The sequence below is a fragment of the Myxocyprinus asiaticus genome, chromosome 7 (assembly GCF_019703515.2).
Source record: "Myxocyprinus asiaticus isolate MX2 ecotype Aquarium Trade chromosome 7, UBuf_Myxa_2, whole genome shotgun sequence".
NCBI lineage: Eukaryota > Metazoa > Chordata > Actinopteri > Cypriniformes > Catostomidae > Myxocyprinus > Myxocyprinus asiaticus.
This window is the reverse complement of record NC_059350.1, coordinates 36,812,820-36,919,089: the sequence shown is the minus strand read 5'-3', so window position 1 is coordinate 36,919,089 and position 106,270 is coordinate 36,812,820. Positions and strand designations below refer to the sequence as shown.

Sequence of the window (106,270 nt, the reverse complement as noted above, 5' to 3'; positions counted from 1 at the left end):
AAATGTTAAATGAAGTTTTCTGATTTGTCACATGTAATTGCACTGAGAAGTGCACAAACAACTTTAGTGAGTTGGGGTAGGCAAGGGTACAATTATGACCCTTCAAGTTGTAAAGCAAGCTCAGTCATTTATTTTTGTTTTTTGAGTTCATCCATTCCTTAATGAAAAAATGTAATCACATTGAGTGGTTGAGTTGAATTCTTCTCTTTTCTCAATCTCTTTTATTCTCACTTTAAAGTTTCTATCAACAAATGATGAGGTCCACTTTTGGATGAGTTTACTTGTCTAATTCATTGACTTTGTCAAAACCATATTCATAACAAACAGTAAAGAAAGGACTATAGTTTTCAAATGGCCTGGAAAATGTTTGGTTCCTCAAGTAGCCTTTCATTTTTATAGTGCACATTTGTACAGGGAGTATTTTAACATTTTTATTTGTCACACATTAGACACCCATTCTGTTCATGGACTAAAGTATGTACATAAGGGGAGTCTTTCACAAAGTTGTCAAGCCCATGCTTTTTTTTTTTTTTATACAGCTACTGGAGTGACAGACACTCCTGTACTGGAGAGATGGACCAGAAAAGCCTAGACAAGGCAGATGTTGCAGCAGTTCATTGCAGACAGTACATGTCCAGGATTGAGTTTTGTAGTTCAGGTGTGTGTGATGAGGATTCTTTTTTTAATCCTGTTTACTCTCAATCACACTGGTGACATTGTGGAAGGAACATCAGGGAGAAGAGCGAACTGGAAATAATGGCATTCACTCAAGACTTTTCTTATATTATTTATATAGGTTAATTTAACAATTTCAAAGCATCTCAATCTATTAATCAGTAAATTGGTATAGCATAAATCAGCTACAACAATTTACAAAAAAACAAATATTGACTTCCTAGCATTATGCTTATAGATTTTAGATGATATGGTGCACTATTCAAGTTACAAATAAAGGCAAGTTTAAGACTTAAGTTTACTCCTGTTTAGTTGTAAACACTTCTTACTAAGCTTCACACCTGCCACAAGGCAAAAATGCACTGTGCTCTGTCCTCATTTTCTACTCCATGAGCTTCCCTATACATAGAGATATTATACAAGAAAACCACTTTTACAAAACTTAGTTCTATATAAAGGAAAGATGTAGATAAATTAAGACTACATAGATGTTATATCATAAGTGTTACTTTAATATCTGTTAAATGCATTTCAAATTAATCAGTTGCAAAGAAAAGGCAAATCACTAAATTTCTTTCCTCGAAAGAAATCATAACCTTTTAATTAACTGCAGGGACAAACAAAGTTAGAGGTACCTGGCATCTTCAACAAGATCAAGTAATGTGTTTTTTTTTTTTTATCTAGAGAGACCTAACATGTTTTTTAAAGGTTTATAACCTTTACAGACTTTACAACCTTTACAGGGAGGACTATATCTCAGACACTAAGGTTTTGAGTCAAAAATTCAGTTGCACATACTGTAGGCCAATGAGTGCTTTCTCTAGCAGTGGTGTTACTGGTTGATTTCAAAAGTCAAAACTGTCATAATGAAGGTAGATTTATAAGGTTGATATGTGTTCTCATGACTGGCACATTTATAGTGGGGCATAGGTTTATAAAATCCTTCTGACAAGTTACATTTAAATGCCTTACTCAGAAGAACATATAAATGTATTGATTTGTTTTTTAAACCCTTTTGCATCACATTTATAATCCTTGAAAACAGGGCGATGCAGCACGATCATCACACGCACTTCCCACGTTCCTGAGAACTTTAGCACACAAGTTTTAAAGTATTTATCATAAAAATACTGTTTTTTTATTTATAAAAAATTAAATCAACTCTATTGTTTTATCCAACAATTTGACTGATTTTGAATGGCTTCATGCACTCACTGGATCTATAATTTAATCGGTAGGTTACTTCATCTCCTCCTTCTTTGTGCCATACCTATATGTAAAATAATTCTTAAAAAAAAAGGAACAAATTTTAATGGTAATAATAATATTAATTAGATTAAATAAAGCATTAAGATGAAACAGTAGCAGATAATCATCAGATTCTCAATTCAAGTAAGCACATAAGAATGTGAGAAATTGGAATCTTTTGCTGATTGATGATCAGGGGTTGTGCTTTGGAACGCATTTTGCCACAACTTTGGAGGTATGATTGGGGTCATTGTCCATTTGGTAGACCCATTTGCGATCGAGCTTTAACTTCCTGGCTGATGTCTTGATGTTGCTTCAATATATTCACATCATTTTCCTTCTTCATGATGCCATCTATTTTGTGAAGTGCACCAGTCCCTCCTGCAGCAAAGCACCCCCACAACATGATGCTGCCACCCCCATGCTTCACGGTTGGGATGGTGTTCTTCGGCTTGCAAGCCTCACCCTTTTTCCTCCAAACATAACGATGTATAGTCAGGACATTAATAATGTGAAAAATTACTATTACAATTTGAAAAAAAATGTTCAGAACTTCTTAAACTACTTCGAAGAGTTCTCATCAAAAAATCCAACATGTGCAGCAATGACAGCTTTGCAGATCCTTGGCATTCTAACTGTCAGTTTGTCCAGATACTCAGGTGACATTTCATCCCACGCTTCCTGTAGCACTTGCCATAGATGTGGCTGTCTTGTCGGGCACTTCTCATGCACTTTACAGTCTAGCTGATCCCACAAATCTCAATGGGGTTAAGATCCTTAACACTCTTTTCCAATTATCTGTTGTCCAATGTCTGTGTTTCTTTGCCCACTCTAACATTTTCTTTTTGTTTTTTGTTTTAAAAGTAGCTTTTTCTTTGCAATTCTTCCCATATGGCCTGCACCCCTGAGTCTTCTCTTTACTGTTGTACATGAAACTGGTGTTGAGCGGGTAGAATTCAATGAAGCTGTCAGCTGAGGACATGTGAGGCATCTATTTCTCAAACTAGAGTCTCTGATGTACTTACCCTCTTGTTTAGTTGTACATCTGGCCTTCCACATCTCTTTCTGTCCTTGTCAGAGCCAGTCTTTGTCTTTGAAGACTGTAGTGTACACCTTTGTATGAAATCTTTTTCAGCAATTTCAAGGATTGTATTGACTTCATTCCTCAAAACAATTATTGACTGAAGAGTATCTAGAGAATGCCGTTTATTTATTTTTATTTTATTTATTTTTTTTTGCCATTTTTTACCTAATATTGACCTTAAGACATGCCAGTCTATTGCATACTGTGGCAACTCAAAAACAAACGCAAAGACAATGTTAAGCTTCATTTAACGAACCAAATAGCTTTCAGCTGTGTTTGATATAATGGCAAGTGATTTTCTAGTTCCAAATTAGCAATTTAGCATGATTATTCAAGGATAAGGTGTTGGAGTGAAGGCTGCTGGAAATGGGGCCTGTCTAGATTTGATCAAAATTTATATTTTCAAATAGTGATGGCGCTCTTTTTCACATCAGTAATGTCTTGACTATACTTTGTGATCAGCTGAGTGCCACTTTGGTGAATTAAACTACCAATTTCCTTCTGAAACAGCTAAATCTGTACATTATTCCAAACTTTTGGCCACCAGTGTACATAAACTGATGTTCTGGGTATCGGATCCTCAGGAAGAGAGTGCTCCAATATGGCCCTTCATGGAACAAAATTCTTGCTCCCCAGTGTCTCTGATATGGGCCCAGTTCAGATTGCATTTTAATTGTAAAAAGACCCTGCTTATGACACCTATTGCTGCCAACCCTTTTTTCCCTCCCTCACTAATTGATACAACATTCCAAAGATGGTCTGGGAAGGGGCTGAAATGCATATCAGACTTTTTTTTAAGGATAATAGTTTTGTCTCTTTAGCCAGCTACAGGAAGATTATGACATTCCACAGACTGACTCCTTAAGGTATTTGCAGGTCAAGAACTATATTGAAACACATGTCTCTTCGTCATACATTCTACCCCAAACTAGTTGGATCGAAGAGTGTTTAAAGCTAGACCCCCTGTCCGGGAGCTTGATGTCCAGATTATATGACATTATCCAAATGGTAGCTTCCCCCTCCCTCCAGCATCTAAAAGTGCAATGGGAACAGGATTTGGGGTATGAGCTCCTAGATACTGAGTGGCAAGAAGCAGTAAAAAGAATTCATTCTTTATCCGTATGCATTAGACACGGCTTATTGCAATTCAAATTGTTGCACCAATTACATTTTTCAAGAGAAAAACTAGCCAGGATATTTCCAGATATAGATCCAAGCTGTCCTAGATGCCATCGAACCCCTGCTACCCTTGGACATATGTTTTGGATGTGTCCCAAGCTAACCCTGTTTTGGTCTGAAATCTTTACCACATTATCTTACACCTGTAACAAGACAATTCAAAATAGCCCACTGACTGCCATATTTGGAGTGCCTCCACTGGAGAATGGGGTTCCTTCAATTCATGCAGAGGCCTTAGCCTTCTCTACACTTCTAGTGAGAAGACTGATTCTCAGAAACTGGACAAATGCACTGCCCCCAATGCATAAAAGATGGATGGAGGAAGTGCTGGCACATCTTAAACTTTAAAAGTTAAAGCACTCAGTTCGAAGCTCATGTCAAACTTTTTTCAAGATGTGGCAGCCCTTTCTGCAGTACTTTGAGGCACATAGCAAAACTGAAGGATAGTACTTCATAAACATAAACCAGCATTTTTTTTCTTTCTTCTTCAACCTGGTCATTTGTTATTGTGTACGTGAGCATTATTCATGTATGTGTATGTTATTGGTTGTAAAACATTTGAAAAGCAACACAAATAATTAAATAATAAGCATGTACCATAAATCAATTTTCTAGTGAGAAGCAGCAGACAAAAACGCCAGAAGTTTACATATACCTTAGCCAAATACATTTAAACTCAGCTTTTCACAATTCCTGACATTTAATCGTAGAAAACATTCCCTGTCTTAGGTCAGTTAGGATCACTATTTTAATTTAATAGCTGATTGTAAATGAGGCCGCCCCCTCGTGCCTTGTGCCGCCCCACAAGATGCCACCCTGGGCAACTGCCCATGTCGCCCATGCCTAAATCCGCCATTGCTTATGTCTTGAGATGTTGCTTGAATATATCCACATCATTTTCCTTCCTCATGATGCCATCTATTTTGTGAAGTGCACCAGTCCCTCCTGCAGCAAAGCACCCCCACAACATGATGCTGCCACCCCCATGATTCACGGTTGGGATGGTGTTCTACGGCTTGCAAGCCTCACCCTTTTTCCTCCAGACATAACGATGGTCATTATGGCCAAAAAGTTATATTTTTGTTTCATCAAATCAGAGGAAATTTCTCCAAAAAAGTAAGATCTTTGTCCCCATGTGCACTTGCTAACTGTAGTCTGGCTTTTTTTTATGGTGGTTTTGGAGCATTGGCTTCTTCCTTACTGAGCAGCCTTTCAGGTTATGTCGATATAGGACTTGTTTTACTGTAGATATAGATACTTGTCTACCTGTTTCCTCCAGCATCTTCACAAGGTCCTTTGCTGTTGTTCTGTGATTGATTTGCACTTTTCACACCAAACTACATTTATCTCTTGGAGATAGAATGCGTCTCCTTCCTGAGCAATATGATGGCTGCGTGGTCCCATGGTGTTTATACTTGTGTACTAGTTTGTACAGATGAATGTCGTACCCTCAGGCATTTGAAAATTGCTCCCAAGGATGAACCAGTCTTTACATTTACATTTACATTTATTCATTTGGCAGGTGCTTTTATCCAAAGCGACTTACAAAAGAGGAAAACATAAGTGAATCATCTTAATGAGACAGTAGTACGTAAAAATGCCATATTACAAAGTTTCACTAGCATCAGAATAGTATTCAAAACAGATTAAAGTGCAACAAGAATTTATTTTATTTTATTGTATTTTTATTTTTATTTGTTTTATTAGTGACTGGTTAAGTGCTCATGGAAAAAGATGTGTTTTTAGTCGTTTTTTTGAAGACAGAAAGTGAGTCAGCTTCACGGATGGAGTTGGGAAGGTCATTCCACCACCGTGGTACGATGAAGCTGAAAGTCCGGGAAAGTGTTTTCCCATCTGAGGTCTTGGCTGATTTCTTTTGATTTTCCCATGATGTCAAGCAAAGAGGCACTGAGTTTGAAGGTAGGCCTTAAAATACATCCACTGGTACACCTTCAGTTCAGTACACCTCCTATCAGAAGCTAATTGGCTAACTGTCTAAAGGCTTGACATAATTTTCTGGAATTTTCCAAGCTGCTTAAAGGCACAGTAAACTTAGTGTATGTACATTTCTGACCCACTGGAATTGTGATATAGTCAATTAAAAGTGAAGCAATCTGTCTGTAAACAATTGTTGAAAAAATTACTTTTGTCATGCACAAAGTAGATGTCCTAAATGACTTGCCAAAACTATAGTTTGCTAATATTAAATCTGTGGAGTGGTTAAAAAATTCATTTTAATGACTTCAACCTAAGTGTATGTAAACTTCTGACTTCAACTGTATATGCACAGGAAAAGTTATCACAAAAAAAGTCAGCCTGATTCACAACACGTCTGTATGCACATGAATTTGTTCTTACCTTCGATCTTATGTTAATGATTCCATATTTCTAAATGAAGGAGCGCATACCCGTAGTTTGTAACTTGAATAAAACACACCCAAACCATCTTCATAAAAGGGCTTTCAGCACCAACGCACCGGTAGAGTTGCAGATGTGCAGAAAAAAGATGCTGCCAAATCCAAAGGCCAAAAAATATCAGAATATAAAACAATAGAGCATTACTATCAAAAATGAATTTATAATATGTACAACTACTGAAGGCATGCTTGGAGTGCTGCTTGTGCATGAGCATTTATCTGTGCCTCTTCGTCTACAGGTTCAGACTATGCGTGTGGTCCATAAGGCAGTGCTCGAAGTGGAGCCTGATTGTTTCATGAACAGGACACCTTTTAAAAAGCTGTCGGTACTGTGACACGAATTTGCCTTTGCAAGACTGCAAAATGCCAGTACTATAATTTAATCCAGAAACATCTTCAGAGCATAATGTACTGTCCGGACTCCTGCCCAAAGCACAAAAAGTGTCAAGGCAAGTCTGGATGTTATGGAATGTTTCATAGTTATTTTATTTTTTTCCTCATTAAAAAAGTTCATAAAGGAAGTACTCCTAAAGAAATTAATTAATAGCAATTTTGAAACATACGTATATAATCATAATGACTCACATGAGATGAAGACTCATTTGTATCAGTGACCTTGTAAAAGCTGTTTTAATCTACATGGAGAGGGTCCCCTTATGGGGGCTGCTATGTTATGATCACATGACCAGCCGAATACTACTTGCATAATGTCAGTAACCTCCCTGTTATTAGACACTTCCACTCATGGATTAAATTGATAATGGTTGACTGTAAATAGTGATTTTCTGCAACAGCATCTTTAACTGAAAGCTTTTGCATCTGAATGATACTGCATCCAGGCCCCTAGGTATCAGTGTAAGTCCAAGATGACGTGCACAAAAACTTACTGAGTGCTTAAATTAAAAGGTCACGAAACACTACAACTAATTTTAAGAGGTTAACAGGTATTCTTTTAATTGTGATGATTTTGGCTCACATTTAACAAAAACCCACCAATTCACTATCTCAAAAAATTAGAATACATCATAAGACCAATAAAAAAAACATTTTTAGTGAATTGTTGGCCTTCTGGAAAGTATGTTCATTTACTGTATATGTACTCAATACTTGGTAGGGGCTCCTTTTGCTTTAATTACTGCCTCAATTCGGCGTGGCATGGAGGTAATCAGTTTGTGGCACTGCTGAGGTGGTATGGAAGCCCAGGTTTCTTTGACAGTGGCCTTCAGCTCATCTGCATTTTTTGGTCTCTTGTTTCTCATTTTCCTCTTGACAATACCAGGTCTGGTGAGTTTGCTGGCCAGTCAAGCACACCAACACCATGGTCATTTAACCAACTTTTGGTGCTTTTGGCAGTGTGGGCAGGTGCCAAATCCTGCTGGAAAATGAAATCAGCATCTTTAAAAAGCTGGTCAGCAGAAGGAAGCATGAAGTGCTCCAAAATCTCTTGGTAAACGGGTGCAGTGACTTTGGTTTTCAAAAAACACAATGGACCAACACCAGCAGATGACATTGCACCCCAAATCATCAGAGACTGTGGAAACTTAACACTGGACTTCAAGCAACTTGGGCTATGAGCTTCTCCACCCTTCCTCCAGACTCTAGGACCTTGGTTTCCAAATGAAATACAAAACTTGCTCTCATCTGAAAAGAGGACTTTGGACCACTGGGCAACAGTCCAGTTCTTCTTCTCCTTAGCCCAGGTAAGACGCCTCTGACGTTGTCTGTGGTTCAGGAGTGGCTTAACAAGAGGAATACGACAACTGTAGCCAAATTCCTTGACATGTCTGTGTCTTGATGCCTTGACCCCAGCCTCAGTCTATTCCTTGTGAAGTTCAGCCAAATTCTTGAATCGATTTTGCTTGACAATCATAAGGCTGCGGTTCTCTCGGTTGGTTGTGCATCTTTTTCTTCCACACTTTTTCCTTCCACTCAACTTTCTGTTAACATGCTTGGATACAGCACTCTGTGAACAGCCAGCTTCTTTGGCAATGAATGTTTGTGGCTTACCCTCCTTGTGAAGGGTGTCAATGATTGTCTTCTGGACAACTGTCAGATCAGCAGTCTTCCCCATGATTGTGTAGCCTAGTGAACCAAACTGAGAGACCATTTTGAAGGCTCAGGAAACCTTTGCAGGTGTTTTGAGTTGATTAGCTGATTGGCATGTCACCATATTCTAATTTTTTGAGATAGTGAATTGGTGGGTTTTTGTTAAATGTGAGCCAAAATCATCACAATTAAAAGAACCAAAGACTTAAACTACTTCAGTCTGTGTGCATTGAATTTATTTAATACACGAGTTTCACAATTTGAGTTGAATTACTGAAATAAATGAACTTTTCCATGACATTCTAATTTATTGAGATGCACCTGTATGTCTTGCACACAAGGTCAGAGAATGTCAACATTAGTTATTTTTAATTTCAAGAGAAAAAGGGTTAATGCGGTGAGGTCGACTATCTCTGAGACACGGTTTACATTGATTGTCCAAGGCACAAACGCTATCGATCCATCCATCCATGCTTAATGTAAGTGTCTAATCCGATCTAAGCACTTATATTTGTGTATCAACGTCTTGAAATGAGTCTCAAAATTTATTAAACTGTCAAAAACATTCACATATTTTCAATACAGAGTGCATGGCTTGGCATTTATTTGCACACTAAATTACAGATATAAAATGACCAGTGTGATTCTGTATGCTGTGTTGTGAGCTTACAAAACAGTGTATAATTTATTTGTGCATTCTGTTACAAGCAATTGTGAGAATCTTTGACACTGTTACCTGTATTAGTGAAATAATAATGAGTGACTAATTCAGACAGTTCTTTTGTTCCCTCATACGGTGGTGTTCAACATATTTAGTTCAACTTTAACTTTTACAGCTATACAATTCTTACAATTCATCATACTTTATCCTGATATTTAGTGAGAGCCGGCATGGGCAACTGACAGATGACAGAATGCTCACCCCCCTCTTTCTCCCCTGCCCCAACCACCAGAGCCCTTGTTCTCACAGCTGTCCACACCCAGTTGAGTTGCATTTTTCAAAATGGTTGAGAGGCAGACTTCAGCTGAAAGTGGACTGTTTCATGACAATTGAAATGTGCTTGAGCGTGTATCCACAGTTTTCCTGACAAACAACGGGGTGGCGCCATTATGATTCTCATTGCCGTTGGACTGTTTTCTGGTTCTGGCCTCCAATGTAAAAATAATGTAAAAACTAACTAAACAAGTGATCCAAATGGAGAACAACAACCATTTTAATTAAGTAAAAGTGATTTCATGCTCAACTTTGCATTTGTTTGCTGTCATAACAACTCAAATTAGTTAATGACATCAGCGTAACTAACCTCGGGCTGTTGCTTCATGTCATCTACCCATTCGGGTGAGGCACTGTCAAAAGACGATCATTGCAACTGTAAAATATAGGCACTATGGAGCCACGTTTTTTTTATTTTACAATTTTTACCAATTTAATACACTAAACTTCACATTATCCACTAAAACAATTAATTCATCTTCAGCATCAAAATGGTGTATATTTAAATAAATTCATAAAACGTTAATAAAATGAAAAGAGAACAATTGCTTTTCAACATACAATTGTTTTTTTTTGTGTTTTTTTTTTTTTTTAAATCAAATTAAGTACTCCTGTAAAGATCCTCACAGCCTAATCTAAAACACAGCATTGGTCTTATTTTTGTCAAAGTGCTGCACAACAGTGCATCAAATTATAATGAAACCACTTTTATTCAGTAAAACAGCTCTCTTGCTTGTAAAATATTGCTTAAACCTTATTATTATAATTATTATTATTGTCAATATAATTTTTGTCAATATTACATTTTACTATACAGTATTAACATTTCTGTCACAAGTTGAATCAAGCTTTATTTTGACATGAAGGCTTATCAGTTTGTGTGTTTTTTAAGGTAGCTATTTAAATGGTCAAGAGTGATTATTAAAATGCAAAATAATGCAATTTAATTATACAAACATACTTTAGTCTGCAGGCATTACGTGCTTCACAGTGAATAAGCGCTCTGTCCTCTGTACAACAAGCACAGCATGCGTGATTCTCATAATGCAGTGTTTTTTGTTTTGTTTTTTTCTCCCCTTTTTCTCCCCAATTTGGAATGCCCAATTCCCAGTGCGCTCTAAATCCTCGTGGTGGCGTAGTGACTCGCCTCAATCCGGGTGGCGGAGGACGAATCTCATTTGACTCCGCGTCTGAGACCGTCAATCCGTGCACCTTTATCACGTGCCTTGTTGAGTGCGTTACCGCGGAGACATAGCGTGCACAACTCGCCCCACTGAGAGCAAGAACCACATGATAGCGACCACGAGGAGGTTACCCCATGTGACTCTACCCTCCCTAGCAACCAATTTGGTTGCTTAGGAGACCTGGCTGGAGTCACTCAGCACACCCTGGATTCAAACTCACGACTCCAGGGGTGGAAGTTAGCGTCAGTACTCGCTGAGCTACCCAGGCCCCAATGCAGTGTTTTTAGCATATGAGAGTTCACACATTTACTGTAATGCACATACAAAAGGTATATTAATTTAATTAAATTGCATCCTCCTTCAGTTTAATAGACATACTGTACTAGGACGATTTCAATAAGATTAATTGTGAATAATTTTTTCCCAAATATGTCCAATTTGTGTGTGAGCATTTGAAAGCAGTCTTGTCTCAGTCAGACAGTTCACCGGTATTGAATTTAGTCAGTGCTCGCTACTACCGGTACTGCATAAACATTTATATTTAGTCATTTAGCAGATGTTTATATCCAAAGCGATTTACAAATGAGGAACATAGCAAGCAATTTGTCATACAGTTCAACAACATCTGCAGTGTTGTACTGCCAAGTTTTCAAGGTAGCTGGAGTAGTATAGGCACTAGTCTAGAAGAAAGAGACAGAGAAAGAGTTCTTTTTTTTGTACAGTAAGTGCAAGTTCAATAGTAAGTGCAATTAGTGTGGATTGGTTAAGTGCTCACGGAACAGATGTGTTTTCAACTGGTTCTAGAATGTTGAGATGGTATCAGCAGATCGTGCGAAGGTTGGAAGCTCATTCCACCACAGAGGAACAGATAAAGTGAACGATCATGAAATAGACTTTGAGCCTATTTGTGATTGGACCACTAGGCGCAGCTCGTTCATAGACTGCAGAGAGCAAGTTGGAGCATAGACCTGAAGAAGTGAACTGAAGTAAGTGGGTGCAGTTCCATTGTCTTTCCTGAATGCCAGAGTCAAAGCTTTGAATTTTATGCGGGCAGCTACAGGTAGCCAGTGGAGTGAAATCAAGAGTAGAGTGACATGAGCCCTTTTTGGCTTATTGAAGACCAGATGTGCTGCTGCATTCTGGACCATCTGCAGTGGCTTAATTGTGTTAGCTGGGAGGCTAGCCAAAAAAACATTACAATAGTCCAGTCTTGAAATAACCAGAGCTTGGACCAGGAGCTGTGCAGCATATTCAGACAGAAAAGGTCTATTTTTCCTGATGTTATAAAGTCACTGGTATCGTGATAACTTTTCATTTTAGTATGGACATGGTACTGAAGCACTGGTACTTTTGAAATTCCTAATAGAAAGGAAAAGACAAAAACTCAATAACTATGTCTGGTTTGAGAATATAGCAAAGATACTCTATGTGAGGTAGTGAAACATTGTACAAAGATACTCATCCACACTGTAGTGGGGAATGAGTTTAGAATGGTCAAAATGGTAGCGGAATATTAAAAACATTACTCTTAAAACTTCAGAAGAGTCAAGGAATGGCATGGTCATGAGACCAACAGCCAGTACACAATGACACCAGCCATCAGGGCAGTGAACACTGAGAAACCAACTCTCCTTTACAGAAAGGATCTGGAAACAGAGAAAGGAAACAGGTATCAGTTATTAGGGGAAGCTGATAGGGCCTTAAGATCCCCCAATAAATTTGGGTCAACTCCGGTGCAACCAACAGCACGGTTGTCACATGCGATGAGGGACTCCTGAGTTGAGAGGCCCTCATCACATGTGAGAGGCCTTGGAAAGGCCTCATATGTAGTTAGCCCAGAGGGGTTATGGCAGCCGCATCAGCCGTCAAACTCAAAACCCGCTGGAACTGTCGCAGTGGTAGGGCTACCCCCAGATTGAACTCGTCAAGCACCGGAGTATAGATTGAGTGCGGTTGTCGGTCTGACGCACCGACATGGCCACCAAGATGAGTTTCATTCAAAGAAGGAAACTTGCCAACAGGGAACCAATATGCTTTTCTCCCAGTTGACTTTGAGGCCCAAATGCTCCAGATGTGCAAGCAGTAGATCCCTGTGCTTGCATGCCTGTTCCTCGGATTATGCTAAAAGCAACCAATAGTCTAGGTAGTTTAATACACAGACACCGCTCAGCATCAGTGGAGCGAGCGCAGCATCGACACATTTCACAAATGTGTAGGGGAAAGCCCAAGGACAGGAATTTGAACTGATATGCAGTCCCCTCAAAGGTGAATGTCATCATATCTGATTATTAGTTATGATTAATAAAATTATTAGTTAGCCTGGCTAGTAGAGTTTTCTGCTTCTGATGAGATCATTCCCATTATTTCATAGGCTGTGTCACGTTTGGAAGGCTGCGTGCTAGGTAGGACGTGTCCTTTGAAGGCTGCAGTGTACCGAGTGTCCTCCTTGTTTAAACGAGACGGCCTTCGTAGGACAAACGGAAACGGAACGTAACATGGTTGCTATGACAGCACGCCTCTCTTTAACAAGCACGCGCGCTTTAAGTGAGAAGGGAACAAAGTCCCTTTAGAAGGGAATGTATGAGGTAAATTTTAGGAGAGTTATAATGATGTAAAGAGAAAAGAAAATAGATTTTACAGGTGTACTTTTAGTCTAATACTTATATAATTATACATATTATATACTCTGCACCCATCTTCTGAGGTACTTCAACTTGGGAATTAACATTCGTTGCATTTGAACATCATATTTACAATGCAAATTGTAAATTTTTTTTTTTGACATTTCCGTTGAAGCAAAGAATTGTGGGTTGTGAGTGCCCACGAAGGATACACCTCATGCATCCTCCGAATTCCCGTGAAAGAAGGTTGCATTCGAAGGCTGCATTCGAAGTGTCCTACTCGCGTTTCAGAAACGAGACAGCCTCGATGACGTATGGTGCTGACAAATGCGACCTCAGGAGGACGCAGCCTTCCAAACGAGACACAGCCATTGTCAGCCCATTTATACTTAATTTAAGCAAACGGTATTTTTAGATGTAAATTGTTAATTGTTATTAGATTCTCACTTTAGGAAAATATAAAAATGGTCCATTCAGACTTTTACATTTTCTAAATTTTCTCTCAGGGGTTAACCCTGAACCCCCATACAGTAACCTATATTTTGTCAGTAAAAAGTATTCCTATGTCCCATTCAAATGTATCTAAATGTAAAAATAAAAATAAATATTCAGAATGTAAAAAATATTCAAACACAAAATCTGGACTGCTGTCATCCAGCTTGAAAACAAATGTTGATCTTATCTTGTAATATTAATAACCAAGTGCCCTCAACTAATGAACTCTATAAAATATATTAGCCTTATCTTTTGGTAGAAAAAATCCCTCACACCCTACTGCTTTGGCTTTGTCTCTGGGCCAGTGTCCTTGTCTCTGCTTTGAAGAGACTATTTTGACTGTTTCAAAAAAGAAATCTTTTAAAATTACTATTGCTGCCAACGAGGAAAGTTATAATAACTATTCCAAAAAAAAAGAGCAAAAAAACAGAGAATCAGAATGAGCTTTATTGCCAAGTATGCTTACACATACAAGGAATTTGTCTTGGTGACAGAAGCTTCCAGTGCGCAAACAATACAACAACAAGACAGAGATAAAAAAAAATAATAATAAAATAGAATACTAATAAAAAGCAAATAGAAAATAAGTATATATAGAAATACACAATAAGACAAATATATATATATATACACTATATTGCCAAAAGTATTCGCTCACCCATCCAAATAATTGAATTCAGGTGTTCCAATCACTTCCATGGCCACAGGTGTATAAAATGAAGCACCTAGGCATGCAGACTGCTTCTACAAACATTTGTGAAAGAATGGGCCGCTCTCAGGAGCTCAGTGAATTCCAGCGTGGTACTGTGATAGGATGCCACCTGTGCAACAAGTCCAGTCGTGAAATTTCCTCGCTACTAAATATTCCACAGTCAACTGTCAGTGGTATTATAACAAAGTGGAAGCCCACGTAAAATGACAGAGCGGGGTCAGTGGATGCTGAGGCGCATAGTGCGCAGAGGTCGGCAACTTTCTGCAGAGTCAATCGCTACAGACCTCCAAAATTCATGTGGCCTTCAGATTAGCTCAAGAACAGTGTGTAGAGAGCTTCATGGAATGGGTTTCCATGGCCGAGCAGCTGCATCCAAGCCATACATCATCAAGTGCAATGCAAAGCGTCGGATGCAGTGGTGTAAAGCACGCCGCCACTGGACTCTAGAGCAGTGGAGACGCGTTCTCTGGAGTGACGAATCACACTTCTCCATCTGGCAATCTGATGGACGGGTCTGGGTTTGGCGGTTGCCAGGAGAACGGTACTTGTCTGACTGCATTGTGCCAACTGTGAAGTTTGGTGGAGGGGGGATTATGGTGTGGGGTTGTTTTTCAGGAGCTGGGCTTGGCCCCTTAGTTCCAGTGAAAAGAACTCTGAATGCTTCAGCATACCAAGAGATTTTGGACAATTCCATGCTCCCAACTTTGTGGGAACAGTTTGGGGATGGCCCCTTCCTGTTCCAACATGACTGCGCACCAGTGCACAAAGCAAGGTCCATAAAGACATGGATGAGAGAGTTTGGTGTGGAAGAACTTGACTGGCCTGCACAGAGTCCTGACCTCAACCCGATAGAGCACCTTTGGGATGAATTAGAGCGAAGACTGCGAGCCAGGCCTTCTCGTCCAACATCAGTGTCTGACCTCACAAATGCGCTTCTGGAAGAATGGTCAAAAATTCCCATAAACACACTCCTAAACCTTGTGGAAAGTCTTCCCAGAAGAGTTGAAGCTGTTATAGCTGCAAAGGGTGGGCCGACGTCATATTAAACCCTATGGATTAAGAATGGGATGTCACTTAAGTTCATATGCGTCTAAAGGCAGATGAGCGAATACTTTTGGCAATATAGTGTACGTACACTGGCAGCCAAAAGTTTGGAATAATCTACAGATATTGCTGTTTCCGAAGGAAATTGGTACTTTAATTCACCAAAGTGGCATTCAACTAATCACAAAGTATTGTCAGGACATTACTGATGTAAAAAAACAGCACCATCACTATTTGAAAAAAGTCATTTTTGATCAAATCTGGACAGGCCCCATTTCCAGCTGCCATCACTCCAACACCTTATCCTTGAGTAATCATGCTAAATTGCTAATTTGGTACTAGAAAATCACTTGCCATTATATCAAACACAGCTGAAAGCTATTTGGTTCGTTTGTTTTTGAGTTGCCACAGTATGCAATAGACTGGCATGTCTTAAGGTCAATATTAGGTCAAAAATGGCAAAAAAGAAGCAGTTTTCTCTAGAAACTCGTCAGTCAATCATTGTTTTGAGGAATGAAGGCTATACAATGTTTGAAATTGCCAACATTTCAATACAAAGGTGAACACTACATTCTTCAAAGACAAAGGACATCTGGCTCTAACAAGGACAGAAAGAGATGTGGAAGGCCAGATGTACAACTAAACAAGAGGATAAGTACATCAGAGTCTCTAGTTCGAGAAATAGACGCCTCACATGTCCTCAGCTGACAGTTTTGTTGAATTCTACAAACTCAACACCAGTTTCATGTACAACAGTAAAGAGAAGACTCAGGGGTGCAGGCCTTATGGGAAGAATTGCAAAGGAAAAGCCACTTTTAAAACAGAAAAACAAAAAGAAAAGGCTAGAGTGGGCAAAGAAACACAGACATTGGACAACAGATAATTGGAAAAGAGTGTTATGGATCTTAACCCCATTGAGATTTTGTGGGATCAGCTAGACTGTAAGGTGTGTGAGAAGTGCCCAACAAGACAGCCACATCTATGGCAAGTGCTACAGGAAGCGTGGGGTGAAATGTCACCTGAGTATCTGGACAAACTGACAGTTAGAATGCCAAGGATCTGCAAAGCTGTCATTGCTTGCACGTGTTGGATTTTTTGATGAGGACTCTTTGAAGTAGTTTAAGAAGTTCTGAACATTTTTTTTTTCAAATTGTAAGTCATTTTTTGAGTTATTAATGCCATGACTATATATTCTGATCAGTTGAATGCCACTTTGGTGAATAAAAGTGCCAAATTTCTTTCCATAAGAGCAAAATCTGTACATTATTCCAAACTTTTGGCCACCAGTGTATGTACAAATACAAATCTGTTATACACAAGGGAATGTTTGGCAGAAGAGGTAGGACATGTTAGATAAATATAAATAGACTAAACTGTGTATTGCACATAGTTATTTCTCAATGGGGCGGTTTTAACTGTTCATGAGATGGATAGCCCGAGGGAAAAAACTGTTCTTGTGCCTGACGGTTCTAAAAAAAATAATAATAATAATTTTAAAGCCATACTGACTACTGACACCGTGCAAGTTATTATTTTCTGGACCTTTGCTTAGAAGGAAATGTAGAGATCGGACCTCTTGAAACTAATTGAATACCCCTGATTTATACAAATACAGCTGGTAATTTGCCAGAGCTCCTCTCTGGATGTGGATTTTGGGGATTTGTTTTCTCCTGTGCCTCTCATCTTTAATATAATATCCAGATAAGCCCCTGGAGTCCTCCAAATCATAATGAAACTAAGCTAAGAATGAGCCAGGAGGTGGGGTTTCTCCTACTTCCATCATCCTGTTTATTGCTGCTGCAACCCATTCAAACTGAATCCCAAAAAAAGGGTTAATATGATTAATGAAGTGGGTGTTATTTTCAGTATGTCCAGTAGGATCTACCCTTGCGCAGCTCAATTGCTCAAGAATTTCGTCTACTGATGTGTTGATGCTCTTAGAATGCATTGTGTGAACAGTTTGACAGATGATATTCAGCAATGGAGCCTTGCATTTTCATTTGCTCTACCATTGCCACAAGTTCTGACTGTGTTTTATTCTACCTTTTGATCTACTCCTTTCACAAGGTTACTATATGGTTGACTGAACATACCTTTTCTCTTGTGGTCTGCACCTTCCACAACGTTAGTGGTTGACTGAACATACTTTTAAATTATGATATTATGACTTGTCTTATAAATTTGAAATATGCCAAAACAATTGTGCCTTGTGCTTCATGTCAAAGGAAGATTTTGGGTTGCATCAAATGAATGGAATGGAGGCTGGTGCTGTTAATGAGTTGATAAGTTTTGTGTGTGTGTGCTAAGCTATGGATTGGGAACAAATTTGTACCCAGAAAGTGAGCTAAAATGGACAAACCCACCCATTGGCAACATTTTGGGATGTCCTCTGATCAAGCATCGGAGAGATATTCATGAGTACACCGGAGCATGAGCAGAGAGATTTAATAAGAGGGTAGTGTACATTTCAAATCAAATCACTTTTATTGTCACACAACCATATACACAAGTGCAATGGTGTGTGAAATTCTTGGGTGCAGTTCCGATCAACATAGCAGTCGTGACAGTGATGAGACATATACCAATTTACAATAACATCAAATTAACACAACACAATTTAAAGTCTAATATACACATAATTACACACAACACAATATACAAATAATAACATACACTGTACAGTATACAATACACACAATATAGATACACATTATTCAATAAAAAAAAAATTAAAAAAAAGTATATATAGTAGTATATATAGAATGTACAGTAGGTTGTATTGTACTGTATTGACATTCAGGCTGTCGGTTGATAGTAAGTTGTTAAGAGAGAATATAATATAATAATAATATAATTTATGACAGTCCGGTGTGAGATATAAGAGTAAGAGTAATAAAGTGCAGTGCTGATGTATTTTGATCGTGGGAGATCAAGAGTTCAAAAGTCTGATTGCTTGGGGGAAGAAGCTATCATGGAGTCGGCTGGTGCGGGTCCTGATGCTGCAATACCGCCTGCCTGATGGTAGCAGTGAGAACAGCCCATGGCTCGGGTGGCTGGAGTCTCTGATGATCCTCCGAGCTTTTTTCACACACCGCCTGGTATATATGTCCTGGAGGGAGGGAAGCTCACCTCCGATGATATGTCTGGCAGTTCGCACCACCCTTTGCAGTGCTTTGCGGTTGTGGGCTGTGCTATTGCCGTACCAGGCGGAGATGCAGCCAGTCAGGATGCTCTCTACAGTGCAGGTGTAGAACCGTGTGAGGATGTGGCGGTTCATTCCAGACTTCCTCAGACGTCTCAGGAAGAAGAGGCGCTGATGAGCCTTATTCACAACGACTTCAGTGTGGATGGACCATGTGAGTTCCTCAGTGATGTGGACACCCAGGAACTTGAAGCTGCTGACTCTCTCCACTGGTGTTCCATTGATGGTTATGGGACTGTGTTCTCTGTCTTTTCTTCTGAAGTCCACCACAAGCTCCTTTGTCGTACTGACGCTGAGGGAGAGGTTGTACTCCTGACACCAGTGTGTCAGAGTGTGCACCTCCTCTCTGTAGGCTGTTTCATCATTGTCAGTGATCAGACCTACCACCGTCGTGTCATCTGCAAACTTAATGATGGCATTGGAGCTATGTGTTGCCACACAGTCATGTGTGTACAAGGAATACAAGAGTGGGCTGAGAACACAGCCCTGTGGTGCTCCAGTGTTGAGGGTCAGTGATGAGAAGATGTTGCTACCTATTCTAACCACCTGGCGTCTGCTTGACAGGAAGTCCAGGATCCAGCTGCACAGTGAGCTGTTTAAGTCCAGAGCCTGGAGTTTCTCATCTAGCTTGGAGGGCACTATGGTGTTGAATGCTGAGCTGTAGTCTACAAACAGCATTCTCACATAAGTGTTCCTTTTTTCCAGGTGGGAGAGAGCAGTGTGTATTGTAGATGCAATGGCATCATCAGTGGAGCGGTTGTTGCGGTAAGCAAACTGCAATGGGTCTAGAGAGAGAGGCAGCACAGAGCAGATGTAATCTCTGATTAGTCTCTCAAAGCATTTGCTGATGATGGGGGTCAGAGCAACGGGACGCCAGTCATTTAAGCAAGTTATTTTTGATTGCTTTGGAACAGGCACAATGGTGGATGTTTTAAAGCATGTGGGGACTACAGACAAAGAGGGAAAGGTTGAAAATGTCTGTAAAAAAAACAGCCAGCTAGTTTGCGCACGCTCTGATGACGCGGCCCGGAATGCCGTCTGGGCCTGCGGCTTTGCGGATATTCACCCGTCGGAAGGATCAGGTTACATCCGCTACAGATACAGAGAGCGAACTAACCTCTGTAGCTTCGGCCGCGAGAGCTCTCTCCGCGAGGGCGGTGTTATTTCCCTCAAAACAAGCATAAAAAGTATTTAGCTCATCCGGGAGAGAGGCAGCGGTATTCATGGCGGAGTTTTTATTCCCTTTAAAGTCCGTGATGATGTTAATTCCCTGCCACATGCTTCTAGAGTTGGTGGTGTTAAACTGTCCTTCAATCTTGTTCCTGTACTGGCGTTTTGCTGTTCTGATAGTTTTTCGGAGGGCATAACTGGCTTGTTTATGCTCCTCCGCGTTCCCGGAATTGAAAGCGGAGGTCTGCACATTAAGTGCCGCGCGAACATTGCTATTTATCCATGGCTTCTGGTTCGGGTAGATCCGTGTTGTTCTGGTCGGAAAGACGTCCTCCACGCACTTTTTGATGAAACACATTACGCTATCAGCGTAAAGCTCGATGTCGTCATCAGAGGCGGACCGGAACATCTCCCAGTCCGTGTGATCAAAACAGTCCTGTAGTGTAGAGTCTGATTGGTCCGACCAGCACTGGATCGTTCTGAGGGTGGGTGCTTCCTGTTTCAGTTTCTGCCTGTAAGCGGGCAGAAGCAGAATGGAAGAGTGGTCCGATTTGCCAAATGGTGGGCGGGGGAGGGATTTATAGCCATCCCGGAAGGGAGAGTAGCAATGGTCCAAAACCCGGTCCCCTCGTGTGTTGAAACTAATGTGCTGGTGGTATTTTGGTGCGACTGATTTGAAACTGGCTTTATTAAAGTCCCCGGTCACAATGAACGCGGCCTCAGGGTGCGCGGTTTCCTGCTCACTTATACTCCCATACAGTTCCTTGAGTGCCCGGTCTGTGTCGGCTTGTGGTGGGATGTACACAGCTGTGATAATGACCGCTGTGAATTCCCTCGGTAGCCAGAATGGTCGACACAGAAGCATGAGAAATTCCAGATCAGGAGAGCAGAAAGATGATAGAATGTACGTTCCTCTGATCACACCAGGATTTGTTGATCATAAAACATACACCACCACCTCTGCTTTTACCTGAGAGGTCTTTCACTCTGTTCGCTCAGTGCACAGAGAACCCTGCGGGTTCAATGGCTGAGTCTGGAATCTCCGCAGACATCCAAGTTTCCGTAAGGCAGATAATGCAGCAGTCCCTCATCTCTCGTTGGAAAGAGATCCGCGCTTTCAGCTCGCAGAGCTTGTTGTCCAGAGACTGAACATTTGCCAGTAGAATACTGGGTAGCGGGGGTCGATTTGCATGGCGTCTTACTCTGATGAGAATGCCGGCTCTGTTTCCCCTTTTCCTCCTGCGTTTCCGCATCCGGACTGCCCAGACAAAGGGCTCCTCTTGCATGTTTGTAAACAGCAGATCGGCATTGAGGAATTTGAAGTCCGGTTTACGGTGTGAAATTGCTGAACCAATGTCCAAAAGTGTTTGTCTGTCGTAGACAAAAAGGCAGACAACATCCAAGACAAAAAACATAAGAATTGTGAACAAAACAAACAAAACACTACCATGTTGTATCGGAGCTCGCAACGCAGCAGCCATACTCGGCGCCATCTTGAGTCCAATCACCCATTTGAGAGCTTGCATCCAGTTTTGTGCAAGAGCGAAGTAAACCTGCGTGCATGGATGTGCTTTTGCATTACACGCATGCGGTCTCAACATTTGACAGTAATATAACTACATACTAGTATGTTTTTATGGGTTTCAAAACTGAGTGGGTCAAAATTCACACCCAGGTTGTGTACTACTGGTAAACACCTCACCAGAATAACATCAGTGTCTAAGCAGGTCTGAGAAAGAACAAACAAGATTTTAGATTTGTCAGTGTTGAGTTTGAGAAAATTAGATTGTTGCAGACAGTGCAGAAGGGGTAGCTGCGTGTCATCAGCATATTAATGAAAGTTGAGGCCATGTCATTAAATAATTTGGCCAAGGGGGAACATAATAAATTAAAATGAGAAGAGTACTAAGAACTGAGCCATAGAGTACACCTAGTGAGACAGACAGCACGTGACTTGCTAGGGTGAAGGAGAGCTCAAAATTGTCTTCTGCTTATAGCTTTGTTTGAAACCTTTGATCTTGAAAATTATCATTTTTTTTTCCTGCTGTCTCATCCTATGTTGATTGAAAAGCACCACCGATCATTTAAAGTTAAATTTATTCAAAACCATTGAACTGGTCTTAAATCGTGGTTTTGGAATCATTTTTAGGTATGCTTATTTGGCTGCTCAGGCTGCAGCTGATGTGCTTGGCCCTGAAATTGCTGCTTGCTGCTTTCATTGCTTCTCAACTTTTTTAGTCCATACAAGTGAATGGGTGCCAATATTTTTAAGCTCCAAAAATCACATAGGTCAGCATAAAAGTAATCCATATGATTCCAGTGGTTACATCAATGTCTTCAGAAGCGATATGATAAGTGTGGGTGAGAAACAGATAAATATTTATGTCCTTTTTTTACTATAAATTCTCCTCCCTGCTCAGTCAAGTCTCCACTCTCACTTTCACATGGTTCTTCTTTTGTTTTTGGTGATTCACATTTTTTATGCATATGCCTACTGGGCAGGGAAAATAATTTCTAGCAAAAATTTACTTAAATATTGATCTGTTTCTCACCCACATCTATCATATCACTTCTGAAGATATGGATTTAACCACTAGAGTCTTATGGATTACTTTTATGCTGCCTTTATGTGCATTTTGGAGCATCAAAATATTGGCACCGATTCACTTGCATTGTATGGACCTACAGAGCGGAGATGTTCTTCTAAAAATCTTAATTTGGGTTCTGCAGACAAAAGAAAGTCATGCACATCTGGTATGGCATGAGGGTGAGTAAATGATGAGAAAAATTTCATTTTTTTGTGACCTATCCCTTTAACTTTATAACATTGAATGAATTATCTACCTTGGAGTTCAATGTAAATACCATGGTAGGCCAACTTGAGTAAAATCATTCAGTACTATGTATTACCACCTCCTTTACATCACTGTATAATGGTACAGTATTGTTTAAGGGTTTATTAGCCTATTACTTATTTATTAGTTGTCTATATGCACAGAGGATATTACAGAGCTTGAAAGGCAAAGTTTTGATATCCCTCAAACATTCCGGTTAGAGGATTGTTCTGTTGTTTCAGATGTGAAAGTGAATCTAAACAGGCACCACATGTGACTTTCAGATGTGAAAGTGGAGATTTATTGTAAAAAAAGGACTTAAATATTGTTTCTCATTCACACTTATCATACCACTTCTAAAGACATGGATTTAACCACTGGAGTCTTATGGATTACTCTTATGCTGCTTTCATCTGCATTTTGGACTTTCAGATTTCTGGCCACCATTCAGTTGCATTGTATGAACCAACAGAGCTGAGATATTATTCTGAACACAAATGACATTTTTTTAGCAGAAAAGATATATTTCATTTTTGGGTGAACTATCCCTTTAAGACAATTAAAGTAAATGTTATAAATAATAATGCTCAGCATTCAAAATCTAATTGAAATCTGTTACATTATTTTGTCATTGTAGGCTAATATTTGCATACAGGATTGAAAGAAGACAGTCGTCTTTCTTAACTCTATTTGTATCCTGAACTGTGATTGGTGTTTTCTTCAAGTCTTTCCATATATGTTTAACCATCTCTATGCATATTACCATCAATCTCTGTCTCCCAATGTAAGTTTGGTTTTATAACTTGTATAACTATAATTTTACCCAAACTCCTTTCTGCCTGGCAAGCATGGTATTTTCTTCAGGAAATGCAAATCTGGTTTTGCTTTATATATTTGCCCAATTCACAGTGTATGCACTAAAGCTTACTGTATTGAGATGCAGGGAGAGAGGGAGAGATGTCTGGCCGTAACTGGAGCGCTAACGGAGCTATTGTTCTCGGTAAATTCCTTTCCCCCGCGCTCTCGCGCATGCCAGTCTCTCGTTCTTTAGGAGAAGAGGCATGCGCTCGTCCCGCTGCCCCTTTCGCATTGGCTGAACGGAGACCTCTGGTGTTTTTTTGCTTATATTTTTAGCAACGGAGGTCGGACTAATATTACATCGCGCGTGGTTGAAAGTGCTGATCATCTGCAGTGCTGCTGAGCGCCGGAGAACCGCAGTGTATTGCGCTGTGAGCAAATAACTTGAACGGTCGGGATCAGCATATTGAACGTGTCCTCGATTACAGCGAATGGTCTTCATTAACGAGTTAAATAGGAAGACAGTTGAAGTTTAATAGGCTACAAGGGTCTGTCTGTGGAGCGCTGGATATCTGATCTAGGATATTAGTGGCCCTCTTGCTGAGAAGCTTTTCGGGAAATGGCCAGTCCTGGAGACGATTCGGCTTCAAATGCCCAGCTGGAACAGCCCGAATCTGTGGAACCAACCCCTGAACCAGCGTTTCAAGAAGCACAGAAATGGATCGAGGTGAGTCCACTACACACATACTGGCAGCAGTGGATGTAAACATGTCATGCGCATCATTTTAATGTTTCTCTGCATTGCCATCTCTGCTTTGACACTCGGTTGGATCTAGGGTTTAGATGACGTGTTTGCCCTGCACACCTTATAAATATTGCAGTTGCGCCGTCACCTGTTGTTTTAAGTGCGACGGTGCATGAGCGTGTTTGGTTTCAGCGGTGGGCGATGGAGCCCCAACAGTGCTGGGATCATGTGCGCGGGATTCGGGCACTGTAATCGGACTTGAGCGGCTTTGATGGCTCACCGAATATTTCACGCACATGACCGCCATCAGCGATGGCGCAGCCTATTTCAACAGGGACAGAGAGTTTAGACTAAACAACTGACACTTTTTAGTTTAGAGGCAGTCGCTCTGTCGGACAACAAATTATGAGGAATTTGTAACTTTTTTGATGATGTGCACAAACAGTGATAAATTTACGTTCTGCGTGCGGACACGCCCCCTTTGCTGATTGATTCCAGTTGTTATGGAAGACAGGAACACGCCCCCTTGTCCTCTAACGGACACGCCCTCTTTTCTGAGCATTTCAGGTTGGCATGGTAAAGACCAGGCTCAGTTAAACAGTTTGTTTACAAAGAATCTTCTGCAGGGGAGGAATCTTTTATTTTTATTGTTTGACCTGCTTCACTGTCAAGTGTAACATATATTACTGTAGAATCCTTCCATCCCCAGAGATGTTAAAGGTTTTGTAGGCCTTGGTAATAATATTGTGACCTATTTAAGGGGGCGTGGATTGGATTGGGAGCATCCTCACGTCACTGATCTATATTTGAGGTTGAGCCGTGTGCATTATTTGTGATAGCTTTTTATTTGAGCAGAAATAGTGTGGTAGTAAATCTTTGGGGTGTTTTTGTATGTGAAATCTAAAAGGAGGTAAATGTGGCATAAAGTGTCCCACAGTATTTCTAATTTGTTATATTGATTAGTTAAAAGAAGAACCTGCATGGGATTTTAGGTTTTTGTGTGGTTTGTGTTGTGTTATTACATTTTACAAATGCGGTCTGTATGACGCTGCCATGTCATAATCTGTGGAAAGTAGAACATATCAATATCCATTCCCCCATTCTCTCAAACTGTCTTCATAACTAGCTATACGTCCATCTGTCTGACTCCTCTCACTGATGGTGTCTGCACAAGGCAGGAGTACAAGTTTTTGGAAGATCAGTATAAATAGACAGGCTGAAATAGCCTAGCACCCTGCTGTTCACAAATAGTTTTAACGGAATTAGCACACACACACGCACACAGAGATGCTGCTCCTGTTTCCTACTAAAAATGCTTTTCTCTTAGTGAGTCATTGAAAAACGTAGAGCATAATGGTTCAGAGCATATGGCACACTGACCTTCAGTGTAATGTTAATGCTACTATACGAAGATAGACTTGCCCTGTGTCCGAAACTGTGTACTGTCAGTGTGTACTGTATTTGAAGAAGGACGCACTTCTCGGCCAGTAAAACAGTATGTTCTTTTAGGTATGTATGCGAGTAGTATGCATATTTTTTACAAACTTTATGTGGGTATTGACCAGTGACCTGAATATATGACATAAGTACAACAACCGGAAAAATAACCCACTTTGATTTTGTTAAACAAGCACCATTTAAGCACAAAAAACAGCTTTCTTGGTATATATACCACTTACAGGTGAAAAGAGCCATCCAACTCACAGATTCACCTCTGTTCGTTTAAATCCAGCATTTTGAATGTGACATCACCTCAGCTCCCGAGGGATATGGGATCGTAAAGTGTCAGATTCTCGCCGGAAATAGTAGTTCATCCGGGATTTTCTCACTTACTGTTTTATGAATACTGAGGATTCGGACATACTACTCAAATGGCATACTGTTTTTGGCATACTAAATTCTAGAGAAGTACGGACACAGCGATGGAACTCTCTTGAGACACACCCCTAGAATGTGCTTTTGTGTAGTGGTCACAGTCAGATTTCTTATCGGCCAATTTTTTAAGTGTCATCTTAACAGTCTTTTACAAATGGATTTGAAAGACATGAGATACAAATAAACAATGCAAAGTTTTAAAAGTGAACTGCTCTTTTTATTAAATATTTAATTGTTTGAAAGTCCATTTAAAGTTATTTGACAGATTATTCACTTATAACAAAATAACATAATGTGTAGCCTATCTTAAACTACATGTCATAAGAACAACCAATCACTAACTGAGTGTTGTTAACCTTAAAGAAACAGTGCACCCAAAAATGAAAATTCTCTCATCATTTACTCACCCTCATGCCATCCCAGATGTGTATGACTTTCTTTCTTCTGCAGAACACAAACAAAGGTTTTTAGAAGAATATCTCAGCTCTGTTGGTCCATACAATGCAAGTGAATGGTGACCAAAATTTTGACGCTCCAAAAAGAACATAAAGGCTGCAAAATGGTAAACCATAAGACTCCAGTGGTTTAATACAACTTCTGAATCGATCCAAATGGTTTTGGGTGAGAACAGACCAAAATGTAACTCCTTTTTCATTGTACATCTTGCCATTGTAAGTAATGAATCTGGGCAAGATCATGATTTCAAGCTCGATTACACTTCCTTGTGCTTGATGCATGCGCAGAGCGCTAGATGGCGCTTGGAAGTGTAATAGAGCTTAAAAATAATGATCGCCAAGGAGTCTGCTGATGTCAAGATTTATAGTAAAAAAAAAAAAAAAGGAGTTACATTTTGGTCTGTTCCCACCCAAAACTGCTTTGATAGCTTCAGAAGACATGGATTAAACCATTGGAGTGATATGGTTTACTTTTATGCTGCCTTTATATGCTTTTTGGAGTTTCAAATTTTTGGTCACCATTCATTTACATTGTTTGGATCTACAGAGCCAAAATATTCTTCTATAATCTTCGATTGTGTTCTGCAGAAGAAAGAAAGTCATACACATCTGGGATGGCATGAGGGTGAGTAAATGATGAGAGAATTTTAAATTTTGGCTGAACTATTCCTTTAAGTACATATAACACAGAAAATGTTCGCGGTTTATTTTAAATGAGTCAGTTATTTCAGTCAGATTAACACCGATTCATGAGTCTTTTTGATTCACTAAAAATAGCTGGCTCAAAAGAGTCAGTCATTCTGGAATTGGAGAAAACGGTCAGTTCTGTATGTTGTCGATTTAACTAAAAAGAACCTGCTCAACAGAGTCATTTGTTGCAGAATTTGACCACTATACTGATAGTGCTTTGTTTCGTGCTGTAGATTCAGTAGCGGAGTTGAGCTGCCACTGAATAGTAGTGTATGATATCACTGTCTGTGTATTTTTGTCAGAGTGAGACAGAGACCCAATAGCAGAAGAACAGTTCAAAGGATTTATTAACAACCAATGTCAACATAAATTGTGCTGACGATGAATAGGAATCCCAGCAGCGGCTGCATAGGCAGGAGGCAAGGAAAAAGTCTGTAGTTGCGCAGCGGGCAAAGGATAAGTGTGTTCGTAGACAGGTGTATGTGTTGTGGTAGTCAGAAGCAGATCCGAAGGAAGAGTCCGTTGAAGCGTGGCAGAGAGCAAAGCCCGGACGAAGAAGGGCAGTCGTATTCCCGACACTCGGGCAGAGACGAAGAATCCTCCACTGGCGATTCGTGGGTGGCGAGGACAGGCATACGGCAAACTGGAAGGTAACCACACTTCCCGACGCGTGGGCAGAGACAGGCAACCAACAGATACACGAGACAGCACCAACTAGACAGAGAGCAAGGTTAGTTGCTTGATAGCACAAGCACTATGACATTCAGTCAACAATGAACTACATTAAACATTCAACAACACTGAACGATCCAGCATCGGACATGACACACGATGGGATTTAAATAAGCAGGAAACAAACATGGGGCAGGTGCCGCTCGCAACTGAAAGTTGTCATGATCAGCGTTCCTGTGGAAACAATCAGGGTTCCCATGGAAACGCTGATTCCACGTGCCAGCGGCACCTGAAACACATGAGGGCAAAATGTAAACACGCTTTGACCAAAACAAACAGGGAACGTTGATGCCACGGTCCTCATCAGACAAAACCCAACCTGACAAGGTGACAGGACCGTGACAACACCGGAGAGTGCACGGCAGTAACTCGTGCACGGTGGTCACTAACAACCGGACCCGTGTGCTCACACAAAGAAGGTACACAAAACACGAGACAGGATGATAATGCCACGGTCCCATCAGACAGGGACTGAACTTCATGAAAATCATTCGGTTCCGATATCTTAAGAAATGGTTCTTTGGAAACAGTTCCCATCCATATTACTTAGTTACTTGACCATCTAGCGATAGCAATCAACATAAAGCAGTCTTTACTGAAAAATGTTTGTGTGTGGTGTTGGATATTTAAACATTGACTCGAAATCTCAGAGTGGTCTTCTTCCCAATGGCATGAACAGTCCTGAAAATTGCATTCATCTAGAAAGGAAAAGCGTTAAGGTGAAAAAGGTACCTGCAATTGGAGAGCGTGAACGATATAATATTGATACATAGCTATATCTTGTTTATTAGTTCTGGTCGTCATTAGTAGTCTTGTTATCTTGTTTGCCCTTTTTGTACTTAAGCCCTTATGTTTGTCTTTGCCCTTTTTCGTGTATTGATCTTGCAATGTTGTCTTCATAGTTTGTTCTTGTTTATGGTTTTTTTGCTCATAGTCATAATTGAGTCAAGTTGTAGTTCATGTCTGTGCTCTGTTTTGTTTTGTATTATTGTTTTGATACTTTCACATTTTTTAATTATTATTATTAATAAGCACATGGGTTTTTCACATCATCACATCCACGTCTCTGAGTCTCATCTTCTGCGTGTGCTACTACATTACAACAGTGTGACAAATAATAACAATTTAGCTTTTTGTGACTCTACACTGCTAATCATTGGATAAAGTCACTTGTTACTGGAAACTACAAGTTTGTAGTGTCCACTTTTAGTTTGCTACTCGTCAACCCTGGTTAGAAGTGGCTCTTGGACAGAGTCTTGTATTTTCTACAGACTTTGTTTAGAGGAGAAATGACTTCTCATAGGGCTGTATCTAGAAGGTAACCATCCAAATGAAAAAGTTTCGTGAGAGTCACATTTGCTGTTTCTAAGGTTCGGGTTAGATTTAGGGGTAGGTTTAGGGTTTCTGTGGGACTCCAAATAAGCATAATAAACACAGTGTGTGAATGTTGCATGCGACTCTTGCAAGACTTTTGGCATCCAGATGGTTACCTTCTAGACACGGACCTCTCAAAGAGCTCATAGGTGTGTGCTGGATGGGACATGTGACATTGTACAGAAATTGTTTATCTCCCATTGCAACTGTCAGCGGATAGAGATGGACAGCAACAACCACACCACGTTACAGAAAGTCCTTCTCTGCCTTGGCCTATCAAATTTCAAGAGCAACAGAGTTCCTCTCCCTTTGCCTATCAGGTTTCAGAGCACCTCTCTCTTCCTCTGTCTGTTTCTCTCCATCTAACAATTTCAAAACCAATGTTAATCAGTCATAAACTTTACTCACCATGGAAACCAAATAGACCATGTCTTGTTGAATGCACTTCAACTTGTTGAATATAGAGTGCTTTCAGAGCATCTATCTGACAGATCAAGAGTATGAGGTCAAGTGTGTGTGTATGTATGTGTGTGTAAGTGAGAGAACTGGTACATTTCAGTACAGATGGCTCTGTCATATGACCTCATAAAGCCAGCTGTCACAGCTGTGCAGACACACACACACACACACACACACACACGCACACATACACACACACATAATACATGAGGGATTACACGATACAGCTTACACAGTGAGAGAGATTTGGGAGGCAGACTGTACCAGGCTGTATCCACAATTCACTTTTATTTATTACAGTCCTCCCATAAAACTCAGCTACTCCAATACTGAAAGCATAGGCCACATACTGTCTGAACTAGGGATGCAAATTCTTGTAACCAACCAATATTAATCGTCTGTTAACCTTTAACTGGCAAGCTTTAAATCTATCACAAGCCCTTTTGACATTTAATCATGTGCTGGATGTCATTATAGATATCTATAATTACATTTTCAATAGTTAAAATGCTAATTCTTGAGATCTACAATGGAATTACTATGAGTGAAAATGCAAATTTTTTATATCAGTAATTAGGTTTTCACTTGTAAAAACATTCATTCTTGATATAAAAAATAACGCCATTACCCATGGGAATACCCGTTCTTGATATTAAACATGGAATTACAACTAATAAAAATGCAAATTTTTGAAATTTACTTTTGGTGTTCACTAGTGACAATGTTACTTTTAGATATATTTAATGTTATTGTTACTAGTAAGAACTTTAGATATCTTGAATTGCTCTTCCATTTACTGATATCTGAAATCCCTTGCAAAAGGTTTTATCTCGCTATAAATTTACCATGTTTTTATTATAGTAATAACGAATTAACCATGATTGTAGCAACTTTCATTTTTGCGAGAATCCATGGGTTTACTATATGTAATATTGTAGACTGTAGTAACCATGCTTACTATAGTAAAACTATGGTTAATTTTCATATGGGTTAACCTTGATTTTTTTTTTTTTTTTTTTTTTACATTTGAACTATGGTATTTATGGTAAAACCATAGTAACATTTTTTTGTTTGTTTCCTTTATTATTAATTATTATTAATGACCTAAGTTCAGGCAAGAAACTTGTGATGTGTTAAGCCAGTCATTTCAAATGAGAAAACTGATAGGTCCTTTGACTTGAGTTTTCTCTCTTTGTCTAACATAAAAATTGCTCAGTTTTGCAGATAATCCGGTTTAACGTGTGCTTGAGACTTTCTCTGAAACTATTTGCTATTTGGGCTTTTCTTCTATCAGCTTGCATGGTAGGGCTGCTCGATTATGGAATATATTGAGATCACGATTATTTAACATGATTACTCACTGACTTTGGAAACATCATGCATTTATTGAATTTATTGAAAAACTTGTCTTTTTAACAGTGGATTTCCTTGAACTTGAAATGTAACCTGCACTGTGTAGGGGAGGAGGCTATTGTCATATGATAAGTTACATATGGTAGTCAACTAAAGGAAAGCCTCAATCACCATCATTTACAGCAGGGGTGCACACTTCTATGGAATGAGATCTTCTTTTTCATCATGTTATTGCAGAAAGATCTACCATGTACAATAAAGGCTATACACTATCACAACACAAAAATTTCAGTAGCTGGTAGTGAAATTTGACGATTCTCAATACCAGCTTCAAAACCACAACAAATAATAACACCTGACTAATATATTAATTATGGAAGAATGGGTTCAAATTCTTAAGTAATTATTCAAGACTAGTAAACAGTAAGTAATAAAATAACAATAAAAAAACAGCAATGAAAATGAATAGAACAAAAAAATTACAAATTAAGAAAATTCAGTGCTTTTTAACAGCTTTAAAGGTTTTTAACAGCTGTAGGCTATCAAGTATTCAAGTAAACATTCAGAATGAAATGCAACATAAAACTACAACTGGTCTTCACTGTATGATTATAATGCATTAATACTTTTTAAAGCTACTAAAGTTACCCAGTCAAGAGCAGTGAGTGTTTTTCTCATTTTCTTGACACTAGACAGCAGCAGGACTATTAGCTTACATTTACACTTACAAGTCTGACAATCTAATACAAATCTGCTTTATTTTCCACTGTTTATGTTCACTTTAGACATCACTCTCTGTGTTTACATGAATACTTTACCAAGATGGGCATTTTGGCGGAATTTTGAAATGTATTTGACCGTTCAGGCACGCAGGGCGCAGCTGTTACTAGATGGCTAGCGAATAATAAAATTATGTGCTCTGAATTACTTTCAACAGCAGAATAAGAATATGTACTTTCTAATAAGTGACACAGGCCTAGGCTATCAGAAACATAGTTGGTTATTTTTTCGTTATTGACATTTTAATTAGTCTGCTTGTCTGGTCAGGCAACTAAATCCACTTGTTTTAAAATCCATTATCCGCTTGACAAGCGTTAATGTCGAGCCCTGATTAAATATTGTATTCAACATTCGCCGATAACCATTTTTTCTCCTGCAGTATAGCTCCTAAAGTAAATGTATGTTGTTTTATAGGAGTTTTACAGATTATTTTGGAAAACAAGCCAAAAAAGACTAATCAAAAACATATTTTGTTCCAGTGTATAATGGGCTAAGACTACTCTCTCACGATCCATCTTTAACTCACAGAAAACAAACTCTCTTCTTAATAGAGCTGCGTATCGCCAATTTTCTTCATGGTAAGATACACACAGTGAACGTGACACATATATTATGATTCACTACGTCACGAGCCATCACATTATAATCTAGCTGCAACAAACGCGCGCGAGTGACAAGCATCCCCCTGCCAGAGTGTGCATCAGCTAGGAGAAGATTCAATCTCTTCCCCGGTCACTTCACAAAACTCATAGACGTGGCGCTGACCACACAGAGAAATGCCAGTTTTGGAGTTTATTTTCATATCCCACTTCCTTATTATTTGAACATTAATAAAGGATGCTTTAAAGATTTAATGCCGAGGTGTTTCATTGCGAAACAGAATGTGGCACAATAATCGTTTTATCTCGATTATCTTGTTTTTGTTGGAAGCCAAAATCATAATTGAAAATAAAATTTGATTAATCGCCCAGCCCTATTGCACAGTAAGCTCTGCTTTTGACCATGACACATAGAAGCGGGTTTTTAACAATGTAAGCTTTAGCAAAATCTGGCACTAGCACACATAGCTACTTTATGTCATTAGTTCAAATAAATCCACACATAGCTAGGCTAAGTCAGAAGTTAAAATCTGGGCTTTCCTGGTCCAGATTAGGGTTACGCCATTCGGCCAAGCTGGCAAGGCACACATGGCTCTTTGGAGCAGCAGCAGCACACAAGTCTTGGCGGTAGATCTGCATTGTTAGGGGTTTGTGTTTTTTGTGTTATGTGTTTGTGCAGCTTTCCTGCTTTGTTGGGGGATTATGTGTATGTCTAATTGTACAGCAGAAGCATGTCCTACATGCTCAATGCAGCATATCCTGTGTTTGTCTAATTATGCAGCAGCATATCCACATGCTAACACAGTATGTTTGTGTATGTTCTGGCAGTAGCTGGTCTACTTACTTGCTCTGCAGAAGAAGCAGCAGTGTGGCAGATCTAGTCTGCCAAGACCAAATCCTATCAATATGTCATACCCACATTAAAATGCTAAATCATTCCAAAGTTGTCATGTATGAAATGACCTAAGTTCAGGCATAAAACTCTAATTGGCGCAAGCTGATAAGTTCTTTTAACATGTTATCTGTTAGCCAATCAACTTTAATTTTCTCTCTTTGTATAACATTTAAATTGCTTAGTTTTGCTGATAAGCAGGTTTCACCACAGCGCGCTGCTAGAGTTTTCCTCTGAAGCACTCCACTTCCCTAGCACTACCTGTTTAGATCTGCTACATAGAGATTGTATGTATGTGTAACTGTGCAACAACATGTCCACATGCTAACACAGTATGTCTGTGTATGTTCTAGCAGTAGCAAGTCTTCAAACTTGCTCTGCAGCAGCAGCTTAGCAGATCTAGTTCACCAGAACCAAATCCTATCAATATGCCATACTCGCATTAATGTGCTAAATCTTAGTTGAGAGTTGTTCTGAACTTTAGCTTCACTACAAATATCATGGTTAAAATATGGTAACTGTAAAACCATGGTTCATTTTGTGGTTACTATGGTTAAATACCATAGTTGAACTATGGTTACTGTAGTAAAACCATGGTTAATTTATTGCAAGTAAACTCAAACTATTGCGAGGGAACGCAAAATGTATTGTGAGGACACGTAAAACTATTTCAGAAAAAAAGGGGGGTCCATAGAAATCCATTTCCAGATATCTGAAATACCAAATCTAACATAAATATAAAATAAAATAAAAATTAGCATTTTTTACTATTTTAAATTAAATTGTTGATATCAGGAATGGATCATTGTACTAGTTACAATGTAATTATTGATACCAAAACATGAATATGAGTGAATGATAGATCATTTATAAAATTCTAATGCAGTTACAGATATCAATAATTATGTTTTTTACTAGAAATTCTGTGTTTGATATCGAGAAAGAACAATTTTACTAGTGTAAATTGAATCTATAAATTGTATCCTGCACCTGATTAAATGTCGAAAGGGCTTGCAATATTAAATCAAACATGTGACCCAACAGACATAGGCTAAACATGTTTTTTCTCAATAAGGGCAACTTGTCCTTTGCTGTCATCATACCCTTTGTGTTATCTCCTCAGACCACCGTGCATTGCACTGTCTCTGAAACATGGACGAAATGCTGGGCTATAGAGCTCACAGAGTTCCGGCTTGGAGATCCACGAAAGGAGACAGGCCCCGATCAATTCTGGCCATATTTCTATGATCATCCGATAAAGATCTTGTGTTACGTGAGGCGAGGAGTAAAGGAATGTTTTCTTGGAAGAACCACAGCATTTCTTGTTCCCAGACTTTGCGAACTCGACGAGAGAAACGTGATCGATTCAAGGAATGCAAGAAACCCTTACATCAACGGAAGGTCGCTTCTGCACTGATGTTCCCGGCCAAATTGAGAATAGATACTAAGGATGGCTGCAAAATATTTACATGCCCACAGCAAGTGATGTCCTTCATAAAGTCAATGGAATGAGTAAGTCATTGTGTGATCCTCTCTATGCAGCCAACTGGGCCTGACTCACTGAACATTCACTTGACTATCCGAGGAAACTGAGCGCCTTTTTTGTTTCTTTTTGTGCTGGTTCTGCCTAGTGGCTGGAGTTTGTTTTGTGGAGGAACACACCTTCGGGACAGTTATGTGGATGAATCTACACGTTCTTTATGCTTATGACTCCTATTGGCTGGAGTTTGTTTTAAAGATTATTTTCTGTTGTGTAATTCTATCTCACAAAATTTGTATAGAAGCACCGGACTTGAGCAATCCTATGGCAGAGTTGTCGTGGGGGCTCTTGTTGGTGTACATGGACTGTTTGAGTTTAGAGGGATGGACGCCAGTTGACGCTGTCGTGTGCGGGGTTAAGGCGCACGTTTTTCTTTTTTCTGTGTTTTTTGTTCTGGGGAAGTTCGCGGTTTGATTGTTGCACTAATGTTTGAATGTGGTGTTTATAATTTTATTTTTGACACGATCTATTTTTATTCTAATGTGTCAAAATGTAAAATGTTAATGAGTGGATTGTCTCTCTCTATGTGGAATGTGAATGGGTTGGGGCACCCCATAAAAAGAAGGAAGGTTATTTCTTTTCTTAAACATAAGAAATATGATATTGTGTTTCTTCAAGAAACGCATCTTTCCCTGCAGGAAGCTGAAAAATATGGGAAGATATGGTGTGGACATGTTTTACATTAGATAAGTAAACATCTACAATTCAAATGTCTCAAAACAGATTAATGATAAATTAGGAAGAGTCATTATTGTTTTAGCAGAAATTCAAGGGCAATGGTTGATTTTGGCTAATATTTACACTCCTAACGCTGATGATCAGGGCTTTTTTATAGATCTTGGAAGGATGTTGCAAGGCACTGGCACCCCTCATGATATAATATTGAGAGGAAACTTTAATCTTTTTATGGACTCAGTCCTTGATCATAGTGAAGCAAAAGTGTCTAAGCCCCCTAGAGCAACATTGACGCTTCACAAGATATGTAAAAATCTTGGACTTACAGATATTTGAGCCCATCTAGTAGGGACTATACATTTGTTTTCATCAGTCCATAAGATTTATTCTAGAATAGATTTTTAAGTCCCTCATTTCATCTGTTGTTGATTGCTCAATTGGAAACATCTTAGTCTCAGATCATGCCCTGGTGTGTTTAGAGGTGTTGCCACATACAGAGAAAAAGAAATCATATAGTTGGCGCTTTAATGTATCCCTTTTGCAAAATCCTGAATTCCAACAAATGTTAAAGGCTGAAATCAATGTTTATATGGAGACCAATTGGTCCTCAGTATCCTCTGTGGGCGTGGCTTGGGAGGCACTTAAGGCATTTCTTAGGGGTCGGATCATACAGTATGCCTCATTCACCAAAAAATCCAAAGCACGAGAACTTGTGGAACTGGAAGGGAATATTAAAGGTGCTGAGGCAGAGCTGAAGCACCGAATGTCATCTGTTGGCCTCAGATCTGTTGACCCAACTGAAATACAGATATAATACTATTTTGTCGCATAAGGTGGAGTTTTGGCTATTCAGGGCAAGACAGTCATACTTTGAGTCGGGGGACAAAGCAGGGAAGCTTTTGGCTAGATATATAAAGCAGAGAGAGTCTTTTTCTACCATTCCCTCAGTGAAATCTGCTGGTGGCGAAATATTTACCTCGACCATTGATATAATAATTTTAAAGAATTCTATCTTGATCTCTATTGTTCCATGTCTTCGTCTACGATGAAGGTATTAGAAACTTTGTGGAACCATTAGATCTCCCTAAACTGACGAATGAGCAAACAAATTCTCTTGATTCTGAGATGAGCTTGGCGAGGTAATTAAGGCCTTGTCACAGGCAAGGTTCCAGGGCCAAACGGCTTTGCTGCAGAATTTTTTTAGCTCTTATGCTACAGAACTGGCTTCACTTTTGCTAGAAGTTTATATGGAATCATTAAAGAATGGAAAGCTTCCTCCAACCACGACACAAGCCCGGATCAGTCTGATTCTTAAAAAGGATAAAGATCCAAGCGAGTGTAAGAGTTACTGTCCAATTTCCCTGATCCAGCTAGATGTAAACATACTGTATTGTCAAAAAGTTTGGCTAACCAATTAAGTAAAGTTAAATGATCTCTTATACATATAGATCAGGTGGGGTTTATTCAGGGCTGCAGCTCTTCTCATAACATCAGGCGTCTCATCAGTATCATGTGGTCAGTGGCGAATGATCAGACTCCGGTCGCTGCCATCTCACTTGATGCTGAAAAGGCATAATGGGATTATCTTTTTAAGATTTTGGAAATATACGGGTTCGGGAATACTTTTATTGGATGGATTAAGTTACTTCATAGACACCCGGTAGCGGCGATACAAACAAATGGATTCATTTCAGATTATTTTACTCTGGACAGGTGCCCTCTTTCTCCATTATTGTTCTGTCTTGCCCTGGAACCATTAGCAGCCACGATAAGAAAGGAAGATGATTTTCCAGGGGTGGTGGCGGGAGGTATGGCGCATAAGCTTTTGCTTTACGCAGATGATATTTTATTATTCGTCTCTGACCCCATTAGATCTATGCCTTGCCTCCACAGAATTATTAATTCCTTCTATGCAGCCTAAGTTCTCTAGATACAGAGTCAATTGGTCTAAATCCGAAGCATTGGCTCTGACAGCGTACTGCCCAGTAACGGCTTTTCAGCTGGGCACCTTCCAGTGGCCCAAACAGGGCATTTTATTCCCAGCAAATTTGTCTGATTTAGTTAGAGTTAATTTTGATCCCCTAATAAAAAGGTTTTCGAGCGATGTGGGCAGGTGGGCTTCATTACATTTATTTATGATTGGGAAGGTTAATGTTATTAAAATTAATTGTATTCCAAAATTCAACTACCTGTTAGAGTCTCTCCCTGTAGATGTCCCCCTCTCTTATTTCAAGCAATTTGATAGCATAGCGAAGTCCTTCATTTGGAATGGTAAGCGTCCCAGATTACATTTCAATAAGTTACATAGGCCGACTGGCAAAGGTGGGCTAGGTCTACCCAAGATTTTGTTTTATTATTATGCATTCGGTCTCAGACATTTGGTTCATTGGTCACTTCCACCTGAGAGAGCCCCTCCCTGGTTTTGTATTGAACAGGAAGTTCTTGCCCCTATTTCGCCATTGCAAACTAACCGGAGAAGTTAAGTTACACACCGTTATCTTGCATTTGCACTCGGAGTGTTTAATTCGGACATTTATTTAAATTTTGCCTCGAGCATATGGCTGAACCCAAAATTATTTATTAATAAGTCCCCTTTCTGCTGGTCAGAGTGGATTGTGAGGGTTGCTACACTCGGTGACCTATATGAGAGTGTAGTGTTGAGATCCTTCGAAAATTTGGTTCAACATTTTGGGATTCCCAGTTATCAGTTTTTTAGGTATTTATAGCTGCACCACCTGCTCTGTACTATTTTTGGGAGTAGCATACACCCCCCTAAAGCAGCAGACACTCTGGGAGTGGTGATTACTGCTTTAGGAAAAGGTCATGAGGCATCGGTGTATTACTCCCTGCTAATTCAGAGTCTGGGGGACGGAGCTTTAACTTCTATCAAGAGATTATGGGAGAAAGATTTTAACTTGGTATTGAAGGAGGGAGTGTGGACTAGGATTCTAAAAAATGTCAAATCTGTATCTAGAGATGCAAGGGTGCACCTTATCCAGGAATTTTGGTTGAAGGTTCAGAGTTTTGAGTGTGACGTGTTGGGCACTTGGGTTTCATTTTGCCCCAGACTCTGTGTTTTGGTTGATGGGGTGGTCATCAATATAGGAGATAAATACAGAAAAATTGGGTCCTGACCAGTGTTATGAAAGGCAGGCAGATTGTTTTAAGGGGATGGAAGTTGGTTGTAGCGCCCTCAATTCGGGGGTGGTGCGAGGAGATAGGGAGGGTGGCAGCTTTCAAGGAGGTGTCGTGTAGAAGGCTTGGGATCTGGGATCCATTTGATGGGAAATGGGGCAGTTATTTGATGTTTTTGGGGGACTCTCGGGGAGGGACTGTGGCGAGAGAGGCGTAGTTTTAGATGTGTATGATTTTATATATACATATATATATATATATGTCTTTCTGTGTGTGTGTACTTTTGTGAGATCACGGGGATGTTCATTGGGGGTCGGGTGGGGTTGTTGATTGGGGAGGGGGTAGTAGTGGGGGTTAAATGTTGATTCATTGTATGTATGTTTTGTTTTTCTTTGTCATTTCTATGACTCAATAAAAATGATAATCTTAAAAAAGATTGTGGTGTATGTGTTATAATTCCCATCATGTGTACATATGTAACTTCATCATGATAAACCCATAAATTAAGCTCACTTTAGTCATTTATTGTAAAACAATAATGTTTTATGAGCGATAACATTGGACAAAAAATTTGTATTTGTCAGTTAATAATTAATTTTGGTTAGCTGTCTTCATCCCTATTGAATGAACTCACCATGTGGCCAGTGGCAATGGTTTATGGTCGATTGTTTTTAAGTATTCATGGGTAGTTCCACTTGACACTTTGACATAGGCCAACTGACCTTTAGTCCAACTGTTTCTGAGATATTCACTGAGATTGATTTCAGTGATCTCTTTGACCTCTGCTTTCAAATCCCTGGAACTGATCAGCATCAGCAGCAGTTCTGGGGATCATACAGTAACTCTAATAAAACAAGACCTATGTCTGTGTTTGCAATTGATTTGTTGTCTCTGTGAGTTTTGCCTGTGCCTTGAGAAGCTGGATGACATCACTTGCAAGGCTCAACAAAAGCCTTAATTTCACCTCATTTCACCCTGGTCCTCAGTACAGCTGCACTCCCTGTACTGCCTGTAGTTACGCCACTGGCTGGTCCCCACAATTTAGGTGATTTCAGGTTTTGCATTCTTGCCAGGACATATGGTCAATGTCAGGACAATAAAGACCCCCCCCCCACACACACACAGTTCTTGCTCTGAGAATACTCTGAGCTACTCTGAGAATAAAGTTAGGAGGTAGGAAATATCTTACACTAAAAATATTGCCTACCCTGTGTCCCACATACTGTAAGCATGCTATCTTATTTAAAAATGTTTCAGTCACCCACATTTCTGTCTGTCTAAATATTGGGTGACTACAGCTGTTCAGGTCATTTTAAAGGGGTCATGAAATGGAGAATCAAACTTTCTTTGATATTTAGACATATAAGAGGTAACAGAACTATGAAAACATACTGTACATTTCAGAACTCAAAATTTTCTCCCTAGTCTAAAAAGAGCATTTATAGTTGCCACTCTGCTGAAATGTCTCTAAAATCTGTCTATTCATGAAACATTGCTCATTTGTATTTACATATCCCACAACATGCGTCATCGCACACTTGGCCTCACCCACTGGCGCGCAGTTCAAGAGAGCAGGTTTTGTGGGGCTAACTATTCCAAACATAACACCAAAGGGGACCCATCTGGACTATTTTTAATTATTTTGAACATAAACATGAACTACACAGACTATTTGACCGCTGCCATGTATCTCGCCACTTTTAAAAGACACAGTGTCAAGTTACAACTCTGAAAGGGAGAAACAATTCTCCCATTCAGCTGCTGCCTCTGTCATGGACAGGTTCTTTCGCCCAATCTGCGCTATTTTTAATTGTTGATGTATGTAAACATAGGACGTCTTTGACGATGGACATCTTTGACTGTTTTGTGTGTTTCTAGCGATGTGTGCCTACAGTATGTTTGTGCATCATTTCACCGTTCTTTGGACTATGTATGTGCATTTTTTTTTCAGCTCATGCCAGCATGGATTGCTTGTGAACAGTCAAAATACAATTCAAGATTTGCAAAGGAACTGTTATTGAAGCATGGGGCAGTTAAAACACTTCAAAAACATAAATAAACCGTTTCATTCATGAATATTTAAAATGTCATGACTGTTTGATAGTTTATGGTGCTGAGTGTTAACTGCTGTGCTTGAGATGAACAGTTTAATATATTCAGATGCAATGTGTTGGATGTGTGCTATGTGTAAACCCTGCAATTTTGTTATATAATGTCGAGGTTCATTCTCTTTTGATTGAGTTTGCTGAATTCGAGGGGCTGCATGATTTTAGCCAATCATAGGCATTTACGTTGAAGTTTTAAGGAGGTGCTTAGGCTTAAACTGAGCGTTTCAGACAGAGGGCCAAAAACAGGGTGCAAAATTATCATATATTACTAAATTGTGACAGTTTTTTGCACCAAAACATTTATAACAATATCATTGGACCTCAGGGAACATAATAAAATTATTTAAAAAAGCACTTCATGACCCCTTTAATAATACTTGTTTGCATGCAAGTGTGTACTGTAAATAAAATATCCGTAATTTAACAGTAAAAGAATGTAAAAATTCTTCAGTAATAAAACATTAATTGGTTTTTGGGTAGTTACCTTAACATATATACAGTAAAAGAAATTATATGTTTTTTTTAAGGTAAAATATTGTACAATTGTTGTTTTTTAGATGGAACAAGTATGATTTTACCATATACTGTAATTAACAGTAAAAATATATAATATGTTTAACAAGAGAATACATGTACATTGTTTTATGTATTTATGTTTCTTCTCATTTTTAATATAAGTTATTTATATTGTTTTATGTCTTATGTAGTTTAGTTAATTTTTATTGCATTATTTTAGTGTCACATGTCTTACCCTGATGGTGTTTTGTGTTTGGGTGTGTGATACTGTGCACTGCTCTGTGTATTAATTATTGCTCCTGGAAGTCTTCATGTGACCTTTTGTATTCACTGCGGCAATTAACAATACATTTTAAAGTGAAAAGCAGACTTGTATAGTTCCAGAAAGTTAGTATATCAAGTTTGTTATTTATTAATATATTGTAGTGAACTGTAAAATCTACAGGCATCACAATTACATCCTGTAAAGCCTGAAAAATGGTCACTATATTTTTTATGGTAAATTTCTGGCAACCACAGTTGCCTGTATTTTACTGTAAATTTAACAGATGTTTTTACAGTCCTGACCCTGACAACCTTCCCTGTTCTACAGATCTAGTAGTTAATGTGTCTTTCTCTCTACAGTAAAAATAGACCTCCCCTGAGAGCATGCGAACAGCACAGACAGTGTGTATCTGCAAAATTCATTTTTTAATCCGTTTTTTTTTTTTTTTTCAGTAAAAATATATCTAGGCTAAATGTCCTTAAAACAAGATACATTTACATTTAAAGCAAAATAGTAGACTTTAATTTTTTTAGAGAATTTATCTTGAAAAGAGCAAATTTTTCTTAACCCATTAGCAAATAGTTTTTTCTTAGGCATAAATCTTGCTAAATATTTTTGAATGTATGCTTTAAACAAATTGCCACTGGGGAAATGAGATGATTAAGAACAAAAATTTTGGGTAAAAGAGTATACAATTTTTAAGTCCACTTTCCCACACATATTATCTGTTGTTCCTTTACAGCTTTTCATTTTCTCTAGAGAGAAAGAGTGCTTTTTACTCCTGCATGTATGGATGAGCTAGTGCCGTCTATTTGAAACTAGTCAGGTGGCCTATTTTCAGATGTATTTTAAGACAGTAAGTCCTGAGAGATACCATCCTCTATCTCTGTTTTTCTTTCCCTCTTAGTGCCTCAGTGTGAGGTGCCCTGCTATTTTTCTGCTGCTGAGGCTGTTGCTTAGGTGATTACAAGCAGGAATAGCGCCGACATTCTGCTATTCTTGTCCGTGTTGTAATGGTGTCTGTGGCTAATGATGATGTCATGGGGCAGTATCTCATGTGTGGCCTCAAGGATTAAACATTTTGGTGCATGTAGCATTTAGCATCACAAAGTAAATTTACGCAAGTCACTAAGCAACTCCGTTTTCTTGGCCTCCACAATGACGCCGTTTACCATGTTTCCACAGATAGATCTCACATCCGACAAAGACAATGTGAATCTCTGCACAACCTATTTTACTTCTGTATGATTTATTTCTGAGTAAAACAGGATATTCAACCAGGATGGGACTTAATTTTATTCATCAGGATTTGACTAGATGCAGAAAAGTGGGTGATCCATACATGATCTGAATTCAGTTTTGCTAAAACAATGACAACAAAAATCACTTTTTGGCTATTGGTTAACATTATCCAATAACAGCCTTAGTGATGTCAGCGAAAAAGGAAGGTCATTTCAGAGGAAAAGCAAGTTATTATATTTTGATAACATTTTGGAATAATATGAACCAATATATAGTTTATGAGTTGACTTCGATTAGATCCCTGTATCAATATTTTCATTTATTCACTTTCATTTTTATTCACTATTTGTGTATTTTATATCATGTCAAAAATGTCAATAATGAAGATGCATGTCGTCTAATAAGCATGAGAGCGACTGAAAATGAATGCGCAAGAATCACTCTTTCTCTTGCAGACACGCTGAGTCTATCTCACGTGTTCGGCACAGTTATAATCGCGATCTAATTATGATATTGTGATGCATTGCGATACGTATTGTATTGTGAGATGGTTGGTGATAACCAGTCATAGTTCACAATATGACCAGGAACATGGTCTTAAATGGGGTAAGTTTTGATTTCATATGACAAAAAAGCCAAGTCGGTCTCATGACAGCAAGCAAAGGGCTGTCTCTGGGTGACCAGAGATTTTGACACAGTCCTAAAGGAATGAAATGTAGCCTCTTACACAACTGCACTGTAAGGGAGCTGTTTCTGTTGGATATGTTGACTGGACTGTCACCAGCAGGTGTAAGTGTGAGTGTGTGTGTGTGTGTGTGTGTGTGGGCGGGTTTGGGTGGTTTACGAGGACTTTTTTTTGTTTAGGTTACAAACTGGTAATTACAAGGGTATTATGCTATAAATGTGGGCTTTGAGGACATTTCTAGTGTCCCCATAATTCAAATTGCTAAACTATGTTTTATTGAAAATGTAAAAATGCAGGAAGTTTTTTGTGAGGGTTAGGTTTAGGGGATAGAATCTATAGTTTGTACAGTAAAAAATCCTCATAAGGATAGCCGCACCAACGTGTGTGTGTGTGTGTGTGTGTTTGTGTGTGTGTGTGTGTGTTTTCAAGAGAGCCTGGTGTCAAGGTAACGTAACAGCTCATCTGCCACCACAAGCTTTTTTGGTTCTTCCTTAAAATGTTACTGTTAATCATCTCTCTCTTCCTCCCTTTTTTCATTGCTCCTTTTCTTTCTTTCTTTCTATAGCACTCTTTCTCATTTTGTTAGTGCATGTAGCTATAGGCCAGGGCTCTTAAACTACTTTCTAGTGGGGGCTAGATTATCCAAATTAAACTTGAACGGGGCCAAACATTTTTCCTTATTTATCTCAGCAAGCACTTTTATTGTAAGTAACGTTAACATTAAAAGCAAAATTATACACCATTAAATGAATGTTCCAGGTTCAATACAAATTAAGCTCAATCTACAGCATTTGTGGCATAATGTAGATTACCACAATAAACAATTTCGACTCATCCCTCCTTTTCTTTAAAAAAGCAAAAATCTGGGTTTAAGTGAAGGGAAGTGAATGGGGCCAATTTGTGGAGGGTTTAAACAGAAATGTGAAGCTTATAATTTTATAGAAGCACTTGCATTAATTCCTCTGTTAAAACTCATGTATTATTTGAGCTGTAAATTTGTTTAAATAGTTTAAAAAGTTGTATGCAGGGTAAACTTCGACAGCGGTGAATGGGAGTGAATGGGAGATCACAGCAAATATTATTTTCATTTACCCATTTGCTCCAAGATTACATTTGAATGACTTCCAGAAGAGGAAAAAAAAAATAAGACTGTCAGATGGGAGAAGATGCCAAATTTACTGTCACTCACTCAGCAGCTATAATAGAAGCACCCTCGCAGCTGTAGTAATTACCCTGGAACTAATTCCAGGGTAATATAACAATAAGCATAATGTTATAAATTTACACTCAATATTTAAAAAATGTATAATATATAAAAATAAAAAAAAATTGAGATTTATGCTGCTAAATAAGGCGGAAACGCATCATCACAGTCTGAAAAAGGTCTATTGTCATTTTAGGGTTTGTTGACATTACGTTGTCATGGTAACAAAGTTGTAAAATTGGCTATAACTTTACACAGAAAAGGTTAGTAAGTGATTTTATCACACCAAAATCATTTTTACACGCATATCCTTTATGTCTTGTGGCTATACTTTTGAAAGTATTTTAATAAGAGTATTTTAATGTTAAAATAAATTGGCCCCATTCACATCAATTATAACAGCCTCACTGGAACCAAGATTTTTGCTTTTTTTCAAAGAAAAGGAGGGATGAGTCAAAAAATATTGATGTGGTAATCAATATTATGCCACAAATGCTGTCGATTGAGCTCAAATAGTATTGAACCCATTCCTTTAAGGCCACGTCCACAGTAGGTCTGTTCAGATTGAATCGCGGACAGCAGGGAAAGAACAATGCCAGGGTTCTTCCTCCACTAAAATTGTTCCGCTGCACAAGTGAAATTTCGGGTCACATAGGCATATTTAATTATGTTCATCTCGTGTTTGGTGCTTTATATGCGTTAAATATGCTTCTCATCTGAAAACGTGATGCGGTTGAGGCCTTATTTTCACGTCAATGTTTTTTGTCAGCCGGGCTTTCGTGGCACAGACCGCAACACTAATGTGACCCAATTCAATTCTGGTGAGAATTTTCTAGTTTAAAGCGCTATGGAGTAGGTCAACCCTCTCAAAGAGCTAGACAGCCCTGACATTATAAACAGCATAAATTACACACCATTACCCTTAATAAAATGAATCACGATTTTACCATAGTATCAGTAACTCTGGTATTTTGACAAAAATATTAAAGTTAATAATCTGTTTGGTGGAATCTATTGGACCTTGAACATTAACCTAACCACAGTAATGAGGAGCCATCCATGATCTTACCTATGCTTATGTCATCGCAATGTAAATACACTCACTGAGCACTTTATTAGGAACAACTGTACACCTACTTATTTGTGTGATTATCTAATCAGCCAATCGTGTTGAAGCAGTGCAATGCATAAAATCATGCAGATATGGGCCAGGAGCTTCAGTTAATTTTCACATTAACCATCAGAATGAGGAAAAAATTTAGTCTCAGTGATTTAGACCATGGCATGATTGTTGATGCCAGATGGGCTGGTATGAGTATTTCTATAACTGCACAACACACAACAGTCTCTAGAGTTTACTCAGAATGGTGGCAAAAACCAAAAACATCCAGTAAGTGGCAGTTCTGTGGACGGAAATTGATGAGAGAGGTCAGTGAAGAATGGCCAGACTGGTTCGAGCTGACAGAAAGGCTACGTTAACTCAGATAATCATTCTGTGAGAGAATAGCAGAATAGCATCTCAGAATGCACAACACATCGAACATTGAGGCGGATGAGCTACAACAACAGAAGACCAGGTCGAGTTCCACTTCTGTCAGCCAAGAACAGAAAGCTGAGGCTGCAGTGCGCACAGGCTCACCAAAACTGGACAGTTTTAGACTGGAAAAACGTAGCCTGGTCTGATGAATATCGATTTCTGAGGTACACAGATGGTAGCATCAGAATTTGGCGCCAACAGCATGAATCCATGAACCCAGCCTGCCTTGTGTCAACAGTCCAGGCCGGTGATGGTGGTGTAATGGTGTGGGGAATGCTTTCTTGGCACACTTTGGGCCAGTTAATAACAATCAATCATCGCTTGAATGCCACATCCTATTTGAGTATTGTTGCTGACCATGTGCATCCCTTCATGGCCACAATTTACTCATTTTCTAATGGCTACTTCCAGCATGATAATGCACAGTGTCACAAAGCAAAAGTAGTCTCAAACTGGGTTTATGAACATGACAATGAGTTCAGTGTTCTTATCTGGCATTCCCAGTCACTGGATCTGAATCCAATAGAACACCTTGGGGATGTTGTAGAACGGGAGATTTGCAGCATGAATGTGCAGCTGACAGATCTGCAGAAATTGCATGATGCAATCATGTAAACATGAACCAGAATCTCAAAGGAATGTTTCAAACATCTAGTGGAATCCATGCCATGAAGGATTAAGGCAGTATTAGTATAGTGTTCCTAATAAAGTGCTCAGTGAGTGTAAATCAGGGTTTGTCCATAGGACAAATTATGGACAAAGTTTTCCTCCTATGTAATATATATGTTCTGCTTGAATGATGTTTGATATTTGGAAATAAACTGGATAATAAATATAATAGGCTTATATAAATAAAATAGGCGCATCAACTTTTAAAAGAGGGAGATAAAACTTCCATCATTGACATCAACAACAAAAATAATGTCACTTGATACATTCCCTTTTATTTGAAAACCATGAACAAAACTATGCAAAATGAAAGAAAATGTGACCTAGGCTACATTAAATACAGGTTACATTTTTTACTATGGTGGGGTCACCACTTCCAATGTCAAATCTGGGTCCCAAAATAAAACCAGTTGAGAATCGCTGTGTTAAAACATGGCAAAGTGAGTTAAACAGAGCTGAGAATACTATACTGTTTTTGGTAGCTGAAAGCATAATCAAATCAGCCAGAATATTTAACATGCAATCACACATGGGCTGGGGGATATGTTGGAATTAATGAATGACAGGAGTTCTGTGGGCTCAGGTTCTTTGAGTCTGCCTATGTACTAGGCCAGTATATTTATGCATAATCATCATATGACCTTCTAAAGTAGAAGTCCATAGTAATATTAGGTGTGTTGGAGATGGCCGATGAATATTGGACTACCAGAGGACTTTTTGTGACCTGGTGACCTGTAAAAATGTTTTCCTCAATTCCGAACTAGTGGTCGACCGAAATGGGTTTATTAATGGTCGATGCCAATACCCAGAGAGCAGGTTAGCCAATAGGCCAATATAATGCCGATGTATCACACAATTTAATATAGTAAATAATTATACATAAAATTGCTAAAAAATTTATTAACTTTTATTTAGCACTATATTTACTTAAAATTTCACACAAAACTTTAACTTTGTAACCTTAATAAAAAAAAAAAAAGATATACAAAAAACATTCAAGTGAGTGTTTAAGTAGTAGATGGCAGTTTTTGCATTTTCTATACGTTCATTTGCACAAAGAAATAGTTAATATTTTAGAAAGTAGGAAATAACAACACAGTGCACTCAGCAGTCCAACAACCATGGATGGCATGTGCGCATTGCCAATCTCATTTTCTCACAGAGTGAATCAAACTAATTGTACATACAGTGCACAGTGAACATGACATTTACTTATTCAGCATGTCAAGTGCTTTTACTATGAAGTTGTGATCGCACTCACAAATTAACGTTTTCTGTAAATGAGGAAATATGAAACAACAAAGCTGGCAAATTATGTATGTATTATAGGTACAATATGTAAAGCATGTATATAAAGAGTCTGAATTCGCTCATATGTGGCATTCACCATAGGAAATATAGAAAATAGTGAACTAGTGAACAATTTTAGATACAACAGGTGTGTTAAATAAAGCAGTGACCAATATATTCCATTGCTAGTAACATTGCTGTGTTAGCCCTTAGCACAATTAGCAACAGCTGCAAAAATACATCCACAAACCCCTCACAGAGACAACATTCACATGGCTTTTTTCAAATCTACAGAAAAGGTTACCATTTTATCGAGGACATTAAAGGTCTTGTCTCTGATATTTGTGTAGCCTAATTCACAACTGAAATGGTTTACCATTCTGAATTAAGATTCAATTTGTGAAAATGTGCATTTTTATATAAATACAGTGATATGATGTCATATATTCTAACACGTGCATAATTTAAACTCGTAATCTTCCTAATAAAGATTATAATCTTATACTCGCTTCATGATTTTAAACAGGTCATGATCTATTCTGAAACATCCTTGTTAGCTGATATTGGGCATTTGAGAAGAAATGTGCAGTGTTTAGATTAAAGGAATACTGCACTGAAAAAATGTAATTTCTGTCATTATTTATTCACCCTCATGTTGTTCCAAATCTGTATGCTGTTATTTTATTTATGGATCACAAAAGTAGAACTTTTGGAGAATCTTTATGCACTCTTGTTTTGCAATGCCAGTTCATAGTGAACGAAAAGCACCATAAACATAGTCCATATAACTCATAGGCTACAGTATATTTCTATAACTCTTCTAAAGCCAAACTATGACTTGTGCGTGATGAACTGACTGATATTTGAAATTAAAGTCATTATTCACTGATAACAATTACCTCCGCCGAAGCTCACATCAATCCACATTCTTTTATGATACTTTCATGTTGCTTTTATTGCATTTTTTTTTGTCCTTTTGTTAACAGACACTTAATTGTCACTCTGAACTGTTGTTGTTTGGCAAGAGCTGAATTAAACCCATTGAAAAATGTCAACTGTTGTGTTCCGTTTGGAACGATATGAGGGCAGTAATGACATTTTAATTTGATTTTGGGCAAACTATTCCTTTAATGGTGCTGTGTGTTTGTGAGGCACATACACAGACACTCAAGCTTCCTTTCTTAGTAGCAGTTGAAGGACAGTGGACAATGAGTGACCTCAGAGTCGGACTAACTGATGTACAGTTTAGCTATTTCCTGTTCTGAAAGGAAGTGTGCGCTTGTGTATGTGTGTGTGTGTATTTGTGTGCGTGTATAGGTTTAGGGGGTAACAGGTTTATTGGTAATTGTGTGTGTGTGTATGTTTGCAAGTTTTGCCCTAATTCCAAGGCATTTTTGTATCCTTGAAAATAATCTTTGCTAATCTCAACTACTTATGTTCTCGGCCTCTCCACAACAAATTAATCCTCTCCTTCTCTACTACAAACGCACACACGTTTGCTCAGCTATCTAAATGGGGACATACCATAGACTTCTATTGTTTTTATATAAAGCTATCTATAATTAGTATAAACTAACCCTAACAAACACCCTAAACCTAACACTAACAGAAAACTAACAGATTATTAGAATTGTAAAAAATCATTATTTAATTTGTCATTTATGTCATTTTCCAAATGACAACGTCTCAAAATATGCCCAAAGAGAGGTTTTTCCGATTTGGCTAATTTTGGGTACAAAATTGTCCCCAAACTATAGCTAAGTAAGTATTCATACACAGTGCTCACACACAGAGAAGCCATCACGTCAGCAGATGAGTGGCTTGGTTTGTGTTAAATAAGGAGGATTAGCATTTTGATGTCATCTAGACTAACCTTTACAGGATGTGTAATACTACTTTAGTCATTTAGTTGTGGACATTGAATGTGCACATACTCCACACTCAGACATTCATAAAATATACTCTAACCCGTACACGCACGCACAGTGCCTTTTGAATGTGTGTCGACTATTAACCTAATGATATGCCAGATATGCTTCTATGGCCTGAGGTCACACACACACACACACACACACACACACAAAAACAGATTTTGGTATTTGTGGGTCAGGTTTTGCCTAGAGGTAGAATTCAGCTACAAGGGAAATGGCTTAATATACTAAATAATGTTTTAATGAAAATCTAAAAAGGCAAAAAGGTTTCTGTGAGGGTTTATGTGTATGGGGTAAATGTAGGATTAGGGGATAAGAAAATATGATTAGCTCAGTATTAAAACAAAAGAAGTCAATGGAAAGTCCACACCATGATGGAACTATTTCAAAGCTCATCTCTGAAAATCCTAAATAGGAAAAGTTATGCTTTGAAATTCTATTATGCATTCCTAAAGAAATAGAAACCATCTGTTTGGTTAGTATTTAGACACAGTTTATATATAAATCTATCTGTTTTCAAAATCCATTTAATTTTACCCCGAACTGCTCCAGAAAGCAGCAGTCACATTATCACTACTGTTTTACCTTCACATTAATAAATGACAAAAACACTTTAGTTCTTTTTGACTGATGACTAATTATGCTTTTCTGTCTGGTTGACAGGCAGTGACAGGAAGAAGTTTCTGTGACAAGGATTTCAGAAGTGGACTGGAGAACGGCGTTCTGCTCTGCAAGTGAGTTTTATACACACACTGTTATGGAGATGATTGTGGTTTGAGTATTTTGTTAATTTTCCTCTTGGCACCTAGCAATTCAATTTTTCCCTATGTAAAGGACAACTGATTTTGTGAATTTCATATATGCCTCAAAGTTCTGGTGTATCCTAAAAAGGACATCCTTGGCTTTTCAGGGATGTCAGTTTTTGAGGCCATGGCAACTTCCACTCTTTGTTTTTTTAAAAATGGCTGACATCAAAATTCAGAAAACACTATTCCAAAAAGAGGAACTATAGGTATATTATTTTGGTAATTAGCAGTTAAATTGAACTGATTTACAAATAGTTTCTTGTAAATAAATGTTTGAGGAAAAATTTCAGTTTTTAAAACTTTTAATGTAATTTTTTTTTATAAGAAAGACTTTGATTTCTTCGATGTCCTCTGTAGGTGACTTAGTGTGTGTGTGTGTTTTCACCTGTTGGGGAGACATTACAGGTCAACACGGTAAAACTAAATAGTATTTCTTTAAAATGTAAATTATTACCATGAAACTTTGACAAGTTAATACTCTCATTATTACAGTATTTTTTTTTGTAAATACTTAAGTTTCCCTCAAAACACGTTAGACACTTACTGTAAGGTTGTCTTTGTGTTTACACAAATTGTGTAATAAATCAGGAAGCAAATATTATATTAAAAAAATTATTATATAATAACTTTCATAACATAGCTGAGGGTAATATGCAAAGGTTTGGTTCATGTGCTGTAGTGGAAATTGAGATTTCTGTGCCGAAGTGCTGAAAGACAATCATTGTGAATAAACATCTATGAAATACAGACACTGTTAACCCATATACTAGTGTGCATCAATTCAAATTATGATCATATTTTTTTCAACATGGTTTTGCTATCCGTGTTATTTTGATATCAGAGAACATTTTTGCCTTCATTTTCTTTTTCTTTTTTTCTTTTTTCTTCCCTTTTTCTCCCCAATTTGGAATGCCCAATTCCCAATGTGCTCTAAATCCTCGTGGTGGTGTAGTGACGTGCCTCAATCCGGATGGCAGAGGATGAATCTCAGTTGCCTCCGCGTCTGAGACCGTCAATCCGCGCATCTTATCACGTGGCTTGTTGAGCGCGTTACCATGGAGACATAGCGCGTGTGGAGGCTTCACGTTATTCTCCGCGGCATCCATGCACAACTCCCCACGAGCCCCACCGAGAGCGAACCACATTATAGCGACCACAAGGAGGTTCCCCATGTGACTCTACCCTCCCTAGCAACCAGGCAAATTTGGTTGCTTAGGAGACCTGGCTGGAGTCACTCAGCACGCCCTGGATTCGAACTCGCGACTCCAGGGGTGGTAGTCAGTGTCTTTACTCGCTGAGCTACCCAAGCCCACCTTCATTTTCTTAATAACTCATCCTAATGTCCTCCAGAAAAACAATTAAATCTGAATAATATATTATGATTCTTATGCTCCAAACATAATAATGATGTAGAAAAAAAGAACTAGATTTCTAAAACCGTTTTGCTGGGTTTTTCTGGGTTATTTTGTTGATGGCATAATTCAAAGCACTCTCTCTCTCTCCTTCTCTCCCTCTTGTTATGTCATTTATTAGGTTGCTGAGTTCAATCAAACCAGGCCTTGTGAAAAAGATCAACAGACTTCCAACACCCATTGCGGGACTAGTGAGTGCAATTAGCATGTGTGTTCATTTGCATGTTTTGTTTGTTGGTATCTATCTTTTCTCTGTGGTGTGTCTGTTTGTGTCAGGCCAGGCTCAGCACTGCTGTCTCGGAACAAATACATTACTGTCCGAGGACAGTTTTGTGTTGGTGTGTGTGTTTGTGTGTGTGTGTGGCTGTATGTTGTAGTTACAATATTTCACATTTACTGAAAACAATATAACAAATGGCAAAGCTGCCTAAAGATTATGCTAGCTAAATCCTTCTATTTAGCTATTTACCTATGCTAGCTAAATAGCAGACTCAAACAAAACAACTCATTTTGGCCGAGGTTGTCACACATGCAGACTGTTTTGCTGAGATCTCGCTCTTTAGTCAGAGGTATGACACACTTGCCGATACAAAATGGTGAAGGGGTGACACACATACCAACTCACTGGAACTCTCTCTCTATTCACTGTCACGTGGAGCTCGGCGAAATAACAACAGGAGTTCCACATGAGCATTAACAATGGTAAAAGAGTGATTTAGAAAGCGATTCATACCTTGTGAAAGTGTGTGATTGTGTTTTTATCCCCTCTACGTATTCCGTAGAATGCGTATGTACATATGCAGCTTACAGTGACCTAACAAAAATTGAGTTCATGGCAGATTTGCTGCAAACTTGCCGCAAATTCGCCACTTATTTTTTTCACATGCAAATGAGCTTTGCGGCAAATTGTGAATTTTTGCCAAAGGTTTGCTGCAGGTTCACCACTATCGTTGAAGAGCTGTAAACTTCTGGCAAACATTTGCGGCAAATCACAAGCTCATTTGCATGTGAAAATTATGAGTGGCAAATTTGCGGCAAGTTTGTGGCTAGTTTGCCAGAACTCTAATATATGTATAGAAATTACATCAATAAAAAAACTATAAAAACAGACTGTTGTGCCTCTGCTTTCTGATTTCATTAGTCATTTTTGTAGGGAAAAACGCAGGGAAAAAAATGCTTGGTGACAGAATCACTTTGGATTACAATCATCGTTTATGATGATATTTAGCTAAAAGTGTGATTACATATAAAAAATTTTAGATCAGCTTGATGTCTTGTCAGTTCTTCAGTAAAGAAGAAGCTCATTGGTCTCTTAAAGAGAACATAAATGCCTGCCCCGACGACAGAGCATTTTTTTTTTTTTTTCTGTCATGTTGGAATCTTTTTTCCGTTGCTGGAACCATTAACTCAGCCAGGAGTCCTGACGGTCAAGTGATTAACGACCTCCTGTTGGCAGATGATAATGTGCGCATTGTCTCCCTCCACCTGGCCAGTGATTTTGGTAATGAAGCTTACACCTGAAAATCACTTGAAAAATCGGCTAGTGTGGTGCCGGCTTAAAGTGTCACATTTTGGACAACCTCATGCATTTATTCTTGATAATCTGGCCTTGAACCTTAGATTCTTTTACTTGCTCTTGATTGATAACATGCAGCATATGCACACACACACACACACATACACATTATGAGGTGTTGCCTTCAAGCACGTGTGTAATAAGTGTTGTCTTCCATCAGGATAATCTGACCTTGTTTCTGAGAGGATGTGAAGAGCTGGGACTGAAGGGATCACAGCTATTCGATCCTGGAGACTTGCAAGATACGTCAATACGAGCAAACTTAACGTATGCAGCTGTGTGTGTGTGTCTGTGACCATAGGTAAAGAAAAGGTATAAAGAGAGGGTGACAGACCACTTGCAGTCAAACAGAGGAGAGAAATTGCAAATGTAGCAACTGTGGTAAAGGAAGTCCCGCCTAAAAGAGCCAACTGCCTTTTTGGTAAAGGCAGCACCATGTCTCATTGCTCTAGAACAAGGGTTCTTTTGTGGTCTATGATCCATTTCTTAGGTTCCAAAATTCTTGCAACCCCCCACCCTCACCCATATTATGGAGTTAAGCTATAAACTTTAGGATCTTACAGATGTAATAACTAGCTAGCAACTGGCAAATTACATTCTTGAGAAGAGCAACACAATTTACTCTTTTACTATTTTATGAATTTTATTGTTATTGACTCTGCTGTTATATCCAGTAGGGATGTACCGATGAATTGCCTGCAGATATTTATCAGCCAATTGTTGACCAAATTAAAACCATCACCATATCGGTAATAAGCATGAAAATGCAGATATGAAAAACCGATGGTTTATTTATAATTAATTAGTAAATCTCTTTGTAACTCTATGAATTCAAATGCACAATCCAGAAATACCTATAGGCTATATGATGAGGAAAACCATACAAAACATTTTGAAACCAGCAGACTTTGACTTCTGAGACATAGGTATGATATCCATTAATGCTGCACGATTGACTGAATTAAGACTGAAATTGCGTGATTACTTAACCTTAAAAGGCTGCGTTTTAAACTGCAAAAACAGAAGTGCAAAAATGTATAGAAGTTATAACCTTTTAGAAAAAAATAACCTTTTTTCATATCAATCATCATGTTGTTATATTCAGTCATTTTTTGCATCTTTTTTTTATCTTGTATGTATGTTTCATTGTGTCTCTCTTTAAAATGTTGTCCTGTCATGTGTTCAACAGATCCAATGTTCAATGGAAATTATTTATAGTTAGAACGGTGAAAAAGCTTTTGCACCTCTTTGTACATTTTTTAAGCATGTTTTCAAAGTAAAACTGTCATCTGATAACAAAATAAGGTTAGTGACAAAATATCGGTATTGGTGTCATTATCAACCTATAGGTTTTTGTTAAAATCGGTATCGGCCAAAAATGTTCATATCAGTGCATCCCTAATATTCAACTTAGATCAGTATTTGATCTTGATGCTAACAATGGCACTGAATCCAGCTTCATGGATTATTGTAATCACAAGAGGAGCTGCATATTTTATGGTCTAGATTCTAGGTCTGGACTACGGCTAGTAAAAAAGAAAAAAAAACATCCTAAAAATACACAATAAATACGATTACAGTTCACAGAATTTCATTCAAGCAGATAGTAGATGAACTTGTGTAGCTGGCAAGTGGATTGACTTGCCCTTAAAGGGACATTTGTGTGGCATATTTGTAGCATCAAAGAAAAGCTTTCTTTATGATGTTTTTTCTCTTTCTTTTCCTGCTGTAGGGGCTCTGACTGCAGTAGAAAGTTGAAGAATGTAAGTACACTGAACTGTTTGCTTAATTTTTACATATGCATTTGTGTAAGTTTCACATTTTTGCTAATAATTGTATTCTCCCCTTAAAATTCTGGGTGCATATGTGTGTAATATGAATGACTAGGTGCTCATTACTATATACTGGCTTGGTAAAGCTGCTAACAGTTGTGCAACGTATAACGGCCCTACACTCAACCTGAAAGAGTTTGAAGGACTCCTTTCCATGATGCGAAAGGTAAATCAGATCGGTTCACTTATCTAAAACTGAGAAAATAGCTACATGTCAAATAGCCTGGTAAATTAAATCAGGAGGTTTATACTATCATGTTAATTAATTCCCCCTCTTTATTGTATTTTTTGTGTGTTGATGTGTATGTTTGTGTGTAGGAGTGTGTAAGTGAAGATTTGGACTCCCCTAAGCGCAGTATAAGGGACAGTGGTTACATAGACAGCTGGGAATCGGAACGCTCTGATTCGCTGTCTCCTCCGAGGCATGGTCGTGATGATTCGTTCGACAGCCTCGACTCATTTGGCACGCGATCACGGAACACACCCTCCCCAGACACCGTTCTTCGCTGCAACAGTGATGGTATGCCTTTTTCTACTTTTTGTTATTTTTGTAATCTCATGCACTTAGAGCTGAGTGATATATTAAATATTCACAAAGATTTAGAAAAGATTTTCTCGTGACTCACAAGTATTAAAGAATAATGAGAGAGATATTTTAGTATCATCTCTGATTTAAAATTAAGTATCAAAAATGGTGAGAGTTGGTGAGAACGATTCATTTGTGTTTCACTTAAAAATATTCATAAAAGTATCTTCTTGGTATTTCCTATATTCAAATGTGGTAGATAAATATTTTTGTTTGTTATTTTTATGGTTATATTGGTACACACAAATGAAAATGAATAAAAATCATTCTTCCTTGTGTTCTTTTAGTGAGAAACAGAATAAGAGAACATGACTTTATTATGTTTAACAAATTTTTTACTGAATTTTAGTTCTTACATTAAGCATTTTGAATCTTTGCCTGTCTGGTCCCAATGGTTTTTCTGATTAAAAAAACAAAGCATCACTTTTAAAGCCATTTCCGAGCAAATGCATAAATATTGATATCGTCACAAGGCTGAACATATCAAGATATCATTTTTTTAGCCATGTCACACAGCCCTGAATGCACATAGGCCTTCTCACTGATCCGTCAGTCTTGAATACACACAAATGCACGCACACGCTCACACACACACACTTGCTTCAGGCCCTCCAGTTCTGTCCTGTCAGCAAACCTTCAGGCGAGACCAGCTGCTGATAAAGACACACTGGGACACACTTAGCACACAATCGTGAACACTGGACTTAATGAGAAGAATTGAACATTCCCACATACATGCAGTAGGGGTTTGAGAGTGCAGCTGTTGTGCCAGACACACATTCACACATTTGTCTGTCGATGTGAATGTGTGACGAGTGTGTGAGAGGACTTACAGTTGAAGTCAGAAGTTTACATACACCTTTGCCAAATACATTTAAACTCAGTTTTTCACAATTCCTGAGATTTAATCGTAGAAAACATTCCCTGTCTTAGGTCCATTAGGATCACTACTTTATTTTAAGAATGTGAAATGTCAGAATAATAGTAGAGAGAATGATTTATTGCAGCTTTTATTTCTTTCATCACATTCCCAGTTGTACAGAAGTTTACATACACTTATTATTATTATTTGGTAGCATTGCCTTTAAATTGTTTAACTTGGTTCATACGTTTTGGGTAGCCACAAGCTTCTCACAATAAGTTGCTGAACTTTTGGCCCATTCCTCCAGACAGAACTGGTGTCAGGTTTGTAGGCTTCCTTGCTCGCACACGCTTTTTCAGTTCTGCCCACAAATTTTCTTTCAGACTGAGGTCAGGGCTTTGTGATGGCCACTCCAAAACCTTGAATTTGTTGTCCTTAAGCCATTTTGCCACAACTTTGGAACTTTGGGGTCATTGTCCATTTGAAAGACCCATTTGCGACCGAGCTTTAACTTCCTGGCTGATGTCTTGAGATGTTGTTTCAGTATATCCACATCATTTTCCTTCCTCATGATGCCATCTGTTTTGTGAAGTGCACCAGTCCCTCCTGCAGCAAAGCACCCCCACAACATGATGCTGCTCTTCCGCCCTTTGGTGTTCTTCGGCTTGCAAGCCTCACCCTTTTTCCTCCAAACATAACGATCATCATTATGGCCAAACAGTTCAATTTTTGTTTCATCAGACCAGAGGAAATTTCTCCAAAAAGTAAGATCTTTGTCCCCATGTGCACTTGCAAACTGTAGTCTGGCTTTTTTTTTTTTTTTTCAGTTTTGGAGTAATGGCTTCTTCCTTGCTGAGCAGCCTTTCAGGTTATGTCGATATAGGACTCATTTTACTGTGGATATAGATACTTGTCTACGTGTTTCCTCCATCTTCTTCACAAGGACCTTTGCTGTTGTTCTGGGAATGATTTGCATTTTTCACACCAAACTATGTTCATCTGTAGGAGACAGAATGCGTCTCCTTCCTGAGCGGTATGATGGCTGCGTGGTCCCATGGTGTTTATACTTGAGTTCTATTGTTTGTACAGATGAACGTGGTACCTTCAGGTGTTTGGAAATTGCTCGCAAGGATGAACCAGACTTGTGGAGGTCTACAATTTTATTTATTTTTTTCTGAGGTCTTGGCTGATTTCTTTTGATTTTCCAATGATGTCAAGCAAAGAGGCACTGAGTTTGAAGGTAGGCCTTAAAATACATCCACAGGTACACCTCTAATTCAGTACACCTTCTGTCAGAAACTAATTGGCTAATTGCCTAAAGGCTTGACATCATTTTCTGGAATTTTCCAAGCTGCTTAAAGGCACAGTAAACTTAGTGTATGTAAATGTATGACCCACTGGAATTGTGATATAGTCAATTAAAAGTGAAACAATCTGTCTGTAAACAATTGTTGGAAAAATTACTCGTGTCATGCACAAAGTAGTCCTAAACGACTTGCCAAAACTATAATTTGCTAAAATGAAATCTGTGGAGTGTTTAAAAAAACTGAGTTTTAATAACTTCAACTGTATATCTGACACACAGATATCTGAAGAACATCAGATACATGCTTCCGGAAAGTATTCACAGCGCTTCACTTTTTCCACATTTTGTTATGTTACAGCCTTATTCCAAAATGGATTAAATTAATTATTTTCCTAATATTTCTACAAACAATACCCCATAATGACAACTTGAAAGAAGTTTGTTTGAAATCTTTGCAAATTTATTAAAAATCAAAAATCACATGTACATAAGTATTCACAGCCTTTGCTCAATACTTTGTTGAAGCACCTTTGGCACCAATTACAGCCTCAAGTCTTTTTAAGCATGATGCTACAAGCTTGGCACACCTATTTTTGGGCAGTTTCTCCCATTCTTCTTTGCAGGACTTCTCAAGCTCCATCAGCTTGGATGGGGAGCTTCAGTGCACAGCCATTTTCAGATCTCTCCAGAAATGTTCAGTCGGGTTCAAGTCTGGGCTCTGGCTGGGCCACTCAAGGACATTCACAGAGTTGTCCTGTAGCTACTCCTTTGTTATCTTGGCTGTGTGCTTAGGGTCGTTGTCCTGTTGGAAGATGAACCTTCACCCCAGTCTGAAGTCTGGAGCACTCTGGAGCAGGTTTTCATCAAGGAGGTCTCTGTACATTGTTGCATTCATCTTTCCCTCGATCATCCTGACTAGTCTCCCAGTTCCTGCCGCTGAAAAACATCCCCACAGCATGATGCTGCCACCACCATGCTTCACTGTAGGGATGGTATTGGCCAGGTGATGAGCAGTGCCTGGTTTCCTCCAGACATGACGCTTGCCATTCAGGCCAAAGAGTTCAATCACTGTTTCATCAGACCAGAGAAGTTTGTTTCTCATGGTCTGAGAGTCCTTCAGGTGCCTTTTGGCAAACTCCAGGCGGGCTGTCATGTGCCATTTACTGAGGAGTGGCTTCCGTCTGGCCACTCTACCATACAGGCCTGATTGGTGGAGTGCTGCAGAGATGGTTGTTCTTCTGGAAGGTTCTTCTCTCTCCACAGAGAAACGCTGGAGCTCTGTTAGAGTGACCATCGGGTTCTTGGTCACCTCCCTGACTAAGGCCCTTCTCCCCCGATCACTCAGTTTTGCCGGGCGGCCAGCTCTAGGAAGAGTCCTGGTGGTTCCAAACTTCTTCCATTTATGGATGATAGAGGCCACTGTGCTCATTGGGACCTTCAATGCTGCAGAAATTTTTCTGTACCCTTCCTCAGATCTGTGCCTCGTTAAAATCCTGTCTCGGAGGTCTACAGACAATTCATTGGACTTCATGGCTTGGTTTGTGCTCTGACATGCACTGTTAACTGTGGGACCTTATATAGACAGGTGTGTGCCTTTCCAAATCATGTACAATCAACTGAATTTACCACAGGTGGACTCCAATCAAGTTGTAGAAACATCTCAAGGATGATCAGTGGAAACAGGATGCACCTGAGCTCAATTTTGAGTGTCATGGCAAAGGCTGTGAATAATTATGTACATGTGATTTTTAAAAATAAATTTTTTGTTTTTTTTTTTCGTTTTTTATTTTTAATAAATTTGCAAAGATTTCAAGCAATCTGCTTTCACGTTGTCATTATGGGGTATTGTTTGTAGAATTTTGAGGAAAATAATGAATTTAATCCATTTTGGAATAAGGCTGTAACATAACAAAATGTGGAAAAAGTGAAGCGCTGTGAATACTTTCCGGATGCACTGTACTTCTGCTAAAAAATTTTTTGTTGTTGTTGTGCATAGAAGCCTTCTAATTCATAACCTGTATTTAGGTGTACAATTTAACACTCTTATTTATACTGTTGGATTTTTTTTATTGTAAACGGTTCAGCAATCTTTTTGAGTTGAAATGACCATTTTTCATGTTAATCAATGAAATGGTTTCCAACAGATTTTAACACTGAAGTTTGTAACTTTTTCAATGTTAAAATACTTTTTTCCATCCATGCTTAATATGTAGAGAACCATGCTTAACTTAAGCCATTTGTACAAAAGGTTGATTTCCTCAAAAAACTATATACAATACTGTAGTCCCTTTCCCACTGCAGGATCTAAAGAATGTTTTAGGTGGTTTTACTCAGAGCTAGTACTTTTCATCGTTTTCGCACATGAGGAGCTATAGTCCCTGTTAGCTGTTTAGAGGGACTTTTTTAGCTCTTACTCCAGGGTAGGTACTTTTTGGGAGAAGAGGGACTGTGGGAGGTGGTGCAGCATGTGATTGGTCAAAAATGTATGACACACAATGCAATGAAAAACGTGAAGAGTCTGCAGCCTCCATGAGTAAACAAACTTGTAGCTAACTGCTAGCCTGCTACTCAGAGGATTGTGCTAATTTTCCATTTTCCTTAACAGAAATAACATAAAGCAGCAATAGTATCGCCAGTTTCACATATTATGTGAGTGCGAGGGGTGAGCAGAGCTGCTGAGTGACTTTAACGGGAGAAGCAGTTTGAGATTTGTTGCACATATACTGTGTGACTGTTAGGAAATAAAGTGATTTCCTGATAACTACACTGACTTTTTTCCTGGGATAACGGACATGAATAATAAGATGTTTATCGAGAGTGAGTAATTAAAATCTATTATAAACATAACCATCATGAAATCTAATTTACATGAGTAACACTGCATGAAAAGAGATGTATCCAGACCAGTAGACTTCTATATAAACCGCTGAATTTCGGACTTATTCAGAAATCTACTGGCCTGGAGTCTAAAATTCTACAGGCCTGTATACATCTGATTAAATTCCATTTTGGATGTATAGTGACTGACTGACTGACTGACTTCCGTGTTATGGCCATTTGTTGCCATTGTAAGTAATCGCCTTAAGTTGTCTGTCAGGAGACTTTTTCACAGCGGAGTCACATTTGCATTTCTCACCTTCTAGATAAAATTGTCCCCCCTATTGGTCATTATCTCAAACTGGATTGGCTGCCCTTAAATTTAACCATTGGGTCACTGCATACACTGGCTTTCATTTTATTGGTTACAATTTATTTAGCACATCCCTAAATCTTGACAGCTATTGGGCCACTGCATGCATTGGCTTTAATTTTCTTGGTTAAATAAAAAATTTAGCCCACCCAATCCCAAACCGCATTTAGCTTATGCCTCTTATTTCAGGCCTTTAATTAATGTTGACTCAACAAAAATGCTGAGACAATAATTAGGTTTAAAGTCGTTTATTAAAAGGAAAATGTGAAATATAAAAAAAAGATAACAATAATAAAATATACAGACATCTGAAACACAGTGTGAAGCTTCAATTAGAGTTCCGTCAGTTAACTGGCATCTGACTCTGTCATTTGCCATCACACGAATGTGATTAGTTCCCAGTCTCTTCTGTAGCTCCTGGAACAGAGCTTCTCAAAGCTGCTGGTTTTACAACTCACACTGGCCTCCCGTAGACAACACTATCTCCTTCATCAGACATCATGTCCACGGAATACACAATACACCTGTGTCGACCTGGTTTCCAGCAACTGCAAAACATAACAGTCATTTAACCACTGAAATCACACACTTAAAGAACTCCTAACAACATATGCATAAAAAATAAAAAAAAGATATATCAACTGTATAATACATATAAAACTTACTCTTCTCTCTTTTTGCCATAATCTTGATTGAGTCTCTCAGCTCTGCCTTTCCTGGGATGAAAGTAGGAAAACGTATTTCTCATAGTCTTATTAAAAGTCTTGCAGGACGCTTAAGAGACATAAAATATTGTTAGTAACAGAAGACTGAATAGGTAAACCAACATAAAAATGGATATTAAAAGATTGCAACAACTGTTTGAATGTTACCTTTTATAATCTCAGAAGATGAGTTGAGTCTGGTCATATGGGGAAAAAAAATGTCTGTGGAAAAGAGAAAAAATTATGTGAGAGATTATAATGCAGTTAAAACAATATGAAGGTAAATACAGTATTGGTGTTTAATACAGTATAAATCATTAGTTTTACCTGGTTAGTGGATTATTTTAATGAAGATTCTTCTTTGAATGTTGCAGTTTGACAGTCTGTCTGTAGCATCTGTAGGTGTGTTTGAAAATGCTCAAGTCTGACCAGAGATCAGAACAACAAAAATATGTGCAGGAGGGGGTGGGGTGTGAGGTGGAGGTGTTGTCCAGATTCTGGACAAGGTGGCCAAAAGTTTGGAAAAATGTACAGATTTTGTTGTTTCGGAAGGAAATTGGTACTTTAATTCACCAAAGTGGCAGTCAACTGATCACAAAGTATAGTCAGGACATTACTGATGTAAAAAAACAGCACCAACACTATTTGAAAAAAGTATTTTTGATCAAATCTAGACAGGCCCCATTTCCAGCAGCCTTCACTCCAACACCTTATCCTTGAGTAATCATGCTAAAACGCTAATTTGGTACTAGAAACTCACTTGCCATTATATCAAACACAGTTGAAAGCTATTTGATTCGTTAAATGAAGCTTAACATTGTCTTTTTGTTTGTTTTTGAGTTGCCACAGTTTGCAATAGACTGGCATGTCTTAAGGTCAATATTAGGTCAAAAATGGCAAAAAAGAAACTCATCAGTCAATCATTGTTTTGAGGAATGAAGGCTATACAATGCTAGAAATTGCCAAAAAAAACTGAAGATTTCATACAAAGGTGTACACTACAGTCTTCAAAGACAAAGAACAACTGGCTCTAACAAGGACAGAAAGAGATGTGAAAGGTCCAGATACAACTAAACAAGAGGACAAGTACATCAGTCTCTAGTTTGAGAAATAGACGCCTCACATGTCCTCAGCTGACAGCTTCATTGAATTCTACCTGCTCAACACCAGTTTCATGTTCAAGAGTAAACAGAAGACTCAGGGGTGCAGGCCTTATGGGAAGAATTGCAAAGAAAAAGCCACTTTTGAAACAAAAAAACAAGAAGAAAAGGTTAGAGTGGGCAAAGAAACAGACATTGGACAACAGATAATTGGAAAAGAGTGTTATGGATCTTAACCCCATTGAGATTTTGTGGGATCAGCTAGACTGTAAGGTGCGTGAGAATTGCCTGACAAGACAGCCACATCTATGGCAAGTGCTACAGGAAGCGTGGGGTGAAATGTCACCTGAGAATCTGGACAAACTGAAAGCTAGAATGCCAAGGATCTACAAAGCTGTCATTGCTTGCACGTGTTGGATTTTTTGATGAGAACTCTTTGAAGTAGTTTAAGAAGTTCAGAATTTTTTTTTTTAAATTGTAATAGAAATTTTTCACACTATTAATGTCCTGTCTATACATTGTGATCAGCTGAATGCCACTTTGGTGAATAAAAGTACCAATTTCTTTCCATAAGAGCAAAATCTTTACATTATTCCGAACTTTTGGCTGCCAGTGAATGTGGGGATGGTGGGTGGGGAGGGAGGCCAATCATGAATAGTCAACAATGGGGGAGACTGGGGCTAGTTGTTACACTTTTTTCTCCAGTAAATATTTCTCAGAGTAGGTTAAATTAAGTATTTTCTGTATAGACACACACTTTAAAGCCTTCCCAGCTGAAATAACCAGCACTGCTGGTCACCAGCTTATGTTGTGTTTTGGGTGCATGTCAGCCAGCTTGGGATGTTAGTGTGCTGGAGTCTGCACCAGGCTGTTAAACTAGCTTAACCAGCTTCATCAGAATGACCATGCTGGTCAGGCAGCTTTACCAGCTGGTTTTGATGGTGAAAAGCATGTCTATGCTGGTCCACCAGCTAGACCAACACCAAACCAGCATAACCAGCTTAGACCAGCATGGGAATTGCATGCTGGTTAAGCTGGTCTTTTTAGCACATGGTAACAGTGTTGGTGTTGAAAATTTACATAATAAATAAATACAGATAAAATTATAGTTTTTTCTATAATGTCTGTCAAAAATGTTAAATATTACCACTGTTTGGTTAAAAAAATTTAATTTCATGGTGTTTATTTTAGCATATTTGTCTGTACAGTAATGTAGATTGCTGTAGCCGACAATAGGCCAAACTTTCAGTTTTTTGCCTTCCCCTGTACTTTGAAACACAGCAAGCTTGAAGCACCAAACACCTTTCATTCACAATTGCCAGTCATTAACATATAAAAGGCCCTCACAGCAGGACTGCCATCAGTTGTCACAACCAGCCGAATTTCCTCTGTAAATTTCCGTCAAACTTCACAGTTCCCTTTACATGTCCGCCGAATTGAGTTATGTGGCTTTTTGTGGATGTTAACGGTTACATGTTACTTGGGTCTGTTTTTCCCCTAATACATCTGACGAACTTGAAATGGGAGTTTACTATTCCCACATTTTTCCAGATTTGACTCTTTTCATGCAGTGTAAAGTGTGTTGCGTGTCTGTTACTGCATGATTAACTTGCATCAAGACATATTTTTTAAGTCAATGGGTTTTCTAGTTCAGTACATTATTTTATGTTGCCTTTATTGTAAAAGATCCCGTTGATAAATAGGTTTATAATGCACATTAAACATAATTTTCGGCTAAATTTAGTGTGTGCTGCGTGGTTTAAATCAGCTGAGTGCCTAATCTCTCCTCTTACTGTGTCTTCAGAGACACAGCGCATTGTGGCTCACTAAAGAAACAGTTTGTGTAAAACAGCCCTAACAAAAGTGTAACTCCGATCCTGGCATCCTCCATTGGTGTTGTTGGTTTTGTTGTTGTTGTTGCTATTAAATTGCTCATGCAAACAATGTTTGAAGATAAATAGTCGACACTAGATGACGTCACTACGGGGATTCCTTTTGTGTTTGCGAATGCAAGAGGGAAAAATTCTCCTCAGGTGTGGAGTTCCTCTTATGAGTTCTCATTTAGAAAGTTCCTAAGGGGAATGTACCAGGACTGTATGTGGGAAAGGGGCTACTGTCTCTCTAAGGTGCAAAAAAATTATTGCTTTGTTTGTTTTAGCATCCTGACTGCCCAATAGACCTTATGCACAGTAGCGCCATATTTGGTTTTTGATGGGTATGAAAATGAGGCTGTGAGAGATAGAATAACTGTTTCTTTAATGGCATGCCCTGTATAAAGCCGTATAAAGGTCCTAAATCACATCTAATTCTCACAACTTTCTGGAGTTTGTTGTCTACTGAAATTCATACATTTTTTTTCAATATTTTGTCCGTGGAACGATCAAAAACAGCTTAAACAACAGTAAAACCCATTGAAGAGACAGCAGGTTTTATCCTCACAGCCTTGTTTCATCCCCTTTAAAAATCAAACATGGCGCTACTGTGCATAAGTTCCTGACTCAACACTGACTCAACCAGTGGTGTGAGTTTGGGGAAGGACTATTAGTTTGACAAGTGGAAGATGGTGGAGTATTTAAAAAAAAAAAAAAAAACCTTTATTGTTGAAATTGTCCATTAACATTTCCCCCCATGAATGATCTTGTAATGGCCAATTTACAGCAGATTCTGTGCAGTATCAGTAGGTTGCGTAAACGGATCCACTATCCAGTGAGTTTCACGGATAATTTATCCGCTTTGTGGTTTAGTTGGGTGGCCAAGTTTTGTCCCACTTTTGAAGCCTCCCACACAACTCATAACAAAATAAAACTGCGTGATTATGAGGAAGGATTACATGAAGAAGCAATCTGGCATGCCGATGCGACAACTAAATACAATAAATTCATATAATATGCCCAAGGTTGCTGGCTCCTTGAATGATGCTTAGATGGGCTTCATATTTATACTCAAAAACAAGCACTCTATCATTCATGTCAGCCCTGATTTGAATGAAACTGTAGTCAGATGGCAAAGGGCAACTTTACACATGACAAAATATGCATGTTAAATATGAGAGAGACACAACCAGCCTTCATAATTTGATCTGTAAATGTAAAAGTATTAAACACCAATACCAAGTGCCTATACATTTTGACAGTTAAACAATATCACACAAGCTAAAGTGCTGTTGTACTGAATATTAACACTGTTGTGAGTGATGAGACTGTAAGTAATCACAGGTGTACTGATACTCAGTGCATTGCTTTTATACAAAAGTTCTATAAACAAGGAATTCATATCAAGAAACAAGATGGCCAGATATGCTCCGCTAACAAAAAACCGTTTTGTGTTACTAAGCAATGCGTAGACTGTCTTGAACGCCACAAACACAAAAACAGTCAAGCATTCCAGTGCTGTTATACTAAATATCAGCTCTCTTGGAAGCCCGCTGTCCAATCAGATCAGAGGTTCGGAACTTATAATACCAATAAAATAACAAATAGAGAAAATGATGGATGTTTCTTTCTCTTGATATCTCCTGAAAGACTCTGAAGGTGACGGCAGTCACAGGAAGTTGCCAGACGTGCGTAAGGATGACATGTCCGCCCGGCGCGTGTCCTTCAAAGAGCCTCGCGCTGCTCTCCCCTTCAACCAGTATCTGCCCAACAAGAGCAACCAGACCAACTACCTTCCTGCCCCCCTGAGGAAGAGGAGGAGTGAAAGAGAGGAAGACAGGAGGAGTGTGAGCAACTCAACATCTCCTGTTGGAGAAAGACCTCTGAGGTAATTACGGCTGCTATGATAGTAAGGTACTGTACCTGTTTACACCTGGTATTAACATCCGTCTTGGGTGATCCGATCACAAGTGCTCAGACAAGATTGATCAACATTTACAGTGGTTGTAGTGTGTCTCAAATGCATCTCCTGTGACCACTTGTGAATAGATTTAGAAGGAAGGGGTCTCTGATTTTGTGACTGCATACATCAGTGTCCTTTATCGGTGTCATAAACAGTGTAAGAATAAACTGATCGATCATTACTCCGATTTCACGTTGCATGTAAACACCTTTACGGCGTTCTTACTGGCTTATCCAATGTACACAAGTGTTGTGCGCATGCCTCTTCACGGTTTGACATCCAAAGCAGAGAATAACACGATTATTTCAAATCTCATGTAAACATGGTTTTCTTGCTTTGTCAGTTTTTTTTAAATAAGCTGATTTTTGGGAGTATTGGTATGCATGTAAACAGGCTCACTGAAGGGGATTAACTTTAATAGTTCAAGTGCAATGTGATCACAGGCGTTTCCGACTACCTTTTGAATGTGGTTTGAGAGATCCGATCACAATTACCTGTATTTATCACCTGAAACAGATATGAATAACAGGTGTAAATGGGGTCAATGTGTGGTTTGTTTGATTTCTCAGGTTGTGGTTGGAAATCCCTTTTCTGGCTACAAGGCTGAGACACATCACACTGTCTAAATAAAAATCAGTACACTCAAGCATCATCTGTTTACTGTGTCACAGAGTTTGTTTCAATCCTCTATCATCAACAAGTGTGTGTGCCTGTGCACTGTGTAAATACATATTGCAATCCACAGAGAGGAGAGTCTAGAAGTATTAAAAGAGGGTGCTGTCATGTCTCAAAGCCATGTGCTACAGAAAACAATCAACTGGGAAGGTGAGAAAGGGGTGGAGCTTGAGGAGGCAGATCTCAATAAAATGAGGAAGCTGAAAAAGGCGGGTATTAAAGTATTACCCGCCTCTGTGCGATACAACAGGTCAGCGGTCGTTATGAGAACACTTGCCGGCATGTGTGCATAGACTAAAATTGCTAACCAGTTGTGTGTGGCACCTTGTGGTGAAAGGGCTGGTAACCATAAAGCTTCTGGGTTTAAATCTCATTTTGCCCTTGAGCAAGGCAACTAACCGCAGGTTTTCTTTGTGGGGAGTATTTCTGTATTAAATGTGCTTTGAAGCAATGAAAATTCTGTCATCATTTACAGTACTCGCCCTCATACCATTCCAAACCCAAATGACTTTCTTGCTTCCGTGGAACACAAAAGAAGATATTCTGAAAGATCTCAAAACTGCTATTTTCCATAAAATGAAATCATATAGTGACCACGTGCTGTCAAGCTTTTTAAAAGTAAAAAACAAAACAAAACAAAAAACTATGCAAATCTTACCCTCCGTCCTAGCTCTCTAATTTCATTTGTGCATGCATATTTTCAGATTTGGTGTATAAATGCCTGTTGCGCCAGCTTTGACATCATTGACACCAAACCCTAAACGGTTTTTGCATTGAGGAGGTAAATTATGACAGAATAAGCATTTTGGGGTGAAATATTCCTTCAAATCGCATTTGCTCTTGTGCTGCAGAGAAATGTTTAATCTATTTTATAGCATGGAGTGATTGTTTGTCAGACTGTTTGATGTTAATCTGTGAATTGGCTTTAGTCTGTGTAGTTTAGTTAATGTTTTGAGTTGATGTTGGTCAGCTCATGAAGTAATTGGATGTGCATGTACTCTTATCTTGATTTTGTGAGAGATTGGTTATAATGAAGTGCTTGCCTTTTATTGTGTAAAATAATTTTGTTTTTATTTAGTTATGCTAGTCTGGCTTGATTTGTGTTGCACAATATTTTACAATGTTTTATTCTCATGTCAGAATCAACTCCTGGTATGAAAGGACTAACATCTCGACAATGTACCAAAGAGCATATTTAAAATATATTCAAATGTTTTCATGGCAACTCTTCCCTTCAGTCCAAATGTCATTGCTGAGGAGTCTAATAAAGCTAAACCACCTTCCCCTGACATCATTCTTCGGCGTGACAATGACTTCCTGCGTGCTGCCGCCCCACATGAGTGGGACTCAAACGAGGAAGATGAGGATGAAGAGGGAGAGAGGAAGGTTCCAGATGTCCAAAAGGATGATCTTGCTTCTCGCAGAGCACGCATTAATCAATTCAAACCCAGTGTGACGCATTACTTCTTGCCAGGCTCTTGTAGCTGGAAGGACCGAGAGAAATGGGAGGGAATCAGGCTGGCATCCCAGCATGCAGTATTGGAGAGGTTGGAGAAGATGGAACAGGAGAAAAGGAGGTGTGAGTGTGAGAGTGAATCATGGTCTGAGAGGAACTAGTTTAGTGTTGCTCTGTTCGGTGTAACCTTAACCATGTTTATATGTAGCTCTGGTGATCTACAGAGTTTATACCTCTGTATATTCCATTTACTCTGTATGGCATTATGCATTTTGCATAGTAATTGTGTGTCATTATGAAAGCTAATTGCCTTCCAAGGATGTAGCCAAATATTCAAGATTGGTGGACCAAATGTACAAGTTGAAAAATTGGTCTTTAAAAATCCCATGTTGGTTGATCACTATTCTGATTATTAGGGGGACATTTCCCCCTCAAAGTCTATGGTGGTTTCACCCCTGCTGAAAAAAAGGTGCCTAAGGTGGTTAGCTGGTCTGTTTTACTGATTTTTATAAGGGTTTTGGGCACTTGTCAACTGGGAGACAAGCAGGCCAACCAAGTAGTCTAGTTTAACACCTGTTTGGCCAGGATGGGAGACTTGCTTAACCAAGAAGACCACCATAGGCTGGTTAAAACTGTTTTTGTTTTTGCAGCAGGAGGCCCTGCTGTCATCATTGATTTAAAACTGCTGTCTGAGGAATGCTAGTTCACCTTAAAGTTGATCTAATCTCATACACTGTCTGACTTCATCGCTCATTCATTCATCTCTTTCTTCCTTTTTCCCTGATCTGTATGGTCGTACTGGGTGTATGTTGGTATTTTTGCTGTGTTTTGTGTGTTTTATGTGGCATTTCATGTAATGTTACATTTCTACCACAGTCTGGCTGACTCCACCTCCTCTGAGGTGTCAATCATAACTCGAAAGGACAATCCTTTCCTGAACCCTGAAAAAGAAAGGGAAAAAGAGGGGGATGAGGAAGATGAGAGAGAGCTAGAGAGGAGGATAGTTATCCCAAACCCACACAAAGATGATCTAGCAAGGAGGCGAGCTGGGCGAGGGCCATGCCCTCCCAAAGATCCTCATCAATCATTGGTCCAGACTTCCATCACTCAGTCTGACCTGGAGAAGTGGCAGAGACTCAAGATGAATACAGAGAGCAGGTGTCTCAAAACACACACATACTATAATTTCTTCTCACGATTGTGCTTTTCGTACAAACATTTTACCAACCATAGCTATTCTCTCTCTGGCCACGTATGCACTGCAAAGTTTTTGGAGTGGGAGCGAATCCCCTAAATGATCATTCTGTGTGTGACTGGAATACAAGAGTCGATCCTGAAATTGCGATGGATAACATTGCAACTTTTTGGCATGTCTTGGCTGTAATCAAGGAACCTGATCCACTTTTCCACCAATTGGCAGAGCGGTTAGCTTTGCTGAATCGTGCCATTTTGTACCGATCCAGGCTTTTTGACACATTAACAGTTTATTTTTCCATTATGGTGCTGCAAAATGAGGATTAGAATTCACTGACTGGGTTAGTAACCAATCGTTAGTCACCACGTCACTAAAACTGTTCCACCAGCATGGTTCTCTGTCCTGAGGATGGTTAACAACTGTGCTGAGAAATTCGGGATGAGAATGGTAATCATACCATACCGAAAGGCGTTCAAGAGGAAAAGCTTTTGTAAACATTACTTACCACGCTCCGAACTGTTCAGCTCGATGGTGCTGAACAGTTCATTCCGTTTGGTGTTCGCTATTTTAAAGTGAAAATAAAGCTCATCATGAGCCGTAAAAGCCACACAGCTGCGTGTCTCGTGTCTAACAGACGCAATATGAATTGGGCTTTCCTGAGGGAGTAACGGCTAGTCCTCGCATGTAAAAATTATCAACAGTGTTTACTCAAGAAGGAACCGAATGTCCAGGTGCTTAAGGGCATTGTACATGGTACATTGCAAGTGACAAGCTTTTGCGATCTGTGCAGTATGTAGCACGAGCGCAACAATCCTCACAACTGCTGCAGCTCAACGCAAGAGAGTGAAAACATGTATTAAAAAAGTTGGGCACACCTGGAGTAGCCAGTATCTGTCATTTTAATTATATACATTTTATATATTATAGATCTGCTTTGGGTGTCTGTTGGCTTTAGATATTTACACAATCGTTTTGTGGTTGATATTCAATCGTAGAGTACATAAAAACGTAGGCTAATGAACGCATTTTAGCCAAACATGACTTTACCTCGTCAAATGTATGCAATCTGAGTTATTAAATAATTTTTCAGATTCCTCGATTAATCGAGACTGCAAAAAAGTTGCGGCACTGCTTTAATGTTAGTTGTTCAGTTCAGTTGCATATACCATACACAAATGTAAAAACATATATAATTAATGCTGCATTCCATTCAAATCACAAAGTCGGAATTTCCAACTTCCAACACCACTTGCGGAAACCTGCAGAAACCTAAAACACCGAACATGTTGCTACCCTGGGAGATTTACACAATTAATGCTTAATATACATTTTTATCCAAATAGAATGCATCAATGAGTCCAAGTTCCTACATTTGATGATCATAAAACTTGTTTAGCAAATGTTTGCAGAGACAGGTATGGAAAATACAGTACATTATACTCACTTTTGATAATAGTACACCTGTAGAACAACAAATGCTAGAATATTGCATAGAATTGTTGTTTATCCTCAGTGATTCGGTTACTAGAAGATGTTTCTGTATACCTGCTAAGCTAACAGGAGTGTAGCAGTTTTGTTTCCTTATACATCATCTTTTGATCATAGGGCGATGGAAAGCCTTTTTTGGTCGTAGATCAGAGATATTAAGTAGGAATATCTCACACTGACTTTGAAAGGAACACAGCATAAGAACTCAATCTGCTAATAGTGACAACCGTATTTACAGTATCTGTGTACGCAGCCTCTTAATATTGTGGTTTAGTTTTAATGTGTTGGTGTTACATTGCTCCTGCTTAGCTTAATTTTATACTCCATACTGATTTACAGTGAGGCTGGCTCCATCCTTGCTGAAGTGTCAATCATAACTCGCAAAGACAACCCTTTCCTGTGCCCTGAGAAAGACAGTGGAAGTGAGGAGGAGAAGGAGAAAGGGCCAGTCAGAGAGGATGGGGGGAGGGTGGTGATGCCTAATGTAATGAAAGATGACCTGGCCAGAAGGCGGAGCCAAAGTGGGCCCACCCCACAAAGAGATCCTCGGCAGTCATTGCTTCAAACAACAATCACTCAGTCAGACCTGGAGAAGTGGCAGAGACTCAAGATGAATACAGAGAGCAGGTGCCTGGCATGTGACATTTACCTCTGACCCCTGACTTAACATGACCCTCTTTTTGTTTTAGACTTTCGGATTTTTAGACTGGAAATTTTAAGTTCATCCACCAAAATTTTATAATTTATGTGCTTTTTCACACATATGACTGAAACATCTCCAGTTTTTCTAGACTGTTTGTGAGCTGCCTACATAGAAAACATTTATGGGCATCACATGCACGCTCCTAATGCAAAAGCTGTTCCAAACAGTAGACAGCAACTTTATACTAAGATACCTAATTTTGGCAAACTTCTAAAGGCACGGTCACACATACCTTTGAATGCCAAAATTTCGCTCAAAATTGTCCCTCTGTCAAAAGATGTGGATGGACAATGAGCGCGTGTGAAACCAGCAAAAAATTAATTGTCAAGTAGTCTCTTTTTAATGCTACACTTCATACTTTGTGAGACTTAAGTTCCGATTCGGTACTTAAGTTCAGTGTTGCTGTGTACGAAGCACCACCCACACCGAGTTCACTGCCAAACCAATCCTCCCACTGGTCAATGCGGCGATATTCGCATGTCAAAGTTCAACAAACTTGAACTTCATATGAAATCTGCGAGGGGAAATGCTTCGCCACCGGAAGTCCATTGTGCAACATTCACAATAGATGATTCCCATTGAGATGAATTTCGCTGTGGGAAAGTATGTTTGACCGCTACTTAAGGCAGCGCTGCTTGTATCCTTCACGGATCAGGCAATCTCAGAATGCATTGCAATGAGGAGTGAAAAGATTAATCCAAGATGGCAGAGGTGATTAGGAATATGTTTCATTCAATACCAAAAATTATCAATTAAAAATGGTTAAATCAAATTATAAATGGACTATTTTGTTCAATATCTGTGTGTGCTGTGTATTATTGTGCTTATTAAAGTATTTTGTCATTAACTTTGCAACATGTAACGTCAAACTCTTTTAGAATCAGTTAAGTCTCCTGTTCGCGAGGAGCGCTATTTTTGTGGTGTGCATTCTACATATGTAGAACACTCCAAATCAGTCCTTTATGAGGTTACATTTCATTTGAGGATGTTGCCTTAGAAGGGAGTATGCAGTAGACAGCTACAGGCAGCTTCTCTAATTTTTGGAACAGAGTCTTCGTGTTTAAGTCTAAAGGTCCAGACATAATCTGTAGACTTTCTTTTGCATCTGTTGAACAGATCTGGAGGGAAAAATCTGTGGAATGGATTCAGACAAGGTCAAATGTTTCAAACAGAGCCGAATACACTACATTCTATATTGACAGCTGAAAGCATAATCAAATTGGCTAAAAAAATTAATAAATGAACGAGCAAGGTTTGGACATTTGTAGAAGTTAATTAATTACAAGTGTTCCAAATCTGTGGCAATCTGCAGATTGTTCTGCAGAGTTCTACAGGCACAGATTACATGTGGGCCTGCTTAAAGCCCAGAAACGTGGTGTATCAATGCCGTTAGTGGTGCGTAAGAGGGCTCTGTGTCTCCTTACACTGTTTTGGAAATGTTTGTGAAAGTGCGCCTTTGTGAGACTCAAAATTCTGTTTGCCAAGGTAAGCCCCTCTCTCTAGCAAACAGACATCACCAAGGTAACTATTGAAACCAAGAGATGCTCACAGAGAAAGAGGGTGGGAGGTATGGTGTGTGAAACCATACAGAGGTCCCAAAATTTTGAACAAGAGACACTGAGCCAGAGCCAAGGCTGTGTGTGTCATTGCTGGAGTGTAGTACTTTCCCTTGCATCTCAAGAACTTCATATGTCACAAAAGGCCACGCTTGCATTCACGTCAGTGTTTTTGTTTTTTTTCTTCATACCACACACATTCCTTTCCAGACATCCTTCCCATGACAATTTCTTTTTTTGTCAGGGTAGACAGCATATTTAATGGTAGCCGAATGAAACTGAGGCTGTGATGGATGTGTACCGTCTGTTCAGTGGGTTATTATGTTGTATCTTGGTGACGATCATTGAGCCGTATCGGTTTAAATCAGTTTTTTAATAACGATAAATGCCTTCTGGTGGGTTTCTTAAAAAATAACACCCAACAACGCCATTATACCACTTACAGGGCTGAGTATTGATATAGATTTCCCTATTCACAAGCTTCCGATTTAATATCGATTCATATGGGTAAATTTTAGATATAATGTCCCCTTTGCTTACATATGAAATAAATTCTCTCCCAGCTAATGCTGTAAATTATAGAGGGGACCCTCTAACTAGGTACAGTATGAAAATATTCATTAAACGAAGTAAATTTTATTAGTTTTTCATCATTGGTCACATTTTAGCTTTTTAAAAATGAACAAATCAATGTATTTAATCTTTAATACATATTGGACCACTAATGCATGTTAAAGAATGTTACTCGAATGGCTTCATCTGTGCTATGCCTGATTAGAATTAAATGTTTCTTTTTTGTTGTTTTTGATCAACAACTGAATGTAGAGAACAGAAATGGTATTGAAAGAGACATTAATCATTGACTAATCGGTTGTGTGGGTCTCGTCTTTGGACACAGAAAGAGTGAAACCAAACTTTTACCCTCAACACGTTCTGAAAGGATATATATGCTGCTGAATAGTTCGCAACAATACTACACAATTCATTCACTTGTGAGAGAAATCAAAACATTTACCTACATACATTTTTAGTTGCATAACATGAAATTTGGTTGCAAATTCGAGTGATTTCCTCTCATTGAGGTAGAGCAGGGGTCGGCAACCTTTTAGACATGGAGTGCCATTTTTTTATTTTCCTGGTCAATGGCTGTGCCGATTTAGCACTTTTCAGTGAATCGTACCTCCAAAATCCTAAAAATGTATTTCCAGGTTTAATTTATAGACTCCGATTTTTGAACCCCACGAAGCTTTAATTGTTTAATGTAATTTTGAATGTGACCCTGGTTTAAGCAGGGTATAAAAGATCGATCTTGGGATTTAAGAATCGATATCGAGATCGTTCAAATGAAGATCGTGATGCATCGTGAAATCGATATTTTTACCCACCCCTAATACCACTGTGAATTTCATTGCAAATTCATTTAATATTTTAATGTGGTGTAATGTCGTCAACTATTTACAAAACCCATTCATGCTTAAATTAAATGTTTCAAAAATCCTTCGTACATAGCATTTTAAGCACTCTTTAAGCTATTATAAGTATTATAATAATCATTAATAATAGTTTTATTGAGGGCCTGGGAAGCTCAGTGAGTAAAGACGCTGACTGCCACACCTGGAGTCACAAGTTCGAATCCAAGGTGTGCTGAGTGACTCCAGCCAGGCTTTCTAAGCAACCAATTGGCCCGGTTGCTAGGGTGGGTAGAGTCATGTTGGGGTAACCTCCTCATAGTCGCTATAATGTGGTTCTCGCTCTCGGTGGGGCACGTGGTGAGTTGTGCATGGACACCACAGAGAATAGCGTGAAGCTTCCACACGCACTACGTCTCCGCGGTAACACGCTCAACAAGCCACGTGATAAGATGCACTGAGATTCGTCCTCCACCACCCGGATTGAGGCAAGTCACTACGCCACCATGAGGAGCGCATTGGGAATTGGGCATGCCAAATTGAGGAGAAAAAAATTAAAATAAAATAATAATAACAATAATAGTTTTATTAGTAGTAATCATATTATTATTATTACTGTTATTATATAATTATTACATTATTTCTATTAAAATAATAAGAATTATTATGCATAATGCATATTTTCATCTTTTTATCTCTACATATAACTGCACTTCTATCCCTCAAGTTGCGTCAAATGAAATATGGCATCTACCTGGACTAAGGTTTATATCAATAACATGACTCTCAGACTGACATAGTCTTTCTTCACTAGTATATTTTAGTTTTCATCACTCCTCTATTTCTGTCCCTCTAACTCTTCTCTTCTTCTCTTCATTGCTTTACACTTGTGTGTCATGTATGTATGTGCGTGTGAACAGCGATGAGCCCATTGTCCCTCTGTGTCAGACGTGTCTTGAGAAAGGCTGCCTCTCTATCGCCTCCAATGCGAAGGTTGCCAAGAACGACCTGGCTGGTTGCCGGGAACGTTCCTCCGGTGAACGGCGGCGTATTGTGACATTTGGGGGTGTGACAGAGATGGAGAATACATCCTGGCAAGAGGAGGATGAGGAAAGGGGAGAGGGGAATGAGGCAGAGAAGCTTCGATACCTCCTCTCGATGGCACCTGTTGCCGTGCCCACTATAGGGCTGGGCTCCAGACTAACAAAGAGAGCAGTGGGCAGGTAGGAACGAGAAAAAGAGATAAGAGACAAGAGAATAGGATAGATGCACATATACACATTCCAAAGCACGCACTTACACATAAAGGGGTCATATCACTTGAATTTGTCTTGTTTACTTTATGAGGTCCTCTGAAAATATTTGTCTTTTTTTTTATGCCAAAAACAGTTATATGTTCGTTCTATACCCTCTCCCTGACCTTTACTCTGAAAAAGTAGTAACCTGCAATTGTTATATCAAGAAACTATTTCTACTTTATCTAACCCATAAAAATGTATTTTGTTGGTGTAACCTAATTTGTCAGGTTGATTTAGTCAGATTAAATTTAAATTTTTGACTTGAATAAAACCAGTTAATTGAGATGTCACGAAGCAAATGTTTTAGGTGACCTGACAACTTTTTTTTTTAGAATTAAACAGAAGAAAGGTGCACATTTTAATTTTGTCCTCATTTAAAACATTCCACACATAAAGAAATTAATAGTAATTTTAATATATTAAAATAATGTGCAATCAGATTCCAGTCGTACAATATTAGTGACCTAAAAAATCGTATTTAACATGGGGCGGTCATCTGATGGGGGCATACATATTACAGTAAGATCATATAACTGGTCACTTTATCTCTACTGACTTTATCTTGGTAAACTCCTGTTACTGGAGACTTTTGCTTTCGAAATAATCATGGCTGATTCTGAATAGGGTATTTCACAATGGCATCAGTAACTGAAAACTATTGCTTTTGCATGATGCCACATCCAAGCCGATAGTCAGTATACAGTCCTAGACCACTGTCAAATCGGCCAGCTAAACAAAAAATTAGAGTCTACCTTTAAGGTTAAACAGAATTGATCAGGGACCTTGAACTCTTAACATTTTTCATGAAATGACCCCACTACACACAATGCTCAGTCTTCTCAGATTTTAGCAGTAAATTCAGTGTAAATATTCAGTGTAGTGCATATACTGACACTACACACCACTACATACACTGCTTGATGAAAACCGCCTGCTCTAAGAAACAATATTTTGCTTACCAAAAGATCTGGACGTAAATGCACATACTCACCCAGACAGTGTCCTGATGTGTAGGAGTGTATGTTAGTGATCTTGGCAGTGATGATGGATTAAAGTAATATTCCAGTTTCAATACAAGTTAGGTCAATCAACAGCATTTTTGGCATAATGTTGATTACCAAAAAAATTATTTCGACTCGCCCCTCATTTTCTTAAAAAAATAAATAAAAGCAGCAAAAATCGAGGTTACAGTGAGGTACTTACAATGGAAGTGAATGGGGCCAATTTTTGGAGGGTTTAAATACAGAACTGTGAAGCTTGTATTCATTTTCCTGGGTAAAACTCATGTATTATGTGAGCTGTAAAGTTGTTTAAACCATAATTTTGACAGAAGTTTTAGTGTTTGTTGACATTACATTGTTATGGCAACGAATGTGTCAAATTGGCTATAACTTTACACAGAAGGGTTAGTAAGCAATTTTATCACACTAAAATCATGTTAACTCGCAAATTGTTTATGTCTTGTGGCTATACTTTAGAAACAGTGAGTATTTTAACCTTGTGCGACCCTGCGTCCACATGCATGGTCATTGTATTTTGGCTTCGCTATACGCAACACGTGATTTAAACTGACTGAATACTGTTCACAAGACTCTAGACTGTCATGTAAGGGTTAAAGCTGCTGTAAGCGAGTTTTGGTTTTCATGCAAAGACATTCAACAAATGTTCCTACTCCCTGAAAGATATTAAAGAAATAAGTGTTGTGAGATATTTCACCAGTCTCTGTGGCAGCTCTAGACTCTGTAAAAAGCAAACAAAAATGTGTCCGCGGGCCACGGTCTCTGGCGCTTTCTATCCGTCAATCATTTTGCACGTTCTCATATTATTGAAGCTTACTGCCAGTTTTATGCCATTTTGTTCATAACAGTTGTCAGTTAAGGGCGCTATTTTGCTGCTGTTGTTTCTGCATGAAAAACAGTGCCATTTCTGCACAATGTCGGTCTCAGTAAAACTAAGTTGGTATCTTTGAAGTTCGAGGTTTTGGAAAGAGGGGCCGTGGCTAATCCAACAGCTCAGTAGAATGGCTAAAATGGCTTAGAGCACATCTGGCGCACCGAGTCACGTGATACAACAACATGATGTTGATTTCCGCGAAGCGCTTCTATGGGCGCAACGTTTTTTCATTGAAACCTGTTTGGGTGTAAAGAGTAGCATCTCTAGTTTCGTTTGAAATGCCACTTTAAAAATTCATTCATTTTGCTGATAAACATGATGTCCACATACGTGGATAACGTTTAAAATGAATACACATATGGGTCATTTTGTTTACTGTACAATACAGTTCTATTCATTTACATTAGTAGATGCATATTCAATGTGTATTTTCACATTCTGAATCAATGGTTTCATCCAAAAGCTGAAAAATTTTGCTTTCAGAGGCTTTATATGGAGTTAGGATGAAAATAAGGTGCATTTTGAACTGTTCTGAGACCAGTTCAGACAGACAGCACACTGGAGGTTCAGTCATTCACTAAATAGGGAGCAAGAGCGCATCCTATAGCTCTCTATACAGCTAAGTGCATTCACTCCTAAAATCCAACCAAAAGTTCAGTTTTAGGCTGTAGATGATGTTTGGACTAATCGGCATGTTTGGCAGACATGGGATAGTGGTAATCAGTACATAGATTCAGAATTTATCATGTATAATTTTATTTTAACATGGTTAGCAGTGACTGGATGATGCTGGCCATTACTTTGAATCAGAATTAATTATGCTAATTTCTGATGTAATGTCTGTAATGTCTCAAAAACATAAATAACCAACACTCCTGGAAACATAATAAAGAATTTGATAAAAAAAAAAAAAGAAAAAGACTTTCTATAGCTTGGTATTATATAATATAAAATTTCACAATTTAGTCCCGCTGTCCATATATGTGGACACCAATTTTTAGGAAAACTGTTTGCTCTAGAAAAATTATATATATATATATATATATATATATATATATATATTATTATTATTATTATTATTGGTTGTTTATTGGGTGCTACAGTACTAGTTACAAATCAAAAAGGGAAATGGAAAATGCACACAGCAGTCACGCTCGGGTCTCAGGAGGTTAATGTTAACAGATTGGCCCCATTCACTTTCAGTGCCTCACTGGAACCCAGACTTTATTTTTATTTTTTAAGAAAAGGAGGGGCAAGTCAAAATTTATTTTTGTAGTAATAAACATTGTGCCACAAATGCTATCGCTTGAGCTTAACTTGTATTGAACCCAGAATATTCCTTTAATAAGGCATGTTGGCATCATCCTTGTGTTTATTAAGCCAGAGAACACATGCTTTGTGACGCTGTTAGCATGATGTTAACAATAATAACTGTAGCACCCCTGCTGAGAAGACCAGCTTAGACCATCATGAATTTCCAAGCTGGCCAAGCCTGGTGTTGCTGGTTAGTGTTGGCCTGATGCTGGTCTAGCTGGTAGACCAGCAAAACTTCAAACCAGCATGATCTTTCTTGTAAAGCTGGTTGACCAAGAAATCCAAAACACAACATATGATGAATGGTGCTTGAAACATGGCTCTGTTATTTGGGCTGTTTTTTTGGAGAGGAATCAGCTGTGATTGGCTTACAGTGGTGTTGTGGATTGAAATATATAAGTTTTGCTGTGCGGGAGACATAAATAAGATGAAATATGGGTTTGTGCTTGTGTACGGGAGTAATAAAGTGTGTATGAGTGTGTGTCTGTAGTTTTGAGTAACTGCATTGCAGTTGCTTTGGTTCCCACTGGATTGCATCTTTCCCTGCTTGTATCTGCATCAATTCTCCTTCCCCCTCTCTCTTTTTCTCTTTTCTATCAGTCTCTGACTCTTTGTTTCTCTCTTTTCTTTTCATATTTCTTACATCATGTCCAACTTACTTACTCAGTGATGCAAACCCAGAACCTGCTGTAGTCATGCCCTCCGAACCCCCAAACCCTGTCATGTTTGACCTTAAACAGTCTGTGACCTCTACGGAGGAGGAGCTGGCTGAGAAATCAAAGGATGAGAGAGAATATGATGAAGATGAGGAAAGGGAACCGGATGTCGAAAAAGATGACATGCTGGCTCGTAGGACAGGAGCATTTCAGAAGGCAGCAAAAGGGACGACCTATAACCGATTCCTCCCGCAGCCAGGATCCAATAGAGAGGGCACTATAGGGGCTTCCCTATCCCAGAAAGGAAGTATTCAGATCGACATGAGTGGAGAATGTGACCTGCAATACCTGGAAAGAAATATAAAGACAAAGAGAACCAAGATTGGACAGAGGTGGGACAAGATCAAACTTTTGAGTGTCTTTGTTTTTACGGTGTATCACTTTATGTATTGCTCATACTTACTGTAAGTTTAGGGATTTTAACAAACCTCTAACAGTAAGTATTAAAATTTGCCATGTAACTTGTCCCACACCGTTTTTGCAACACCTACAACACTCTACAGCATCGTAGCAGCGATTTTCGCTCCTCTATCCAGTTTTAATTTGTTTTTTACTAAGAAGTGAATGCAAAGTGTGTGTTTTTGTCTGTAACCTGCTCGCATTAAGTTGCCTTGTAGAATATTGTGTCTTCGCTATATAAAGCTGAGTGTAATTTTGCAATTTAGTTATCACCATATGCTATTTTGACAGAAATGAACCAGCTGAACAACTTCCAAAGACACCAGTTCCAGTTTCTGTAGTTGCCCAAAAGATCCCTGACATTGTACACACAACTGCTACCAATGTTGATTGCTGTGGCAGTTATGATGATTATGAAGAGTGTGGGGATGAAGGCCCACTGCCAGACATTGACAAGGATGACATGCTCACTCGAAGAACTGAAGCTCACCAAAAGCCAAATGGGGGGACAGGACAGCCTTTTAATGCATTTTTGCCCAAACTTGGTGCTGTCAAACACAAAAACACCCCTGCCAGTGGATTCCAGCAGTCATACCTCAACCCTAAAGAGCAAGAGAAAGTTCCGGCTTTGGACAGGTTTGGAACCACTAGGAATGAAGTGTGTGTCTCTGAGTGTTTGGAATGTTGCTATTGCTGGGGTGTCTATGCAATGGTGTTTGTTTAAATTGGTGTCTATTATAGGGCTGCTTTAACTAATCAGTATTAATCAATGAAGAATGAATTTCATTAGCGATTAGTCGGGTCTTTGCGCTGTGCATGGATAGCCTTCTCCAGTGACATCACTTTGCAGTCCACAGAGCAAGTTGCAGTGGAACAAAAGTGTACAGCATAAGGGGCTGTTCACACCAAACCTGTTTTGCGTCAGTATGCACTGTTTTTATATTGTTTTTCTATGTAAACATGCAACAGATGGATGCCTTTGCCAGTTGCACCGTTAAAAAAAGGGTAAAAAACTTAAACTCTTAAAAACATCTCGAGAGACCTTGGTTTTGTTTTAACCGTTGTGCTGTGTCAAGCTTTTTTAGCACAAGAATGCATTCAGACTGAAAGGTCCCCAAGTTGTCCAAAGCATAGGAGCACTTAATACTATTGGCCAGGTTGATTGTTTTTTTTTTTTTTTTTTTTTTTTAAAACCATTTTTTGCACACAATGTATAATCATTAATTATATAGACTTTGATTTGCATATTGTTTGAAGGAGAGCATTGGGCAAGATGTGGACTATAAGTTGTGGACTACTGTAATGCACTATTCGATTAATCAAAGAAATAATCAACAGTTGCAGTCCTAGTATACTAACATGGGTTGTTTTTGTCTTGTAGTTTTGGTGTTGGGCTTGCTGTGTGCATTTGCTTGATTCTCAGATTACAGAGAAGGGATCACTGATTTTTGGTTACTAATGTTTGTAACAGGCTTGCCATTCTTTCACTACACTGAATTACTGTGTTCTTCTTGTCTCTTGCTTTTCTTTGATGTATCTGATAGCTGTGAATTTTATTGCGCTGTTATTTAGTGTTTTCGCCTTTTAAAAAAAAAAAAAAAAACCTTGCACTTGTTTTCTCTGTCCTCTCTGGCTGGGCTGGCTATTGATTCATGTTTTGCCAGAGAACATAGAGGGCAAGTGGAACAAAACATGGGATTGAATGCCTCCCTCAGTCTCCCTTTCAAAGCCCTGATTTGCTTTAGTAACCATGGCAACTTTCTCAGCTTCACCCTTAGCTCTGTGGCCCCGCCCCCAAGAGATGCTGAGGACACGCCTAGGAAGTGCCCTCAGTTGATGGACAGGCAAGAGACGGGCTCTGTGGGTGTGGTGGGACAGGAAAGTCTTATTAAAAATGAGACTATTACCAAAAGCTCCTCCCCCAAACCTGACCGAGCCTCACGTCGGCCCCATTGGCAGGAAGATGATGATCTCCCCCCAATGTGAGAAAGCACTTTGAGGACCAATTTATTAGGTTTTACCATCTCCTGCATGGAAAGAGATTATGTGTCATGCCTGTATCTCTGCATTATATCAATGTTTCAGTCTCTGTTTGGGTAATTCTTACAAAACCTTTCTAGAAAATGTCCTGGTCATATTTAACCCCAATATAAATACAATTGTATTGTATAGTACTGTACTCACATGTAAACAATGTTGCAATGTAAACATTCTTAATGGCCCTAAAAACGGGCTTCATTTTCTATATGCAAAATATAATTTGTTATTTGTTTCTTTTGATTTTGGAGTAAAATAGGACCAGGACATTTTCTTGACAGGTTTCGTGAAAAATCTTTACTTTTACTTATTGTTAATAATTTATGACCCTTAAAGGTGCTGTAAGCAATTTGTTTTATGGAAAAGCATTTAGAAAATGTCCCTACTTCCTGACCCATATCACTGAAATAGGTGTCCTGAGAAATCACAACTGTCTCTGTGACAGCACTAGGCTCTGTAAACAGCAAAAAAATAGTCTGACCACGTGACGCTATTGTTTAGCCAATTAAAAGACTATGAAGCGCTCTCTGCCTTTAAGTCATTTTAACTGTTTGGGCTTGCTGAAGTCTGGCTATGTCTAGCGGAAGTTTGTGAAACATCGAATGTTACTTACAGCACCTTTAATTAACAATTAGGAGTCATTTCCTACATAAAGTCTAACACTGTCTCCTGCCCAAAGCTTTTTTGATTATAACCTCTTAATAAAACAAGCAATTTAAAATTACATTAATAACACTGAATAGGAGCTAGAAAACATGTACATATCAAATACAGAATGTTTCTGCACATAGTTTTATTGTGCAGCAATATTTTTATTTTTAGGGGTCATAGGTATTGTTTTTATAAAGAAAGGTGTGAGCCTGCAGTGTTCTATTATGTTGTAATGTTTTGTTCTTTAAAGTGTAACTATTTATATATATATTTATATATATATATATATATTTTTATCCATTAATGTTCTAGATTCAGAGCTACTAGTGTTTCTGATGAAACAGAGTAAGTTTTTTTTTTTCCTGTCTTTCGTTCTTTCTCTCTTTTTTGAGAGCTGCTGCTGAAAGTTGTCAGTTGCATGTACTATAAACACATACATTTATGCAGTGTCTCTATTGTCGATACAACCATTTTCTACATTTACATACTTTCTCTTGTTTTTATGCATGCATACACAAAAGCTCAATAGCCTGCCCCTAAACGTGCATGTAAAAGCATATTTTTGGATCTTTCTCACGATTTGATGTGGTGGATACTTTTTTCTTTCTGATAATAGTGTGTACACACATACACTCCCTTTTGTAACCTTAATCTACTACAGCATACTCAGTTGCATTAAAGGAATTAAATGAAAATTATGTCATTATTTACTCTAATTACTCTTTGTACTACTCTCATTATGAACCCAAATTATAAATGTGTTCCATATGACTATATTCTATGTTTTCTAAAGTAATTTCAGGAATGCCTGGGTGAAAAATGATCAAAATTTAAGTTGTTATTCTCTGAAAATCTTAACATTCACCTTGGCTCTCTATGGCGTGTTCATGAGAGAAATGCTGTCGTGAGGGGGGTGTGGGGATTGAAACTATATGATTGTAAGTAAATGATGACAGAATTTTTATTTTTGGATGAACTATTCCTTTAAAGACAGAACGATAAAGATATTTTAGAACATACATACATGTACTTGTTCTTGTAGTTCTGTTTCTACTGTACATGGTGCTTATAACTATGTGTGTTGCTCTTTGGCTAGCTTTACTTCCACTATGTCATCCTTGATTAACATCAATGGCATTTCATCTTTCTTTTTCTATTGAGAACGTCCTGTCTTCGTGTCTTCATGTCTCAGAGGAAGGGATGTAGTACTATTTTGGATCTGGCTTTGATCTCGTCTTTCCTTCTTCAGCTGAAAGAAATAGAGCGTTTTTAAATTTCTCTTCGTTTTTGTTTGTTATTCAAAGGAGTACGAGTTTGATTGACATGCGTGATGAAGAAGAGCTGGCCTACCTCCGACAGCACAGCCAATCACGACATGAGCGCCTACACAACCAGTACAACAAACACAAAGAGGAGGAGGACCAGTGGCAAGATGTGAGCCATGCAAACCCACAGACAAACACAGGTTTAACAAAATCACATACATATAGTACAGTACGTTTATAATTTTTCTGGCTTCTGTGCGTAGGATTTGGCTCGCTGGAAGAATCGGAGGCGAAGTGCCTCTCAGGATCTGATCAGAAAAGAGAAAGAGAGGAAAATGATGGAGAAGTTGATGACAACAGATGGAGGATCTGGCCATCGCAAGAAGAGCATCAAAACATACAAAGAGATTGTAGAGGAGAAGTGAGACACAAATTTTTATCTCTACAACGTCCAGATTTAGAAGTAAACTGGTAACACTTCCATTTGTTAACATTAGTTAACATCATTAGTTAACATGAACTAACAATCAACAATACTTTTACAGCATTTATTAATCTTGGTTAATTCAACATATACCAATACATTCATTTTTAAAATCAAAAGTTGTATTTGTGAACATTAGTTAATGCACTATGAACTAACATGAACTAAATGAATTGTATTTTTATTAACTAACATTAACAAAGATTAATAAATGCTGTAAAAATATGTTGTTCATTGTTAGTTCATGATACTTAATGCATTAACTAATGTTAACAAATGGAATCTTATTGTAAAGTTTTACCAATAAACGAAACTAGCTGTACATTGAAATTACATGCTTTGCGTATGTCAGCACTTGTGATTTATCATTTATTTTCAAAACCGTCCCATCACCCTCTTTTTCTGTCCATTAGAAAAATTTAGGTGCAGATTCACTAAGAATGAATAGCACCCTCTGAACCACTGTTTATTTGCAGATGCTTCCTGTGTTGGTTCAGCACCCAATTCACACAAAAAAATTGGTGGTTGACCGATATATCGGTCTCTGTAGCTACTTTTGGATCGATTATTTCCATTGCGTCAGTTGTATGCCGCATATTGGTAAAATCCAATATCGGTCGACCTCTAGAAGAAATTATGCAAGTCATTAGGTTTGACATCGATGCGTTTTTCACACACCGATAATCATAAAAATTTCACAATGATTATCGATGTATATAAGCCTTTTTTCAGATATTAACATAAACTAATGCAATTTCCGGTTCTGAGAGCTAGTCTGTGGACGATGCAACAGACTGCGATCTCCCATACTTTGCTGGGACTGTACAGCATTTGTGATCCTGGCACCTGAATTGGCTCTTTAAAATGCTGACTGTGTGCACATCTACACTGCCAGTCTGGATATACTGTATGCCCATGTATACGCTCTTCTCAATCATGTAATCATCATTTGATGAATTACTGCTGCCATGATCGATAGAAAATGTTCTCATCAAAATGTCTCTCCTTTAAATGAAATTCTGTTTGCCGTTTGTGTCCCGTTAATTGTGAAAAAGTTTAGAGTTTTGTGAATAATAGTCTATAAATGAGCATTATTTACATGGAAAGGAGACATGTTTAAGCTGAAAAGAATGACAATGTCTTAATTTAAATACTCATAGGGCAGATCTATTTTAGCACATTTAGCGCCTGGTTAAACTGGATTGTGGGGGTTAGTGAATAAAACCAAGTTTTTTACTTAAATACAGCATTAAATTAATTTGTCTCTAAGACAGCATTCCCATGGTCAAGGAAAACCTGAAAATATCAGTGAATTTTTAAATAAATATTTCCAGGCCATGAAAAGTCATGGAAATGCTGTAAATCTTAATTAGTCATGGAATTTTTGTAGTGAATATAATTTTTACAAGTCATGCTATGCTTTAAAATATTTCATTGGCTGGAAATTGCTCTTTGTGAGTGGGCACTATAAATGATTTTTTTAAATCCTTATCTAGTAATCCAAGCGACTAGAAAAGTCATGGAAAAAATCATGGAAATTCATTGGTTTAAAAGTCTTCCTGACTGCCTTGTTTGTTAAAATTCTATTGACCTCTCTTTCACTCTCAGAGAGCGTAGAGAACAGGAGCTACATGAACAGTACTCCAAGGCCTCCACCCCAGAAGAGAAAGCAGCAGTGCTTCAACGCTACGCTCTCCGATTCACCATCAGCGATGCCATACTGGAGAAACTCCAGCTCCCCAAACTGCCTTCTGCTGCCACGCCAATCCACACTTCTCCTCTCCACCAGCATGTGAAGCAGAGCACATGCCCTGCCCCAGTAGAACCAGAAGCTCCAGAAGCTCCAGAGCCTACACAAACCACCCAAACACAGCACAGTGTCCTTGCTGACCAGCAGATTGTACAAAATCAGACACCGGGACAGCCCAAGAGCCCTGAACCATCACCTACAAAGACCACCAAAACTCCAGAAATTCCATCAGCACCCATACGTCCCCTTGTCTGCTCAAAGCCTGTTCCTCTAATCACCCCAAAACCCTACAGCCAGCCCAGACTCAGCCAGGGCCCCCACAAAACACTGAAGGCAAGAATATAATACTCGATAACCAATCCATTTAAAGCTGCTGTGTTTAATTTCCACCAAAGAGAATTGCGAAATAATGTCTGTTTCTAAAGATTTTTCCCAAACATTCCTCCTATCTACATTAGGCAAATTGGAGATGTCTCGAAGGCGTTCAAAGCCTTTTTAAAATTACTATAAACCCATACCTTTGACCGCATAATCTCTATTAATGCTCCAAATTGTTACGTTGCTTGGCTACTGCAAAATCCTACAGTAAGGATAATGAACTATATTACTTGGCAGAAGAATTGTTTATTCTGATTAAAGGGATAGTTCACCCAAAAATGAAAATTCTCTCATCTTTTACTCACCCTCATGCCATAACGTGTGTATGACTTTCTTCTGCTGCTGAACACAAATGAAGATTTTTAGAAGAATATCTCAACTATGTAAGTCCATACAATACAAGTGAATGGTGACCAGAACTCCAAAAGCTCCAAAAATGAGACGAAGTCAGAATAAAAGTAATCCATAAAACTCCAGGGGTTTAATCAATGTCTTCTGAAGCAATCCAGTTGGTTTTAGGTGAGAATTATATTACCATTTTATAAAAGCCGTAAGTTACTTGAGTCTGTGTGTTTCAGTGATTTTACCTTGTGTAAGGGGGTTTTAGGAACAATTTGTGTCTTAACCTAAGAAAGCCCACCAATCAGATAATCTCAGCAAACAAACCCAGCAGCAACCGCTCACTTCCATGACACACTGCAAATGTCTCCCTTTCCTCTCAAACTGCTAATTGTATAAATATGAATATTTTGCAATATACTTAAAATATATTGTTTCTATGTAGTTTTATATTTTTCCATTGTTTTTATTTCGATTACGAATCCCTCATGGGATTGAAGTTAATGATAATAAGTTAATAGTCTTTTTTTATAGTCTTTGCTTCAAATCAAAGTTTGTAATGTTGTGATTCACCTCGGAGCTGGTTGGTTTGGTTCATGGCTTAGAACTCTTTAATGAAGTGTTTTAATGAGTCCCTATGGGAAAAATGAATGGAAAAAATACTTTGGAACCAAGACTGAAAAGGCTGAAAAAGTGGGCAGGCACTTGTTGCACTCTGTTGTCAGGCAAACAGGCAGTCCTGCCCTAAATTCAGGCCATTGTAATTTGAATAGCCTAACATAGTAACATTGGCTCAATCAGAGCAATCTACAAATGGCTTTATTTTAATTGGTCTCTGCATAATAAACTGGGCTACGAGAAAGTATTTTAACACTGAAAATTACATCCAGCAGCTTTAATAATAAATGTGTGCATACTCCAAAATGTTCAGCTTGGCATTGTAATGTGTGTTCTTTGTTTTTAATGCAGACTGATGGGCTGGTGCGTGTGAATGGGGAGAGCACTCAAGAGGAGAGAAGAGACCGTGCAGCTGGAGTGTCTCTAATACATCCTGTCTCCTTCTCTTCCTCGCCTCCAAAGTCAGCCACTCAGACTCAACAAATTGAGGATCTAGCTGTGTTAGAAACCTCACACCACCAGCAAAACACACAGACATCTCTTCCTGACCAGGAGAAAAAGGTCATAATGAAGGAAAAAGAATGTTCTCTAAGCATTCACAAAGAGAATAGCAAAGAAGAGACCTCAACTACACTACAGTCAGAACCAGGTTAAAATATATAATAATTAACCAAAGTTCTCAATATCCACAAGTTTTTTTTTGTTTGTTTTTTTAAAGGAGTCATATAATGATATAATGAGAAATTATATATTCGGCCCAAGACAGCTGGGATAGGCTCCAGCACTACCCGCGACCCTACATAGGACAGTCGGCGATGGAAGATGGATGGATGGATGGATGGATAGATATAATGAGAAATCTTTTTTTTTCTTTTTCTGAGTTTGATACTATGTTAACATTCACTCACTGAGTACTTTACTAGGAACACCTGAACACCTACTTATTCATATGATTATCTAATCAGCTAATCGTGTGGCATCAGTGCAGTGCATAAAATCATGCATCTACAGGTCAGGATCTTCACATCTTAATGTTCACATCAACCATCAGAATGGGGAAAAATGTGATCTCAGTGATTTGGACCATGGCATTATATTGTTGATGCCAGATGGACTGGTTTGAGTATTTCTGTAAATGCTGATCTCCTGGGATTTTCATGCACAAAAGTCTGTAGAGTTTACTCAGAATGGTGCTAAAAACAATAAACATCCAGTGAGTGGCAGTTCTGCGGACGGAAATGCCTTGTTGTTGAGAGAGGTCAATGGAGAATGGCCATACTGGTTCGAGCTGATAGAAAGGCTACGGTAACTCAGATAACCACTCAACTGTACAATTGTAGTGAGCAGAATAGCATCTCAGAATGCACAACACGTCGAACGGGATGGGCTACAACAGGAGTAGACCACGTCTGGCAGCTTATTAGGTCCATAGTGTTCCTAATAAAGTGCTCAGTGAGTGTATTGTGACTTTCAGAAGTCAAAATTTCCTCCAAAAAGAGCATTTTTTCAATCCAAGTAGCCAAAACAGATTGTTCCAATGTGAATACATGAACACATGATTGCTCACACATGGCAATCTGACATCTGTCACTGGTAAAGCATCTGCTATAATATAATGAAAGACTCAAGATTTATATGTTGCTTGGAAAAATATATATACAGTATATCGTAAGAATGCTGTTATTTTTGAATGGCCTTCAATGGGGAAACATGCTTTTTGGCACCATATGGTGTAGTTCTGGCATCCACTACCAGAGGCTAATGGGGTGATGCTAACCAGCCAATTCCTAAGCCCCTGAGAATAAAGAACAAATGCAATTTTATAGTCTGCCAAAACAGACTTTGCATATCCTTCTGAAGGATCCCAGGCTTTAGTAAAGAGTGGCTGGAGTGTTTTTTAGCAATGTAATTTTAGTGTGGGTTGCTCGTAAACCTGTCAGAATGTAATGCAGTCTTTGAGAAAAAAAATAAAAAATGTTAATGAAGGATTGGGCAGCACAAACTATATTGGACCCGACAACAAACTCACACTCCTTGTGTAAGTGTACATGAAAAAATATTATAAGTGGATAACAGAGACAAAAATAAAGTGAATACAAAATATGATATGACCCCTTTAAAGCAGAGTTAGCAAAGATTGCATTGATTCTTTTGTTAACTTACATTTGCCTATTTAGCAGAAAAACAGTCAATGCCTGATATGATGGTGAAGCGCAGCTGTGTTGTCACAACAACTATTGTGACAGAACTCACACAGACACACCCCGTCCAACAAAATGACACCTCTATTGCAGACCAGGTGGGCCTTGATTTCTTGCTTTCACTTTTGGGTTGATAAAAAAGCACTGAATTCCATCATTGATTGTGTTGAAACAAGAAAACTGACTTTTTCTATTTATGCTTAGCTCTCAAATATTTTGTTGGCTAGAAAATGCTCTTTGAGTGCAACTCTATAAACTTTTTATGTTTTAAATCCTTATACAGTAATCACAATCAACTGCAAAAGTAATGGAAAAACTATGGAAAATCATTGGTTAAAAGGGGTGGGAACCATGCATAACTGATCAACTTTATATTAATAGAATTGTTTTATTATGTGCCTTGCTAAATTAAGTTAAATGTGCTACTGCTTGGTTGGATAGAAACGCTGCATTAATTTTCATATTGAGATCAATGAAAAGAGGGAGAGTCTATAATGATTTCCTTTTTAATTCCCATCAGATTTGTGGTTCAGTCCAGAATTCATTTGATCTGAGCACATCTATCGAGTCCAGCAAGGCTGACCAGACTTCATACTCACTCTCAATGACAGGTAATACTACTTCACTTGAGCACAGAATGTGATGGGAGCTAAAAATACGCTGGAATGCCAGTAATAGAAACGAATCTCTGCTCAAACTTACCCACTTTTTTCATTTGCCTCCTCTTAAAGGAATAGTTTACCCAAAAATGAAAATTCTCTCATCATTTACTTACCCTCATACCATCACAGGCGTGTATGACTTTTTTCTTCTGCTGAACACAAACCAAGACTTTTAGAAGAATATTTCTACTCTGTAGGTTCATACAATGCAAGTCACAGTGTCCAAAACTTTTAAGCTCCATAAAGCATATAAAGGCATAAAAGTAATCCATATTACTCCAGTGGTTAAATCCATGTCCTTTAATCTTACGTTAGGTTACCTTTCTGTCTGGTTTATCTTTTCCACCTCTCTCTCTTGCTTTTTGTCTGTCTTTCTCTTTCATTGACTTTCCCTCTTTTCTGGTATCATTTGGGGGGTCTGGTAGGGTCCTCACCCACCTCTAATAGCTCTAGGTTACGCTGGGAGTTCTTCACCCTAACAGGTAAAACTGATAGATGAACTAATGGCACAGGGCTTCCTTCTCCATGAATGGCAGAGGGGCACATATTTATCCATCTGCACATATCTCGTTTGACCTCCTCCTCTGACTCTGTCTCTCCTGTGGAGGTGCATTATATACGCTTGTCTGTTGAGGGCACTATGAGACAGTCACAATATAGACTTTTTAAGCTGGATTTTAACCTTTACCACTGTGTCATTTTGTCCTCACTGAGCATTTGTAGCATGGAGTCATATGTCAGCACTTCATGAGGGTAGATTTGATTTAATCTGATCATTGTGCAACTGTGCGCACCCTTGTAGAAATTGCCATGTTGTTCTATGTTATATTGCTTTGAGTTTCGTATGTTTCCATGTCTGTATTGACAGCTCAGAGAAAATACACCCCTCTTGTCTTTCTATCTCTCTATCTCATTTGTTTGTGTTATTTTATTGTTTTATACTCTGTGTATTTATGGTCAAGTGCTCACCTATTATTATATCCATCGCGGGTGTTCTGATAACAAGTGGCCAGGCGAGACTGATTATCGTTTACTCCTCGTCTCCTGTGACCACTCATGATCAGATTTCAAGGGGAGGGTCTCTGATTTTGTGACTACATACATTGTTTACTACATCAGTGTGTCAATACAAAAAAGTAAAACAAGTGCAAAATGTCGGTACACTGTTGTACCCAAATATACCTTTTTGTTGATCACAAAACATTTTAGCGCCAGACCACTTGTGATCGGATCACCTAAGACGGATGTTCTGGTGTAAACTGGACCAGTTGGAGCTCCTGTGGTGCTATTGCTTTCATTGGTGTAAGCAGATGTTAAGGAGTATGTGATGAGTTTCTAAAGCAACTGTTTGTCCTTTTCTTTTCTCCACAGAGGGGACTGACTATTCCATTGAATGTGTAAGTACTGCAGTTGTGCCAAGCTCAAACCTATTCTTCAGTTTCAAAATATCTCTTTATCTTTCCTCTTTCTCCATCACTTTCCAAACTGTTTCCCTTGTTAGTCACTCATTGGAACAGTGTAGGTGGTCCCTGTCTTCTTACTGTCCTCTCCTCTATTTCCTTTATCCTTCTGTATGTGTGCGTGCATCAGATTGAAACCCCAATGTTGAACCTTGCGAAAAGGGTTGACCATTGGACATGGGATCCTAATGAAGAACGCAGGCGGCAGGAGAGATGGCAACAAGAGCAGGAACGCCTGCTGCAGGTACAATTGTCGACTTGGGGTTTATCTGAGAGTAGTCTCACCTAGACATACTTGCGGCATAAAGTCTGGTCCTCATTGCAGCTTATTCTGGCCAATAACTGCAGACTTGAGCCCTATTCACACCAAGTCTGTTTTTTCGGTCCGAATGTTTGGTCCAAACGACAGTAATGGAGTCAATGGAGGAATAATGGATTCCCATGGTGCTATTCACACCAGGTCCGACAAATCGTCCGCCAACAGTCTGATTTTTTTTTTTTCATACTGCAATGAAAACTGACTGACCAATGAGATAAGAGATTTTTGTCATTTTTTTTTTTAGTCGCTGCAGCTGCTCAATCCAGCACGTTGGTGGCGCTTATCAACTGGCAAACACCGGCATTGGAAGTGCTGCTGATACACACCCTCAAAAATTATACTTACAAATAAATAGTTGCAGTTTATGAACACTTTGTACTGCAAACATAAACCTGTCTGCTTATAATATTATTATTAATACTAGGCCAATAGCATATAGTACTATAATTGTTCATAAACATAAAGACTCTGGAGTATATTCCTGTCCTCTTTATACTTGTCTCATGTACAAAAACAGTAAATTAAATGGAAATATGCAGCAAATAAATAATATAGAAGCTGTCCACACATTCTTGCTTTTTAGAATATTTATGCAATGTGATGATACCTCATAATGTACATTATTTAATGTGTTATATTATCCTGGCATTAAAAATAGCAGCGAGATTCGGTATTCATTTGCACCAAGCTCGTAGTAAAATGTTCCATAAAAAGACACTTTACATGCAACATTTTACTGTAGATAATATATTGCAGAACCACACTGCTATTTTTATCGCAAGGATTATATAACAAAGTATTCCTGTAATGGTGCTGTTTTCTAACCATGCACAAGAAACCCTGAATTCAATACAAATATGCAATAATTTAAATAAAGAAAAGACATTGAGCCAGTGTTTTCTTTATATTATTTTAATGTTATACATCATATTTTATACTATACTGGTTATTCTTAATATACATTATTTCACATGTATTTATATCACTGTACTTTGTGTTATATTATCCAGGCATTAATTCAGGCATTATAAAGAGAGAAGTAGGGTTCAGGAGTCTGTTTGGAATATAGCAAGCAAATCATAGCAAAATACATGTTCAAATATAAAAATGCAACAGCACTCTTTACTTATCTCACTTGCATAAAAGATTATATACTCCTCAAAATTCATCAAAACCATGCAAAGAACATAATGAAACAGTTATGCCAATTTAGGTAAATAAATGCTTTAACACCATTCAGTATGTTAATCTCTTGCATTGACAGTTGAATGCTGAAGGGTCCATGCAGGAAACAAGTATAAATGTTTGTAAAACAGCAACAGCACCACCTAATTTACAGGGGTGTAATAGTTTTTTGTTTAATTTTTAACAGTCTCTGTGTGAATAGACCTTTCGTCAGAAGTTCGTCTAGCAAAATCGTCATGGGTTTGGTGTGAACAGGCCTTTAGATATGAAGAGACCGTCTGACTGACATGTAAAGCGACCAACTACAGTTTGTTTTGTTTTTATGTGCCATTTAGGGGCAGGGCTACCTGAAATAGATTATACCACAATAATAGACCATAGAAAATTATACAAATAATGATGTGGTAGTGTTCACGAACACTTGAATCGAAAACACCAAAATAATAGCAGATGATGTGTATAGATTTTGTGATCAGAAAGCACAGCTTCTCTGGGAGTCTATAAGAGCATTATGAGCGCTATTTGTATTGGATCAGCATCTAATTGCCTTTTAGACATTGTGCTTTCAATCAATATTTTTGTCCCCCCCTTGAAGCCTGACGTCTCTATATGATTGGCCGAGCTTTCTAATGGGCAGGCCAATAATTGAAAAGGTCATGTACGTGATTGACAGCTTATCAAATGTAAAAGCAACACTGCCTGAGCGCAGAGTGTTATTTTGCAATCTGACGTTACACACTTTAAGCTTATTTAAGCTTTCATAATCCGATCTTTTGTTGCAAAAATAGATTTGAGCGTAGTTAATTATTTTTGTTAAGAAATTTCAATTAGTTTGAGCAACAATACAGACACCAAAATCATTAGTCTGTGCTTTCCCACTTTTGAAAAGTACCAGCCGCCACTGCATCAGATGGTCAGTGAACGGGCTGTGGGCATGCCGTCTGAAGTTGAGAGTTGTCTGAGAGAAATGCACACCTGGTATTCTGTTGCAGAAACTTCCTCTGTCATGAATGGTGTTGGTTTTTGGTGTAGGTGTCAGCATTCAGGTTGGCATGGCATTTGTCCGAGTCTATCTCTGCCTTCGCTTCACCTTCTCTCAAATCCATTGCACTGTTGTCTTCTGTAGAAACAAATCTCCTCTATTTTTTTCGCTTTGTCCCTTTCTCTTTCTTTATCACTCTCTCTCAGGTTATTGATTTAATCCCTCTTTTTCTCTCTCTGCAGGAGAAATACCAGAGAGAGCAAGAGAAGCTGAAGGAGGAGTGGGAGAGAGCACAGAAAGAAGTGGAAGAGGAGGAGAGGAGATACCATGAAGAGGTGCATCATCTTATTCTTTCAGCACAGCTCACATCACCACGTCCACCCTCAGCCTGGTACTAATAAGGTCTTAATCTACAGGAGAAAAGGATTCTGGAGGAAACCGTGACCCCACTGACCCCTCACTCCTCAGTTTTACCCTCCAGAAGTGTGACTGAGGCCCCCTCCCTCAGCCAGCCACCACATGACACCATTGTCCTTTCATTGGCCGACTGGGAAAGGAAACAGGAAATGCTGGAGAGACAAGCACAGACGAACCAGAGTAACGGACTGACACACAGGTGGAATATTTACAAAATTCATTAGAACACACATTACCACTTTTCTATTCAAATGGTGCTTGCCCGGGGCATTTGCGAAACTCTCTCCGATCTGACCCACATTTCCACTGACTTGACAGCCGAACAATGACATAAATGTATATAAATGTTAGTAACCTGTCAACAAACAAACATAGCAGTCTTTGTTGATGAATCTCATTCCTAGATTTGAGAAATGTCCTATTAAGTTAAGTTTGGAAATTCCGATAGGTTCTCCACAGGCCGATAGGTTCAGCTCAATTTCAGCAGTGCAGCCTTGCATTGTATTCACCCTCCTCCTCCCCAGCACCATGGGAAAATTTGGAAAAGGTTGTCTGAACTGATTTTATAATTCATTGGTTACAAAAGGAGCAATCTAGTTTTGTTTTGTGCGTTGAGATGTTGTTGTTGTTGTTGTGAAAACTGTACTTTATCCAGCCAACCGCCCCCTCAGTTGTGGTTTCTGGTTTGAAAACAGAAGGTTTGAGGGGGTGGTGCAGAGCTGATCTTTCTGGCACAGAAATGTATTTTCTCTGGTGGAAATTCACAGAGTGGTTTCAGATTGGATACTGGCTTTGGCACTGGCACCTTATCTGTGGAAAAGGGGTAACAGACAAATAGAATTTACAATGTTGAAAGCATAATTCTGCATAAAAGAGTTATACTCTGAAGTAGTGTTTTATTTGAATGTTTGTATGCTAATGTAACCTCTCTGTCTTAGCCCTGATGAAGTAATCACACCAGCTCAGCAAAACGGCCAGAGAACTGAACCACAGGAGAGCCAAACAGCTACACCACAACTGCAGTTTATACAAGGTAAGACATACACATGCGCGCACACACACACACACACACACATATGTATACACTGATGAGCCAGAACATCATGACCTCCTAATATGCTGTTTGTTCTCCACGTGCCGCCAAAACAGCGCTGACCCATGGACTCTACAAGACCAATGAAGGTGTCCTGTGGTATCTGGCACCAAGACATTAGCAGCAGATCCTTACAGTCCTGTAAGTTGCGAGGTGGAGCCGCCGTGGATCGGACTTTTTGGTCCAGCACCTCCCACAGATGCTCAATTGGAATGAGATCTGGGGAATTTGGAGGTCATGGCAACACCTTGAACTCTTCGTCATGTTCCTCAAACCATTCCCAAGTAATGTGTGCAGTGTGGCAGGGCGCATTATCCTGCTGAAAGAGGCCACTGCCATCAGGGAATGCCATTGCCATGAACCTGGTCTGCAACGATGTTTAGTATTACGTCAAATAGATGTCCACATGAATGGCCAGACCCAGGGTTTCCCAGCAGAACATTGTCGAGAGCATCACACTCCCTCCACCGGCTTGTCGTCTTCCCACAGTGCATCCTGGTACCATCACTTCCCCAGGTAAACGGCACACACGTACATGGTTGTCCACGTGATGTTAAAGAAAACGGGACTCATCGTATCAGGCAACCGTCTTCCACTGCTCCAAGTTCCAATTCCAACACTCGCGTGCCCATTGTAATGTAGGTGCTTTTGACGGTGGACAGGGGTCATCATGGGCACTCTGACTGGTCTGCGGCTACGCAGCAGGGTGTGATGCACTGTGTGTTGTGACCCATTCCTCCCGTGACTTGTGCCACAGTAGACCTTCTGTCGGTTTGGACCAGACAGGATAGCCTTCATTGTCCTCGCGCATTGATGAGCCTTGGGCGCCTAACGCCCTGTCGCAGTTTGTGGTTTGTCCCTCCTCGGACCACTGTTGGTAGGTACTCAACACTGCTGACCGGTAGCACCCCACAAACCTCAAAGATGATCTGACCCCATCATCTGGCCATAACAATTTGGCCCTTGTCAAAAACTCAGGTCTTTACTCCTGCCCATTTCTCCTGCATTCAACACATTGACTACGAGAACTGATTGTTCACTTACCATCTAATCTACCCAGACCTTGACATGTGGCCTTGTTAGGAGATGATCAACATTATTCACGTCACCTGTGAGTGGTCATAATGTTTTGGCTCATCGGTGTGTATATATACAGTATATATACTAGGGCTGGGTGGGATGATGGCTATATACTGTACAACAGTAGAAATGTGTCAACTGGTAGAGATTACTTTACCCGTGAAACTGTGGTATAAAACTTGTATATTACCAAACTAATCATTGAAATCCATTGGTTATAACTCTTTGAGCTCTACTCTTTAACCAGTGTTTTACATACAGTATAAATATAAGCTACATAAACCAAAACAAACACACTGCCTTTTCCACTAAAACACAGAATTCCACTTAAGTTCACGATTAGAGCAGTTGAAATTAGCAGACACTTCCAGTATACTACTTCTTTGTGTGTTTGTGTCAATATTGCAGATGGATCATGGAACTGTAAGTCTAAAGGCAGACAAGAGGATCTGAAGAAAACTGCCTCACTGGACCGTAAACAGAGTCCACCCCAGAGCCAGACCACAGGGATGAGGAGGTGTGTGTGTGTATTGTGTGGGAAAGCATGCAGTCTTGCATAAACACATGTATGCCAAAAGGCTGCTTGGCTTTGCTATGTGCAGAGGACGTTTAATAGTTTAGATATTTTTTTCTATTATTTTTTTGCAACATGGAACATTTTTGCATACAACTTGCTTTCACTATCTGTATGCTTGTGTGTATGTGTGGCTGTTGGCAGGACTGGGTCGTGTGAAAATGTTTTAGGAACACAATCATCCAAATCACCTTCACCATCACAAGACACGCTGCCTCCATCCCCCAGCAGGTATGAGCATTCCCTTCAACATATGCTAGAGATCACTTACAGAAATGTGTTTCTGTATGTGGTGCATTTACTGTAGGTAATAGGCATAGCCAGATAGACTCTATGGACTTTTTTTTTGTTTTTTTCAGTGCTGATTTTGGGAGAAAATCAGCAGAATTCTGCAGAATGGACTTAAACATTCCAAAATGTTTTAAACAGAGCTTAGAGTACTACACTTAAACAATCGCATTAGCCAATATATTTAATAAATGGAAATGTAAAGGGCAGGTGAGGTGGAGAACTTTGTGAACAACGTGTGTTTGCATTCTACAAAAATCTATGAAGCTTTCTGCTAAGTTCTGTGGGCGCAGCTTCTGTTAATGGGCTAAAAATGCTTTTGAGCTAGACACAGTGAATGTGTCATGCTGTTGAACTTGCCTGTAAGCTATAATGCATCTATTTCAAATGTAAATATTATTCTAAGGTTGTTCCACCATGATTCTAAGGCATTGTCAATGCTTTCATTTCAGGAGTTACATAAACATGCTAAATGCTTATGTATGCAAATTTCCCATACATGTTTTCAGTTGCATTTTTGCTTGTGTTACCACTTTCCTGAGTTCATGCCAGCTGGAGTGCATGCTGTCATTAAAGCAAAAGGGCAACTTACCAAATAGTAAGAAATTCTGAAATGCATGTTAATTTTTAAAGTAAACTTAGAGTAATGAGAAAACAAATTAAAAACTGCTAAATACATTTTCACTAGTAGACTCAGGCTTTTGAACTCCACTGTGTGAGTATGTATATATATACTGTAAGTATGTGTAAGGGCTGAGCAGTATGACAGTTACTGTAAAGTTCAGAAACTTTTGTTGTGAAAAATAGTTTGTTATGCTAATAATAATTTGTAAAGAACTTTTGTATTAATATAGAAAAAAAATTAAAATGTAAGACTTTTGGACCCCACATGTATCTTACAAATATTCTGATATTATATGTTCTTATTGGTTCTGTTCTATTCCTTAAAGTTTATTGAGTATGTATGGTTTTTGCATTAATGTATGTTTTTGCTCTCTACAGGTCGGTAAGTGGAAAAAAGCTCTGCTCTAGTTGTGCGCATCCTTTGGGCAAAGGAGCAGCTATGATCATTGAAACCTTGGGGCTGTACTTTCATATTCAGTGTTTTAAGGTAATGTTCATTTGTGTTTCTCTCTGTATATGTATGTGGATAATGTGTGCATCCTCTTACACTGATATTTTATGTTTTCTAGTGTGGCATATGTAAAGGGTTACTTGGCGACACAAGTGCCGGAACTGATGTCAGAATTCGAAATGGACTTCTTAATTGTCAAGAATGCTACATAAAGTCACGGGGTGAGTTTTAAGTGCATCTTAAACATGCTCATCGTTTTGTTCCTAATTGTTTTCATTATTTTGTCACAAAATGAATAATGAACAGTCCAATAATTCCGCCTTTGCTCAGCCCCGACAGACTCCAGAGACTTTTTTCTTTTACTGTCAAAATTAATGTTGCACAGTCTGACTTGTCTTTTATCCAGATCTCTCAGTCTGACAAGCAACAATCATAAAGGACAGGAAAAATATGTAGTCTATTAATTTTATTGATCTTTTTGGGAAAATGTTCTGACAGTCAAACAGATCTTTACGTAGCTCCTCTTTCCTTGCAGCTGCTGGCCAGCCAACAACATTGTGATGCCTCTGCAGTCCTGATGAACAACTGTATCCAAAATCAAGTTGAACCAAGCCAGGAACCAAGAAGAAAGATTTATATGTTTATACGTTTCCAACATTGTTCCTTAAGGCACAATCATGCATAGACATAACGTCAATACTGGAATTATGAGTACAACCGATTTTATTCTGGACTCCGTAAAGCAAAGACAGTTTTTGTGCTTGTTGGAGTATGTTATTATCACATACATGGTAAAAAGCCCATAAAATATTACAGCGGGTTAATACTATAATAGTAGTTGCTTGTTCATGTTCATTTGTTTTAGACTTTAGAATAAGAAGTATTACAGTAGTTGCACTTTACCTCACAGTGTCTATGTTACATACATTACGTATTTATGTAATTTTGTTAGCAATAACAATAGTGTAATTAAAAGCTTGTCCAAAAATTAGACTAAATATTGTCAACATTTTGGTCATGAGTATTACCAGTGACAGTCTAGGAGGAGGAAACGGTGCACTAGAAAAATTATTGGGAGAAACTGCTTCACTCAGTATAGCGGAAGTCTGGAAGTCCAGAAATGGAAGTCCTGCCTTTCAGTTTAAAGAGCCAGTTGCCTTTTTGATAGTTTGTTTACAGAGAGTGCATGCACATTAACTTGACCAGACCATTTCTTTAAGTGATTTGAAGAAAATGTAGTATACCATTTTTGTCCATGGGGTGGGGGGTAGGGGGATTTATTTACTTATGTAAATACGCAGTAACATGGGCACTGTAATGTAGAGTGTGACTAAACTGTTCATTACTATTGTGAGGAATCTGGAACATGAAGAAGTGCATCAAGTTTTTCCATCCAAAAAATCTTGATTCAACTAATTCTGTGTTTCTTAAGGGAAGCATGTACACAGAGATCAGCAGAGGACCTAATACAGAGCCTTGTGGCACTCCATATTTGAGTTATAGTTCCTTATTTACACAAAGTGGTAGTGGTCAGATAATATTATTCTTTTAATAATATATAATCTCAGTTTTTTTTCTCAGAAGGTCTTTCACATTATTCGGTCAGAAACTCTATGTAATTCTACATATGAACACATGGTTTGCAAAACTTTGGTCTGGCAGATTTGTCCTGATGCCTTAACTGACAATATGAAATAAAAACAGATAAGACTGACCATCACTTTTATTTGTGGTTTGAAAAAATGTCTTGAACTAGAATAGTTTTGATTTAAATGTTCTGTTCCTTTTTCCATTTTGCATTGCCTGTTTTTCTCGTTTGATCAGTGAGGGGTTTGATACTTTAGTTGTGCAGTATTGTTTAAGAGCCCATGTAGAGAGCATGTTATGTCATGGCTCATTTAGCTAGTGGGTATATCTTTACATTTCCATTAGATTATTTTTCTTTCTGTTATTATTATTTAAAGATTTTGCTCTACATTTGAATGGCAAGAAGATTGCATGATCCCTGAAACTTTCCTTGGTCACATTTTACATTACAGTGTCCATGTAACACATATTATATAATACTAAAATTAATAATATTAACAATGTGCAGTTACAAACAGCTCTACGTATGCAGAGTACATGTTGTTTATAAATAAGATATGTTAGTACTGTAACGTGAACAATTTAATGCAAAGTGTAACCCTTCTAGCTTTTGAAAACATTCAGTTAAAATTGGTTTTATTTTATTTTTTGTTGCCTTTGCTCTCTTAACTGCAATGTTGTGCCTTAGAAATGTGCTCCTAGTGTCTAGTGTTGACCACCCTTGCATCCAAAGCTTCAATTTACCCATGTAAATTGATAAGAGTATTATGCATATGCACTGAGCACTCTGCTTTTACCCTGGTACTTTATTCAGTAACTCTTTGAGTGAACAAGAGATTTCAAATGAAAGCCCGACCTCTGTATGTGAGCTTTTTAGTCATTTCATGTGCATTTCAAGATTAAAAAATCGTTAAACATCCATATTTGTTTAGCTCTAAAGCAACTGAAAAGATCTTCATATTCAATGGAATATTCATGCCACTAAGGAAGATTATATTCAACAACATCGGCAAATAACTCCTGTTTTTTAACTCCTGCTTTTGCTTTCTGTTAATATTTGAGATTTAGAAGACATTGTCATTTACATTTGGGGGATTTTGACAATTGCCTGTATATCATTTGTTTTATTTATGTGACATTTAAGAATATGAACTGAAACTAGAGCAACAGTAAGGCAATAATTTCTTGAAAGAGTAGCCAAGGAGTGAGTGTGTGACAAATACCTTCGTATTCTATATTTATTATACCCTTTGAAAATGAGTGACATAAGACAACCTACAAGATGCTGAAATGCAATGGCTTTTATAGCAAGTGTATGTTTTTAAATAAACTATAATAAACTATTTTAAATGCACTTGAATTCTAGCCACATGGTTGTGTTTGTGACTTTAGAAACATGAAGAAGAATGAATGAAGTGGTTGAGAATTTTTTTATGCCTAATATATATTAGCATTAAGGCTTAATGTGATTTTAATTTTAAAACAAAGGTTATCGGTGTACGTATGTACAGTTTCGGTGACAATGTTAGTTTAACTGTTGTTAGTCTGTGTTATCAGCCATACTCTCCCAACAAGAATGGTTTTAACAAAAAAGGCAGTATCAGATATTTGGGCTCATGACATGAGAAACTTTTTCTGCCAACTACATTTAATGCCTTTTAATAAGAAGAAAAAATATCTTGTGGTGCAGCTGTCAAACCAAGACTGCTATTTGGATTCTTGGAAACACAAACATTTCGCAGAACTCTCTGAAGCTTGGAAAAATAATCCACCTTTTTTAACTTATATCAGAGATGCCAAAACAAATTTGATATGAACAAATTAAAATGAGCTCTAAATCCAAATAATATTATACATGTGACAATGAACTTTGGTGGGACATGCCTGTTTTGTTTCAGTTAATGGATTGTGTATAATCCTCTGAAATGATTTCATTACAGTTGATGCAGCTTGTAACTCCACAGCAGACAAATCTAGGTACATGGTATCCCAGTCTTCACTGATATGAGACACAATGCTTCATGATCATCTATGATTTGACCTTTTAAAATATTAAATTCATTACATGCAATCTTTCCACTACACCCAGTGAATAAACAGTTTAGTTTTACAATTGTTAATGCATCTCTGCCTATATTTCATTCGGTCAGTGTCTCTAGTATTCAAATAAAAAAATAAAAAAAATACAATATCTTGAGCTTTAAGGGTGGTTGTGGACATAAAATTAGTTAATTATAATTAGTAAAATTGCAGACAGGACTCTCACACTAAAACAACTCACATTATTCTTCTATTACTGCTATGTGCCTTCAATTCTGGCTTTCCTTACAATTAATGTAAAAAAAAAAATCACTTTATTTTGACTGTTAAAATTCAAAATTATAACTGAATCAACAAAATGATGTCACTAAGCGTGTTTACATATTCTTATGCCATTTATGACCTTACATGCATGTTGTTGCACCGATTACATTCTTCAAGGAATGTACTCACCCTCATGTCATCCCAGATGTGTATGACATTCTTTCTTCTGCTGAACACAAAGATTTTTAGAAGAATATTAAACCAACATTCTGAAGCTCCAAAAAGCACTAAAAGGCAGCATAAAAGCAATCCACAGCTCCAGTGGTTTAATCCATATCTTCAGAAGTGATATGATAGGTGTGGGTGTGAAACAGATCATTATTTAAGTCCTTTTTAAATATAAATTCTCCTCCCTACCCAGTAGGTGGCAATATGCATGAAGAAAAAGAATCATCAAAAATAAAAGAAGAAGAATGTGAGTGTGAAAGTGGGGATCGATAGTAAAAAGGAGTTAAATATTGATTTGTTTCTCACCCACACCTATCATATAGCTTCAAAATAAATAGATTTAACCACTGGAGTCTTATGGGTCGCTTTCATACTGCTTTTATGTCATTTGAGCTTTAACATTTTGGTTCCCATTCACTTGCATTGTGAAGACCTACAGTGCATCCAGAAAGTGTTCACAACGCTTCACTTTTTCCACATTTTGTTATGTTACAATCTTATTCCAAAATGGATTAAATTCATTATTTTCCTCAAAAAAAAAAAAAAAATGACAACGTGAAAGAAGTTTGAAATCTTCTCAAATTTATTAAAAAAACAAAATCACATGTACATAAGTATTCACAGCCTTTGCTCAATACTTTGTTGAAGCACCTTTGGCACCAATTACAGCATCAAGTCTTTTTGAGTATGATGCTACAAGCTTGGCACACCTATTTTTGAGCAGTTTCTCCCATTCTTCTTTGCAGGTCCTCTCAAGCTCCATCAGGTTGGATGGGGAGTGTCGGTGCACAGCCATTTTCAGATCTCTCCAGAGATGTTCAATTGGGTTCAAGTCTGGGCTCTGGCTGGGCCACTCAAGGACATTCACGGAGTTGTCCCGGAGCTACTCCTTTGTTATCTTGGCTGTGTGCTTAGGGTCGTTGTCCTGTTGGAAGATGAACCTTCACCCCAGTCTAAGGTCCAGAGTGCTCTGGAGCAGGTTTTCATCAAGGAGGTCTCTGTACATTGTTGCATTCATCTTTCCCTCGATCCTGACTAGTCTCCCAGTCCCTGCCGCTGAAAAACATCCCCACAGCATGATGCTGCCACCACCATGCTTCACTGTAGTGATGGTATTGACCAGGTGATGAGCGGTGCCTGGTTTCCTCCAGACATGACGCTTGCCATTCAGGCCAAAGAGTTCAATCTTTGTTTCTCATGGTCTGAGAATCCTCCAGGTGCCTTTTGGCAAACTCCAGGCGGGCTGTCATGTGCCTTTTACTGAGGAGTGGCTTCCATCTGGCCATTCTACCATACAGGCCTGATTGGTGGAGTGCTGCAGAGATGGTTGTTCTTCTGGAAGGTTCTCCTCTCTCCACAGAGAAATGCTGGAGCTCTGTCAGAGTGACCATCAGGTTCTTGGTCACCTCCCTGACTAAGGCCCTTCTCCCCCGATAGCTCAGTTTGGCCAGGCGGCCAGCACTAGGAAGAGTCCTGGTGGTTCCAAACTTCTTCCATTTATGGATGATGGAGGCCACTGTGCTCATTGG

The 106,270-nt window shown here is 38.6% G+C and overlaps 1 protein-coding gene across 9 annotated transcripts; it reads left to right on the top strand.

Moving 5' to 3' along the window:
* The first annotated feature begins 23,869 nt into the window (after positions 1–23,869).
* limch1a (LIM and calponin homology domains 1a) lies at positions 23,870–103,561 on the top strand. 9 transcript variants are annotated; one of them, XM_051701855.1, is made up of 33 exons: positions 23,870–24,430; positions 51,118–51,188; positions 52,794–52,863; positions 54,409–54,515; positions 55,981–56,011; positions 56,136–56,246; positions 56,399–56,600; positions 67,350–67,587; positions 68,408–68,587; positions 69,576–69,914; positions 70,670–70,951; positions 72,816–73,103; positions 77,065–77,367; positions 81,317–81,697; positions 82,056–82,400; positions 83,531–83,746; positions 84,765–84,797; positions 85,757–85,886; positions 85,981–86,138; positions 87,810–88,284; positions 89,638–89,935; positions 91,467–91,585; positions 92,008–92,098; positions 93,521–93,546; positions 93,740–93,853; positions 96,338–96,430; positions 96,512–96,711; positions 97,451–97,545; positions 99,094–99,202; positions 99,404–99,490; positions 100,550–100,658; positions 100,741–100,843; positions 101,158–103,561. In XM_051701855.1, the coding sequence occupies exons 1-33, from the start codon at positions 24,323–24,325 to the stop codon at positions 101,181–101,183; spliced, it is 5,538 nt and encodes a 1,845-aa protein (XP_051557815.1). In that variant the 5' UTR covers positions 23,870–24,322; the 3' UTR covers positions 101,184–103,561. The 9 variants fall into 9 exon arrangements, with proteins under 9 accessions (XP_051557815.1, XP_051557814.1, XP_051557817.1 ...); XM_051701854.1 differs by having other exon boundaries at positions 91,464–91,585; XM_051701857.1 differs by lacking the exon at positions 99,404–99,490 and having other exon boundaries at positions 91,464–91,585.
* The last annotated feature ends 2,709 nt before the right edge of the window (positions 103,562–106,270 follow it).

Bases quoted from the DNA above. Each gene is read 5' to 3' on its own strand.
- limch1a (XM_051701854.1), top strand. From the start codon at position 24,323: ATGGCCAGTCCTGGAGACGATTCGGCTTCAAATGCCCAGCTGGAACAG. The intron at 54,516-55,980 runs GTATGCAGCTGT...TTCCTGCTGTAG, and splicing joins TCAATACGAGCAAACTTAAC to GGGCTCTGACTGCAGTAGAA. The intron at 69,915-70,669 runs GTGTGAGTGTGA...TTTCTACCACAG, and splicing joins ATGGAACAGGAGAAAAGGAG to TCTGGCTGACTCCACCTCCT.